A 121,896-nucleotide genomic window follows, 5' to 3' on the forward strand; every position below is an offset into this window, starting at 1 on the left:
GTCTCTAGGGACTGGGTTCCAGGCACATGAGCTTTTTTTTTTTTTTTTTTTTTTAAGCTCCCAAGGTGGTTCTCGTGTGAAAGCAGAGTTGATAACCACTGGCTTCGATCTACCAGGATTTCCCCCTTCAGATTGAGGATAAAGCCCCTTCTGAGTCTGGTCGGGGAGTACTGCTTCCCAAACAAAGTAGAGGAAAAGAAGGGGAAATGATCCTGGGTGGGCAACCAGAGAGGCTAAAGGCCCAGGCATCTTCCTTGCTCCCTCCCAACCCACGCAGACCCTGCCTCTTTAGATAAGGCTATGCCATGGGCAAGATGTCAAGTCCATGGGCACATTCCCGGCCTCTCTGCTCCTGGGCCCTTTCCCTGCTGAGCTGGTACTCATCGGGATGCAGGAAGGGCCTGCCTTTGAGAAAGAGGACAGCAGTGCTCAGCATTCTGGAGCCAGTATTCTCTCTGCCCCCACTTTCAGGGCCAAGGGATGGACTTCTGGCTCTGAGTAGGCCTTAGATGCTCAGAAATGACCTTACAGTCTCAGGGCTCCGACACAGAATTTAAACCAGTCTTCATCACTGGTTTTTGAATAATTCATTTCACACTCAGCAATCATAATAAGAACAAGGCTCGAGGGCTTTGGAGGTTTCTGATCAGGCAATAAAGAGACCATGTATGACAGTCTTCTCAGCAGACTGGACTTGGCTCAATTTTTATATTAAGTCCACCCACATCCACACACCCACCTCCTACCCCGTATTAGACACAATAGAATCCGTGTGAAAATACTATGGAGTCTATTTTTTAAAAGACGACAACTATGTGTTTAAAAGGTAAAAGTCCTCCTCAGGACTATTTATCTTATTTGTCTTATTTGTCTGTTATTTGTCTTAACAAAATGGCCAAGAGACAAAATTAAACCAACCCAAGAGGCTCCAGGTGAGTACCACATATTAAATCCAAAGCAATTCTCAGTGCCCTAAATGATCAAGGCTGGATGGTGTCCTACGAGGTCAGGGGCAGATTCGGGGAAAATGGATTCACCATCTTGAATCAAGACACGGTTTCTTGTGAATGTCAGTCTAAGGCCCTACGAGTTCAGCAGAGGGGTCATCGCCAGACGTCATCATCAGCGTGCATGTAAAGCCCTTATTCAGAGCATCTGGCACGTAGTAGGGGTTTTGCGAGCATTCCTTCATTTAGCCCTCTCAATCGGGTTCGTGAAAGGACACTGACATTTAAAGAGGGTTGGGGGCTTGCTCATAACCACACAGGTGATATTTTTGCGGTGCTCTGAAAGCCCTGTTTTAATTGGTTGCTACCTGCAGTTCTAAATGCCCCACACGGCCAAAGCGTCCACTTCCATAATCAGAGAACTAGTCCAGGCTCCCGTTCAAAGATTGATGGGGAAGAAAAGGTCTCAATAAGTGGGAAAGAGTGGTGAGGTGCCATTCTCCTGAAAGCTCTCCACTTACTACTGTCATCTCTGCTGGAAAAACTCACTGCTTCGTCCTTCACACTCACACACAGCACTTACGACACCAGATGCGTGTCGGTTTCCCCTCACCAAGCTGGGTGTCCCACAATTCAATTCCACGCTGACATTAACCAGAGTTGGCGCACACCCAACAGGTTAAGAGGGTTCGGTCCTGTGAGACTGTCCCCCACCTCTGATGCCAACTACAAGAAGGTCTCCAGGTTACGCCCAACTTCTGTCCAACTTGGCTACAAATCAGGGGTTCTTATGACTTCACTCCTTGGATCCAGTTGCTAGAACTTGCTAGAGCAGTTCACAGAACTCAGGGAAACACTTACACTTCCCACTTTATTAGATGATAAAGGTTATGATAAGGATGCAGATGAGCAGGTGGATGAAGGGATACACAGGGCGGGCGAGGTCTGGAAGAGTCCTGAACACAGGAGCTTGTAGCCCTGTGGAGTTGTAGTGTGACACCCTCTGGGCACATGAGTGTGGTCACCAACCCAGATGCTCTCCAAATTTCCTCCTTCGGGATTCTTACGGAGTCTTCATCATGTAGGCCTGGTCAATCGTTAGCCCAATTTCCAGCCCCTCTTCCCTGCTTGCAGGATGGGGGGGTAGGGCTGAAAATTCCAGGCTTCTAATCATGCCTTGGTCTCTCTGGTGACTAGCCCCCATCTTGAAGCTATCCAGGAGCCCACCCAGGGTTGCCTCATCAGAACAAAAGACTCTCCCATCACCCAGGAAATTCCAAGGGATTTAGGACCTCTGTGCCAGGAACCAGAGAAGAGACCACCATGTGTATTTTCTACTATTTCACACAACCAATGTTGGAAATGGATGTACAGCTCCACGTTCTCCTGCATGCTGGCCCCTCACTGCACTCTCCTCTTTTTTTTTTTTTTTTAAATTTAATTATTTTTTAATGTTTATTTTTGAGAGAGAGACAGAGACAGAGCGCGAGCAGGGGAGGGGCAGAAAGAGAGGGAGGCACAGAATCCGAAGCAGGCTCCAGGCTCTGAACTGTCAGCACAGAGCCCCACGCGGGGCTTGAACCCACGAACCATGAGATCATGACCTGAGCTGAAGTCAGACACTTAACTGACTGAGCCACCCAGGCGCCCCTGCCCTCTCTCCTCTTGACAGCTCCTGGAGGAAGGCTCACAGCCCATGTTTGGCCTGACTGGTGAGAGTGTGACTGGCGTCATCCGGCTTGCCCAATGACCTGATCCTCATAGTGCTGGGGAGTCAGCCTCAGATGCTGGCCATGAGCACTCAGTGGACTCTGGCCTCCAGGCCCCATTTTCCAGGCTGAATCCCTGGACACTGTGAAGCAAATAGCCGGTACAAGCACACGGAAAGGGAGGCCTTGACAGTCTGAAGCCCACCAGCTGGAGAGGAGGAGGGAATATTTCCGTTTGCTCAACAGAACGTTTCCTGAAACACCATATGTGTGAGCTCCCATGCTGCTGGCTGCGTGAAGTGCAAAGAAAAAAGTGTAGCACAAATGAATTTTACTCCAACACTACTTAAGTGTGACAAATGTCACCTTGTTTTTCTAAATCAAATTAAGTCTGACCTTGAGCCCCACCCCCCCTCAACTGGGTGGCGGGAAGTTCAGTGTCTCCAAGCGTTGCCCAAAATCCCAATGGGGAGGGCATGACAGAGGCCATCGGACAGCTGGAAATCCACAGCCCAGCCCAGGGTAGGTGCTAGGGTCCCTGCAGAGGCAAGGACATCCATGCCTTGTGTCCAATGGCCTCAGAAACACCTGCCTTGGGCCTGTGAGGGACTCTAGTCTCAACCACTCTAGGATCCCACCTATTACACTCTCTGGTTCATTTCCTTCCCAGGATGGGGACTGTCTCCAGAGTTGGCTGTTCTCCCTGACCTCTTCCAAGGATTTCCTTCCAGCCTGTCCCCTTGGAAAGATACTCTGTATTCTCCCTCAGTGGGTCCGTAGAAACAATGGTGGATTCTCTTTTCGGGATCGGGGGGGGGGGGGGGGGGGAAGAAAGAGATGAGAAAATGATCAAAGCATTCGTAATAATTTACCCTGTTAGACTATTAATAATAATTAAATTAGTACTAACGCATTATTTTAGCTATTGTTACCATTTATTTAGTAAATACTATTATGTCAGCATCTATGCAAGCAGTTTATCCTACATCATTTCATTTTATTTATCGATTCCAAACCCTAGAGCAGAGTTGAGTTAATTACACTCTCTGGGGGCGCCTGGGTTGCTCAGTTGGTTGAGTGTCTGACTCTTGATTTAGGCTCAGGTCATGATCTCATAGTTTGTAAGATCCTGGGGCTCTGTGCTGAGAGTGCAGAGCCTGCTTGGGATTCTCTCTCTCCCTCTCTCTCTGCCCCTCCCCTGCTCACACCCACACGCCCCCCCCCCCTCAAAAGTAAATAAATATTTTTTAAAAATTACACTCTCTAGTTCATGGTACGTGAACTGGTCTGTCACTGGTCCACAAAGGCTTGGCTCTTGGTTTTTTATTTATGCATGTGTTTTTCCTTTCTTCTCCTACCCCATGAGTAACCACTCAAATGTATTTCATAAGGTAACTTTTTGTTTATCTGTTGCTCCTTAAATGTGTGTTGTTGACTTTTTTTGCATGCAATGTGAATTCGAATAAATGGTTTCACATTATGTCTGTCATTCCCTTTCTTGCTTTTTCATTAACACTGCTGTCGTGATGCTTCTGTTTTTCTCCATGAACTTGTAGTCCATTTCCTCTAATCACCACCTTTTGCCTAAATCCCAGTGAAAATCCCACTGACAGACACCACAAAAATGGGGTTAAGAGGCCAGAGTCAAGAGCTCATCGCCCAGACCTTACAGACCTTGTGGCCATTGCCTTGGGATACCAAAGAGTGGAATGCACCATGGGATATGTGTGCACTTAATTTGACCAAACGCTGCCTAGTTGCTTTTCAGAATGGAGGCCACAGTTTCCATTCCCACAGGCAAAGCATGAATGCTTCTATATTCCACTCCCTGCCCCCCCTACCCCGACTAAAACAGTCCAGCATTCCTCAATGGCAGCCTCGTTGACATTTTGGCTCAGATGATATTTGTTGTGGGGGCCGTTCTGTGCATTGCAGGATATTTAGCACGTTCTTGGCCTCTACCCCGTTGATACCAGTGGCACCTCATCCTCCATCGTGGCGACCAACAATGTCTCCAGATGCTGTTCTCTGCAGGGGGTAGGCAGGGTGTCCCTAGTTAAGAACCACATAGGCTTATCTAGCTTTCTCTTGTTTGTCGTCTAGTAGGTTTCACCGACTATTCCACGAGGGGAGCATTATAATACCTTCTTCCAGCAGAGGAAACTCAGAGAAGGTAAGTGATTTACCTGCAGCTACATATCCGAGAAGAACACTCTCTGAGCCTTCCAAGAGCTCACAGTTTCGCATGGAAGACACATCATCCAATCAAAGATCTTCTGTGGATGAATGGACCAGCCTCATAATCTGGGAACATGAAAGAAGGAGGGTTAATTCTCCCAAGAGTAGCGGGGAGGGAAGGGAAGAGACAGCAGAAAATGGTGGTGTCCTTGAGCCGGTCTTCAGAGGATGGGAACTGGAGGCTAGATTGTCTGATGCCAAACCCGAGGTTCCTACCACTGTGCTATGAGGTCGCCTTCTGCAGGTGAGAGTATACGTTCATCTTCAAGAGCTTGGGAAATACAGACAAATGAGAGCAGGGAAAGAAACCACGCATAGCCTCACTACCCAAACAAATCTACTATTTTAAAAACACTGCTGAGTTTTTAAAAATGTCAGCCAGGGGTGCCTGGTGGCTTAGTTGGTTAAATGTCCAACTCAGGTCATGATCTCATGGTATATCGGTTCGAGCCCTGCGTAGGGCTCCGTGCTGACAGCACGGAGCCTGCTTGCTTGGGATTCGCTCTCCCTCTCTCTCTGCCCCACTCCCCTGCATTCTTTCTCAAAATAAATAAATGAACTTAAAAAACTAACAATTTTTTAAAAATTAAAAAATGTCAACCTTATTCAAAAGTAGACAACATAGTACAGTGAGCTCTCCTGCACCCATCACCCGGTTTCAACCAGGATGAACACATGTCCAACCCCTGATTGTTTAGAAGCAAACCCCAAACATCACATCATTTCCTCTAAAAGCATTTCACAGTTACCTATATACGCTCAGATTCTTTTAAAATCACAATACCGAGAGGCACCTGTGTGGCTCAGTTGGTTGGGCGTCCAACTTCAGCTCAGGTCATGATCTCACCATTCATGAGTTCGAGCCCCGCGTTGGGTTCTGTGCTGACAGCTCAGAGCCTGGAGCCTGCTTCGGATTCTGTGTCTCCCGCGCTCTCTGCCCCTCCCTTACTCACACTCTATCTCTGTCTCTCAAAAATGAATAAGTGTTAAAAAAAATTTTTTTTAAATCACAAAGCCAATAATAACACACTTCAAGAATACCTTAAGTTTGACATCTGAAATTGGGAGACGTGAAGTTAGTAACCCTTGACAGTCATGGTCCGGATCCATTATTTCATTGGCGGTTGCAAAATGTGAGTGTTCTAATACTATTCTTTCTTCATTGACGAGCTGGAACACAGTTCCAGAGAAACGTCCCCTCATCTGCTTTCTGCTTTCTGTACCTTGATTGTCACTCTGTTCTGTAGCTGCATGTGCCCTGTCGTATGGATGTGCCCAATCTCCAACCGATGGACATTTGGGTTGATTCAGCCAAAACATCCACTAAGGGGTACCATTTTGCCAGCCCTCACTCAGAAACCATTCTTTGACGTTATCTCTATTTTCAACACAAATCTCCAAGTTGTAAATTTTAGTGCGATGATTCTCTCTGGCCCCTGTGCTTTCCTCTGTTCCAAGGCCATTAGCCACCATGAGTTCTCCTCTAAGTCCACCCTGGTTAAACGGCTCAAGAATGGCCACTTCTCTGCCAGCCCAGGGCAAGGCTGGAAGGCCATTCCCTGGAAGGCTGGGTGAGTTTCAGGTTCTCCCGTCACAGGGTGACATTGTCAGGAGCTCCCGCCCCCCACGTGGAGAGGGGACTTTCCTGGAGGCCCCTCCAGCTGTGACTCACCAGCTCCTGAGCCCAAACCCACCAGGGGAACTACAAATGGATTCTGGAGAACAGGGAGTGAAAGCCACCTCTGTGTGGGAGAGGATATTATAATATCAGCCTGTCGCCAAATTAACGTTATTAAACAAATGCATAAAAATAGCAGCCATAATTATTCCTATACAGTAGCTCAATCTGGAACTTTCCGTGCGTTTCTGTGCCCCCTAAACATGGGGCTGTCGCTATGCCTGCTCCTTTGGTTCTTCCTCCTTTCCTCTCTCTAAGATGTTGCAGAGGAAAGAGCCCCACCTCCACCCCGCAAGCTCCCGGAAGCGCTTTGTTGCCTTGGGAAAGAAGAACAGGATGAAGACTAAGGTTTCTTCAGTACCTGCTCTGTGCCAGGCCCTTTACATATGAAATTCCACTTAATCCTCGGAACAATCTAATGAAGGAAGTACTGTTATTCCCATCAGACAGATTAGCAAACTGAGTCCTAAAGAGGTCATGTTAATTTAATGGCCACTGGCTTGTAGATATGAAAGCCCAGGTTTGACCAACTCCAGAACCTTTGCTCTTTGCCATTCTGCTCCACTGCTCCTCTGACGGGTATCTCCCCAACCTCCTCCTCCACCTCTCTACGGACGCCTCCCATCCAGGCACCTGCCCACAGCACCACGGCTTTTCGAGCCGGCTCTGTCCCAAGTGAGTCCCGTGTGTCCCTGCTCGTGGCCTGGCCACTGCCCCAGGTCAGCCCCAAGGCCAGGCTTGGGCCAGAGCCCCTTATAGGGGAGCAGTGCAGGAGGGAAGGGGCCCACGCAGAGGCCGCCACGCTGGTGCGAGGACACCAGGTCACGGCGGAAAGGCCAGAGCCTCAGAAAGTGGGGCCCAAGCCCACCTCTGGTCACCAGGCCAGCTTGTCCGGCGAGGGTGGCCTCATCATCGAGGGAGCAGGTGCACTGCATCACACAGGGCCGGTCCTCAAGGCAGCAGCCTGATCCTCGGTCAGACAGGTTGCCTCCCCTCTCAGAGCCCTGGGAGCACTAACACCTGCCTCTACGTCACATGTTAGAAACGTAACAGAGGATTATAGAGAAGGTGGGCACATAGCCATTGAGGGCCTTCCCGAGAGCCATGCTCCGGGATGAGGACACCAGTGGTCAAACCCAGATCCTGTCCCTTTGGGCTCAAGAAGCTCACAGGTGAGCAGAGCAGAGGATGACGACGGCGAGGATGATGATGACAACTATTATTACCAAGTGGTGGACACCGTGAGCACCACCCGGCCCCGCCCTCCGTGAAGGACTTGTCATCCCCGCAGCCATCAGTCCCTTTCTTTGACCTGCAATGACTGCCCCAGCTGGGAACCGCTCCCCCAGGCCAGCTCAGCTGCTCTGTGTGCAGCGCCCCCTCGGGGTCGAGGCTGGGCTGCTCCTCTGCCCGATACCGCGCCAGGTGGACAATTGCCATCGCACCAGCTCTTTCTCTCGGTCGGCTTCCAGAGGAACGCGCAGCAGGATGTCACTGTAATTATATAAGCGCTGAGCAAATCAGGATCCCCGGGGCTGCCTGCAGGTGAGCTGAGCTGGCGGGATGCACAGGCAGCGGCAGGAACTTGCCACGGAGGACATCTTGTGTATTCCTCTGCCCGGCGGACCCGCTCCCCTTCTGGCCAAGGAGTGGCCGAGGAGCCCGAGCTGGGCCAGTGGTGGGCCTTCACACCGGATAAGCTAAGGTGGGGAGCTCCCCTGCCCGCCCCCCACTCCAATGAAGGCAGCTCACTTCTGCACTGATTTCACACCCCAGACAGGTGCCTCCCTGTCCAGGCATCTCAGACAGCCTGCTCGTGATGTCCCCGGTGTCACTTGACTTTCCCCCTCAGAGCTGGCCGTGGAGCTGGACAACTCAGGTAGCCTATGCTCTTTCCTGCCTCAAGCCACTGTGATCTCCGGGTTTCTCGCTGACCTAAGTAGCCACACCAAATAAACCGTGCTTTGCAGCTTCATAGCTGGGAATAGTTCTCGGTCCCTACTGATTGGTCACCTCTTCCGTCCACGTTCCTTTCCCAATCTGTAAGTGCTATGCTATGTATGATTCTGGAACATTCTGCCATCCCTCTGTAGCCCCTCTAAACTGCAATGTCTCTCTTTTTTTAATGTTTGTTTGTTTGTTTGTTTTGAGAGAGAGAGAGAGAGCTTATGCGATGAGCAGGGGAGGGGCAAAGAGTAAAGGAGAGAGAATCCCAAGCAGGCTCTGAGCTGTCAATGCGGGGCTCGATCCCATGAGCCATGAGATCATGACTTGAGTGGAAACCAAGAGTCAGACGCTCAACCGACTGAGCTACCCAAGTGCCCCGCAATGTCTCTTTTAAATGTGACTTCCAGAATTGATTCAAAACTCCAGCACCAAATGCTGGACTGCACCCCTTTCTTGATGTGGGCGTCGTGCATTTGTCTGTCAAGAAAATGGCATAAACCTGTCACCTAAGGTGCTTTTCAGGCCAGCAGTCCTTAAGCCAGTCTTTATCTGGAAAATTGGTTTTGGGAGTCCAATGTCAATATTTTACATTATCAAATTCTGCACTTGTTCATTCAATATAGAATTTGCACATGCAAAGAAACACTTTTTTCCCCTCAAATTTCTAATGCTTCCCCAGCTCTAGAAGAAAAAAAAAAAAGAAAGCTAACAACTCTGCCCTCTTCTGGCCAATTTATTATTTTCCTCTTTAATACATGTCCTTGGAATAGACCGGAACAAGCCGAGTGCCTTCATGGTTTTGACACGGCCTCACATGCATTTTCTTCTGAATAATGCACATCTGCGTGCAGAAATGTAGAAGGACGTGTCACAATGTGGCTTGTGACTGCAGTTTCGGAGGCTTGCCACCCGCCTCTGTTCCACAGTCCTGGTTTCATGCAGTTTCTGTTAAAGCCTGGCAGTGTGTTGCTGCCTTAGGAGGCAGGGGAGACTTCTGTCCACAAAATAAGCCTCCATAAGGACCATGAGTCAACCTCGGTGCTTCCTATTTTATTTTGAAACAATGTGAAATTTACAGAAGGTTGCAAAGCCAGAACAAAGTGTTTTTTTTGTTTTTTTTTCCCTGAACTGGAGGTTCCCAAACTTGCGTGGCAAGTGGCACCCTCGGGGTCCCAGTCATGATTTCTGGGGCTCCTAGGTCAAAGGAAATAGCTAACAGTTCCCATTATTAGGTGGGGCTCCTGTGACTTCAATCATCACAGAGCCACATATGGCCTGCTGCAAGGATGTGCCCATCTCCAACAGATAGACATTTGGGTTGATTAACAGTTGCTGTGTTAATAGAGGCTTCATAATGTTTCCGTGTTTCCCTCAAAAAATGTAAGATGTCCTGTGGCACCTCTAAGGGTCCACTACAGTGTTCTGGGACGCCTTGGTACAGGGTTTGGGGACCACAGCCCAAGGCCAGTAAGTTGTTGACTTGATGCCCTTCCACCTGGAATTCTTAGTGTTATTTCCTACAAAGGTGGACATTGCCCTACACCACCCAATGCAATCCTCGCCATTAGGAACTAACCCTGACACATCACTACCACCCACGTGAGACCGTGGAGGTCCGAATAAGAGGCCACAATGAACTAAAGGAGGGAGTGACCAGGAGGGCTAATGGGGCTCTTTGTAAAGGTGAAGGGTGAAGGGGAGCCCCCCAGGTCGAAGAGGGGCATTCTATGTCGCTGCACAGGTGTGGGGGAGCTTGGTGTATTTGCAGACGGTGAGTTCGTGGAGGCTGGAGCCCAGAGCTTGAGACTGGAGTCATAGGTGGGGGTCAGAGACTTAGCACCCTGAGTTCCAGACTAAAGACTTCGGACATCATTTTGGAGGCCCTGGGGTAAGCCAAGCCAGGCTGATTTTGACAAGGGTCTCCCAGGCCACAGCACAGGGGGTGAAGAGGAGAAAGAGGGAGGCTGTCCACTGGTCCAGGTGTAGCCCACTGGGTGGGCCTGGCAGGGACGGAGGGGTGACTCCCTGAAGAGCTGAGTCCCGCTGACTTCCCCTTCCCACCCTAGACTATGACGATGAAGTCCCCTGCTTTATCCGACCGATCGCAACGGAAGACACTCTCCACATGTTCACTCAATGATCTCAAAGCAGACCCATCCAAATGCAAGTGTGAGAACCTGATGGAGGGGACATCGAGGAGGTCAGCGCTCAGGGCATGGCATGTCTCAGTTAGTTCTGGAAGCTCTGACGTCAGATGGCTCGCGTTGGTTTCCAGACTCCAACCACACTCTCCCTTCCTCACAGAACAAAAAGATATTAAGAATCACTCCATGGGTTGTCATGGGGATTAATGAAGACACCTGTGTGAGGTTCTTAGCCAGGATCTGGCACAGAGTAAGGGCAAAATCAACGTTAGTTATTGTCATCACACTTCTTGAAAGATCTGTATCTAACACAGGAGTCACTTTCAACATAGACCAATCCAGGGACCAACAACTTGCTTAATCAGTAGATTTTGAACAAATGGGGTGTTGATGTAGGTGAGGGCTTGGCTCTAGGAATTCAGGATGGAGATCGGAAGGGGCAAGGTGGGCTCTCAGGCTGCTGAATGGGGAGCTAAGGGGGAGGAAGCCTCCAGAAAGGCGGTTGGTGTCCAGAACCCAGCAGAGTGGTCAACAGGTGCTTTGACCCAAGGGGCTGGGCCGAGAGGCAGAGACTAAGAAGAAGCTGTGGGTGGACCAGGGGGCCCCAGACAGGTGGATTCAGAGAGGTTGGTGGATGCGTTATGGAAGGAGAAGGGAACAGCATCTAGCAAAGTCACATGTCTCCATTCACTCCGAGCCCCGAAGACTTCTCCCGTGGATTCCTGGTGACCTCAAAGGGGCAGAGAGAGGCCTGGGGCTCAGGCTCAGGAGGTATAGCACTGGGGAGCCTGTGTCTGTCCTTCTCTACCAGGTATTCTAAATTAATTCTCTTTTTTTTTTTTAAGTAGGCTCCATGCCCAAGGTGGGCTTGAACTCACGACCCTGAGAGAGTCGTATGCTCTACTGAGTCAGCCAGGCACCATCAATTATGTATTTCTGGTAGCGTGACTTTTGTGTTTACTCTGAATCATTCCCCAGAAGAGGCTGGGAAACCACTCAGCATTTGTCAGGTTCCGACAAACGCGCCAGGTGCTGGATCCGACACCTGATGTAAATGATCTCCCACCTAGTTTTCAGAATGAGCCGATGAACGTGACCCGTTCTCCCTCCTGCATACACGGGAAGGTGCAGTCTTGGAGAATCCAAACTACTTGTCCCAAGCCACCTGCCAGCACGTAAGGAGGCTGATATTTGAGATCAAGTTCACCTATCACCTTCTTAACGCCTGTCACCTTCATGGTCGCCTGCCCACCTTCACCCAAGTTCCACGGAAGGGTCACTCACTCATTGAGCCAATATATGAGCGCCTATCGAATGCCAGAGGCTGTGCTGGCCTGAGCCCTTGCCCTCGAGGAGTCTACCTTCCAGTGGACCGGGCTGGGGATAGAACAGAGCAAAAGCACCTCAGCACATACCTAACTTAGGTTCAAGCTCAATGTCAGTGATAACACAGGCTTGGGTGGAAGGAAACAGGGAGCGGTCTCTAAGGAGCTGACATTTGGCTGGAGGCTTGAGTGGTAAGGAACGTTGTGGAATCTATTAATCATAAAGGGTTGGATTAAGTTCAGAGAACGGTAGCCTCTCAGAGTGAGAAACCATGGGTTGTCCGGACCCAGAGGGAGAAAGCCCCATCTAGTGGCCAGATCCAGCAACTGAATGGATTGAGCCGGCCGGATCCCCAAAACTCAGTGACTTCAACCTTCACAGGTACAGTAGACACAATCCTTTTAAAACTCCCTTGCAAGTCAGAGACAGTGCAGTGGCTATTCGTAACCCCTAGATAAGTAAACAAATAAATAAATAACAACCCCCTAAATAAGGAAATAAAAATCTCCGAACCTCACGTGTATCTGTGTTTGTGTGCACAAGACCCCCGCCTTTTTTTTTTTTGGCCACATCTGGATACCACCTGTCACATTAATATTATTAACATTTTTCTCCTATAAACCAAATCACTTGTTCGCTTAAATACATGTCATTTAAAACAAGTCTCTGCCGGGGCGCCTGGGTGGCGCAGTCGGTTAAGCGTCCGACTTCAGCCAGGTCACGATCTCGCGGTCCGTGGGTTCGAGCCCCGCGTCAGGCTCTGGGCTGATGGCTCGGAGCCTGGAGCCTGTTTCCGATTCTGTGTCTCCCTCTCTCTCTGCCCCTCCCCCGTTCATGCTCTGTCTCTCTCTGTCCCAAAAATAAATAAAAAATGTAAAAAAATAAATAAATAAATAAATAAATAAATAAATAAAACAAGTCTCTGCCAACCTCATAGAGTAAGTGGAAATCCAATATCAGGCACCAAAGAAGTAGAAAATTATCGTCAAGGGGCGTCCGGGTGGCTCAGTTGGTTAAGCACCTGACTCTTGATCTCGGCTGGGGTCACGATCTCACCAGCTCGTGAGTTCAAGCTTCACACTGGGCTCTGCACGGACAGTTCGGATCCAGCTTGGGATTCTCTTTTTCCCTCTCTCTCTCTGCCTCTCTCTCTCATTCTCTCTCTCTCTCTCTCTCTCTCTCAAAATAAATAAATAAACTTAAAAAACTAAAAGGAAAAGAAAATTACCATCAAGACAAACCCGTGGAACATCAAATCGCGTTGTTGACCTCTGGCTAGGTACTGCTGCTTTTTGATAGTTCTGGACACAGGAGAAGAACTCTCTTACTGGGAGATCAGATGTTACTTAAAGCCATGCCCTTGCTGCACCTAAAGTTCTGGGGTGCGTTGCCAAGGGACTCCAGAAACCCGTGGCTGTGTGTATTTGCTTGTCCAAGAATAGAATCTTCGTAACAAACAATGGAAATGTCCCCGGTGACCATAAACCCACCTCCCACCCCTGTCCAGGCTCTGAGAAGTTAATTGACCTGAGCAAGACCACACCAGGTGTGACGGGCCTGAACCAGAATCGAGGTCTCCTGGATGGCCTTCTGGGGTGTTGTCCCTGCCCCCCAGGGGGGCAGGTGTCATCCATGAGGTACAACAAAGTCCTCCATTCATACAACGGTTTCATTCATTGAAAGCTGCTCTAAGACAAATTTGAATAATGCGTATGATTCTCTCAGTACTTTCTACTACATTTGTGCGTTATCATTTAGCTAGCAGGCAAGGGGGAAATAAAGGAGAGATTATTCTCTCATGCCGTCTTCTTGCATTTTTAAAATTTCCATTTTTTAATTAGTAGGCTTTACTTGCAGAGCCATTTTAGGTTTCGACATGAATATAAATTTCAAAGTGAACTTTGCAGACATATTGTCTGTTGCAATTGTTCCTCAAAATTCACTTCACAACCTGCAGAAATAGGTATTTTTCTGCTTCCACGTGGGGACTTGGGCAGGACCGCTGAGCCCGGCTGTCCAGACAGCAGCCTGCATTTCCTGAAGCAAAAGATCTGCTTCTAGAAGTCTGGCTGGGAGTAAGAACAGGAAGGGCAGACCCAGCCTATGAGGTTCGAAAGCCGAGGCTGAGATTCCAAAGGCCGAAAGATTCCAAAGGCTGAAAGATTCTGAAGTCCACCATGGGGTTGCTTTTCTGAGTACGGGGACACCGTAAGACCATGGGGACACTGTAAGACCAAGAATGACTCCTTCCCATCTTCCCTGGGTCCTCTCTGTGGAAGACAGCGGAACTCAGCGTTTGGGCAACCTGGATAACAAGATTTCCACATCTCTCCAACTCCATCTGCTGTCCTGTCCAACAAACGCCGTCCTGAAAACTCAGAATGCAAAAGGACACAGCTCTGGGGCACCTGGGCGGCTCAGTCTGTTGAGCGTCCGACTTCGGCCCAGGTCATGATCTCGCGGTTCGTGGGTTCAAGCCCCGCGTCGGGCTCTGTGCTGACAGCTCGGAGCCTGGAACCTGCTTCGGATTCTGTGTCTCCCTGTCTCTCTGCCCCTGTCCTGCTCGCTATCTCTCTCTCTCTGTCTCTCAAAATAAATAAATAGTTAAAAACATAGAAATAAAATAAAATAGTAAAAGGACAATGGCTTTGACTTTTTGATGGGGGAGCAGAGCAGAGGAAGCCTGGGGAAAACTCACTGTTCTGCAGCTTTGGGGCCAGGGCGTCCTAGATTTGGAAGGGGCTGGCCGTGCTTGCCCAGGGCGGTTGCACGGTTAGTATGTGGTGACTGAGAGTTACAAAAGCCACGGAAGCTGCTATGAATTCCCTGGTGCTCCGGGATAAATCTGTAGTTGACTCGTCCCCAACAGCATCGATACGATTTCAAAAACCAGCAATCTGTGTACTCCCGGGACACCGCATTTACTCTGTGGGGAGAGCTGCTTTTCCACCAGGACTTTGAGACCCTGACTGACACTCTCTGTCCTGGGGCCGGGGGGGGGGGGGGGGGGGGGGGGGGGTCTGTGGTCAGGCAGTCGGGAGTCCCTGGTCTACACGACTTTGAACCAGCGCTGGAGGGCGCCTGGGAGCAGGGACTCTGCTCCCCGTTTTCAGCACTTGTTAATATTTTAGTTCGACAGAGAGTCTCTTTTCCAAACTCAGGGTTTGCGGCTCCAGAATTCCAGAATGAAGCAATTGCTTTGGATTCGTGGGAACCCAGAGAGCTTCCGTCCAGCGACCTGGGACCCAGTGTCCGTCTCCCCACCCCCACCTCTGCCCCAACGGAGCCAATCATTGAGGTGAGGGGGTCCTGCTCCCTGCTGCTAGGGAGGGGTACGGACCTCCAGCCGAAAGGTGACCCAAGGCCGGGGACAGAGGAATGTTGACTTTGCCAGGACAGGTGAGAACTTTGCCTTGTAAATACTTAAGTATTTAGTATTAAGTATTTAGACGAATTCTGACTTTTTGCCCTTTTATCTTACCAAAAATACCGTAACTGCTATTTTGCATAAAAACATGTCATTGTGTGCAACACGTTACCAAATATGCCACCTGTGCACGTCAAGGCTGAGGTTTACGTAAGCAAAACTGGAATTTTACGCTTGTTAGGCACGTCCAATCATTTTCAAGGGTAATTTTTTATTAAATGGTATTTTCTCCTTAGATGGTAACTTTGAGACCCGACCCGGAAGAAAGGATGACTCTGCAGAACGAGGGAGAAAAGGGAAAGCTATCTCTCATAGCACTAGGGGGTGACAGCAATGAATGATGCCGCAATTGTGAGGGCTTTCAGTGACGCCGTGAGACGCAGCTAGATGGCACTGGGGAGTACCTCGTAAATATTGCTCACTCACACAGTGGGACTTAGACAAATTCCTTTTTTTTAATTTTTTTTAACGTTTATTTTTGAGAGAGAGAGAGACAGAGACAGAGAGTGAGCAGGGGAGGGGCAGAGGGAGAGGGAGACACAGAATCCAAAGCAGGCTCCAGGCTCCGAGCCGTCAGCACAGAGCCCGACGCGGGGCTCGAACCCAGAAACCACAAGATCACGACCCGAGCCGAAGTCGGACGCTTCACCGACGGAGCCACCCAGGCGCCCCTAGACAAATTCTTAATTCCTTGTGGTAGGGATTCCACTTAAACCTTCACATTCAGAATTGCTACAGACACAACAGGTTGAAGATCACCAGTAAACTAAAAACTTGAAGGGCGGAAATGAGTGCGTTTGTTATTCATTCAACAAACACCAATTTACATCAGTGCGCGGCCACCGTGTGTCGGGCTCCCTGTTGGAGATGGGACAGCCCGCGGCACCCCTTCACCAATGCCGAGGCTCCAGAATTCAAGATGCTCGCGCCGGGCCTGGCACAATCCAGAGGGCACAGGAGAGACCCCAGCTGTCGTGTGACTTTCATGCCTCTCCCTGGACACCGTGCGCGTTGGATGGGAACTTCTGTGCCAAGCCACAGGGCGGCAGCCTTGCCTGGTTCCCCGCAAACTCCGGTCTGGGAGCTGGAAGCCTGGTTTCTCGTCTCGGCTCTGCCCCCACCACGCCCAGCCATCCCCGCCTGCTCTGTGCCCGGACCCCCTCCCTGGGGCCGCACGCTGCTTCCCTGTCACCCCTCCCTTCCCGGCTCACCTGGCCGAACTGCAGCCCTGGGGAACGGACACACTTCGCACTCGTAACCAGGAACCTCCGTGGGGGCCTTGGGGCCACCTCTGCCGGATGAGGCCCCGAGGCTGCTGTCTGCACCCACCTGGGTGACTACTCCGGGCTTTTCTCTTCTGGCCCGAGTGCCAGCCCGCCCCCACCCTCACCCTCAGGGTGGAGCTGCGTGCTGTCCCTTCCCGCCTCTCTGTCACACCTGCACCCTCCCGCACTGCCACCCCTTGTGTCACCGCGGGTGGCCGGTCCGTGCGCCTCCTCCTGGCCCCGGATCCCAGGCCCCACTCACGGCCACGGCTCCAGCCACTCTCCCTCTCTCTCTCCGGCTCTCCCTCCACGGATATGTCTCCCGGCTTCAAAACACAACGAAACAAGATACAAAGCTTCCTCGGCGCCCTGGGGCCCTCTCCAGCCACCGCCCAGCCGCGTACTCGCTGTCTCCCCATCCTTCCCTTGGGTTCCCTGTGTGCCCCACCCTGTCACACTTGCACCCAGACCGCTGCCCTGATGCGGCCCTTACTGAGTCACCGAAGGGGTCCACGTTTCTAGCTCCAATGCGCAACCTCCAGGACGGCATTTGGAGCCCATGTGTGTCACACGAGCGCATTAAGTCTTTCTCCTCGAGACGCATCACCGCTTGGCCTCCAGGACACCACCGTTTCCCAAGCCACTCAGTCTCCAGCTCCTTTGCTGATTCCCCCTCATCTCCAGAGCCCCAAACACCAAAGGGTCCCAGGGCTCAGTTCTGGGATCTTTCCTCTTTGTCCTTGCTCCTTCGGAGCCCTCCCAGTCTCCTGGATTGTAGGTCACATCCAGAGACATACCAGCACCTCAGAACAGGTGTCTGCCCCCAGGGCCTCCCTCCTGAGTCCCAGGCCCCAACTGGCCGGGGACATATCCCCCCCAGGGGAGCTGGAGGACAGAAGTCATTGAACCTTCCCTAACTGAACTTCCCCTCCCCTTCCCTCCTCCCCAAGCTACTTCCCTCCTGTCTTCCCCATCTTGGTCATGTCAAGGCCATCCTTCCATCGCTCAGACCGAACCTTGGGAGTCGTCATCAGCTCCTTCTCCTCACCCTCTCCCAATCCAATCCGCTGGCTCTAGCTTCAAAATACGTCAGACTCTACGTCCACCGATAGAATGGGTGAACAAGATGTGGCCCAACCGGGCAATGGAATATCGGTCCGCCTTGAAAAGGAAGGAAATCCGACTCCTTCCTCTGCGTGGACGGACCTTGGGGACATTATGCTAAGTTGGCTCTGCTTATTTTCGCAGAGACAGAAAGTAGAGGGGTGGTTGCCAGGTTGGGGTGGGGACTCAGTAGCTAATCAACAGAGTTTCAACTTTGCAAGACAAAAAGACTTCTGTGACATCAGGGCTCCGTTCCTAGGTGGCCCCTAGGCACACAAGCCCAGCATCTGAGGGTGAAGGGGGTGGGGGTACACAGAGGCAAAGGGAAGGTAGGAGCCAATCCTAAGTCTGCACCTGCACCTCTATGACCTCCTTCCTGTTATGCCTCCCAGTCAGGCTAGCTCTCAACATTCCTGCCCCAGGGCCTTTGCTCCAACTGCTTCCTTCCCCTGAAACTCTCTTTCCACCAACACCTGCCTGGCGCGCTCCCTCCTCTCACTTCCTCGAGTCTTTCCCTTACTGGCCCACTGAAGATTGCAGCCCCAGCCTGGACACTTGGTATCTCCTCTCTCCGGTCTAATTTCCTCCATCTTTGCACACATTCTGCACTTTGCTTTCTAAGCTTCTGAATTTTGAGCTATATCCAGTATAAGCTCACAGGATGGGGGTTTGTCTAATGACGGAGCCCCAGTGCCCAGCAGGCATTAGGCACTCCATATAATCTTCAGTGAATGAATGAATGATCGAAATCATGGGCAACTTACCTCATGCCACGGTGCTTCTGTCAGGCAACCTAGAGCGCTGCTCTGCAAGCCTTAGCCTGCTTTAGAATCACCCAGAAAGCTGATTGCACGGACTGCGGGAGCCTCGCTGCCACCAGAAGTTCTGATTCAGGAGGGCTGGGGCGGAGGTGAGATTCTGGAATTTCTAAGAAGCTGGCAGGTGTCGCTGATTACTGGTGCAGCATTTCACCACCTCTCCCGGCTGGCTGGGGTGAAGGGGGAGGGGGCAAAGGGCAGCCTGACAGGGGAGCCCTTTGGAAGAGCAATCCTGCAAGGCACTGTGGCCACCTCAGGCTCCGCTGGGCACACGCATCCCGGGCTGGAGGAGGCCCGGGGACAGGGAGAGGGAGGCAGCAGCAGGGGCCGGGACAGGGCTGGGGTGAGAGCCCCCTGCCCCCAGCACCCCTGCCGCTGTGTCCGCTCCCACTGGCCGGATGGATGGCCCACGAGAGGGAGCCTGCGCCCTGCTGAATGCCTCTGGCTGCGCACCGGAAGCAGGAGGGGATCAACGTCCCTCCTGCTGCTGTCCCCGCAGGGGGTTGGAGGGCGGTTGGGCAGGAGGCAGCAGGGAACGTGCCCTCCGGGCACAGGCTGACATCAGGAGCCCCCCTCCTCTGGAGCGAGCAGCCCATCCTCTACCAGAGCATCACCCCCCAAACCCCAACGGTTTTCACTTTAAGAAAAGTCCTGGGGCGTCTGGGTGGCTCAGACGGTGAAGCATCTATCCGACTCCTGCTCAGGTCATGATCTTGAGGTTCATGAGTTGGAGACGCACTCTGACAGCTCAGAGCCTGGAGCCTGCTTCGGGTTCTGTGTCTCCTTCGCTCTCTGCCCCTCCCCCACTCATGTTCTGTCTCTCTCTTTCTCAAAAATAAAGAAACATTAAAAAAAATTTTAATGAAAAAGAATAAAAAAGAATTTAGAAAAGGAAAGGAAAGGAAAGGAAAGGAAAGGAAAGGAGAAAAGAAAAGAGCGAGAAAAAAGTCCCACGTTTATCTACAGACCCCCAGACCCTGAATCTCACGTGTGTTCTCTCTCCTCCTGCTCCTCCCGTGCTGCACACACACACTCACACACACACTGATCCCCCAAACCCCTCCCAGGTGCACACACGAAGGGCACACACACCTCGTCCCTCACGAATCCTGGCCTCTCACACACCTGACCCCTCCCCAGCAGCACACACGCACAGCTCAGTCTCTCATCCCCTCACCCACAAGACCCCTCAGACCTGCCCCCCTCCAGAAAGACACACACACACGCACACATACGACCCTCAAACCCCCACCAAGTCTGCTCCTAAATTGCTCTGATGTTTTCAAGACACGCCGTATGGGGACGACTTCCTTACGCCCAGAAACCCAGCATGCTACCCACCCCTCTCCAAAGGCCTGGCTTGAGCCTTGCTTTGCCCAGCTGGGGTAGCGTCACCCCCCAACCCTCAGGCCCAACACTGGGGCCGAAGACGTATTTCAGGAGCATCCTGCTGGCGAGCAAAAGCACCCACCAGGTGCCAGGCGCTGTCCTGGACCCGGGCAACCAGAACTAAGGGGGTCCAGGCCCTGCCCTCAGTGAGCTCACGTCCAATGAGGGGGTGCAGCTCTGGGTGTTGGTGCTGTTGTCGGGCGCCACGGGGACGCAGAAGGGGGTCGTCAGAGCCACGTGGGTGGGTCACCGAGGAAGAGATGCCTAGGCTGGGCTTTAGAGAATGAGCAGGTATTTGGCCAGGCGGGCAAGGAGGCTAAGACATCCACGCAGCAGAGAAAGGGCAGAGAGGGGTTCTCCAGCCCTCCAGAAAATTTCCTGTGTTTGTAGTATTTTCCCAACAGGTTTCCTTCAATGGTATTTGCCAGAGTAATTTTTATTGCTCTGGTCTCACCTCAAAGTACCTTCCTCTTAACTTTGCTATGAAATAAAACGGCCCTCAAAAGATGGAGTCCTGGGACCCCTGGGTGGCTCGGTCGTGTAAGTGTTCAGCTTCGGCACAGGTCGTGATCTCTTGGTTCCTCAGATTGAGCCCCACATCGGGCTCTCTGCTGACAGTGTGGAGCCTGCTTGGGATTTTCTCTCTCTCTCTCTCTCTCTCTCTCTCTCCCTCTTCACCCTTCCTGCCCCTCCCCCACTCGTGCTTTCTCTCTCAAATAAATAAACTTAAAAATTTTTTTTTAAATTATCTTTAAAAATGGAGTCTTTAGGGGCACCTGGGTGGCTCAGTCAGTTAAGCATTCGACTTCGGCTCAGGTCATGATCTCACCGTTTGTGAGTTCGAGTCCCACGTCGGGCTCTGTGCTGACAGCTCGGAGCCTGGAGCCTGCTTTAGATTCTGTGTGTCCCTCGCTCTCTGCTCCCCCACCCCCCACTTGCACTCCGTCTCTCTCCCTCTCTTGCTCTCTCAAAATAAATAAACATTAAAATAAATTTTTTTTAATGGAGTCCTTAGAAACAAAACAAAACATCTCTTGAGTACTGACTCTCTGCCAATAAGGAGGGCATATGGAGCAAAGATAAACCCTCCAGTGCCTCACGGCTCTCTTGCGTCCCCGGTAGTGCCCAGCACGCGATGGGAGAATTGAGCTGGATTCTACAGACTGATATGTGTGCGGAGAGAAGGCCATCTAAGGGAGAAAGGGAAGCGTGTTCCTGTGGCTGCCTTTGGCCAAGGTAACAGAGCGCAGAAAAGCCACTCCCAACTGAAGCCAGACCTACTCTTCTCCCCCGTCTTCCACAATCGCAGAACCCTTGGTGTTCGGCCAGACACATGACTGTCTTTCCTAGCATCTCTGTGCAGCAAGGTGAAACCCACGTGACTTTGGTTCCACCCAAAAGGATGTAAGCAGGGGTGATAATGTGCAACTTTCAGGAATTGTCCTTAAAAGGAGAACATGTATTTTCCTTTTCTCCTCTCCTCCTTCCTCCTAACTGGAATGTGGCTGTGATGCCTGGAACTCCAGCAGCCATCTTGGACCACTATGGGAGGGGAAGCCACTTATGAAGGAACAACAGGATAGAAGGAGCCTGGGTCCCTGATGCCATGAGAGCTACAAAAGCCATCCAAGCTACTCCAGGCTGCTTGACTATGACAGAGAAATAGTCTATTTTGTTAAACTACTATTATTTTGGCTTTTTTTGTTGTTGTTGTTTTTGCAGCCAAATCTAATCCTATGATCTATCCATGGGCCTTTCTGTCTCTAATGATATTCCCATCCAGACCCTCCTTTCTGTTCCCACCAGTGTGATCCCCTTGCAGCACAGATCTAATTCCTTCCAATGGCTTTCCATCCCCCGTAGGATAATGGTTGTCTACTCATGGCCTTGGTTTAGAGAAAACCAGTTTAATTCTTCCTCCCTTCCTGAGGTCCTGCTATGACATAAGAGATATTGGTGAAAATGGCAGGCCTGGGCACAGAGGCTGGGGTGAGGGCCCCTAGCTGTTCAGAAGAGAGTGGAGACGTAATACAAGTCCCAGTGTGGTCAGGGAGAGAGGGGAGCCATGTGGGTGACCCAGGCAGCCTTGAGCCTAACAGGTAATACTGTGCGAGAGAGAGAGCCCAGCCAATCATTGGGGAACTGGCTGAGGCCTGCATACTTGGGTTTCAAGAAATAATGATTCCTTGATTGGGATGAAACTAATAGCTTCTCAGCTTACTAAGGAAGGAAATCGCATGACTCATTCGGTCCCCATCCCCTTTACGGTGGCATCTTAATGGGGTATTTGTGTGTCTGGAATGAATACTTGGAAAATTGCAGCCACAACCCCACGGGAATGAATTTTCTGTTCTAACCCCTCATTCAGGCTACGGGCTCTTGGCTTGCCTAATGAAAGGGGCACCGTGGACCATTGGTTGTCCTTTGGTTTCTTCGTGGTTGCTGGCATAGAAAATGAACTGTGTTTCCAAGGGGCGCTTGACCAATCAGTGGAGGGCAGAGACCCAATTTTATCCGCCGTCCCAGAAGCCAGGGTAGAACCCATACATGTCTGATTACTACGTACAAGCAAAGATGATATTGTAGAGGGAGAATAAACCTTTGTCACCAGCTTGTATCAGAGCTGCTCCTCAGGAAGGAGGAACTACCTTCGATTGGGAAAACCCTGGGATCAACCACTTTGGGATGGAAAAGGGGAGCCGCAGGGGGTGGATGGGTGGAGAGAAAGACTAAAGACAAGCAGAAGTCTGGTGGTGGGTGTGCCTGGAGGAGAGAAGGTGGAAAATCAGGTACATGAAGGTGGCAGGATGACAAAGCCCAAGTTCATGGCCATGGCCAAGGGACTGTCTAAAATAGTAAAGTCAACTTCAAACCTCTTCTTGCCATACCCTCAATACACAGTAAATGTCTAGGTCGTAGGGTGGCCCCTGTGATTGGTTGTTTGTTAAGGATTCCAGGCAAAAGGGCAGTACTCCATCCTGGGGTCAAGTCCAGGGTGGGACTACAGGAAACCCAGTGGAGTCCAGGAGCCAGAAGAAATTTGCAAGTGCCCTGGGGAGATGGGATGGAGATTCAAGCAGATCTCATACTGATTTTAAGAGTCAGGATGAGCCCAGTTGGTATCTGTGGTCAGCGGGACTTGGTAGCTCCTGGGAGAGGAGGTGCTCACAATATTTCTGTGGGAGTAGGGCGAGGGGAACAGGCTGGCATGGAACAAGATGCATACGCGTGGGATGAGCTAAGCTACCGAGACTCATCCACCTGGGCCTCTTTGGGACCTGATATCCAAGTTTGGAAAGATGCTGGAAGAGAGGCCTGGATTAGAGGTGCTTCCTATGGCTTTGGGGAAGAGGGAAGTGAACTAGGCCAGTCAAGCACTGAACTCATGACAGCAACCTGAAATCTGGGCCTAACTCTATATAAGACAGCTCCTGCCATCCAACAGACTGTGACCCAAGACAGGTGCAGAGCTTAGAAAACGTTTTCCAGCGGAAATAGCCCTCTACACGATTCTCAGGCTCCCTGTTCAGCCCACAACCTGGGGTTAGCATTCAGGGTGTCTGGGGCTAATAGGACTGGAGATCCTAACCACGAGGTTAAATTTTCTTTTTCCATAAAGGAAAAGACAGTACTAGTTTTAATGTAAAACAAAGCAAACAAACAAACAAGGGCTATAGCTTCTCCAAGGCCCTCATGAATGTGACGTCTCCAGGCCCTCATTGGTGGCTCACAGGGGAGGAACAGGTGTGGGGGTCTCCCGCAGAGGAGAAATTTTGTGAGGACTCAGACGCGGAGGGGGGAGCGGCAAATTAAATACGCGAACCTTTATGAGGATATTTACCTAAACACTGAACACTACTTACCTGGTTATGGATCCAGAGAACCGAAAAGCTGAAAAGGTGGCATCTGTCCATCCACCATTTTGAATCCCCCGTACGTATCCTTGCCAACTGCTCACTCAACCTCTGCTTGAATATCCTCAGGGACAGGACACTCACTACCGCCCCCGGGAGGTACTTCCTACTCTAGAGAGTTCTGCGTTGCTAAAAGGTAAGGTACATGTACCACCTTTCCCAATTTCATTCTGCCCTTGGAGTTGGAACTCTCCAGCTCCTGGAGATGAGACGTGGGCGGGGAGTATGCATGTCTAGGGTAGAGAACCCAAAGCTTAGGAGATTCTCAGAGACCTGAATGTCGAGGTCCTAACACGTGCCAATGTCTGATGCCCCTACGGCCACTCGCCTCAGTTCGGGTTACCGTGATATGAGTATCACAGACTGGGTGGCTTAAACAATAAATACTTATTTCTTACAATTCTGGAGGCTGGGAAGTCTGAGATCAGGATGCCAACAAGGTCAGGTCCTGGTGAGAGTTCTCTTCTTGGCTTCCTCATACAGTAGAGGGAGAGAGAGAGAGAGAGAGAGACCTCATTTCTCTTCATCCCCTTGTAAGAGCCCCAATCACATCGTGCGGGCCCCACCCCATGACTTCATCCAAATCAAATCGCTTCTCAAAGCCCCCACTTCCAAATACCATCACATAGGGGATTAAGGCTTCAATACATGAATGGGGTGTACAGGGGGGATGCAAATGTGCAGTTCATAACATTGCTGTTTAGTGAGCAATTACTGTATGCCAGACAGTTTAGCCTATAATAATTGAGCAATTATTACATGCCAGACAATTATTACACACTAAACAGACACAGTAATTACCCCCATTTTTCAGATGAGAAAATTGAGGCTGGCAAGGTCTAGCAATATGCCCACAGTTTGTCCAGTTAGTAAGTGGTGGGACTGTCAGGGTCCCAAGTCCGTGCTGATGAACCACTGCACACAGTCGTCCTAGAGTAATTGATCAGTCTGCATCCCTGTGTTTCTTCTTTGCCTCACAAGAAACCCAATGTGTTCTGCCTTCATTGGCCACAAGAGAAGCAGCCCGGAACAGGGGCCTCCCTGGGCATTTCTCTTTATAGTCTAAGGGTTACTGCGAGCCGTTCTCCCTGCGAGGGAGAGTCTGGGTTCGAGGCAGAGTCTGGCTTCTGGATGGCGCAGATTGTGGCCACGCTTTTGTGGTCCTGCCTCCACGAGTGGCTGCCTCAGAAGGCACAGGGCAGGGAGGTAGACGCAGGGAGCAGACTCAGAAGCCGCTGCTCCAAGCACCTTCTCCCGGGAGGAGAAGCCATCGATTTCTTTTTTTAATAAATAAAAAAACCCAAAGTAAACCAACATCTTCAGAGGCATTTTTGTGTTCTATTCTCAGAGATGTGAAGCTCTCCACCTCCCTCTCTCTCTCCTTCTTCTTCTCTCCCTTCCTCTGTGTGTGTGTGTGTATGTGTGTGTCTTTGCTGTGCATCTCTCTCCCTCTCTCTCTCTCTCACACACACACACCTTCCTTCCCCTCCTCCCCTCCCGGCCTCCCCCTTCCTCTGAAGCTTGTTTGTGAAGCTTAGCCTAGCAAGCCTGTCTTCTGGAATGCCTGGACTCAGTGGCAACATCAAAGAAATGTATTCTTTTCATATGCGTGTCTGCTTGTGTCTAAACCAAAAATAATGATTTTTCTCCTAAATGAATAGATCTTTGCTTTTTCCCTCCCCTCCCCTATAAAGGGGTGCCGCCAGTCGTTTGCTTGTACTGGATCAGGCTGCACCCCATGACAACTCAGCATAGGGTTTATGTGCCCCGAACAAACCCTGATCTGCTTTCGTGTGGATCTGCGTCTGAATGATTTGCTTGTGCCTTGTGGCATATCACGCCAGGGGGAATATGAGAGAGGCTGATTATGGGGTCAGAGAGGAGGGGCTGAGGCTGGGGGAGTCCCATCCCTCCTCCCACAAGTATTCCCTAAACATCTGCTGCGTGTGTGGCCCTCTGAGTGGGTGCAGCTGTAATCAGGTGACATGCGTGTGTCCCCCCCTGAGGTCAGACAGGGTACCCAGCACAGTGCATGCCACAGAGGAAATACTCGTCAAATAAACAGGTCTCCAGGGTTACTCTGGGGTAGATTGCACAAAGCATTGTAATACCCTGCAGCTCCACTCATCAGAAACCGAAGCTGTCGATTTTCCCCACCCCCTGGATCGTGTTCTACCTTGACCAGTGGGATACCCTGAAAGTGACATGTGGTTTCCAAGCTTCCACTTAAAGAGGCCTGGTGCCCTCCGCTCCTCCCACTTTGCTGCTCTTGGAACCCCGAGCCACCATATGAAGGAGTCCGGACTAGTCTGCAAGGTGCTGAGCAACGTGCGTCACCTGTGTCACCTCAGCCAATAGCCAGCTGGCTCCCAGAGGCAGCGGCATCCAGCAGCTGAGCGCCTGGCCAGCATCTGACCCAGACGCAGCCAAGATGGGCTGAGTCTGACCCAGCTTACCCAAGAATTGCTTAGACAAGCCTGGTCTAAACGGCCAGCTCCCAAAATTGGGGCCTGAAGAAATCATTACTGTTGTGGTTTGGTTTTTTTTTTTTTTTTTTCATCTTTAATGTTTTTTCCCCCAGCTTTTTAGTTAAGGAAGCAACACATGTTTTTATAGAATACTTTGAAAATACATAGTATTACTGTTCACATTCTATATCCCTTGTTTCATGCACGTGTGGATACGCTACTTTTTAAAGTGCATCCTGGGGCGCCTGGTGGCTCAGTCAGTTAAGTGTCCAACTTCAGCTCAGGTCATGATCTCACAGGTGGTGAGTTCGAGCCCCACATGGGGCTCTGTGCTGACAGCTGGGAGCCTGGAGCCTGCTTCGGATTCTGTGTCTCCCTCTCTCTCTGCTCCTCCCCTTCTCATGCTCTCTCTCTCTCTCAAAAATAAATAAACATTAAAAACATTTTTAAAAAGTAATAAAGTGCATTCTATTTTTTTTAATGAATGAATGGTGAACATTTTTTGTTCCAATAAACACTATTTTGTAATATTATTTTTTGTTAGCTCTATACCCTGCATTATTACATTGTTGCAATTTACTGAAACAATTCCCTATGGATGGACAGTTGCATTGTTTTTCACATTTTGCTGTCTTAAATAATATTGCGACGAACTTACAGAAATATCTTGAGATATATCTCTGATTATTTCCTCAGGACAAATTACTTTAAAATGGAAATGCTGGATTAAAAAAGAGCTCCATTTTCAAAGCCTTGGATCATATTGTCACATTGCTTTACAAAAACATTTCTCGGGGCGTCCGGGTGGCTCAGTCGGTTGAACGTCCATCTCTTGATTTCGGCTCGGGTCATGATCTCATAGTTCGGGTGATCGAGCTCCATGTTGGGCTCTGGGCTGACAGTGCAGACCCTGCTTGGGATTTCTTCTCTCTCTCCCTCTCTCTCTCTCTGCCCCTCCCTGCTCTCTTTCTCAAATAAACGTTATTTTAAAAATTATTTTAAAATAAAGCATTTCTCAAACTTTCTGGTGTCGAGGTCCATACTTTTAAAAATTAAGGATCCCAAGAGCTTTTGTTAATGTGGATTGCTTTGATCAATACTACCCATTTTAGAAATTAAAACATAGAGATTCTTAAGATAGCAGTTCATTTAAAATAACAGTATACGTATTAAATGTTAACATAAATAATATACTTAATGGAAAATAACTATTTTACAAAACAAAAAATGTCTAGCGAGAACAGTGGCATGGTCTTACATTTTTGAAAATCTCATTAACATCTGACTTAATAATAGATGATAGATTCTCATACTTGCTTCTGCATCAGTGCATTGCCATATCACAGGTCATGGGGCCTCCAGAAAAGTCAATGGTACATCAGTGGGAAAATGAGCATGAAAAAGGAGGATAAATCTAGTATTATTTTGAAAATAATAATCCAGTTTTGATCTCCTGGACGTCCTGGAAGGGCCTCAGGAAGCTCCAGAGATCCATGAAACATCACCTTTAAAGAAAGGGAAAAAAATCTTTGCTGATATGTTAAGCAAAAAGCAGGATCTCTTTGTTGCTTGAAAAAACCAATACTTTTGTTGAGATATAAATTGCATACTATAAAGCTTACCCATTTGAAGTGTATAAATCGTTATTGTTTTAAACCACTAAGTTTTAGGGTTGTTTGTTACACAGCCAAAACTGACTGATATAAATTATATATTAATATTGACAGTGAAAGAGAAACATTGCGTAAAAGATGAAATAAACAGCTGCTGCACGGTCAAGAGAACTAAATCAATAAGGGACATTATTATTGTTATTGTTACTATTTGTAACAGTCAAATCTTTATCGAGTCCCTATCAGCATTCATATTCTCTATCTCATTCAGCTTGCTCAATAACCAACGTGTGGTTTTATTAGCTCTGTTTCTGTCCCCACAGATTTTAAGAAATTATTGTCCACCACAGTGGTGCTGGGAAGGACCCAAAAGAATTAGAAGGTACCATCTCTGCCCACAAAGAGTTGGCAAGAGGTACAAAGGTGAAACATCACCATTCATCCTTTCTTTCGTTGATTTATTTCGTAAGCATTTGTTGACCGAGACAGAGAGTAGGCACGGATTCTCCCATCCCCAGCCCATCTGCTCCTACCTTAACGGGTCTGTCTGGTGGATTCACATAAATGCTGAATCTCACAACACAGAGGGAGTCCAAGAAAATAAAGAAATGCAAGGTGGGGGGCGACCGTAGGCTATTTCACATGGGAGGTAGGAGTGTTGCAGTCGGGTTCCGAAAGGAGAAGTGGTATTTTGGAGGGAGGGGGGCACAGAGAAGCAAAGGTGAGGAGCATGGGTGCTGGAGAGGAGACTGAGGGTTAATGTTACGGGAGAGAGAGGTCAGGCAGCCGGTAAGGTGGGGCTGATTGGATAATCCAGGATCTAAACATGTCAATAGAATAGAGCAGAGACAGCAAATAAGAGGAATACCGGCTGTCACTTCCTTGTTCTGAATGGCAGACATTATTAATCAACCACCTCTTGCCAAGAGCCACAACTAAGCAATCAGAGTTTGCATGCGTGATGAACCTTTTTGCCATTGCTAGAACAGTCATTCTCTCTCCCGAGGACAAAAGACAAAAATATTCAGCTGGCACAGGGTGAGGTGAATCATATAGTATAAAAGAGAACCAGCTACTGAGACCTCTTGGTGTTGCATCCTGGTTTCTTCACATACTAGCTGCGCAAGATATTTGCTCTCTCTGCTCCTCGGTTTTCATGTCCGTAAAACAGGATTCATAGGGCTGCTAAGAGGCTCGAATGACATGAGACAGTCAGAGCACTTAGATCAGTGCCCAACAAACACATCACTGTTTTGTTCCGATGCTCATACTCTGGATTTCTTAGTCTTTCTCCGTCGTAACACTCAGCCAACTTGCAAGCGGATCAAGATGAGAAAATAAACTTAGCAGAGGTGCGTTAAGCACGTGAATGTGACAAGCTCTGCACTGTAGAGAAGGACACACCCCATGACTCCAAGCAGCCTCTGGGAAGAAAAACCAGTACGAACCACGCCTACCCCTAGAAGAGCGTAAAAAGGACGCACCCAGCAAAGACGTTGGGCATCTCAGCTCTACATCGACAGGCCACACATCGATGTGTCCTTTCCTCTAGGATTTTCAGAAGTTCTCATTACTCAAGCCTACTATTTGATCTGCTTGGTTAATTTGATGTCCTACGTTGGAAGAAGAACAACACTGGCAATGAACCACAGAGGGGATAGAAAACCCCAGTCTTAAGGCCACAGATGCCATGATTCCAGACTTCATAATGGAAGTCGGAGAGGATCAAGAGGCAGGAGTGCAAGCTCCCATTGTAGGCAGAAGTCTTTCTCCTCCGTAAGAGAATAGCCTACAAGCCAGTAGAAAACTGGGCAAAGGTTTTGACCAGGAAGTTCGCTGGAGGAATACTAATATCTCTCCAGTAAATGAAACCATTCTCATAATAGGAGAAAAACTATCTTGAGGTATCTCATATTTTACCTAGGAGATGGGCAAAGAAAGAGAATGTCTCCAAGATATACTGATAAGGTTTTTTTTTTAATTTTTTTTCAACGTTTTTTTATTTATTTTTGGGACAGAGAGAGACAGAGCATGAATGGGGGAGGGGCAGAGAGAGAGGGAGACACAGAATCGGAAACAGGCTCCAGGCTCCGAGCCATCAGCCCAGAGCCCGACGCGGGGCTCGAACTCACAGACCGCGAGATCGTTACCTGGCTGAAGTCAGACGCTTAACGGACTGCGCCACACAGGCGCCCCGATAAGTTTTTTTTTTTTAAAGCAAGATATACAGGGGTGCCTGGGTGGCTCAGTTGGTTAAGTGTCCAACTCTTGACTTCGGCTCAGGTCATGATCTCACTGATCATGGGTTTGAGCCACGTGTTGGGCTCCACGCTGGCAGTGCAGAGCCTGCTTGGGATTCTCTCCCTTTCTCTCTGCCCCTCCCCCAGCTCATGCTCGCTCTCTCTCTCTCTCTCTCTCTCAAAATAAATAAACATTTAAAAATAAATAAATAAAGCAAGATACACCATATCACTTAGAGCATGATGTTATGTAAGTGACATGGCCAGGGTCACACAGCTTGTGTGTGGCCGAGCTGGGATTTGAACTCAGGGCTGTCAAGTTCCAAGGCCTCTGCTTTCAGCCACACTGCTCAGCACCATGGCTCTGAGGCCCGGCTGTGCAGAAGTGACGTTTCCAAGAGAGGGATGTGTGCTCCTCTCCGGTCCTGTGTGAAACCGAATGCATTCGGCAGAAAATTAAGTAACATTGGCTGTGGCCCTCAGTGAATTGTGAAGGTCAAAACCATGGCCTCGGACATTTTCTCCAAATTGCTGATTTGAAGCAGTGAGGGCTTTCAAAACATAGCTCCCCGAGCTTTTGAAAATGACCAGGAAGGATGTGCTAACGGGTAATGAGAGTTGGATAACAGGTCTGCAGACCAGCAACTGCAGAGTAGCTATTCCGTGCCTCTATTTTAAGACCTGGTCTTAGATGACCAGACCCTATTTGGGGATGAGGAATCTCTGAGTCAGACGATGCATCCATCACGGTTTTTAGGTGCAAACACCAGGATCCACTCCAGCTAGTTTCAGGGAAAGAGAAACGTATTAGGACTATCATGTACACATCAGGGAATCAGCCTTGGAAGAGGCAGCACGTTAGTGGCTCCCAGTAAAGATAATCCTGCCACCAACTTAGGCACCTCCGCACGGGCCAGAAATGTGCCCTGCAGCAGCATCACCGCCTCGACCTGTGCCACCGCTGTCCCTGAGACCTCCCCCCCCCCCCCCCCCACTGAATGATAAACTGCCAGCGGTGTCTCTCTGTCACCAGATACTGCTCTGCCAATGGATGACTTGAGCAGGTGGGTCTGCAGGAGTGCGGGTCACATGACACCCCCCGCAGCCACCAGGGAGGCTGGGAAAGTGAGTTCTGCTTTCTACCCGAGGGTGGGGAGAGGGGAACTCCTAACGTGGGCAGCTCTCCAAACCTAGAAAGGGCCATCTTCAACACAACGAACGGAAGGAATCCTCAAGGCCACACTTAACCTGATACTCTCAATCAACAGATGAGGAAACTGAGACCCAGAGAGAGGGAAGGGGACTGGCCCAGCCAATCACCCAGAGACTGACCACAAAGATCATCGACCTTCACCTTAGCTGACCTCTGGGCTCGTGTCTTCTGGTTATTCACAAAGTCTCGTTCATTCTTTGAGTATTTAGTGAATGCCGACGCCAGGGAGGTCGCTCAAAAGCACAGCTGCGCTAAAGCAAGACGGGGATGTAGTGTCTAATGTGACCTCAGTCCTGCCTTCGAGAAGCTTACTTATGGTAGCAGAGACCCTGGGAATGGGAGCCAGCCAGTGCCATGGGCTAAGCACCATCATCCCTGCCACCTGGCCATATCCTGTAATCGCTCAAAGTCCCCTCCTCTGGGACGCCATCCTGAACCACCTCGGCCCGCAGGCGTCACCCCGAGTGAGCAGTCCCAACGTCAACTAGCATTTACCGAATGCCAGCCATGAGCCGAGTCTGGAAACCACTGAGATGCTCAATGTATTTATAGCTGCCATGGGAGCCCAGAGAGGGACCAGAAAGGGATCCTGCCCCTCAGGTCTGAAACCTTTCCCCAGAGATGCTGCTTGAGTTGGCACTGGAGAGATGGAGAAGAATTTTCTAGGCAGCTGACCTGAGAAAGAGCTTTCCAAACAATGGGACCAGCACGGACAAGGTCACGGGCATGGGAACGGCCTTCAATCAACATCAGCCACATGACCCTGAGGCAGACACCGTCCTGGCCGCAGGCACGTCTTTCCAGACCCCTCTATGCATGTTCCAACCCGTCACTCTCCTGCACCTGGGCCTCCCGGGCCCCTGCTCATTAGCCACATGGGACACGATTTAAACCTCACAGTGCGTGGCATTTTCCTTCCCTTTCCTTTGCATGTAAAACATGTCACCACATTTCCGTAGCCCCAATTGCTCTCTGGTGAAAATAAATAGATAAATAAATAATTTTTCACAAAACTAATTGGCGGAGAGGAAGATGCTAATGTATTTTGCCAACTGTACGTCTCCCCTGCTCACTCCCAGCCGGCCTGTTTGGAGCCCGCACCGCCAGAGACGGCCGGTAGCTCCAAGCCCCGGGGGCACAGGGACTTCTCTCCACCTGCTGGCCAAGCCCTCTCTGCTTTCAGGATGAACGAGTCCTTGGGTTAGCGGAAAGGCCGGTGGTGGGGTGGACCCAGGTTCTGGAGCCAGACACACCTGGGCTGGATCTCTGCATCTGTTTACTAACCATAGGACTTTCTTAGCCTCAGTTTTCCCATCTGCAAAATGGGGTTGCTGAAGACGCCAGTCTCTCGGGGTTGCTGCCTCGAACTGATGGCCTGGAAAGCCCCAGGGGGCCGGGTAGTGTGATCTCCACAGCTAAGGACCCTGCAGCTCACAGGGGTGACGTGACTTGCCCGAGGTCACACCGTCGGTGAGCTGGAATACATCTCCATGTCTTCCCTGTCCTATCTCCGTGATCTCACACTGTGCCCATCCTCCTGCTTGGCAGAAACCAGAACGCCCTCTGAAACAGCTCTGGATCCAGGCCCTATGATAGCGAGCAGGAGAGAGAAAGCCAACCACCCCCCCCTCCCCTTCCAGGGCAGAGCGTCCTGCCCTGGGACAGCTTTGAATGCAGTAAACACACGTTCCAATCAACCCTGGGAAATGGGGCCCAGCTTCGCAATCAGGAGCTCCCAGCAACCCCTGGGCATGGGTGACACGGACGGAGGCACGTTGGAACCTGGTGAACAGCCAGCAGAGGGCTGCCTCCCTGCTCTCCCACTTGGGTGTTTCAGGATCCGGCTGCATGAGAGGGCGCCGGCATGGTGGCATGGGTAGAGATCTCCTTTGAAAACAGGCACATGCACATTTTTCAGGTCCGTAATGGCTGGAGGAAGCCTCCGACATCTGTTCACGCTGATAGCTGTAAAAGCACAGCAGCCCTGTGCTGAGTGTGGACACGCAACTCTAGGAGGCAGGTCCCCAGCAGTTCCCACATTCAGATCAGGAAACCGAGGTCCAGAGCCATGAAGCACCTTGCCCAGGGCCACGCAGTTCGTGACCAGCAGAATCACGTAAAGCCAGGGCGGTCCGGCTGCAAAGCTGACACTGCTTCCTCAGCCAATACTTCCCTCCCAAGTATTACCCCTTCCTTGATCCCGAGATAAGTAAGCAAAAGACCCAGCAGTGACACTTCTGGGAAGGCAAGAATGGCTTGTGGACAAGGTTACCCACCGCAGTGCTGCGTGGAACAGTGAAACAATGTAGGCATCCATCCAAAGGTCAGATCAGTCATGGCACCACACCCGTACCACGGAATTATAGGCACATTTATAAATAACTGGGAGGGGCGCCTGGGTGGCTCAGTCGGTTAAGCGGCCGACTTCGGCTCAGGTCATGATCTCCCAGTTCGTGAGTTCCAGCCCCGCGTCGGGCTCTGTGCTGACGGCTCGGAGCCTGGAGCCTGCTTCGGATCCTGTGTCTCCCTCTCTCTCTGCCCCTCCCCTGCTCATGCTCTGTCTCTCTCCCAAAAATAAAATATTTGAAAAATAAATAAAAATAAATAAAAATAACCGGAAAGCTATCTGTGTCGAAATGGAAGGATTTCTAGGATTTATTGTTCAATGAAAAAAAAAAAAAGCCAAGTGCAGAACAAGGGTGTTAATATGCTATTTTTGTTTCCAAATAGGAAAAAAAACGATCAGCTCTGTTTGCATTTGCTTGTACGCACCAAAACAAGTTCCAGAAGGGTGAGTGAGATGCTCCAGTGGTTTCCTGGGGTGGCCGTGGGACAGGACTGTCTGTAGGTAGGCTGGTAAGGCAGAGGGAAATTTTCCTTTTTCACCCTTCTGTAATTTCCCCCTTTTTCCTTGGATTTTTTTAAAAAAATTTTTAATGTTTACTATGAGAGAGAGAGTGTGTGTGTGAGCAGGGGAGGGGCAGACAGAGAGGGAGACCCAGAAGCAGGCTCCAGGCTCTGAGCTGTTAGCACAGAGCCTGACGTGGGGCTCGAACCCACGAACCGTGAGATCATGACCTGAGTCGAAATCAGACGCCCAACCGACTGAGCCACCCAGGTGCCCCCCTTTTTCCTTGGATTTTTAAAAACTGTTAATTTATTTATTTATTTATTTTGAGAGAGAGAGAGAGAGAGAGAGCAGGGAAGGGGTGGGGGGAACAGAGAGAGAGGGAGAGAGGGAATCCCAAGCAGACTCCGTGCTGTCAGCCGGGAACCTGAAGTGCGGCTCAAACCGTCAAACGGTGAGATCATGACCTGAGCTGAAACCAAGAGTCAGACACTTAACCAACTGAACCACCCCAGTGCCCCCCCCCTTCGATTTTTATTTTGAAATACTTACAGACTCACAAGAAATTGCAAAATTAGCACAGAGCCATCTCACATCCCCCGTATCCAGCTTTCCAAAATGATAGCATCTTACACACAGGCAGTGCATCATCAGGAGGAGGAGATCGCACTTTTTTTTTCCCCCTCTGATGATCTTTTTTTTTACACTTGATTTTTTACAATTGAGGTAAAATGCACATAACATGCAACTCACCATCTTCGCCATTGTTCAGAGTTGAGTTCAGCGGCCCTAAGCACATTCACATTGTTGTCCACTCCTCGTGACTGCTCGTCCCCAGAACTCTTTTCGTCTGTGTCCCCATTACACACGATAGCTCCCCAGTCCATTGCTGTTTGAAACCACTGTTCTATTTCTGTCTCCATGAATGTGACATATAAGGGGAACCATACACTTTGTGTTTTTGCGACTGCTTTATCTCACTTAGCATGTCCTGAAGTCTCATCTGTGTTGTAGTATGTAACAGAATGGCCTTCCTTTAAAAAAAGAAAAAGGTTTGTTTCTTTTCTTGTTGAGAGAGACAGAGACGGTGGGAGCAGGGGAGGGACAGAGAGAGAGAGAGAGAGGGAGAGAGAATCCCAAGCGGGCTCTGTACTGTCAGAACAGAGCCCAGCATGGGGCTCAAACTCATGAAACCGGGAGATCGTGACCCGAACTGAAACCAAGAGTCGGACACTTAGCCGACTGAGCCACCCAGGCGCTCCCATGAATGTCCTTCTTTTCTAAAACTGAGTCATATTCCTTTGTATGGATATGCTACCTTTCATGTATCCATCCGTCCACTGATAGACGCTTTGGTGGCGTCCACATTTCGGCGACTGTGACTGATGCTGCTATGAACGTGGGTGTACAAATGTTCTTTGAGTCCTTGCTTTCGATTCTTCTGGGCGTTATCTCCGGCTATGGGAATGGCTGGATCACACAGCGGTTCTACACTCCCGGTGCTGAGGAGCCGTCATACTGGTTCCACAACAGCTGCCCCATTTTCCATTCCCACTCGCAGTCCACAAGGGTCCCAATTCCTCCACAGCCTCGCCATCGCTTGCAGGTTTTTTTTTTGGGGGGGGGGGGAGGGGAGATTTTGATAGTAGACGACTTAGTGGTGGGAGGGGGTATCTCACTGTGACCTCCACCGTCTTGCACAGACAAGCCATTCCTGGCACATTGTTGAGCTGACCCAGGGAAAGCACAGAACCAAGGATGTCCCACAGAGGCTGGGCCACCGAGATCCCTGGGAGGCTCAACCGCAGGGCTGATGGGAGAGCTCCGCTGAGGGCGACACGTCAATCCGCAGGGACAGAGGAAGACTCTGTGGGGGGCGAGGAAGAGGGGGAGGGGGTTTATGTTCTTAAGGTCAGGAGGCACCACGTCTCCTGGACCCTGTGAACGAGTGGGGGAGGAGGGCTGCCGCTCCTCTGGCTGCTGATCCCCAGCCACTACTCAGTCACTACTGCCCTTCATTAGGAAGGGACACTCATAGGGGCGCCTGGGTGGCTCAGTAGGTTCAGCATCTGATTCTTGATTTCAGCTCAGGTCCTGATCTCACGGTTCGCAAGTGGGGGGGGGGAGGGGGGACACTCGTTACTGCCTCCTTGATAGTCAGGGGAAACCAAGGATGGGCCAAGCAGGAGGCAATTTTTTACTAACTGTTCTCCCCCTCCCCTCTCCCCTCCTCATTCTACTTCCTAAATAGCCCGGGAATCCACCCATTCTTCTCCATTTTCTTGCCACCACCTTAGCCCAAGCCACCTGTGGTTATGACAACAACCTCCTGATAGGGCCTCTCTGCCTCCAGCCTCACCCCTGCCGATCCCAACTCCACGCATTACCCAGTACGGACCTGGTACTCATTTGCTTAAAATACATGGCTCTCGTTGCTGTCAGCCTAAAACTCAAATCCCTCCCTCAGCCTGATTCACAAGTACCCCCACAATCTGGCCAGCCTTCCAGAACCTTCTCTCCCAGCACCTAGAACTCCTAGGTGTCCAATTAGATGTCCTCACCCCTCTTCCTCTTGAACTCGGGTTCTGGCTGTTCTGACCTTTGTTCCGTTCATCGGGACACCCACGCTCTGCCTCCGCTGTGCCCTCTCCACCTCGCCTAGATCGTCCTGCTAAACGACTTCCAGTCTCCCCGGACGGCAGCCTCAAGGTCCCCTCCCAAAGAGGCCACGAGGCCCGCCCGGCTGCCCGCTGCATTGCACCACGATGCTCAAGGCCCCTGCCTGTCACTGCGTGTTTACTGCCTGTCTGCCCTGTTCGGTGCCAGCAGAGGTGAGTCCTGCCTTGTGCGTCAGCACGCCTCCTGTCACCCCTCCCTGAGTATCTGTGGAGTGGGTGGTGGTGTGGGGAGATAATCCGAACGACCCCCATCCCCAGAGAAGAGAGCACGGCCCCCGGGGCTCTGCTCGCCAGTCTTGGGAAGCACCAGAGGAGCCACGGGCAGGGATGCCCTGACTTTTGGAAAACCATGCCATGTTCCCTGATGCAAAGTCCTGGGGTTCAGCCTACAGGAGGGGCACTACCAAGCCCTGCTAACAGAAGGATGTCCCCTCCCCCTGCGAGGCTGCCCCCAGAAAGAGGACAGCCGGCTGCTGAGGGGCTTGCTCCCTCCGTGGGTCGGTCGGGAAGGAGGCTGAGGTTCGACGCTCTCAGCTGGACCGGGAGCCCCTCCCCCCTCCTTCTGGGAGCGGCACACTGGGAGAAGAGGAGAGCCCCTCCGGCATTTGGGTGAGGCCTGCCCCGCTGGAGTTTGCAGGTAACGGAAAGGGAGCAAGGAGGGCAGGGTCCCCTTCCTTGGGGAGGCCGGGCTAAAGGCTTGGATATGGGGGCTCCCTGGGAAGAAAGGGCAGGGAGGACAAGAGGAAGCAGGAGCCTCGACAAGGCCTCCGTGGGGGGCAGAGGTGAGTCCCTTCTGTGATACAGTCCCTGAGGTCAGTAGGCCTTCGCTGCCAAGCCCTCCTCCAGGAAACTGCTCTGAGGGACCGAGCCCCGTGTGCGCCCTCTAGTCAGGCCTGATGCGGGACCCCCAGAGGGGAAGGTCAGGGCCGCTCCCGAGTCGTCTTGTGAGGGCTCCGAGAGCCGTGGCCCCGGGAACTCCCGGGCCTGGCCCCTGTCTCCCAACCATGGTGACAGAGGAGACCCACGTGGCTGGCAGTTGACATCTGAATTCCCGGTTGGCTCGATAGGCTTTCAAGGGACAGCCTTCAAAACAGAAAAGCGGGGACCCCACCAGACCCAGAAGAGCAGGGAAGGGAAGGAGGGTGGGAAGAAAGAACCAGCCGAGTCTGATATCAGCCTGCCGAGCACTGAGTCCACAGGTACCCGCAGTGGGACCCTGTGAAGCACCCAGGAGCCCTGGACAAGCCACAGGGGGAGGTGGAGCTCACGGGAAGCCAGCTCGGGCTCTGAAACCGACCTCGGGCCTCGGGACCGGCCCTGCCCTGGGGGAGCTGTGTGACTCGGGGCAAGTTGCTCGGCGCTCCTGTGCTTTGGCCTCCTGTCTCCAAAATGGGGGTGCCAGCCCTCACATAGACTTGAGACGTTGCCGAGGAGGCTCGGAAAAACGGCCGACTCACAGGAAGCTCTCGCCGGCGCCTGCCATTGTGTCCACGCTCCAGACGCCAAAGGACTCTTGGGCCTCAATTTGTTCAGCTCTAGGATCAGAGGGTTGGACCAAATGGCCTCGGAGTTGCCCTCCAGCTCTGGAACTAGTAGCCCCGCATGCATCAGTTGGGTATTTGGGTAGCAAGTGTGCGGCCTGACTCGCAACTCCGGCTGAGCTCTGCAGAAAGGGGTTATGGGATGGAGAGGGAGTGGGGTGCTCAGAGAACCGAGGACTGGAACCAGAGAGGGGTCCGAGAGCAGGGCAGCGGACGCCTCGGAAGGCCTTCTCCAGAGAACCAGCACCGGGAAGGGGTCAGGGGCTGGCACCAACCTCTGGAGCCCCCCACTCCTTGACCGGCGGAGGGCAGGGCCCCCGGATCGACGGGCCTGCCCAGGTGCCTCCAAGGGAGACCAGGTCCTCAAGGGGGAGACTGGGTGCTGCCTCCAGGAAGCAGAGCAAAGCCACAGGGATAAAACCAGCTGACATCCCCTGCCTGGGCGACGTGACGAAGGTCTAGAAGCACTGACTTCCGCCTCCGCTGAAGAAGGCGAACGCACCTAGAAAAACCAGGCGTGGTTGCTTTTTGAGAGCTTTTGAGGTGCTGCCTTTTCCAGCTGTCACGATCCCGGGGCGTGGGTTTTCCCTCATCTCCAGAAAGCCTGGCTTGGAGGATCGCGCTCGCCCGAGAGTTCCCCGAGGGCCGGGGCCAGCACTGACACAGTGTCCCGCACATAGCTGTCCTTTCAGAAGCCAACCGGCCAGGGATGGTCAAGTCACTCTGCCCACCACTCCCCCCCCCCCCCCCGGGCAGGTGAAATTTCCAGACTAGTAAAGGGAGGGGGCGGTCCGTGGCCACAGAGGAGAGACACACATGCAAGGGAGAGGTGACCACCTCTTCAGCCCTCCTCCCCCCCTCCGCCGGGGGCTCCAGGGCTCATCTCTGAGTCAAGGTGGTCAGCTCTGGTGATTTACTAACTTTTGTGACCCTTGGCTTCTTCACCTGTAAAATGGGGGTGATTGTAATACCAGCTTTATCAGGGCTGTCGTGAGGTTTCATGCGTTAGTAATTCATTCCACAAAAAAATACAAATAAATAAATAAATAATAAGGGGGGGGCGGCGGCGCCTGGGTGGCTCAGTTGGCTCAGGTCATGATCTCACAGTTCCCGAGTTCGAGCCCCACATCAGGCTCTGTGCTGACAGCCTGGAGCTTGCTTCGGATTCTGTGTCTCCCTCTCTCCCTGCCCCTCCCCTACTCACACTCTATCTCTGTCTCTTTCTCTCAAAAATAAATAAACATTAAAAATAATAATAATAATAATAATAATTCATTTCACAGATATTTGCTGAGCACCTAATATGTGTGGGTCACTATTCTGGATGCCTGAGATTCATCAGCGGTCCAAAGAGACACCTGCCTTCGTGGAGCTTCCATTCCAGCAAACTCATGCAGGACTCCTACCACAATGCAGGTGCTCTAAACATTACTAAAGTGTGAATGACTTTCCCCTCTTCGAGTAGCAGCTACAGCGGCAGCAGCGTGGCTGGCTGGCAGTTCCAGGCCACCTCTGTTGGGATGCGTTCATCAGGTCGGTTCACGAAGATTCCACTTGTCCTCTTTCTGGGCACATGTGATTTGCTTCGGCCAAGGCAACGTGAGCAGAAGCAGCAGGTGACCCGGGTGGAGGCGTTAAGACCCAGCGCATGGCTTTCCGTGTTTCCTCCCTGCAGCCATGGCACTCGTGGACGCACGTGAGCAGACAGGTGCCCGGAGGGGTAGAGGAGCAGAGCCCCCGCGTGGACTTCAAGTGCCCTCCGTGCGGGCATCTCAAGCGGGCATGTGGCATGAGTGAGAAGTGGGGTCTGTGGCCTTAACCCACTGAGCCTTGTCAGAGACACCCATCGGCTACTCTCTGTAGCTATGTCGCCGCAGATCCACAGGAAGCAAAAACGTAGGCCATCAAGCAGAGAACTCACGCGTGGACGCTCCGCCTCGTCCCCTCAGTCCGCCAGTCAGGGCCCACTGGACCATCGCCATCTCGAATTCACTCTGTGCATAAACGCGGGCTCGAGCTCCACCAGCACCGGCTCCGGGATATCAGGTGACCGCAGGCCCCAGCGATGCCTGGAGGCCTCCGCTATCCCCCCACCGCCCCCCGCCGGCCCGGCTCCAGCCGTGGATCCCCTCCACCCTCTCGTCCCTGAGCACCCCAGGACGCCTCCTCTCTCTCTCCCTTTCCTCTGACCCAGCGCCCGTCCCCTGCTCTCCCTCTCTACCTCCTTTATCAGGGCCTCTTGTGACCATTCCATCAGGAAACAAACTCCTCTACCCTCCACCCCCAGACTCTTCATAGGCAGGTGTCTCTGCAAGGGTCCAACCAGGAAAACGTAAGTCATTCTGAATATTTAACGCAGAGGTCATTTAATCCAGGAATTGGTTACCCAGGAGGTGGAATCGCTGAGAAGCCAAACCGTGATAGCGAGGGAGCCCAGAGACGGGCGACATCGGGGAGCCACTGTCACTGTAGGGCCGGAGGGACGGCGAGGAAGGCCTGGGGTCAGCCAGGGGAAACCGGGACGCCAGCAGGTGGGAGCCGGGCCTGGAAAGAGGAGCAGCCCCACCGCTGAGACAGAGCAGGAGGGGGGGTAGCACCCTGATTCCTCCCTCCTTCTGACCCCCTGATCTCCCCCAGTGCCTCTCCCTGGCAGAATGAGCCGGGAGCGGGGGGAACACAGACACACAGGGAGGGGGAAAGGCAAGGAGTGGGTGTAAGCAAACAGGGCACCAGGCTCCCTCCTTCCAGCACGCACTTCCTTATCAGTCTTTTGGCCAGAGGCTGCTTTACCCCCCCCCCCCCACAACATCTCATTCACCCCCGGGCAAGGAGGCTGTGCTTCCCCTTTCCCTTTCCCTTTTCCCTCTTGGTTGGCAACACTATTGACTCAATACCCAATCCCTTTCTTCCTTCCTTGCCTCCACTACTGGTGCTGGAAAGTTTAAAACTCACTTTCCCAGCCTCTTGGCAGCTATGGTTGGCCACTGACTTATAGAAAGGCTTTCTGTTTTCTTAATTAAAGAGTACAGACATGTTCGTGGCCACCTCTTTCCCCTGCTTCTTGCTTTGAATGTCTGGAGCTGCAGCAGCCATTTTGCAGTCATGAAGGGGAAGAGCCACTACATTAAGGATGAGGGAGCACAAGAAAGATCCTAGATCTTTAATGACACCATTGGGATGTTAAGCCAGGCTTGGATGGCACACCACCAGACTCCTCAGTAGGTGAGGTCATTAACGCCTTTATTGCTTAAGTCACCGTTAGGTTTCTTTCCCTCGTCTGAGGAAAGCATTCCTAAACAGAGAGGGGCAACGTCACCTATCCAGCCCTCCAAGCCTGGATCCCAGGAGCAAAACTCGCTGCCCCCTTCCTCCCCCTTCATGTCGCATAAGTCGCCAAGTCCCGGAGATCTTATCGCCTCGAGGTCGCCTCCTCGTCTCCTTGCCGCGTTCACCGCCCACGTCATAGGTCAGAGTCGCCTGCTCCCCCCACCTCCCTCTGCAAAACCTCACCTCACCGCAGCCAGAGGGATCTTTCTAAAATGCAGACGGTGCACATTGGGTGGTGTCCCTGTGTGCCTTAAAACCTTGCACCGCCTCCCCGCTGCCCGCAGAGTAAAGCCGGAACTGCTTAGCCAGGCAGGCACAGCCCTCGTGACTTGGCTCCCCAAGCCTCGGCCGTTCCCCTCCTTGAGTTTCTGCTGAGAGTCGCCTACCGTCACGTCCGGTGTCACACCGCGAGCCTTTGCGTCCTCCGTCCGTGTCCCCGCGCGGAGGCCGCCCGGACCCCGGGGTTCATCGCACCCTCCTCCGTTCCCGCTTCTTCCGTGTGCGCCCCCCGCGCCACTGCTCCCTGGCTGGCTTCTGGCTTGCTCTTCTCTTCCTCCCTGACCAGAAAGCCACTCCTTGACAACAGGGCCCCATGCCTTATTCATCTCCGTGTCCCCAGTGCCTGACACACCACAGGGACTTGATAAATGTGTGTGGAGCGAGAGGGGTGAATGAGTGAGTGAATGAATGAGGCCGTGCATTCAGGAACGCGTGAAGTCAGCTGTGGGGAAGATGTCAATGACATCTTAGGCAATGACCTAAGTCTTTGAAAACCCGCCTAATAACCTGGCTTCCTGGAACTTTGCCCGGCCGGCTCCAGGAGAAGGAGAACACCCTGCCCGTGTGTAGACAGAGCGGAGTCTTCTCTTCCCTCCGTGAATTTCGTCTCAAGCCACCTGCCGCCGGGGGACCATCTTGAAGCGTGACTTCCCCCCGGCGTGTTACCATTTGTCCGGGGAAGCCTCGGGAAGGGTCCCCTTCCTCCTTCCTGGAGGGGGAGACGGCTCATGTGGCTCTGGGAACTGCCACGGGCGGCCTCGGGTGGGAAAGGGAGAGAGCGACAGGGTAAGGGCCCCGGGCGGGTGTCCTTATCACGACACAGAGCGCCGTTTGTCCTGCTGGGGGATAAATGATCATCACGTGGATTACACAGGCCTCCTGTTACACAGCGACACAGTGCCAAGTCCCCCAAGGCGTAAAAGAAGGCATAATCAAGAATTATGGGACCCAGTAAGACGAATATTGGAATCAATCAGTCCCCTTCAGAGGGGAGCTGCTCATAGAACATTCATTATCTCAGCCCCGCTGCGTGGGGGCGGGGCGGGGGGTGTAGAGGGGAGACCTGCCTCCTTACAAGTGGCCATTGTCACCCTCTGACGCAGCCCACTGCTTTCTCCCACGGCCGTGCCCCCCTCTCCCCGGGGGAGGATACAGAAGACAACAGATCAAAGGCGCAGTTATTAACTCAGGCAACGGTCCCTGCCACCCCGGCCTCCTCCCAGCGTGCATTTGGACGGCCAGAGTAAGCGCCTCTCCGATGCAGCTGTGGCGTCAATGCAATTTTCGGTTCCATTCAGGAAACAGCAGTTCCTAGGCTGATGTATTAAATCAATTAGACTCCGGTGGCCTCAGAGGCCATGCCAGCTTCCCAAGAGCCGGTCGCCGGGGCCGTGAATCACACGGGTGTCAGGATGGCGTTGTTCAGTCAATTCTGAGTGACGCATCCTGAAAGCTCAAGACAGGGCCTGGAAGGAAAAAAGAAAAACAAACAAGCGAACGGCAGCTGGTGTCTCTTGGGGACCCGAGGGACGGGGGTCGAGGAAGGGTCTGGAGCATACGCGGTCACTTTCCTTCCTCCGTTTCCTTCTTAGTTTAGTTGGGTGGAGATCTCTGTCCGAGAAAAACTCCAGTCACAGCCTCTGAATAAGCCCAGACCTGTCCCCACCCCTCCACCCCCACTGCCCGGCCCGGCCCAGCGGGCATCTTCCCTCCCGACACCGCGGCCTGCCCGCTCGGGGCCTCCCTTCCCAGGGCCTCTGCTGTGGGCTCCACACTCACGACAGCATTCTCTCCCTGAAAGGGGGTTTGCCGTGTGGCTCAGTCCCCTGCCTTTAAATTCCTTCAGTGACGCCCCACAGCCCTCAAGAAAAGACACCAACCCAGCTCGGTTCATTCCGGCCTCAGCTCTCCCCTCCCGCCGCTCCCCCAGGGCCTGCCCTCCCTCCCCCAGCAGCAGACCTGTGCGCCTGGGCTGTGCTTCTCGCCCACAAGGCTCTTCTGTGTTGTTCCAGTCGTTTGGGGAGTTCGTGTACGTGCCCCCTCCTCCAGGAAGGGTCCCTTGCCTCCCCAACACCTCAGCCCCTGCCTTGCCTCCTCACGGCACTTGTCACGGAGAATTTGTCATCACCTGCTTGCTTTGTCTGTCCCCCCTGTTAGTCCGGGAGCTTCCCGAAGGCAGACGGGCCCTTGACCCTGTCTTTTAGCTCAGCGCCCAGTATGGCAAATGCTTTCCAGTGTGTGCGGGGCGGATGAGTGAAGGAACATGGGGCCCTGGTCTTCCGGACGCGGGTGCTGGAGGGTGCAGGGGAGACAGGTATGGGCCCAAGGGAGTTGGGAGAAAAAGACAGGGAAAGAGAGGGGCCCAGAGCCAGGACCAGGGCTCCTGCTTTCATCCACATGTTTTCCTCAGTTTGGCAACCGCGTGAGGATATAGGGAGCAGGTCAGGTCAGGAGACAAGCCAGCTCTGACATCAGATGGGAAACCCAGCTATGTCCCCTCTCAGATCCACTCAGGCTGGCCTAAGCAGATTGGGGCCGGCCGGCTAGAGGTGGGGACAGTGGCCAGCGGCACAGAGTGGGGAGATTGGCTTGGCAGACCAAAAAGCTGGGTGTGAATTGTGACCCTGCCACTAACTAGAGACACTGCTTAAGCCTTTGAGCCTCAAGCTTCTCCCATAGAATGGGAACAGCACTCACCACTGTGGGGTGGTTGGGCATGTAGACAGTACCTGGGGCCTTGGCGGGGAGCGGGGGGGCTGGGGGGTGCTTAAATCCAAAGGAATTGTCATCACGATGACCAGGAACCCAGATGACAAGACAGGATCCAGTTAGTAGAGCCGGAGAGGACAGTGGGGACTTGCTTATGACGACTGGAGCCGACGTAGGGGTCCCTGAGCTGGGTCACAGGAGGCATAAACTCAGGCTCCTCCCTCAAAGTCCACACGAAGATCCTGTGGCTTGGGCCGAGCACAGGAAGCTTCGCGGAGTGTCTGGGCTTGACCTCCACCTTCTAGAGCCCAGATTCTGGTCCTCCACTGACCTCCCACTTGCCCAACCAGCTGCCATGCAGGTGCAAACATGAAGCCAGAGTCATCCTCAGAGCCCAGACCGTGCCCCCAGGCAGGGCCAGGGCACCAGCTAGGCCTCGGCCGGCCAGGGAAGGGCTCCAGCGCAGACCCCGGGCTGGGGGCACCTGCCCGGCAGAGCCAGCTGCAGCCTGGCAGGGCCTGAGGCGCCCCCAACTCCACAGGGACAGCTTTTCAGCAGGCTCGGGAAATTAATTAAATGCCCCTTTCCATTCTGGCTGATAGCCCATCACAGTGCTCATCCCTGCTTTTTTATACTAGAAAATAATGGCAATTGGGCCTTAAATAATCAATTTTTACAGTTTACATTTAATTTATGAAGGGGTGGCAGGCGCGGGGCTCCGCCTGTGACCACGGCTTTGTTTTCCATTTGACTTTATTCCTCGTGCCTTTGCCGGCTGGGAAGAGGCAAGTGTTTGGAGGCTGCGGAGACAGGGCCAGTCTGCAGAATTCTGACCACTTCTTTGAAGCAGGTCAAGAAGTACCGAGGGATCCAGACTCAGCTGGGAGGGGGGGATTCAGAGGCTTGAATAGAGAAGGTAGAGCTCCATGAGAAAGGCCCCGCTGCCTTCCCAGGAGGGTGACCCTTCTCAGCACAGTGACCGGATAAGCTTTGATTTTGATCAACTTGGCTCTATTTTTGACATGCTCCGCTTCCAGCTGGTTTCTCTGGTCAAGTTGGTCAAAATATGTCAACCCCCCGTCACAACGCTTCAGAGGCTCCCCCACAGCTCTCCAGATAAAAGTTCAGCTGTTTACTTGGGCTGTACAGTGCTTAGCTAAGTTCGCAGTGCTTAGCTGAGTTCACAGTGCCTAACTCGATTCTACAGTACTGAGCTCATAGTGCCTAGCTTATCTCTACAGTTCTTAGCTTAGCTCACAGTGCTTAGTTCTACAGTACTGAGCTTAGTTCTACAGTACTGAGCTTAGTTCTATAGTACTTGACTTAGTTCTATAGTCAAGTACTATATAGTCAAGTACTATAGTACTTAGTTCTATAGTCAAGTATAGCTTAGTTCTATAGTACTTAGCTTAGTTCTACAGTACTGAGCTTTGTTCTATAGTACTGAGCTTAGTTCTATAGTACTTGACTTAGTTCTATAGTCAAGTACTATATAGTCAAGTACTATAGTACTTAGTTCTATAGTCAAGTATAGCTTAGTTCTGTAGTACTTAGCTTAGTTCTACAGTACTGAGCTTTGTTCTATAGTACTGAGCTTAGTTCTATAGTACTTGACTTAGTTCTATAGTCAAGTACTATATAGTCAAGTACTATAGTACTTAGTTCTATAGTCAAGTATAGCTTAGTTCTGTAGTACTTAGCTTAGTTCTACAGTACTGAGCTTTGTTCTATAGTACTGAGCTTAGTTCTATAGTACTTGACTTAGTTCTGTAGTACTTAGCTTAGTTTTATAGTACCGAGCTTAGTTCTATAGTACTGAGCTTAGTTCCATACTACTTAGCTTAGTTCTATACTACTTAGCTTAGTTTTATAGTACTGAACTTAGTTCTATAGTACTGAGCTTAGTTCTATACTACTTAGCTCAGTTTTATAGCACTTAGCTTAGTTTACACTGCCTAGCAGAACTCTGTGGTGCCTGGTTTAGTTAACAGTGCTGCTTCTCTCAGCAACGCATTCCAAGCCCCTCCACCCCTGTTGGTCATCTCCTCCCTCCATCCTGGACATCTTTACCCCAGCCTGTCTTTCACCAGGCAATCCTTCAAGTCCATTTTTCAGAAGTTATTTCTGGCACACCTTCCCTGAGGTCAGCCCTCTGTCATCTCCACAATACTCCACCACTTACATTCCTGGGCCTCCACTGTTGACTTGCCCGGCTGGCCCCTTCTCTGGACTAGAAACCTGGTGAGGGCAGTAGCCCTGCCTCAGTGGGGTTCCCGCCCCCCCCCCCCCACCAGAACCTGGTGCAGGGCCTGGCACTTGGAAGGCAGGCTGGGGCCCTATGGCTGCTATTACAAGTGACCCTTCCCAGGGGCCTAGAACCACATAAACCTCTTATCCTAGCTTTGTGTAATTCAAAAGTCCGAAACGGGTCTCCCAGGGTTAAGGTCAAGTGTCGGCAGGGTGGTGTTCCTTTCCGGAGGCTCTATGGGAAAATCCAACTCCTGGCCTTTCCAGCTTCCAGAAGCTGCATTCGGTGGCTCGTGTCCCTTCCTCTGTCTTCAAAACCAGCTGTGGTTCTCTCGTGCTGTATCACTCCGACCCCCTCTTGTGCCTTCCTCCTCCACTTGAAAGACCCTTGTGACCACCCAGATAACCCACGACAACCCCCCATCCTGAAGTCAACTGATTAGCAACCTAATTCCACTTTATAACATGACGTGATATATTATTCACAGGTTCCCAGGATCCGAACATGGGCTTCTTTGGGGAGCCATTATCCAGCCTCCCGAAGACAGGATTCGATAAATGCACGTTGGACGAGATGAATGAGTCAGATGCCCTACAAACTCCATGGACTGCCACCCTGCAACAGCCTTGGGCATGAATGTCCTTCGTGCCTTTTTGCTACTAGCAAACCCCTTAAAAGTACTTCTCTGGGGCACCTGGGAGGCTCAGTTAAGTGTCTGACTCTTGATATCAGGTCAGGTCATAATCTCACAGTCGTGAGATCAAGCCCCATGTTGGGCTCAGTGTGGAGCACAGAGCCTGCTTGGGATTCTCTCTCTCTCTCTCTCTCTGCCCCTCCCCCACTTGTGCATTTGTGTGAGCACTCTCTCTCTCTCAAAATAAATAAATAAATTAGTTAATTAATTAATTAATTACCTTAAAAAAAAAAAAGTGTTTCTCTAGACTCACGTGCTCAACGGATAATCCGCTCAGAGAAAACAGCCAAGGCTGGGCTGCTCGCTGACCAGGACCACCACATTTCATTTTTTTTTTTAACATTTATTTATTTTTGAGACAGAGAGAGACAGAGCATGAACAGGGGAGGGGCAGAGAGAGAGGGAGACACAGAATCTGAAACAGGCTCCAGGCTCTGAGCGGTCAGCACAGAGCCCGACGCGGGGCTTGAACTCACGGACTGTGAGATCATGACCTGAGCTGAAGTCGGACGCTGAACCTACCAAGCCACCCAGGCGCCCCGCCACATTTCATTTTAAGAGCCATGCCTGCACCCACCCTCCCTCGAGCCAGCATGGTGCCCTGCTGCTGCCCTTCTCCCCTGTAAGTGGGTTGCCATTCCCCATGAACCCCCAATGCACCATCGAGAATCACCTCTGAGCGTTCACTCCCTGCTCTGATACCTTTGGTGAACTCTCCTGGCACAGGTGGGTGGATTCCACTCTTGAAAACCGTATATAGATAAAAATCTGAATCTACAATGAGAATCTTTTGGAAGTTGATTACTCATTGCCGAAGGACCCAGAACAAGGTGTCTTTCAAGAGCAAGTATCCAGGGGCATTTAATACAGGGGTTGGTGTGCCGCGTTGAGAGGGGCAAGAGGCATTGTCTGGAGGGCATCGAACACTCTGCCGCCCGTGGGAGCCAGCCAGGAAGGCAATGGAGGTGGCGAATCAGGCTGGGGAAGGGACTCGGCCGCCCAAACCGAGGCAAGCGTGCAGACGTCCTTCTATACTGATAACATGAGACCTCTCCCAATATGGCCCAACAATTCCCATTTGGGCAGCTCCTTCTCCCAAGCTTAGACCAGAGTTAGCTGACTTCTTCCCACCCCTCTCTTCTCTTTCTATGTTTTTCTTCTGGGGGAGAACCAGGCCTGGTTGCTAGAGCAACCAATTATTTCTGCAAGAAAATTTAACTGTTGTTGAAATGTTCCGTTTGACAGGAAGTTTTCCTTTTGGGGGTCTTGACTTTCGCAAGCACGCTCTTTACTGGGCCCACCTTCTCCTTTCCGCCATCCTAGAGGTGAAGATGATATTTACCCCCTTAAAGCACACCAAACTTTAAAAACAAGGCTTTCGGAGGAGAGAGGAAAACAAAATAATTACATTTCCAAGCCTGCCATCAAGAGATCATAAACTCAGGGTCTCATGAGAAGTTTGCCACACAAATGTGGGTTCTTCCTTACTACTCCGCTCCCCCCTATGGCTCAGAGAAGCAAGCTATTCATTTATATTTGCGTTCAACAAATATTTATTGGGCATCTCTGCATGCCAGGCCCTACGTGAGGGGGCGGGGAGTCAGAATTGAATAAAACAGAAATGGCCACTGCCCTCTTGGCATTTGCCAAGCGTGGGAAAATCATACGTTAAACATATCAGCCCTCAACTCACTATGTGAAGCTAAGAAGAAAGGTACATAAGAAAGAAGGAAGAGGCACTCAACACAGACTGGGCGGTCTGGAAAAGCCTCTCTGAGCAGGTGACACTGAAGCTGAGACCCCTACTCTGGCTCTGCGTGGTGACTCCATTGTCTTGCACCTTGGAGCCTTCAAATGTCCATTGTATTAGTTTTCCACGGCCGCCATGAACAAACCACCACAAACCGGGGGGCTTAAAATAATGCATATTTATGTTTTCATATTCTAGAGAATAAAAGTCTGAAATCAAGGTGCTGACATGGTCTTTTCCTTCTGGAAGCTCTGAAGAAGACTCTATTCCATGCCTCTCCTTTAACTTCCGGTGGCTGCCAGAAATCTTTGACATTCCTTGACTTATGGTTGTGTCACTCCATTTTCTGCCTATGCCTTCCATGCCTGTGGGTCTTTGCCCATTCTCTTGTAAGGACACTTGTCATGGGGCTTAGGGTTTACTTTAATTCAGGATGATCTCATCTCAAGATCCCAAACTTGACCACATCTGCAAAGAGCCTTTTCCCAAATGAGATCACATTCAGAGGTTCCAGGTACAAGGACATGTACTTTGGGGAGCCACGGTTCCCCCCATTACATTTGCCAAATGAGTTAAATGAATGGGTGATCTCATTTACTCTCCTAATTACTCATCAAAGAGAACTCTAGCAACCCGAGGCCAGACACTAGCGAGAACCCCGTGAGTTCTGCTGGGTGGCCGAAGAACCATGTGTAATTCAGATGCTCTGCCAGAAGCCAACCGTCTGCTTTTCAGCCAGCCGACTTTTCAGGGTGTTTGTACTTACCATCCGTTTCTCTGAGGTTGGCTGGAACTGTGGCCTGAACACAGCATTTCAGGTAGAGCTGACTCATAGTCATTATACCAGAAGAGAATGTGAGTCATAGTTAAAGACAGACTTCACCTCCCAGGGGTAAACATGGATCCAGCCTCATGGTTGACACCACTCTTGGGCTTCTTCCTGCCGGGAAAGGGACAGAGAAGAGAGCGCTGTCTTGGGGCAGGGGTTGCATGGCCCAACCCCCGTGCTCTCCTGCTCTCCACCTCCTTCCAAAAGCAGTTACTATTCCAATCTAGGTGCTTGAAGAGGAGGCAGACAGTGATGGTTCATTCTGTGTGCTAATGCGATTGGGCTGAGGGATGCCCGGAGACTGGCACAAGATTATTTCTGGGGGGGGCACCTGGGTGGCTCAGTCAGTTAAGCGTCCAACTTCAGCTCAGGTCACGATCTCGCAGTGAGTTCGAGCCCCACGTCGGGCTCCGTGCTGACAGCTCAGAGCCTGGAGCCTGCTCCAGATTCTGTGTCTGTCTCTCTCTCTCTCTGCCTCTCCCCTGCTCGTGCTCTGTCTCTCTCTCCCTCTCTCAAAAGTAAATAAACATAAAAAAATTTTTAAAAAAGAGATCATCTCTGGGTGCATCTTGTGAGGGTGTTTCAAAGAGATTAGTATTTGCATCAGTAGATGGAGTAGAGATGGCCCTCTCCAGTGTAGGTGGGCATCACCCAATCCACTGAAGCCTTAACTACAAGAAAAAGTCAGAGGAAGGGAGAATTCCCTCTCTCTCCCTCTCTCCTGGAGCTGGGACATCCATCTTTTTCTGCCCTCGGACATCAGAGCTCCTGATCCTCCCACCTTTGGACTAAGACTGTGTTATACCCACGAGCTTCCCCGGTTCTGCGGTTTGCAGACAGAACATCGTGGGGCTTCTCGGCCTCCATAATTTTGTGAGCTGATTCCCATAATGTATCTCCTCTTATATATCTGTTTCTCTGGAAAATGCTAATACACAGGCCAAGAAGAAATGCTGCTCCAGGGGCACCTGGGTGGCTCAGTCGGTCAAGCGTCTGACTTCGGATCAGGTCATGATCTCATGGTTCATGCGTTCAAGCCCTGCATCGGGCTGTCTGCTGTCAGCACAGAGCCCACCTTGGATCCTCTGTCTCCCTCTCTCTCTCTGCCCCTCCCCCCCTCAAAATAAATAAACATTAAAAAAGAAAGAAAGAAGGAAAGAAAGAGAGAGAGAGAGAGAGAAAGAAAGAAAGAAAAGAGAAAGAAAGAAAGAAAGAAGAAAGAGAAAGAAAGAAAGAAAGAAAAGAAAGAAGAAAGAGAAAGAAAGAAAGAGAGAGAAAGAAAAGAAAGAAAGAAGAAAGAGAAAGAAAGAAGAGAAAGAAAGAAAGAAAGAAAGAAAGAAAGAAGAAAGAGAAAGAAAGAAAGAAAGAAAGAAAGAAAGAAAGAAAGAAAAAGAAGAAAGAGAAAGAAAGAAAGAAGAAAGAGAAAGAAAGAAAGAAGAAAGAGAAAGAAAGAAAGAAGAAAGAGAAAGAAAGAAAGAAGAGAAAGAAAGAAAGAAAGAAAGAAAGAAAGAAAGAAAGAAAGAAGAAAGAAAGAAAGAAGAAAGAAAGAAAGAAGAAAGAAAGAAAGAAAGAAAGAAAGAAAGAAAGAAAGAAAGAAAGAAAAAGAAAATGATGCTCCCAATGTCTTGATCAAGGTCTCTGTGACCTCCCATCCCATGCCAGGGGACAGACATCTCATCCCAGCCACCATACTTCACGGGCAGCCTCCTTCTCACACTCCAACCTGTGGGGAAGCCCCCCCCCCTTCTGTTGTGATGCCACCAGCTATGGAAACTGAAAGGTGTCAGCCACTAAAAAACGGGAGAGTGGTCCGTGTACCCACCTCTCAGGGCGGAGAGGCTCTAGAGTACAGGGGACCTTCTGCAAGGTATACGGGGACTTCAAGGGTCTCATGCACATCTGCCTAGTTAACCACAGGCGCCCACGCTTAGACGGTCCACCCCAGGGTTTTGTCTTCTAAAGACCCCACCCTGGCCCAGCTCCTGCTAACCATCCTCCCCCCACCCCCCCGGGACGCAGAGTCCATCTGCTGTGACCCAAGATGGGCGGGAACCAACTTTAGCCTGTGCTCTGTTCGTAATAAAGTCCCAAAGCAGTCGAGTTTAAAGACACAATTATGCATTATGGATAAAGGGCAGCTTGGCATCTGTGCGGGCCCTGTGGCTTCACTAAGCCAGCCGGACGACTCTGTCCTCTCCCCTGAGCCGCAGGGCAAGCCGAGGGGCCCCGCGGTGCCCGCAGCCCCTGCACCGAGCCCAGGGTTCCCGGCTGCGCTCCCGGGATTGTACCACAAGCCGATGAGTGTCAGCAACCTGCACCCCCGTCTGTTAGCAGTAGTCACTAAGATGCTCCCAAATGCTGGAATTCGGGGCTCTTTTTTTTTCTTTTCCTTTTTGCCTTGTTTCAAATATTTATGAAGAGATTTTCCATTTATCCTGACACATCTTCTCCACCGTGGGTGTCAGCTGGGAGGGCTCAGACAACAAACTCCAGAAGGTATTTTCCCTAAAGCAGCATCTGGCTCCATTGGCAAGTGCAGCGGGCGGCTTGCTGGGAATTGGCCGAGGCAGAGGGAGGAGGAGCGTGGGGCCGAGGCAGAGGGAGGAGTGGACGGGGCTGGGGCATCCTGAGAGACCCAAGTATGTCTGCCACTTGACGTCCCCCAGTCCCAACGCCCCTGTATGAGCCAGGCCCAGGACCCTCGTGAGCACCCCCTGTCCACGTGCCATCGTCATGCCCTCTAGTCTGATGCCAAAGCTCCCTGACTCTCCCAGCTAAACCACCTGGGGGGTGACCGGCCTCCCCACAGCACATTCCAGTTACCAGCGGGGGGTAAGGTGCCGGAGAAGAAGGTGCTGGTGTGGTCCCTGCATCGCCAGGCTCTCCTGTCCCAGGAGGCCTTCTGTAGGCAGAGTCAGAGCACCCAGCCCCCGCCCCCGCCTTGCTCTCCCTGCTGGGCATCTCCTGCCTGCTGGGTGGGAAAGCAGACAAATGGCAGGACAGCAAGCCCCACGCTGGGGACAGGGCAAGTCAGCTTGGTTGCAGGGCTAGAAGTGGCACCGAAAGCCTTGTAGAATCTCCCAGATCTTAACCAGCCTAACAGCTGCCTTCCCCACTCACCCTGGGCACAGCCAGCCAAGCTGATGCCAGGAGCCCCCAGCGCCCCCCCCCATTATTTAGTTAGTTACCACAGAGACTGAGCTGGGCTGTGTGTCAGGAGAACTTGGGTCCAAAGGTATCATGGCTTTGTGCCCTGATTCTTTCCCGGGCTGTACATGAGGAATCACTGGGGAGCTTTAAAAAATATTGATGTTCAAACCCCATTCCAGAGTGGTCAGAATCTCTGGGAGGGCGATACCTAGCCTTTTTTTTTTTTTTTTAATGTTTTATTTATTTTTGAGAGAGACAGCACGAGCAGGAAGGGGCAGAGAAAGGGGGGGCCAGAAGATATGAGGCAGGCTCTGCACTGACAGCAGGAAGCCTGAGGTGGGGCTCGAGCCCAGAAACTGTGAGATCACGACCTGAGCTGAAGTCGGACGCTCAGCCAACTGAGCCACCCAGGTGCCCCGTATATTCTGAAAGTCCCCCTAGGCCGTTGTCAAGGGGCCCGGGGTTGAGAACTATTGAGCTATGGGAAGAATGTGCTCCCTGGAGACAGCCAGTCCTAGACTGGAATCCTAGTTTTTGCTATTTACTAACCTTGACCTTGAATAATAAGTTACCTTCTTTAAAATATATATATATATATATATATATATTTATATTTATGTATTTATTTATTTTCAGGTGGGGGCAGGGAGAAGAGTAGAGAGAGCGGGGAGAGAGAGAATCCCAAGCAGGCTCCGTGCTACCGGTACAGAAGGTGGGGCTGGGGTTCAATCTCATGGACTGTGAGACCATGACCTGAGCCGAGATCAAGAGTCGGACGTTCAACCGACTGAGCTACCCAGGTGCCCCGAGGTACTTGCCTCTTAAAGTCTGTTTCGCCATCCGCAGAATGGGGGTAACAACACCTTTCTTGTTATAAAGCGCCCTGCCCCACGTAACATTTCAATAACTGAGCCCTGCTGCTAATCCCGTTGTATCACGAACCCATCATGTGGGACAAGAGACGGTCGGGATCCGGTGTGCAGAGGAGCCCAACGGGGCAGTGGGTCAGGGAGGCGAGCGAAGCGGTACCCGGTTCCAGGATGCTCAGAACCATTACCTGCGGAACTGCCTCAGGGTGTCCCCTCTGGGTGGGGGCTGCAGGAGGGGAGGTGGAGAGGAGGTGCCATAGCTTCCAGGTGACAACGCTCTCTGCAGACAGAGCACCAGAGAATATTTCTCCTTGGGTTTAGAAAGATCTAAAGCATTTAACTTATTTCCTCTAGGAAGTCAATTCATTTTGCCTCCCTGTTTATCTGGAAATGGTCTGTTATCAGATGCAGCCGAGTGTGGAGCCAGATGGGAGTGTCTGAGAATTCACTCTGCTCGGTGCTGCCTTGATCGAGGAGGGATGGACGAGGCCCAGAGGTGCGCAGAGGCCATGCCAGGGAGCAGGGTCTTCCGGGCGGACACATCAAAGACCCCAGAGATTCTACGGACCACCGGAAGAGGACCCCAAAGTCCTGGATGTATCGATCATTCCTATGATAAATATTATTTCTTATTTCCTATTATGTGCATCTACCAGTGACACCTGCTGATGTCAGACCACCTTGGCTGAGTCAGCTGGGGCCACACACCCCGCCCATCATCTTCCAACCTTGCGACGGCTCTCCCAGGGCGGGTACTACTGTGCCATGTGGTAGCTGGGCAGAACCGAGTTACCTGCCTCAGCTCTGAGTCCTACACACGGCTTGCCTCGGGCCCAGCTCTCCTCCGGCCACAAGACTTCAAAGAGAGTTCCGGCAACAGACGGCAATGATTTCAATAGTCTTTGTCGCCCAGAAGATCCACCTTCGTCGGTACCCAGAGGGCAAAACGGACCAACCGAGAGGGCCCCACTGAGCAAAATTCAGTGTCTCTGGACTGGAACAGATATAACAGGGACTGGCCCCTCTTGCGAAGGAGGCTCGAGTCTGCGAAGTCAGTGATGATTGGTAGATGTGGATACTGAGTCACTTAAACTTAACTGTTAGGGGGGCGCCTGGGTGGCTCAGTCGGTTGAACGTCCGACTTCAGCTCAGGTCACGATCTCACGGTCCGCGAGTTCAAGCCCTGCGTCGGGCTCTGGGCTGATGGCTCAGAGCCTGGATCCTGCTTCCGATTCTGTGTCTCCCTCTCTCTCTGCCCCTCCCCTGTTCGTGCTCTGTCTCTCTCTGTCTCAAAAATAAATAAACGTTAAAAAAAAAAATTAAAAAAAAAACTTAACTGTTAGGGAGATATTAATGAGCAAGATCATGAGAGCTACCATTTATTAAGTACATATCAAATCAAAATTGTAAGTGTGAATTCTGGAGCCTGAAAGCTGAGGTTCAAAATCGGGCCCCATACTGTACATCCCTTGGTGAGTGATTTACCTTCCCTGTGCCTTCCTTACCTCTTCGGCAGAATGAAATCAGTAATATGCTGAATCTCAAAGGGTTTGTGGGAAAACCAAATGAGTTATATATAATATGGTAAAGCATTGTACATCCCCGTGAGGCAGGTGTTTGGGTCCCCAGAAGTGCAGAAAGCCTCGGCCACCAGTCCAAGGCCACACAGCGGCACGACCGGAAACCTGGGTCACCCTGAAGCCAGTGACCTTCCCTTTCCTTGTTCATAAGGAAAAGCCCCGGAGAGAAAACCGGCCAAGACCCAGCAGCCCTTCAATAACAAAATGAGCGGGTAACAGCCAGCAGAGGAGACAGAGTGCAAACATTCCATTGATATCCATGATCCAGAAAGACATCTGCAGTATAAAGCAAGCCCTCCACTCAGTAGCAAGCACAGCTCCAAAGGGCCTAGAGTAGTCGGCCCCCCTCCCACAGCGGGCAGCTGAGAGAGCCGGGGAGGCAGGAGATGAAAAGCACAGCGCCCCTCAGAAGCAGAAAGTGGCCAGATCGACCCTGAACCAGACCTTGCATTCCGCACAAGGGCACTTAGCTGCAAAGTTCTGCATGAAATGCTGCCTGTTCTCCCAGCTCCGGCACAGGGCTGTTATATTTTAGGAATTAAAAGCTCCGCTTTGGCGAAAGCACAAATGATCCACGTTAGTTCCTGGATGCACAGCCGCTGACTGTCTTCCCCACCCCACCCCCCGTTTTCAAATGTTTCTGCCTCCTGTGCCACCGATTTCTTCCTTGGAGTGTTCTTCTCAATCCTTTGAGAGTCGGTTCAGTTTCAGAGGCTGGCTGTGGACAAAGGAACCTCTCGGCCTGTTTGTCCTGTCGAGTGTTTTGAAAAGAATGTTCTCAGAATAACCGGCTAACTATCAAGCGTGCTGCGCCGGAAGCTTTGGCCAAGTCAGGCCATTAATATCAATATGCTCATCAGCGGGGCTGGTTCTGGAACAAACTCGAGCAGGGGAGACGGCCCAGCCAGCAACCGAGCGCAGCTCCTGGTGGGATCCAGTTTGAAAACACACAGGTCTTGAATAAGCCCACACGGACTTCACTCACAGTTGGCTGCTTTGTTCCCTGTGTAACAGTGACAACAGGCCATTGCGTTTCCCTCCCCCGGACAGTAAACAGAAAACCCAGGACAGGGTGGAGCAGAGGGTCTAAGAGGAACCCAGAGCAGGGGCGGCCTTCTGCCCGCCACTCGGGCCAGCACCAGACAGGCACTGGGAGTAAGAGCCAAAAAGGAGGAGTGGGGGGTGGGGGGGAAGGGGGAGGGGAGGAGGAGGAGGAGGAAGAGGGTGGGCAACTAAGGCTGGCTTCCAGCCCCTGACATCACCCTACCCACCCAGGAAATGGGGACTGCACTCCATCCCACCTGGGTTGCAAGATTCAGCCTCTTTCTTAACCTCCCCACCCTCCCCCGACTTTGATAGTCATTTGAACCTGCTTTCCTCCGGATAAAAACACAAAAAAGGAGCTGGAGAGGAAGCAGATGTGGGCAGAGGGACTCTGAAGACCCTGAACCTCTGCACCGTCCGTCCGGGAGCCAGCAGACCCTGGCTGTGTTCAGGGTTCAAACCCCAGCTCAGGCGCCTACTCTGTTCAGCTGCAAGTTCACCTTCTACAAAGTGGGGGGGGCAAAGGCATCTACCTTGTGGAGTCGTTGCCGTGATGAAATGAAACGATGCACACACAGGGACTGGCGCACAGAGGGCACTCATTAAATGCTGCCTCCCTTCCCCTCTGCACTTCTAGGGGCTGGCCTGCTGTGGAGACAGTGAGCACACCACGGCTTTATGACCGCGGAGCTGAGAAAGAAGGCTGTGTATCCAGTGCCAACCACCTTGAATGGGATAGAAGTGATAAGCAAATGAAATGGAATAAACTTGAAGACACAAAGCCAAGAAGCATTTTCTGATCCGCGCTCTTCCCCAAAGGAGCCTGCTGAAATTGGAAGAAAAAGAAAAAAGTCGTTCCGGCGGCGTGCGTAATCTGATGGAGGGGAGGTTGTCCGTACCAGGATCTGGAGGCATTCTTCTTGGATTCTGAGCAGCTTGGATGGGCCGCAGATAAGCCTCCACACTGAGCCAAGCCCCGGAACCTTCTAAGACTCATCCCCAACCTCTGGCTATAGAAACTCAAAATCACTCTTTATGTCTATTCACCGGAAATATCTCCCTGGCTCTCCAAATACCCCCCTCCCCCATTAAGTCTTCTGAAATCAGCAGAACCATCTGCTTTGGGCACGGAAATGAGATATTACAAAAAGTGATACACAAAGGTCATTATTTCAGGAGGACAAAGGGGGAAAGCGAAGCTTTTAATAAAGGCTTTTGGAACCACGTCCCCCCTCCCACCCCGTCCTCGCTGGTGGAGGGCCTCTCCCTTCCTCCTTGCCCTGACTGCAAATGCAGCTTCCTCAGTGGCTTTGACATGCACGTTACGCAGCGAGAGTCGTCTAATACATATTCCTCTCCCGCAGCCACCGGCCAGCCGCCTCACCCTGGAGCTGGGATTGTCGGAGGGTTCTGAGCTCACTTTAAAGCTTTGTCTTCGCAGCCAAAGTAAAGTGAAAAATTGTAGTAATTGCCCACGTGATCCAGTGAGAGGGAAAGACAGAGGCTTGTGCTGAAAAAGATGGCTTTGAAGGACAGGTCTAAATATCTCCACCAGCTCAGCTGTCCAGAGAGGTGGGAATATGCGTGACGACTTGTCTCCTCCCCCGACAGTAGAATTCACACTGAGTGCCTCCCTGGAAAGGATGTCAAGTGTCCAGCCTCTCCAGGACAAGACCAACCCACAGCCTCCTCCTGAGCAAAAGACACATGCCTTCCTCAGACCTGGAAATGTCACACAGGAGAAACTCCAGGGACCTCAGGCCGCAGTTAAATACTGCCATTTAGAGTCCTCTAATCCGGCTGAGCAGAAATTTCCAGATTTAAATTGTGCTCACCCAGGCATGATGAACGGCCCCAGACAGTCTTGAGTTTGCTCCAGCTCCCTTCACTGGCGGTCAAGTCCTCATGTGACTCCACAGTCTACACCCTCACGATCTCAGGACTCAGCATGGTAGCCAGTTGGGTGTCCACGGATAGAAAGGTAAATCGCCAAGCCCCACTGGTATCCCCTTCCCCCAAATTAGCAGGTAATACATAACAACACCATCAAGCAGCACAAGACAAGGACAAAGAGGCTGGTGAGCGTCCTTGGAAAATTCTGGCCCGAAGTCAACAGGATCCGAGCTGAAGACTTTCCAGGTGTGAGAACTTCAGCAAGTGACTCAACTTCTCTGTGCCTCGGATTCCCCAGGTGTCGTAAGGCAGATAACAGTGAGAATAACAGATGACGTAATAATATATAACCGCTGGACAGTGTCTTGCTCCCCGTCTCCAAAAAAAAAAGTAGAAAGGGGAGCACTTACTACTGATTCCACAAATGGTCGCTAAGTGTATACGATGTGCAAGGCTACTTTTCTTGACCCTCAAAATCACTCTGAAAGCAGGGACTGGAGAGGCGTCTTTCTCCCAGGTGGTTCCGGCTTGTCCAAGATCACCTGCTAGGTAGCGGTGGGGCCAGCATGAAATGCTGACATCTTGGCCTCCTAGTCCAGTGCTGTCTCGTCTCTCCTCTCCTCTCCTCTCCTCTCCTCTCCTCTCCTCTCCTCTCCTCTCCTCTCCTCTCCTCTCTTCTCCTCTCCAGCTCCTCTGAGAGCTGGTGGGAGCCAGTCCAACTGGGCTCTGCTGAATAAAGATTTCTGTTGTTTCCATGGGGTTAGCGTGAGGTCAGGATCGCTTGCCCCACCACCCATGTGTCACCTCCCAGACCTAAGAAAAGATTGAGGGACACTCCTCACCCACTGCTTCACACTGCGGATAAATAAGATCCTTGTATCTTGGTTCCATCTGTTTCTCTCAAAGTCCCTGAGGAAGACTGCAAGCGGGACGGGCTACGAGGGATGTCCCTGAGGGGCCCAGAAGCTGGCCCAGGCTGTTGGTTTTCACACCATATTTCGTGGAACCCTAGGTCCACAGGGGTGCTTTGGGGGCTGTTGGGAGTGGTGCAAGTGGGTAAGTAAGGGTACTCTGGGTCCCCTATTTAAGCAGACCAAGCCATCTCCTACCTGGTGTGTACCTCCAGGCATAATCGGACACCTGCTGTGTGCAGAGCCCCAGATCAGGTGGCAGGTGAGTGCCAGGAAAATGGAGGTGACAGCTCTTGTCCCCTGAGACTTTGGAGAGGCATGGACAGACACCCCAAAGGCAGGAGAAGGGGTCACAAATATGAATCAATGCAGCCAGTCTGGTCCTTGGGCTACACTATCTTGGGTCATATTCATATGCTCGATTTCCCCCAATCAGACTATCATTTTCCAGGGGACAAGAAACACCTCTCACCCTGCAAACATTTCTTCAGCACTTACCATATATGTCAGACATGAGAAAGGCTTACAGTCTCACGGAAGAGAGACCAGCAATTCCAGGAAGAGGTCATTAATTTTCCTTGGGTAGTGGGGCCCAGGGAAGGTGTTAGTAAGGAGGTGAAATCTAAACTGCATCTTGCAAGAATAGCAACTTTGGGTATACCTCGTTGACTCTCCTGAGGGGTCCAGGACAGCCATCAAGGATGCCAACGACACGAACTTCGGGGAGGGATGAATAAAAGGCATGCGGGACATCCAGGTGCTGGTCTCTGAGGACCTCCTGGAGGGAAGAGTTTGGAACCGGGTTTTGAAGGAGAAAGAGCCTGGATTGGCTCCGAGGAGAAGGGAGTGTGTCCAGTTTGGGATCATGCCAGCAGCAAAGGCAATTAAGTGAAGCCAGCAGGGCTTGAGGCAGAAGCTGGCAATAAAGGGAGGTGAGGGAAAGCCAGTTAAGCTCGTGTACAGGGAAAGGCAAAAAGAAATAAAGGTATTCAAGGGGAAGCTAGAAGAAAGAGGGAAATGGCTGGGGGCTGGGGGTTTGAATCCGATCCAACTGGGGTGTTCCTGGACTCAAGGTAATAGACCATCAGAAATGTAATCATGGAGGGGATCCCTCTCTTCAATCACGACCTCATCACCCCTCTGCAAAACAGGGATCCTGCGTTCTTCCCAAATGACCTCTGGCTGACACCTCTCTTTCCCCTCAACCCCAAAGTCTGGGTCCCCTGGAGGAGCTGGTGGGGGTAGGAGACACCCGGGTGGGGAGGGAAGTGGCCGGAGGAGGCGGGGGGGGGGGGGGTGCTGGCTTGGCCTGCAGTGTCTGTCAGCTGTGACCCACATCTGGGGCTTCTGGACATCTGACTTGGACACTCCCACTGCCAAATTGCGCCTACACAATCCATCACCAGGTAAAGGCACAGATATGTACACCGGGGAAAGGGGGGCCATCACCCGCACACTCACACTCCACAAATGCAAGAGTCCCCAGGGCCATCTAAGGGGAAGGCTGGGTGTCCTGGGTTGAGTAAGCGAGGTGGCTGGCAACGCGGTTTCCCTTCCGTCCTCCCGGGGAACCCGTGCCTCGGCTTCCTTCGCTCTAATAATGTGAATGAACCCTGGGAGAGGAGGCGAGAGCGCGTGCGAGCGCGGAGAGGGGAGAGGAGTGGGGGAAGAGAAAATCCGGGCCTGGGGGGAGGGGGCGGAGGGGGCGGAGAGGGGCAGAGAGGGGAGGCAAACCCGGGCGGGGGGCCGAGGCGCGAGGGGCGGCGCCGAGAGGAGCGGGGCGCGGGCCCGGAGCGCGGCGGCGGCGGCGGGCGGCGGGCGGCGGGCGGAGGCGCGGAGGGCGCGGGGCGGAGGCGCGGGCCGAGCCGGGAGGGCGGGCCGAGAGGGAGGAGCCCCCGGCCTTCGCCGCCAGCCCGCCCGGCGGCCCGCGCAGCCCTCACTCGCCGCCGCGCCTCGGAGTTTGAGCCCCGGCGGGGGCCCGAGCGCAGGCACGCCCGGGGCGCGGGGTCGGAGCGCGCAGCGCGGCGCCGCCCCCCGGCCCTCGGCCCCCCCCACCCCAGCCCGGGCGCCCCCGGAGCGGCGCGCGGAGGGAGGAGGGCGGGCGGGCGCGGCGGGCCGGGCCGGCGGGCGGCGGACTATGAGGCGCCCACCATGGTGCGATGCGACCGCGGGCTGCAGATGCTGCTGACCACGGCCGGAGCCTTCGCCGCCTTCTCGCTCATGGCCATCGCCATCGGCACCGACTACTGGCTCTACTCCAGCGCGCACATCTGCAACGGCACCAACCTGACCATGGACGACGGGCCCGCGCCCCGCCGCGCCCGCGGCGACCTCACCCACTCGGGGCTGTGGCGGGTGTGCTGCATCGAAGGTACGTCCGGCCCGGGCACCCACCCACCCCCCAACACACAGACACACACGCACACACACACGCACGCACGCACACCCTGCCCGGGGTGCCGGCCGGGAAGGGGGTGGGCGCGGCACTGGCTCCGCGCGACACACAAAGGAGCCGGAGCGAACGGGCGGGTCCCCTCGCGGCCAGCTGTGCACCAGCTCGGGGTCCCTTCAACCGACCCCACAAACTCTCCACGCACACGCACACCCCCTCGCACGCAGGCACAATGAAACACGCCGAAACTCACACGCGCGCGCGTGCGGCCCGAGACCGGAGCGATCCCGAGGGGCCGCGCCGGAGCCCCCGGGGGAGGTGGAGGATGGCGTGGGGGCGGGAGGAGGCTGGGGTTGGGGGGAGCCGACCGGAGAGGAGGGGAGGAGGAGGGGGAGGGGTTGCTTGGCAACCGGTGTCTGTGCGATTGCTATGGGAACTGGCCATCCTGGGGCGGGGCCGGCCGGGGGCGGGGAGCGCCGGGGCCGCTCCACGCTAGCTCCAGGCCCGGGCCGAGAGGTAGGGGTGGAGGCTGGGCTCCGAGCGGCTCGGTGCGAACCGGGTCGCCGGATCTTGACGCCGCCGAGACCCTGCTCCTCCGCCTACTCTTCTACGGGGCCCCGACCCGCTCCTCCCTGCTCGGTGGGGAGGGGAGGGGTGCGTCACCGAGGCCCCCCGCCCCGCCCCCCGACTAGGGGAGCAAGCCCTCGGCCCTGGTCCCTCGGCAGGGAGGCTGCGGGAGACCTCGGCCGGACACTGGCGGGTGCAGGGGCTACCCGAGGACCGAGAACTGCCTGGGAGGGGCGTGGCCACCCCGTCGGGGCAAGAGGGGCGGGGCGCTGCGCCCCTAGATGCGCGAGGAGGCCGAGTAGAAGGTGTTCTAAGGTTGGAATGCCTCTGGGGGCCGGGATTGGATGTCCCGGGACTGTGGGGACCGCTCCCTCCGCGGGAGGGGGCCCGGACGCCTCCAATGGCGAAATGCGCCCGACTTCTGCGCCTCCCACCCGCCCCGCTGCGGGACTGGAACTAACAGGTGGCTGTGGAGGGGCGGTCTGGTCCCAGCCAGGTTGTGGACGGGTCTGCCGCTCGGGCTTGGCTTTCAGATCGGAGAAGGAGTGGGGGAAGTTGGCGGAGCGTTCCTTTCAGATATCCTTGGACAGAGTTTCCTCGTTCTTTCTCCGTAACCTTTTCCCGTGCGTTAACTCCGCCCCTCGGTTATTCGAGGAGTTCTCCCACACACCTAGGCTGCCTTACTGCAGCTACAGCCCCTGCGGATAGTTCAGCGGGGTTGGATCTTGGTGGAGGTTGGTAGGGGAGATGGCCCTTTTCCTGGCCGCGTTTGGAGTCGGCTAAAAAGAGGCTTTGTAAAGCCGGGTCGGCTCGGCGAGGTTGAACTTGCTCCCTTTCCTTCCCCCTAGGCTGCACGCACAGGAATCCTGCCCACCTCCGCCCCCCACATCCTCTCCCAAGCGAGGCTGCCTTGCCCTTTGCAATTGGAGTTTAATGCCAGGGCTAAGTGGTATCTTGGAGGAGCGGGCATGTGCAGTCAATAGTTTGCCAAACACAGGCACACAAAGGATCGGTGGGCCCACGATCACACCTTCCTCTTTTCTTTTGAAAAACATCATTTTGGGCGTGCAGTTGTTCAGATCACGAACACCTACTCTTCTCATCTGGAGAATGTACCCACGTCACTACCTGCCACGGCACCTGAATTAGACACAGAACAGGGGCTGCAGAGCCCCCACGTTCTACCCCACAGGCTCTGCGTGGCGCAGTGAGCCATGTCACTGTCACCACCCAGATGCGCACGTGGACCCCAGGCCTTCCAGTCTCCCGGCGGAGACTGGAACTAACTCACTCCTCCTCGGTGGCAAGCCCGGCCTCTGCAGAGTGGCTGGGATGCCTCCTTTATTAATTCCTCATCCTCATTAGGATTGATGCTTCACTTAGCATCTTGCCAGCTGCCTGGAGCGTTTGCACTCAGTGTTCATCAAGAGAGCCCCAAGCTGATCTGGACAGCTGGCTCCGCTGGCAGAGGGAGGGTGGGGAATTGCCATCTGGGGGACTTCACCGTAAGAACTGAGCTGCCTCTGTCCCCCCCCCTCCCCCAGCTCAGGGGTTCTGAGGGCCAAACCAGGCCACATCCAAAGGCTAGAACACCCTGGGACCAACCCAGGGCTAGGAGAGCAGGTTCAGGATTCCTTGTTGTGGCTGGCTTTACCGTGACAGTCCCTCGACCTGGGTGGAAGCTGCCAGCTTATCTCCTAAAAGCACAGTCACCTGACGTCTGCGAAGCCTCCACCTGCCAGCCGGCCGGGGTCCAGGCAGCCCAGTAAGCCCAAGCCACTCCCCGGGGGTCTGGTCACCCCAGTGTTGGCTTTGTGTGTCAAATGCATGATTTCCACCTGTTCTCTAGCAAAGTACCCCAAAGCTGTACGTGGGGAAAACAATGCAGAGATCAAACCTCTGAGCTAAAACTGGAAATGTTGCAGCAGGCAGCCAGCAAAGCCCTGGTTGTGACCGTGGGACTCCGAAGCTCTTGCTGGCAACTCACAAACAGCGGATTCAGTTTCCCGGTCGTTTCCCATAAATGATGTTGCTGGGCCAGGAGAGCCCAGGCCTCTGTGTGTTTAAGGCATCCGTGCAGTCTGACAGCCTCAGCAGGGCCGACCTTGCCCCAGCCTCTCTCTGCTCCCCCAGAGCCGGGTCTCACCCCTCCGCCCGTCTATCGGACAAGTCAAAATACTCGAGAGTGCCGAGCCTGTGCATGTTACCACATGGCACGTTCACAACAGCCCTGAGAGGGTGCTGTCTTCACCCCCATCTGCAGCCGAGGGTACAGAGGCTCAGAGAGGGCAAGGCACTTACCCAGAGGTACCCAGGTAGGAGGCTGCTGGGCTAGATTTGAGCCTTTGTCTCACAACAAAGCTCTTCCCACCATGTCATCCTGCCCTTTCCCAAACAGCTTCTGGGTTGCCATTAAAAATAGAACCAAGTACTTGACTACCCAGTGGAGCCTAGCTCTGAGGTTGGGCTGCCAGCAGCATGAAGGCATTCAGAAGAGAAAATGTACAAGTGATGCCCAAATTGTATAACATACTCTCCCTTCCCTTCCCTTCCCTTCCCTTCCTTTCCCTTCCCTCTTCTCCTCTCCCCTCCCCTCTCCTCTCCCCTTCCCTCCGTTTCTCTTCTCTTCTCTCTTGTCTATTTCTGTCTCTGTCTCTGTCTCTTTCTCTTCTTCCACCACATTCTGGACTAGCCCATCCTCGTCACAATCAGCCTCCTGCTCCTACCCTTCCCAAGACCCCACCTCATTCTTCCTCTGTGTCTTTGGCGACACTCAGCCCCAGGCTGGTGGACATAGGAAAGGAGTAATAAGTCTTTGCGGACTTTTCTGTCAAAAGTATCACCAAGCAGCATTTGTTCAAGCTCTAATGCGTGTTGCAATCAGGCAAGGTATAGAGTGGAAGCAAGAGTCATGGGGCATGTACTGTGTGCTGGGAACAAAAACCTCATGGAAACACGGGAGGGGAGGTGACTGGGCCCAGAGGGCAGCAGCGGATGTCAGCATGCCCAAGCCTCCGTGCCCCCTGTTAGCTCTGGGGTGTTCACTGGGGCCGCTGGAGGCGAGGGTCCATGAGGGACCCAGACACTGCACTGCCATCAGGAGGACTCTGGGCCCAGAATAACTGGTCCTGGCAAAATTCAGCCTCAGCCCCGCCCCTCCCCTCCCCTCCCAAGCTCCCCAGAGATGAAGCTGCCCCCCCACCCCAGACACGCACAGCTCTGTCAGAGCCTGAAGGTGGCAGCCTTGACACCAGGCTGACCCCCGTGCCTGCTTTGTGCCAGCTCTGTCCCGGGCACTGGCTGGGGAGAAGGTGCAGAGAGATTCTCGACCTTCTCCACCCTGAGGGCGAGAGTCCTATGTCCCGGTCATGTCCACCTCCCTCACCTGGGCAGCATCTCTCACACCAGTGTACCCAGACTGAATTCACAACAGGGCACACAGAGAAAAAGAAACCATGAGTACTGCGCCCTGGGGCCAGGGGAGAGATGGGACAGCCGGTAGGGGACTACCGGGGGCTCCTTCCTGCCGAGGCCCCGCCCAGTCCCCCGCCCACTTGCCCAGCGACCTGGGGGCGGGGCTTCCTCCTCCAGGGCCCTTGGAACCCTTTCAAGGCAGGTGCTGGCCTTAAACTCCCAACATAGGACCCTTCAGAGAGCTTTTGATTCAAATAACACCCTTTCCACACCCACTGCGCTCCAGGCCCCAGCCTGGGAACTTTTCCTGTGTTTGCTTTCATTTTCTCTTGCGATAACTCACAGGCAGCCTGTCCAGTGAGGCCCAGGCAAGTGAGAGCAGCCAGAACAGGCCTTCCCCAGCTAGTCCCCTCTCCCCAGGGCTCCCCTTTGCCCTCCGGTGTTGATAATAACAGCCATCCCTTAGGGCTGACCTTTGGGCAGGACTGCATTAGTTCCTGTAATGGTCAACGCTTCGAGGTGAATATTATCTGTCTTTCATAGATGGAGGTTATGAGGCTTAAGATGGTCACAGCTCTTGAGGATCACAGAATGTCTTCTGTCTGGATCACCGTGGAGGCCGGACTGATGAGCCTGGCTTTCCACCAACCAGAGGATGTCCTTTGTTTGAACCACACAGATTTGGGAAGGGGCAAGTAAGGGGCTGTCTTAGCTCAGGCTGCCAGAGCAAAATGCGATGAACCCAGTGACTTGAGCAACATTTATTTCTTACAGTTCTGGAGGCTAGACGCCCAAGATCAAGGTGCCAGCCGGTTTGGTCCCCGGTGAGCGCCGGCTTCCAGGATTGCAGGTGGTCCCCTAGTTTACTCTGCCCTCCGGTCAGAGTGCTAGCTCTTGGGTCTCTCCTAATAAGGGTGCTAAATCCCATCATGAGGATCCCACCCTCAAGACCTCGGCTAAACCTAGTCACTCACCGCCAAAGCCCCACCTCCAAATCCCACAGGGGCAGGGGGCGGGGGTGGGGGGGTGGGGGGTTAGAGCCTCAACATATGAATGTGGAGGGGAACATCAGCATTCGTGTCCCTGCTCCCTAACAGGTGCTCACTCTCTAGTCATACAGGCAGGAGTCCTGGCAGTCCTTCTCTTGTCTACCTTCCCTTAATGCTCTGCTTTGTTCTTTCACTGCTTTCTCTCTTCTTGTAAGAGAAAACCATATCCTTTTAACTAGATCCAGCTGACCTAGCGAGACGACTTTGGGGATCTTGGTGGTCTGATTCAATGGCCTCACCACAGAGCCAGCTTCGGAGAACCCCCGTGTGAGGGGCTTCAGCAAGGCTCAGTAGGAAACCAGCAACGCTTTAAAATAAGTCTCCTGGGGCGCCTGGGTGGCTCCATTCATTGATGCATTCATTCATTCATCCATTCACTTATTCCTTTGTTCCACACGTGCTCACTGAACACCCGCTCCGTGTCAGATGTGTGAGGCTCTTGGTCACAGCCGCAGAGGGGATAGACTCAGTCTCTGCTCTCCTGGAGCCAGGATTCCCATGAAGCTGACACTTTCGGGTACTAGTGAGGGTTAGGACGGAAACAGAGTGAGGGTGTGCTGGGAGAGGCTGGGGAGGGCTGCGGTCAGTCAAGGGGACAGGAAAGAGCTGTTGGAGGACTGCAGGAAGACCTTCCACGGAGAGGAAAAGGCAAGCTGAGGCCCTGAGGCAGGAGACGCTGGGCAAGGCTCCATCACCGTGTGAGGGTATGGGGGTGTGGGGGCTCAGGAGAGGCTTCGAGATCAGGACTAGGATCAGTGCTCTGGGGAGTTTTGGGGAGGACAGTAAAGTGATCTGATTTATGATTTTAGAAGATCCTCCGGCTGCACGTGGAAAGTGGAGATTCTGGAAGGCAGGGGAGGCCACCAGGAGACTGGTCTGGTCATGGTTGCGGAGAACCAGACTGGCGGCCTGGGGGCAAGTGGCGGAGGCAGAGGTGGGGACAAGTGGAGAGAATGATGGGGAGGAGGAGGTGAGGAATCCAGGATGCCGCCTGGATCTGGGGCCACGGCAGCTGTGGGACAGTGGTGCTGTGTCCGGAGGAAAGAGCAGGGTCGAGAAGGGAAACCGAGCATGTACCCCTAGGGGTTCCACATCTGGCACTGGCCAGCAGCATGCCCACCTCCAAAAGGCATGCTGGAAAGTACCGAGGAGAGTAACTCAGGAGGACCACCATGAGTCATCACAGCCCCGAGGGTTCGGGCTCGGGTTCATCATCAGCTACCCCTCACCACGGGGGCATTGTTTCTCAACCTCAGTACCCCGACATTTTGGGCTGGATTGTTCTCTGTTGTGGGGGCCGTCCTGCGTGGTGCGGGATGTTTAACAACCTCTCTGGCTTCTGCCTACTAGAAGCACCCCCACCCCCTCCGCTTGCCACCAAGCTGTGACAACCACAAATACTTCCAGACACTGCCGGATGTCCCCTGGGCATGTGTGGGGAGGGGGTGGGGAGGGGGAAGCAAAATCAACCCCCTGCAGAGAACCACTGCTCTAAGGGAAGCGTCATTTCGGAGGGGGGAAGGGAGAGACCCAGTTCCTGGCAGCCGGTAGGAGTTCCACCTGTTTCTCTTTTCTTCGAGGAAACAAATGTGGAGGGAGCCTAACCCTCCTGGTAGGGGGAGCTGGCCTCTGCCTACGTGATGCCCACTTCCCTTCTCTTCCTAAGATAAGTAGCTGCAGGTGACCCACCTTACCTTGCCTGTGACACCCCAGCATGTGTCCACACTGGGGATGGGAACTGCTCAGGTGCCCTGATCCTCGCACGCTGGAAGCAAAGACGCAAAGGAAACTCGAGGCGGGAGAGGCAAAGTGACTCACCCAAGGTCACACGGCTGGCTCGTTCGTTCGTAACAGCCCCCGGAGCAGGAGAGGGTGTGGGGGCGGCCTGGTTAGGGCTTCGTTGGCACAGCTCACCGGCTCCCTCACAGTTAACCCACAAACACACACTCCAATAAGGACGCCTGTGCACGGGCCAGATCCCCGGGAACAGCTTCACCAAGAGAACAGAGTGGCCCTAACCCCAGGGCCAGGCCCAGGCCCCCCGCAATTCTTGTGTTTCACCCCCGTGGCGCTCCGGGAGGCGCTGCGAGAGAACATCTCTCCTGAGCTGCAAGTCAGGACAGGATGCCAGATGAGAGACGTTCTTTTCCTCACGCATCAATTTCTCCGTATGAAAAACTTTTCAAAGCTGTGAAAATGACATCACGTGATTCTCCCCTGGTTAGTTCTTCTTCCTCCAACCAAAAAAACAGAGCAAGGAAGAAAGGGACAAGATTAAAAAAAAAAAAAGAAAAGAAAAGAAAAGAAAAAGCAAAGTAGGTGAGGCACTAGGACGGAAGTAGAAACAAGAGCAGGAAAATAAGGTGATGGTTAAGTCCGATTGAGCACACAAAGTGCCTGCTGCAAAGGCCGGCCGTGTTGCTGGACATGGGCCACATGCTTGTCTCTGAACTTCCTGGGGCCGGGACAGAGAGGAGAGCGTGACCAACTGTAAGGTGCCAGTGTGCACATAATAGAGGAAATCACTGCTGAAGGGAAGCCAGATCGTCTCTGTTACAGAGGCCTGGGAGAAATGTATTCCATGTGTCCTTCCTTCTATTGCGTCCTAACAGACTCTGTTGAAAAGGCAGCGTGGGGTGGGTAGAGGCAGGAGGCCAGGTTTTGGGGAGAGAAGACTTGAGTTCAAATCCCAGATTTCCCAGGTAGCTGTGCAGCTTTGGGCAGGTTACTTAACCTCTCTGAGTCGTTCATGTGTCTGGAAAATAAGATAATGAGACAGCAGATGTGAAAGTAGCCAGTGAACACGTATGGAGTAGGCGCTCCCCAAACACGATGCTCGTCAGGACAGCCCTGGGGAGACTCGGGGCCTGCCCCTGGCCTCTGTATTCCACCAGGTTCCCGAGTGTAGGCCAGGAGCCAGATGAATGTAGCTGCCAACCTCCAGTAGGGGGCTGTGAGGAGGCCTGAAGGTCATCCTTCACCTGGCAGCTATATCTCTCACTGGATGCTAGCCATCCCTGCCCCTTTGCATTTCGAGGGCACTCCACAGTGTCAGGACAGGGCTGGGGTCCAGACGACCCTCTGAGGGAAGCTCCAGGGTTTCTGCAAAGTAGACAGCACCTCCCCTGCATGACCCCGACTGAAAGACGGCAGACTGTGACTCCACACTTGGCCTCAAGTGGCCTTGGCATCAGGCCTCCTCCTGCCCTCCTGCTTCCCTGGGGCCGGGATGGGGCCTGGGAGCCGCCCTGCTGGGGTCCTGGGTCAAAAGAATCCTCTGATAGCTTCTGCTACCCTAAACATCAGGATCTCTCTGTCACCCCACTACTCTCCCCCACCCCTGACTTCTGTCCATCCTTCAAGCCAGCCTCCCCCAAGAAGCAAGCCCCAGCTCCCTCCTTGGGCTCTTTGAGCACGTATGCCCCCAGCCGCAGAGTTTGTGCACCGGCTCGTAAAGCTTCGGATTTTATAACTTGTTTTTCAATGTTTGTTTATTTCTGAGAGAGAGAGGGTGCAAGCTGGGGAGGAGCAGAGAGAGAGGGCGAGAGAGAGAGAGAGAGAGAGAGAGAGAGAGAGGCAGAGGATCCTAAGCAGTCTCTGCACAGTCAGCACAGAGCCTGATGCAGGGCTCGAACCCACGAACCGTGAGATCATGACCTGAGCCGAAGTCAAACGCCCACCAACTGAGCCACCCAGGCGCCCCAGGCTTTGGATTTTAACTGAAGCCGCCCTCCCCCCTCCCCCACCTCGAAGGATTGCCGACCTGAAGCGAGGCCTGTCACACAACATCCACCCTCCTGTGCCTCTCACCACGCAGAGCCTACAGACGTAGAGGTACTCCAGAGTGCTCTCCAGGTGTCCCTCCTCCTCCCAGGCCACTGTCCCGTCTCTGAGAGTGTGGAGTGGGCGTGGGGCATCTCTTGACTCAAGCCCAGCTCAGAGCCTGGGAGAAAACCGATTAACTACAGCTGCTCGGCCTCCCTGGCTCACCTGCCATCGTTCTTGCTCTCTGTCACCTCCTCGCCCCCCGGGGAGAGACGCAGGGCTGGACGCCCATCCCAGCTCACCCTTCGTGCCCCCATTAGGCCACACGGAAGTGGCAGCTTCGGACGGCCAGCCCGAAGTCGCACGGACCCGGGTTTGAGCCCAGCCTCTGCCACTTGTCAGACAACCTCTAAACTAGAGTTCCTTCATGGTAAGACAGGGGCGTGGGCATATTAGCCCCTGGGATCATTGCAAAGATCGCATGGGAAATCTTTCCAAGGGTTATGTGCAGAATTACCTTCAAGGTGCCTGGCATCTTGTAGATATTCAAGGCGGGATGGCCTTCTCCCTATCCCCATGCGTCCCGGACTTTGGAGATGTTCCCAGAAGAAAAAAGTTTGCAGCCGATTTGAGCGAGGCCCCGGGTCCGCTCAGCGGCCCCCAGGGTCTGGGAGTAGGAGACGCTGGGCCTCCCCGGGGTTGTTCGGGCCAGTGGAGAGCACGGCGTGGTGCCATCATCTCGCAGAGGCAGAACCGCTCCGAGGGGCTGCTGTGAACCATGAAATCGGAACTGGGGGGATCTCAATTAGGAGTCGACATAGGGTCTGCCGTCAAGGTGGTGCCCGTGGCGAGGATAGCAGCCTCCCAGGCCGAGCGTCCCCCCTTCCCACCTCCTGGCAGGCAATGGGGCCACGGCCGTGAACTCCAGGGTGGCGGGATCCGGGCTGTGATGCAGGAGGACAGGCTGCTGGGCTGTGGGAACACTGGAATGAGAGTCAGGAGACCCGTGGCCTGATCCCAGCTCTGTCACTGATCATCTGAGCCGTCTTCTGCTTGTCCCTTAACCTCCTAGAGCCTCACATCTGCTTGTCTGGCAAATGGGCAAACGATACCTATCCTTCCCTCCATCTTTTCTGCCTCCCCTTCCCTCCCTTCTTTCTCCTCCTTCCCTCTTGCCTGCCTCATCCCTCTGTCTGTTCCCCTCCCTCCCAGGGTCATGTGAAGAAGAGACTTGGGAAGGTGCTGTTAAGACACAGTGGCGGTTCCCACAGAGGCACTGCAGAGGGGACAGGACTTCAGGCAGCCTTTCGTGGAAACATTATTGGCTTGGCCTCTTTTCACCCTGACAACCTTGGCCAGGAGCCACATGCAGGTGGCTGCTCACATGTCAGATGTGCTCCTGGTGGCCAGTGCGGTCTCTCCACGACTCCTCTCCCACCCTCTCGGTGCTTAGCCTGCTTTGGATTCTGGGTCTCCCTCTCTCTCTCTGCCCCGCCCCCGCTCATGTTCTGTCTCTGTCTCAAAAATAAAATAAACATTAAAAAAATTAAAATCTGGGGCGCCTGGGTGGCGCAGTCGGTTAAGCGTCCGACTTCAGCCAGGTCACGATCTCGCGGTCCGTGAGTTCGAGCCCCGCGTCAGGCTCTGGGCTGATGGCTCGGAGCCTGGAGCCTGTTTCCGATTCTGTGTCTCCCTCTCTCTCTGCCCCTCCCCCGTTCATGCTCTGTCTCTCTCTGTCCCAAAAATAAATAAAAAACGTTGAAAAAAAAATTAAAAAAAAAAATAATAAAATAATAAAAAAATAAAAAAATTAAAATCTGTAATCAGAGGACATCCTTCCCCAGCTTGCCACCTTTCAACAGGCCCGCAACCCACTTGTGGTCGAGTCATGCTTATTCCCTGATGTCCGAACCCTGCAGATACGGCCCCACTGGCCTCTCTGACAGCCCCCATCGGGAGCCTCACTGTCCAGAAGAAAAGAGTGATGGAAGGTGATATCTGGACCAAGTCCACGTGATGGTTAATAGGACGGGGGCCGGCGAAGGTGGTCAAAGAGACGTGCATCCGAATCCTGCTCTACCCTGCATTCCCTGCGGCCTTGGGCAAATTCCCTAGCTTCTCGGAGCCTCAGTTTCCTCATCTGTAAAATGGGATACAATGATAGACACCCGCCCCAGGCAGTGGAGCCATTCCCCGAGACACAGAACCGAAGTGGAGGAGCCTAGGGGGACTGGAGACAGGAGAGCTGGACACGGAAGGACTGAGTGCACAGGGTGGGGGACCACCCCACTCTGCAGGGATGAGGCGGGGTGGGCCCAGAGACACAGATGTGGAAATCATCTGCTGGGTGGATGAAAACAGTTCCCCCTTGTGATGAGATGTCAGGCTGTCAGTGTTGAACCTCGGTGCCTTCGGTTCCCCCACGGGACCCATGGCACTGCGACATTTGTATTTTCTGAACCCAAACTCGATAAAAAGCAGGCAACAGGTTTTCTGTTGTTGTCGAGGCTGTAAGAGGTAACACAGGAGGTGTTACGGAGGTCCTGAAATTTCAGCACTCCTTGCTTGTTTGAGGAGTTGGTGGGGCAGGGGGGAGATCCAGACCGTTTAAAATCAAGACTGTCCTAGAAAAATCCAGACCCCAGTAACAGGTCATGTGCAAAGGATGTAAAATGACTGTTGTCACCAGGGTTGTATTCGAGGGCTGGGGACTTGGGGACTCGGAGCTCGTCTGTGTGTATAGAGCTCTGCTGACACCCTCCTTGAATTCTTGATCACTCTTGAACAAGAGGGTCTGCATTTTTCGTTTTGCACCGGACCCCATACATGACACAGCCTCTCCTGAGTGTCCTTCTGCCCTGAGAAGAGGCTTTGATGAGAAAAACAGGACAGGGAAGCTGGTGCTGGAGGGTCCTGGGGTTGCACTGAAATTGGCGGCTGGGGTGTGGAGCGGAGGTGGGTGCTGGAACCAGACCTCACCTGTTTCTTGTCTTTTTTTCTTCCAAGGGCCACCCCCAATGCTACTCAAAGCCAGGGGCTGCCTTAGAGGGCAGTATTCCTTAAAACTCTGTCACTGTTAAGCATTTATGGGGCATATGCTGAGTGCCTGGCTTCGTGCTCGCACTGTGGGTACAGAAAGCCCTTGGGGAATTTACCCTCTGGTTCCGGGGAACCCCACAGGAGGCAAGAGGGCAGCATCATACAGGGCAGGGTGTGGGGAGCATCAGACCACACCTGGCTGTGGGGTCCTCCTCCTGGGGACTCTAACCAGACCTGTCTCATGGGGTCATCAGGAGGATCCAGAGAGGAAAATACACGCGGGGTTCCACACACATCTGCTTCACAATGGACTTGAAATACCCAGCAGCTGTTATAAGCGGCCTCTTGGAGAGGAAGGAGGGCATGGGGGCGGGGCAGAGGGTTCAAATCCCGGGGTGAGTGGGGTTTGAAGCCAGGCTCCGCCTCCTGCTAACTGTGGGGCCACCAGCCGGTCATTTCACAGTGTCTGTGAGCCTCAGTTGCTTTCTCTGCAAAATGGGGTGTTAGCAACACCTTCCGTGCAGATTTGCACACAGGAGCCGGGATGAGCCAGGAATAAAGTGTGCAATGCCTAGTAGTGATTGGCGTTTACTAACCCAGAGAATGCCCTGCACGTGGAGGCAACGGGAAGGGGTCCCCCACCCCCACCAGCACCCGTGAGGATGGGTCTCAGAGGAAGAGAGTCTTTGCCGAGCCCCCACCCCAAAGCACAAGCAGGGAGAAGAACACGGATCCCTGAAGATTCCTCGGGGACATCTCAGGACACCCAGGCTCCCTTCCAGGGGCCAGACAGTCCGGCCAAGGCCGTGTCACCAGCTCATCTTTGCCACGCGATGGGGGGAGGCCGCCCCGCGCTCGCTTCCGGCCCTCACTCTGAAAAGCCCCGATAACAAGCGCACATTGACGGCCGGGTTCCCCTGGGCGAGCGTGCTGTTCCCGGCTCGCATCTGAGCCCTCGCCCGAGACATTTTCTCGCTTCAGCAATTTGGCATGTCATACAAAGGGGCTCTGATTTTTCCTGATGTCCAACTCCTCTTGCATGAAAAATAGCTTTTGTTGTCTTTCTGCCCACGGATTCCTGCGTGTGAGGCAAGGCCAGATGCCTGGTGGGCGAAGAGTCCCGTTTGCTTAACCGCGTGCAGGGTCTCTGTCCTTCCACCTTGGCGGCCCCTTGTGGCCCCTGGCCCTGAGGTTCGGTCCCTCCGGGAGGTGTGCGCCCTGGCCCCTGGCCTGTCCTCCGCCTTCACATGGATCAGTTCCTCTTCCTACTTGGTGGCTGTGTCCCGAGGGTCCCTCTTTGGGTTGCAGCCACTCCCACTGTCCCCATAATCACCACACCCACCCGGCCAACCTGTGGGTCCCCTTCTCTGAGCATCCCACCAATCCCAAGCTTTTTGTTCTTCCTAGCCCCCAACCTTTCCTCCCTCCTCCCTCCTCCCACCTCTCTCCCTCCCTCCCTCCCTTGCTTTCTGCCTTGTATTTCTATTTCTTCCCCTTTCCCTTTGCAGGGTGCCATTTTTTCCCCCACATTTATTTATTTTTGAGAGAGAGAAAGAGCATGAGTGGGGCAGGGGCAAAGAGAGAGGGAGACACAGAATCCGAAGCAAGCTCCAGGCTCTGAGCTGTCAGCACAGAGCTCTATGCGGGGCTCCAACCCACAACCCACAAACTCATGACCTGAGCTGAAGTCAGAGGCTTAACGGACTGAGCCACCCAGGTGCCCCAAGAGTGTGCCATATTTAAAGCACACGAACTCTCTCCTACTTTCTGTTCAAGGCAGGCTTTTGAAAGTTCTTGAGGCATTTAGTAGATAAAAATGTATTATCTCAAGTCTGTGATTTTGGGGAGGTTTATTAAACATGGGGAGAATTCTATTAAGTAGCAAATTGAGTGAGTCAAAAACCCATAGATGTGGAACCTGGAAAGGTCATCTGGTACAATAGATGTGAGTAGGGCTCGGTTTATTCTAGGAGGCCAGAAAAAAGATATTGGAAGGAAATTCACCAGTATGTTAAAGTAGTGGTCGTGGGAACTAAGCATGATTTCTTCTGCCTCCTTCTATCTTTTTCAGATTTTCTGTTATGTTGCAGGGGGTGGAGGGGAACATAGAAACCTGATATTTAAATTTAAAAAGCACCGGGTCCAGTCTCCAGCCCTCAGACAGATGAATGGGTACGTGGGTTCATTCAGCATTGATGGTATTTGTTCTCTTTATTCTTCAACTCATCCAGACACACACTCCCCGGCATCATGCCCAGTCACCTTTTGTCAGTGTTTTATTACAGGCCACCCCTGACTACTAACCAAATTGATTCCTGGACGAAAGCCTCTGTGAGCTGTCCATAGTTGAGATTTTGTTTCCCACAAGCACAATTTACGCACTCGCTTTCCATCCCTAGAAATCCATCTCATACCATAAAAGTACCCGAACTGACCCCAAAAGTGAGCGAAAAGAAAATAAAACCCAGATATATGCTTTGACAAACTTTTATCACATATGTAAAACTAAATACTTCATATAAAAAGCTGTGTCATGCAATGTTCCTTTGGGAGAAGTTTTCTGCCTGAGTCAGGCTGGCTAAGGTTTTAAAAATCTGAATCCAGTGACATTTGAACAGAATTTTCTTTCTTTTCTTTTCTTTTCTTTTCTTTTCTTTTCTTTTCTTTTCTTTTCTTCTCTTCTCTTCTCTTCTCTTTTCTTCTCCTTTCCTTTCCTTTCCTTTCCTTTCCTTTCCTTTCTTTTCTTTTCTCCCCTCCCCTCCCCTCTCCTCCCTTCCCTCCTCTCCCCTTCTCTTCCCTTTTCCGAAAAATCCCCCTATGGCAAGTTTAGACATGCTTCATTGCACCAAGAAGTCCTCAAAATGCTTTAAAATAAAGGGTTCTTCTGTCTCAAATATTTTCCACTGCCAATTCCGTTCGTGTAAATTCTTTAGAAAAAGTCTTTGCACGGCAAATACTGCAAGAAAGGCGATTCCCACTGTGACCTGTACACTACCACCTTGCTCTTTGGGGCAGTGAGTCAGTTGGCCCTTCAAATGCCAGGCGATGCCTGTCAGTGCCCAGGGGTCCCTGCGGCCAGATGCTCATCAGTGCTGTCTTTAGCCGTTGGCAGCGGCTTAGCTAAGATCGCGGTGCAAGATGATGCCCAGAGGCAAACATGAGGTCCCAAGCCCAGCGGCCCAAGGCTGAGATGCCCAGTCTTAGACGGAACGATTATTCCTTGATCCTCATCAAAATCGCTGCGCCTCTGATAGTGATGTTTGTTCCTTCTCGCGCAGGCTTTCCTGGAGCTGAAAACAAAGCCCTCGTCTTCCGCCCTTAAAAGTCCTTTATGCTCTTGGAAGTGGTGTTTATGTCCACCCTCAATCCTCCCATCTCTGAAGGATCGGGAAGGAAATTCACCTGGTTCTGTTTGTTTGTTTGTTTTCTTTGTGGTTAAACCTGGTTGTTTTCTCTAGACCGTTTCTGGCTTTCAGTCAACAAGCCTTCATGGCATGGCTCCTGGTACAGAGCGCTCTGGGAGGGGCTGGGGTCCAGAGACCCTCGGGAGACCCTCCCCACTTATCACAGGTTGCTGTGCTGCCCATGAAGTGTCAGACCAGCATTTCCCTGCCCTGGGTGCCCTTGGGGCCCTCTCCTCTCACCTGCTTACCCACCCCACACTCTCCCTCCTACTTCTCTGCGTAGGATCCAAATTACGATTTTTTTTTTTTAAATAAGAGTGAACGTCTAGTGAACACTTACTGTGTACCAGGCACTAAATGTATCCTTTTCAGAACTTTCCATATGTTATCTCATCTCATCATCATAACAGCTATGGTTTAATACTATTTACGTAGTTATTTAATGAGCCATTGGTTATCAGGTATATTAAAGAGAAAAAGAGAGAGCACGTGTACACAAACACTCACTTGGTGCTTACTATGTGCCAGGAACTGTCCCAAGCTCTTTAGAAATTAAAAAAAAAATTTTTTTTAAGTTTATTTATTTTAGAGAGAGAGAGAGGGAGAGGGTGGGGGTGGGGGAGGGGCAGAGATCGAGAGACACAGAATTTGAAGCAGGCTCCAGGCTCTGAGCTGTCAGCCCAGAGCTTGGCGTAGGATTCAGACTCACAAACCATGAGATCATGACCTGAGCTGAAGTCGGACGCCTAACCGACTGAGTCACCCAGGCGCCCCTAGAAATTTTTTTTAAGTTTACTTATTTATTTTGAATGAGAGAGAAAGAGAAAGAGAGAGAATGAGTGGGGGAGGGGGGAGAGAGAGACAGCGAATCCCAAGCACAATCCCAATCTGGGCAGTGTCAGCACAGAGCCCGACATGGAGCTCAGCCCCACGAACCACGGGGCTTGATCATGACCTGTGCCAAGATCAAGAGTCAGAGGCTTAACCGACCGAGCCACCCAGGCGCCTCCAAGGCACTTTCTATACACTGACTTAGTTACTCCTCACTGTGATGTAGGTACCGTCACTGCTTCTGCTGTAGTGATGGGGAAACTGAGGTGTGGAGAAATTGAGTAAGCTCCCGTAGGCCCCAGAGCCAACAGGTGGTGAAAACAGAATTCGAAGTCGGGAGGTCTAGCTTCGCATCCCATCCCCTTCATCGCGGAGCTGTGACAGCAGTAGCTGCGACTTCTGAGAACCTGTAATGTGTGGGCACTTGGTGGAGTCCGTCTCCTTACAGCACGCGCGCGTGTAACACTTCCCTTGCGGGGGTGGAGAGACTAAGGCAGGCCTGGACGCAGGCCAACATGTGCGCCCAGCTCTCTGCCTCCCCAGACTTGCTTCCAGCTCCTTCCACGGCCCCGTGTGAAAAACTGTCCCATGCCTGCCACATGTCGAGGCAGAGAGCAGCCTCCGTCTTCCTGAGAGGAGGCGTCGCGTGGGTCCGTGTCCTGTAAATATCCCAAACTGTCCATAAGGAGCCTGGGGGCCTAGGGGCCAAAACCCAGGCTGCTGTGCCGCTGGTGGGGAGGAGGGCTGGATGTCGAGAGAGAGCAGGACCTGGCCCCCAGCTGCAGCTCGGTGGTTCCCAGATGCTGGCTGTGAGCCGGGCTGGCACGGCAGGCTTCTCGGAAGAGGTGGGCACAGCATCGTGACCAGAACGGTGCACGATGCCGGGCTCTGAGTCTGACTCATGCAGCCTGGAGAGGAAAGATTCTGCTGTCAGACCGAAGGCGGCTCTCAAGATCGGGTGCTCTCAGCAGAGAAGCTGAAAATCATTCTGCTCAAGACAGCTCCTCTAAGGAGACATTAACCATGTGCTTCAAACCCCCACAGCCCGCGTTTCACAGGGGATAGCACCTGCCAGCAGACGTTCACACCCAGATTCCGATTGTTGGCATTCACATGGCAACTGCTGGCTCACAAAAAGCGGAGAGAAAAACAGTGTTGATCAGACCGGAGGCTTCCATTCATATCAAGTTCAGATGCAGGCGAAACTAATCCAGGGCAATGGAAGTCAGCGACGTGCCTCCTCATGGTGGAGAATTGACTGGGGCAAGAGGGAGCAAGAGGGAGCCCCAGGCATGTGTGTGACCACGTTCTGTATCTTGATCTGGATGGAAGTTACATGAATGTAGACACAAGTTCATCGAGCTGCGCTCAGGATCGGTCTCTGTGTATTATCCTCAATTAAAAAAACAGGGGCGCCTGGGTGGCTCCGTTGGTTAAGCAACCGACTTTGGCTCAGGCCATGATCTCATGGTTCATGAGTTCGAGCCCCACATTGGGCTCTGTGCTGTCAGCACTAAGCCTGCTTCAGATCTTCTGTCCCCCCATCTCTCTGCCCCTCCCCCCCTTATAAGTAAATAAATAAATAAATAAATAAGCTTTAAAAAAAAAACAAATACAGGGGTGACAAAGATCCCTCGGGTGGCCTGTCACCAGCCCTTACCTGCCACCATTGATCCCCACCTGCTGACCTGTGTTTTCTTCAGGTCTAGTCAATCCAACAGACAAATACTCACTGAGAATCTGTGCACCTAGCCCCTGCTACGTTCTGGAGACTCAGTGATTCATTCATTTGTTCTTTCATTCAGCAATTATGTTTGCACCCAGCCTTTTGGGAACACTGCTTGGGCCCGCTAGACGAAAAAGATGTTCCCCTATCAGGGGCTTGCGTGATTCGGAGGTGACGAGGCCTCCCACTGGTGCATGCCTCCTGATCTAGAGTCTCTCATGGAACTCTCTCAACCCTGCAGAGACATGGGCTCTGTCAGCCTCAGAAGGCAGAGCAGGGGAGGCAGAGTTTGACTTGAACTTGCATTGTGCACCATTCGGTACACGGTGCTGTGCCCACCTCCTCTGAGAAGAGTCTGTGCCCACCCCAGGGTGCCCGACTCACCCCACACAGGCCTCATCTTTACAGAGATGTTTCCCTGAGCCCAGCACACCTGCTGAGCAAGGGCTGGTCCTAAGGGTGGCAGAAGCTTAATATGTTTTGGGTGAGGAGGGTCTGGCCCAGGGGCCAAGAGTGACTTTGCTTCTCTGAAACCGTTCTCTCTCTCAGCCAGGCAACTGGGATTCTGAGAGATCACTTCTTGCCCTGCCTGGAGGACCAGTGCTTCCGGCCGTCATCCTGCCCCATGTGCCCCCAGTGCTTCACCAGTAGTATTTCCGAGTCTCTATTCAAACCCATCAACTACTTTACTGACAATTTATTTTTTTTCCTCGCCGCCCCCCAATACTTACTGACAATTTATTTATTTTTTTTTTTAAACGTTTTTTATTTATTTTTGGGACAGAGAGAGACAGAGCATGAACGGGGGAGGGGCAGAGAGAGAGGGAGACACAGGATCGGAAACAGGCTCCAGGCTCCGAGCCATCGGCCCAGAGCCCGACACGGGGCTCGAACTCACGGACCGCGAGATCGTGACCTGGCTGAAGTCGGACGCTTAACCGACGGCGCCACCCAGGCGCCCCAAATCCCTCCTTTTTGATTAGAGGAAAACATTAAAAAAATTATGGCTTCTGATGCCCTTTCAAAATGTGAGTCCTAGGCCAACGTCTTCTCTTCCAGTACAGAAAAGTATCTATGTTCCCACCACCAGAGATAGTCACTTAGACGAACATTTTGCTGTATGTGCCTTTACACACATATGTGCATTCACAAACACATTTATATTGCTATAGATGCAAGTGTGGGTAAGTGTACAGACATTTTAAAAACCGGAATCTTACTTTGAATACTGTTTTACCTCCTGCTTCTTCTACTTACGAGCAAATTAATTCTTTTAATACGACACAGCTAATTAGAAATCTTTGGTGTTTTGTTTCCAGGCTTTTTAAAAGTTACCATTTTTCTTAAACTAGAAACAAAGATTCTAAGGTACAGGAGAGGACACAGTGAAAGGTTAAGTCTTCCTCCAACCCTTTGGACAACCGTACCTGGTCGTGCTGGTATTAACTCTGGGGCTTCTGACCCACCCCCAGGAAATACTATCCTCCTTCCTCACTTACCGAGCGACAGTCACTTCCCAGCTAGACTTTGTCTCTCACCATTTCATGAGACCTGCCATTCACCCCAACTCTAAACACTGCCTAAGTGATTATACATCCCCCCTGTTTTCTCAGCTCTCCGAAACCTTGGATTAAGTGCATAGAGTAAAACACGAGCCTTTTAATTATCTTGGTTACTATAAATCGCAGAATCAAGCTTTTTAAATTTTTTTTTTTCAACGTTTTTTATTTATTTATTTTTTTGGGACAGAGAGAGACAGAGCATGAACGGGGGAGGGGCAGAGAGAGAGGGAGACACAGAATCGGAAACAGGCTCCAGGCTCCGAGCCATCAGCCCAGAGCCCGACGCGGGGCTCGAACTCACGGACCGCGAGATCGTGACCTGGCTGAAGTCGGACGCTTAACCGACTGCGCCACCCAGGCGCCCCACTTACTGACAATTTAAAAACCAGACCCCAGACTGAGTGCTGGGCACTCAAAGATTATTCATTCATTCAGCAACGTTGACTGAGTGCCTAGTACTCACCAAGCAGTGTTCTAGATGGTGGGCAAAGTTTCCTTCACAGCAGTGAGCAAAACAGCAATTCGCATAATGATTATATTGTCTCGGGGGACAATAAGCAAGAAAACTCAGGAGAGTGGCGGGGAGGGCCCCACTGGGAGGAGGAAGTTGAGTAGGCTTGCAAGAGGTGAGGAGGTGAGCTCTACAGAGGTCTCCGGGACAGTCGTTTAGGGCAGAGGGGGCAGCAAGCATCACAGCCCTGTTCAAGCCTCTCTGAGGCCTGAGTGGCTAGAACAGGGAGCAGGCGATGTTGGTCAGAGAAGGGCCTGTGGCCACCAGTAAAGATTTGACCTTTTACCCAAGCACCGGAGAGCTTGGGGCAGCGGCTTTCACCTGGGTTCCAAGAGGATACTTCTGGCCACCACGAGGACTGTGCTTGGGTTGCTCCCAAAGTGGATAGGGCTCTGCTGGGATCCCTGGCGTGGTCTATCAATCCCAGAGGGGCCTGACCCCCATCAGTCTGAGGAAGTCAGGGAAGGCTTCCCAGAGGTGGTGCCATTGGCTGTGTGTTGCAGATCATGTAGGAGTCTGCAGTCGGGGGGACCTGACCATACAGAGGCACATTCACACATTCATTTACTCCTCTGTTCATCCTTCAGCAGACAGTTTATTGAGCACCTGAGTGAAAAAGAGAGTCCTGCCTGTTCCTAGGGGAAATTAGTGCCCAACAGGGAGGGGAGAGACAGAGAGGCAGCCAAATGCATTAGAATTCCTTGTGGAAGTGTGATAATCAATGCATATTCAGGGAGCTGTCACCACTCAGGATGGGGAGAGGAAGGCCCTCAGACACCTTGGGTGTGGTCATAGGAGTCTTTCTAGACGATAGGTCATCTGAGCCCGTTTTGAAAGATGGACGTGAGTTCCTTAAGAACGTGAGAGGAAGAGGGTTCTAGACAGAGTACCAGCACAGGCACACAGGCATTCCCTAGTCACTGAGTGCCTACCGTGTCCCCAGTCCTGAGCTAGCCACGGGGGGTGCACAGAACACGGGGTGTTTTCTAGAATGCTGAGGAAATTTGGGACCACTGAAACAAAAGGCCCAATATGAGAGGAAACCCAGGAGCTGGGATCAGGGTGGGGGGTGGGGTGGAGAAAGGGCCAGAAGCTAGAGTCCCGCACACCATGTTCAGGACCCGGCATTTGGCCCTCCTGGCAAGAGTTGCCCATTAAGGCTTCCACTGGGGGTGGCATCTAGATTCTGACTTGTGTTTTGAGAGCTCACGGTGGCTCTGCCACAGAGGATGGAGTGGACGGGGTATGGCTGGACGCAGGGAGACCTGATAGGAAAAGACTGGAAAAGTCCAGACCAGGGTGATGGTCCCTGACTTAGGATGATGGGATGGAGCAGAGATCTCGCAGATGAGATCCCACCCATCTCGGAGACAGACTGGATGTGGGGATGCAGAGGGGAACCCATCACGGCAGGGGGTGGGGTGCTGGGCGAACGATGTGTCACCAAGGAGGACAGCACCCCTGGGAGGAATAGCAGACTTTGTGAGTGGGGCCTCCGAAGACAGTTCCAGGCCAGGGCACGGGGACACGCGGGGAATAGCGAGGCCATTACAGGTTGGACGAGACCCTACCAAGGCTCTGGTGCCTTCGCTAATTTTTTCACCACTTGATGATCCCCGTTTTGCAGATGGGGAAACCAAGGCACAGCGAGTTGAAGTAACTGTCATAAGTGGCAGGGCCTGTAAGTGACAGGGCTGGCATTGGGATTTGCACATAGGCAGTCGGGCTCTGGATGCCACACTCCTGCCCTCCACACTGGCAACCCCCAGCCCCTGGATGCAGGTGAGAGCCGGGAACATCTCTGGGGGGGGGGGGGGGGGGTGAGAGGAGCCACACGGGCCGATACCTTTCCTCAGCGAGACGTGGGTAGCTCTGCACCCCAAGATCCCGTAGGTGTGGCCTCAGCTATGTTCCCTGGTGAATTCGCACATGGCAGCTGGGCGCCCCCACCCTAGTCACGTCTCCGTCCTGAGCAGAGAGGACGTCGCTGCCCACTTACTGTCTAGAGACCCCTCGCTATCAACACTCTCGAGCTAAGCCCGGAACACAGAGACCAGCCACGCTACAATATGGGTGAGCCCTGAAAACATTATGTGAGGTCAAAGAAGCCAGCCACAAAAGCCACAGCCCCGTACCCAAGTCCCACACACTGGGAGGCTTGAACACCAGAAATTCATCGCCTCGCAGTTCAGGGGGCTGGAGTCCAAGATCAAGGTGTCGGCCAGATTGGTTTGCCCCGACCACGTGAGGGAGAATCTGTTCCGTGGTCCGCCCCCCCCCCACCCCACTTCTGCTGGCAATCTGTGGTGTTCCTTGGCTTGTAGATCTCGGTCTTTATCTCCCTCGTGGCCTGCTCCCTATGTGTACGTGCCTGTGTCGAAATTTCCCCTTCTTATAAAGACATGAGTCATATCAAATTGGGACCCACCCTAATGGTCTTCTTAACTAGATCTGCAACAGCTCTTTCCAAACAAGGTCACATTCTGAGGTTCTGGGGCGTTAGAACTTCAACATATGAATTTGGGGAAAGGGGGGGGACACAATTCAACTCTTAACGGGTTCATATTGTATCCTTCCATTTATACAAAATGTCTAACATATTCACGGACACAGGAAGCAGATTAATGGTTTCCAGGGACTCAGAGGAGAGGCGGATGGACGTGACTGCTTAGTGGGTACGGAGTGAAGTTCTTCACTTGGGGTGATGACAATGTTCCAGAACTAGGAAGCAGGCTTAGAGAGACGAGCTAACTTGCCTGAGCTCAGAGAGCTACCAAGGGGGTAAAATGAGATTTGCCCCAAAGCTTGTGTTCTTTCCCTTACAGCTGAGCCCAAATGGAGGATTCTCCTTGGGCAAGTTAACTAACTTCTCTGAGCCTCATTTTCTTTGTCTGCAACATGGAAGCAATAGATCATCCTTATCCTCTACCCCTGTGAGAATTCAAGGAGATAATGCACGGAAGAGTTGCTGGCACATTCTAAGTGTCTAATAAATGGTCGTTGTTGTTACTCTACCAGTCAGGGTCCATCCAGGAGAAACCAAAACAACTCTGTGTCTTTCAGACGGAGGAAATTTAATAAAGCGAGTCGATTTCCCAGGTGATCAAAGAGCTGAGAAGCCAAGCGGGGGAATCAGGAGGCATCCAGATGTGAGCAACAAGGGGAAACCCCTTCCACCCCTGCATGAAATGAAAACACACAGAGGTGGTTTTACCAGAGGCCAGCCCGTCCAGCAAGTGCTTGGCTCCTGGGGGAAACTGGGATCACAAAGGGAAGGACTTTCCAGAAGGAACCGGACCCCCAGAGGAGATCCAGTAGCCGCCACCAACACTGTCCAAAGAAGAGAGAAAGAAATATCCTGACTTCTTTCCTTGGACAGTCTCATGTTCCATCAGAGCCTCCTATTGGCCAAAACGACCCAGAAAACCATGGGCAAAGGAGCCTGGGAAGTGTAGTTCCCTGGGATGCAGCGGTCCTCTCAGCTGCCGGTGTAGGTGGTGAGCAGTGTTTACCGTTGGTCCACGTATGGCACCTGCCTGCTGCGTGGACGCGCCCCGGGTCTGTGCATGCCACAAGTCTGCACCGAGGGAGAGAGCAACGTTGCAGCCCATGATGCATGCAGCCCAGCCCCTCCCGTTGTCGTGGTGGAAGAACCACGTTGTAGCACAAGCATCAGGGCTCAGGGTGACTCGGTCGGTCTGCTCATCGGAGCCGTTGGACAGATGCACCTTCCTCCTCCACTGCCCTCAGCGCGACAGAGGGTAGAGGAGCTGGGAAGAGAGAAAGCCCCGGAATCTGCAGCGCCCGTTTTTCTTTGAAGTGAGGAAGCAGCTTTTACTGTCTTCCTTAGAAATCCATGTCCGTCGTTAGGGACTTTGTGGCATCTGCCCCTCGAGCTCGCACGTAGCCTGGCCTCCTGCCACCTCCGTCACTCGTTTGGCTCTTGAATCTTGCCACTCCGACAGCAGGAGAACTGCGCATGGTCCCTGCCGCTCTCCCGACAGTCCCGAGACATACAGGACATCACTGTGGGGAGCGCCTCCCTCAGGCCAGAAGGTTGCAGAAATTCGTTGGCAGAGGCTTCCCGTTTCTGGTTCCATCATATGCAAGGCATCGAAGAGGCTGGAGAGTTGGATAAGAAGAGAGGGGGTCAAGGGCCTTTTACTCCCAGGGTCTTTAGCATTGGGGTGTGATGTGAGTCACATCGCTGGGTCCTTGGAAGAAGATGAGGCACGCAGGGAGAAGGTCCTGTGAAGCTGGAGGGAGAGACTGGGATGACACAGCTACAAGTCAAGGTGCACGGAGGATTGCAGGCAAATCTCCGAAAGCGAAGAGAAGGGCACGGAGCAGATTCTTCCCTTGCTCTTTCCAAGAAAGCAGAGCTCTATTGATACTTTGATTTTGGACCTCTGGCCTCCAGAACTATGAGAGAGTCAATCCCTTTGGTTTTAAATCATCCTGTTTGTTGTGCTCTGTTACAGAGGGCCTCGGAAATGAAACCGGAAAACCCATTCAGCCTTGCCACTAACCACCGAGTCAGCCAGCCTCCCGAAATGTTTCTCGAGTCACGCTCCAAGAGTGGGTAACCTGAAGTAAAAGAAATGTGACTTTGTTAGCACCTGTGTGTCGAGAGCTCACTCTGTAGGCTAAGCATGAATACGCATCATCTCATTGAACCCTCCCACCCCACCAACCCTATGACGTCGGCACCGCTAACTGTCCTCGTTTACAACTGGGGAAACTGACTCTCAGAGAGCTGAAATAATTTTCCAAGGCAACATGAATATTTTTATTTCTTTCTGGGTCAATGGCTATTTTCAAGACCAGACGGAGCTGCTGAAAGCTACATGGACCTGTTTAGACGAGAAATGTATTAGCTTTCTAGGCTTTTCTTAACAAATCACCTACAAGCTTAGGGGCTTAGAACAACACAGATTTATGATCTCACGGTTTCCGTGGATCGGGAGTGCAGGCCAGCTGGGCTTTCTGGAACTTGGGGTTCTCTTCCAAGCTGACCGGTTGTTGGCAGAATTGGTTTCCACGTACAACGAAGCCCTGGTCTCTTGCTAGCCACCCGCCAGGGGCCTCTCGGCCCACAGTTACTTGCCACATGGCCCCCCTGGTGGTTCACAACATGGCACCGTGCTTTCTTCCCCACCAGCAGGAACATCTCTCTGACTTCTCCCCCTCCAGCCTGCCAGAGTGGGGTCTTATATAATGTGAGCTCATCATCGAATTCACAGGTTCCTCCCACACTCGAGGGGAGCACACCGCGGGGGGGTGGTGGTTGGGGATTTCAGGAACCATGTTAGGATTCTGCCCACCGAGTTCCCCTGAACTTGACTTGGGAGTCCCGGCTGTGTCTCTGACTTGGGGTGTGAGCTTGGAGAGTTTCCTTCCACACCCTTTGATTCTGAGTCTCCTCATTTATCAAGGACGGACAATAATACCAGACTCGGATGGGCTGCCCGGAGGATTAGATCAGTTAAACCGTCAGGCATGGCAGTTGCTAGGAGCCCAGTAAGTGCAGCTCCCCCCTTTCCCTTTGCAAAGCGTGGTTCAGTCACAGTGGACAACACGGCACAGGCAGTATGCCTGGAGGCACCTGGTCCCGGAACCAGAAAGCGTAGCTGAGCTCCAGCCTCGTGTCCGGCCCCACCGTTTCCGCTGCCCACCTCGCCTTCTCCTGAATGGTAAGAGTCCCTGCAGCTTTGGAGGTGAAGATCCCCAAACCAAAAAAACGAAAAATGCTTCGGAAAGATCTTCCTCGGCATACGGCGGGAGGGACGGTTCCCTCTGCCCAGAGGCCAGATCCCATAGCAAGGGTGCCCTCCTCTCCTGGTGCTGAGCTAAGCAGCAGGGGCTGTGCAGGTTGGGGGCAGATGTCGTTCGCCTCGTGGGGTCGCTTGTTGGTCCATCTGGCACTTTCAGCATGTTCCGTCAGGACCCTCACAAGAATCTCGTACCGGCCAGGGTGTTCTCACTTAGACAGGGAATGCGCCTCCTTCCGCAGCCCCCAAGTGTTAGCCCTGGCTATGACCCGTCGGCTCGAAGCACATGCTGGTGATTCTTGTGTTGGTGAACAATCAGGAAACTGAGGACCAGGACTGGCCCTGACGTCGAAGCGTACGGAAATCAGAGGTATGGAGGCACAGATCTGCAGACTGAGCTTTCTTTGCCCCTTCAAAGGAGAATTCCGGGTTGAAATTCCACTGTCTGCTCAACATGTCCAGCCTCACCTCCCGCCACGCCGGCTGGGATGCCAAGGGACCCTCCCCAGAGGGAGCCACTGCCCACCCAACTCCATCCATCCTTCAAGAGTTACCTTGGAGGTAGTCTTCCACATGAAACCTTAACCCCATCCATCCATTCATCCATCCACTCGTTTGTTCATTCATTCATGCAACCTAGCACCGGATCTCCCAGGCACAGGGGATTATGTCAAATGAGAAAGTCCCCCCAACTACACAAAAGGGACCCGGCCCTGCCCACCACCATGCCCACCATTCTCAGAGAACACAGCTTGAAGCAGCCTGCCTTCCACAGGTGGAGGGGGAGGGGTCAGATAGGAACCACCCATGTGAGCCGCTCTGAGGCATCCCAAGGCTCCCGGAGATGTAAAGGCCATCGGTCTGGCAGGAGGCTTCTTGAAAAGGTAACAAAGTGGGAGGGGGCCTACGGAGTTCCCATTTCTTTCTCTGAACAAGATCAACCCCGGGGCCTGGGACCCCTGGCCTGAGTGCGCCCCAAGGCAGACTCATCGTGATGCTTAAGAAGCTTCAGTCCCTCCCTTGCACGGCTGCTTCCTTTGCCTCATTTTGGGTGTCCTTTTTCTTTAGGGGGGCCTGTCTCATTGCACAAACTTCAGGGCCCAAAAAAAGCTGCGTCTGTTCCTGATAGGACTGTAGACGTAAACATCACCCAAGCAGGACTTCTCAGGTAGAAGGGGTCCCTGTCTGGGGGGCACTGAGAGGCCCTTTATGAAAGAAAGTACAGGGGCCCGGAATGTAACGCAGACCTCTGTGGGTAGCCCGCTTCCTCCAGCCGGTCTCCCTGAATCAAGCTGTATGGGGACAGAGACAGAGAGCTTCTGGCATTGAAACAGAGCTGGTGTCTAAGGGCAGAACGGGGGATCCAGGCTAACACCCGTCTGCTGATCCTGTAACCTCGCTCTCCCCAGGCCAGGGAGGGTGTCCCCCAGTAAGGACTGTGAGAACGTTTCCTTTCCTTACTTTATTCTCTGGCCCCCCAGACAGCTGGAAACGCACTACTCAGGCTGACCTTTCAGCCTCCAGCCAGTCATCCTGATCCGTGCCAAGCAAACACAGGCCCCCCCACAAAACCTGGCTGCCTCTGGGCTCCCCTGGAAGGAAATCCCAGAGGGAACGCCCCCCTCCACCTCCAGCATGCCCACCTGGGCTTGATTGGCTGTCGGGGAGCCCGTGCCCGCCCACGAGGGGCCCTGCAGGCCACCTGCCTGGCCTCGCTGACCCGGAGGAGGCCGGCTGGCTCCGGGTTGTGTGGACCCGAGGCCCGAGGCGGGGGTGGTCCAGCACCGCACCAGGGCTCGACATTTGCAGAGAGGTTCGCTCTCATTTATTAATGAGCCTTGGCAGTGGCCCTGTGAATTAGGGCTCAGTTGGAGATGTGGGCTCTGAGAGGCTGGCACAAAGGCAGCTGGAAGTAAAGCCTATGCATGTGGGGGCAGAAGGCAGCTTCTCACCCCTGCTGGGGCTGCTCCGGGCCCCTGTGACAGGTGCACACCTGTCCCTCCACCTTCTCCCCGTCGCCGTCCCACCCACATGCCTGTCCACACACGCACAGGCTGACACATCCGGTCATTCAGGGACATTGGTGTCTTGAGTCGGGGGCTGAAGTTGGTACAGTGCTTCTCCACGGAGGGCAGACACGGAGAGAAGGCCCGCCAGGCACCGTGCCGAGGGCTCGTGCTTCACCTAATCCTCACCTCGGAGGCAGGTCCTGCGGTTATCCTGGCGGTTTGAAGCAGGGAAACGAGGCACAGAGGGGTTGAGCGGTTCACCAGATCTGAACAACCCATAACGGACTCAGCTGACTGCTAAATTGCCCCCCAAGTGGCCCAGTCCTGCTGACCGCTAAGCGGGGTGTCGTATAAGTAAAAAGCTTGCCCTTTGGAACCAGATAAGTGAGTTCAAATCCTGGTCCTCTCCCCGGCTTCTTGGAGACTCAGTCTCCTCCTCTGTAAAATGGGCACAAGCAATAAATATAAGGGCAACATGGCATGGTACCCGCACAAAGTCACTCTCAGCTGCCCCTTCCCTTCTTCTTGGAGGGTGACTGGTGGGCAGGTCACCAGTGAAAGAGTGAAACGTCCAGGGTGGGGATGGGGGTAAGGAATGGGGGGCCATGGCATTGACGTGAGGAGGGCTGGAACAATTGGCCGCCTGGATTACCCACAAATCCGTGGCCTCGTGAACGAAGATGGAGAGAGCCACCTTGCACAGTGCGATAGACTCCGTGCGACATTCTTTACTTCTCTTTAACAAATTTCCCCTGGGCCAACTTCAGTTCAGGTTTGTTCCGGTATCTAAAGGTATAAAGCCTATAACTCAGAGCCATTAGAGGTAAAATATTCAGGCCTCCACGGACACGGTGCTGGCTCCCGGCCACGGCTTGCGCCGCTGACCCAGGTCCCGGCGCCTCGACAAGCCTCCTTTTCCAGCTGTGGTTTGAAGCCCCGGAAATGCGGTCCTGAGCTGCTGTCCGCAGACAGGGAGAGGTTCTGCCGGGGAACTGGATCTCAACAGGGAGGAAAAATGGCTTACTGAATAATGAAAGCTTTGCCATCACATGGCAGTGGCTTCCCAGGGTGCCCGAGGAAGCGCAGACTTTTTAGCTCTGGCTAAGAAAGGGGGAGGGGCGGGGGGGGGGGGGGGACAAGCGTCGGAAGGGGCGGACGACAGGCTCAGACTCGTGCAGGCGTCGACCCTGCGAGGGCTCGTGAGCCCACACCTCCGCTTGCCGGCATCTTCTCTGGGATGGGCCGCACTTCTTCTGAAACGTCACGACCGGGAAGTTATGGCCGTGTGTGTGGCGTTGCAAAGGGGGTCCAGGCGGGCCTCTGGGTTTCTCCTTTCGTTGCTGTCACTTCAGCCTGTTTCATGAGGCAGCAATCTTTACTTGGGTTATAAGAGTTGGGTAAAATGGAACTTGTCTGACAGCCGGTCACGCTGGGTCCCCAGCTGTGGTTCCCAGACCGTCGCCCAAGGATTCGCCTCTAGATGGGTTGTATCTGTCATATTACAATCGGCTCGTGCTTCCAAGATTTGTTGACTTGGGAGAGTTGATGAGAAGGAGCAACCGTTGCTAGACCTGTCGGTGCCTTGCAGCTTCGTCATTGGGCCCTCTGTGCCTTTTCTGGGAATTTTCACCTGCTGGTGGGGCAAGACAGATGGGAGGGTGAAGCAGGTGTTCTCTTCACCTTTCCTGCGTGGGCATGGAACCAGCGGGCCAGGAGAGAGCAGTGACTCCTCCTGCCCTGTCCCCAGTCCCACAGAAACCCCCTTTGGAAGAGGAAGTTCAGTGCCACTCAGCCACCATGGATCAAGCAGACTTGAGCTTGAGATTCTCAGTCCCTTGTCACCAGGTCACCCTGGCAGGTGACTTTGAGGGAGGCAGCGACAAGGATACCAGTTAAGAGAAAGGACACGCAAACCCGAACCAGGGCGGGTCATGTGGATGGAGGCGAGGGATGGGTCTGAAGCATCGCGAGGCAGCCAAGTGGCGAGACTGGCTGCTGGCTGAAATGCAGGCAGGGGAAGAAGAGGGAGGAGCCCAGGCGCCCTCCAGCGAGGACCCCCCCCCCCCAGAGGGCAGGGACAACAAGACAAGGGGAGGAGGCAGAGGGCTACCAAGGGCGGGATGAGAGTTGAAGTGTGAGCCATGCCATCCGGGTGGGGGTGTCCACTGGGCGGTTGGCCGCCAAGTCTGGAATAGGGGAAGGTGTGGCCTGGGGAGTCACAGTCTACAGAGAGTGGGACGTCACCGGGGGTGTAGGACAGACAGGACATGGGGGCAGACAGAAGGTGGGCACCCCGTGCGGGGGGGGGAGCAGGAGGAGCCCATGGAAGAGAGCGAGAAGGACAGTCAGAGGAAAGTTGGGAGGGAGCGTGGAGTGCCCCCCCAGTCCCGCTGCTTGCCTCGAGCTCCGTTTCCAAGTCCATCGCTTCCGCGGGCAGTCCACACATCCTTCTCCGCCCAGGCTCTGCCTTCCCTCCCGGCCGAGCTCTTCGGCACACATTCCCAAGGAGACACAGCCATCGTGTTGGTCGGTCCCTCTGGGTGCCCCGCGTGCTACATACAGAAGGTGGTGAGAAGGAGGTGCTCCCGAGATGGCCCAGGTAGCTCATGGAACATTCCATCAGATGGAGTAGGACTCCCTCCGCCCCTGCGTTGCCATTGCCAGCAAGTGCCGGAACGTACTTATGGTCTGTAATGGTGGTACAGCCGGGCATGGAGGCACGCGGGCTCCGAAGGATGATTGCCTGGGTTCTAATCCCAGCTCTGCTGTTACGATTCGGGCAGGCCCCAGGCAAGTCCCTTAACCTCTCAGGGCCTCGGTTCGTTTCATCTGGAAAATGGAGCGGATGAGAATAGCAGCACCCACGCGAGAGGATGACAGGAGGACTAAACGAGTTAAATCATAAAGCGCTTGGGCCAGTGAGATCCTCCATAAGCACTGGCTGCTCGTGGTGAGTGGTCACTATTGTAGCGATGGCAGTAGTTAGCATGGGAGCAGCTGCTCACCCCAGAGGGGCTCCCCTCTGCAGACTTTGGTCCTGTGTCCCTCGCCCATCTCCGCAGACTGGCAAGAAACCAGGGCACCTGCGCACCATTAGGATAGAGGGCCCTCCAAGTTCAGGCTGGCAGGCGGGGCGGCCTCCGCAGAGACGGCTTTGTTCAGAGGAATTAGGGAGAGGGCCGGCCCCTCCGCCCCAACTGACTTTCGGTGGACCTGGGAAGGGATGGTGGGCGATAGATTTAGAAGCCCCTGTAGGTGGCATGGAATTGGTGATGTGCAAACACACTGAGTGTCTTCCCATTCAGGTGACAAATGTGGTTCCTCGACACCTGCCTCCACCCGGCCTCGCCCTGGGCTCCAGGCGAGCAGAATCCTGTTGTGAGCTGGGGCCTCTTCTCTCTCTTTGTGTCTTTTCCCAGCATTTCTCTTGCTTAATGGTGAGAAGCTGGGGTATGGCTTCCCATTGACTTTGATCCTCCCCATAAACGGTCTGCTTGACTCACGATGACGGTTGTTCTGTTCTCTTCCTCGAGGTGGGGTATGGGGGGGGGGGGTGGTTCCTCCAACCTAGTGAGCGACTAGCTCACAGCAGCCCCGTCCCAGCCCACCAACACCCCCCTCGTGGGTCCTGCTGTGCCTCGGAGGGAGGGAAGCTAACTTTTATATTGTATTATATGCTTTTTTTCTTTTCCATGCAAACGAAAGCCCCAGGCCTTAGCTTCCGACCTCCTGGAGGAAGCTGAGGCTGACTGGGCTGTGCCTGGGAATGAAAGGGCCCCTGCTCTGGATGGGTGTGGGCGTGGCCTCTGGGACTGACCGGGGAGGACCAGTGAAGGCTGGGGGCCAAGTCTCCCAAGCCAGGGCTGTTTTCCAGAGGGGATCACTGGTTAGTCTGAAGACGGGTAAGAATAGGGGCCCAGATTAGCCTTGGGGAATCCTTCTTCTCTGCCCCAAGTCAGCGGGTGACCTCGAGTGAGGCTCCTGTCCCAGAGCCTGGATTCCAGCTGGCCTCCCTGCCTCCACTCTGCCCTCCGATCCTGGAGAGAGGCAGACCTCCCTCTAAAGCTACCTTATTACGTCCGATAACTGGTTGTACACTTTTCAACTGTCCCCTGCGGCCCCCAGGCCCAACCACCTGCCATCTCCTCCCCGTCACCTCCACCTCCAGCCACATACGTAAGCCTCCGTGTATCTCCCCAGACATGCCCTGACCTCCCCATGGGCCTCGGCCGTGCAGGCCCCTCTGTCTGCAGTGTCTGCCCTGCCTTTCTTCTTGCTGAATCCTCCTTCAGGGCTCAGCTGCAGGGTCAGTGCCATGGGCAGCTTCCCTGACTCTGCTTCCCTGATTCTGGCTCATTCCCCGCCGTAGTCCGGCGCCCAGCCTGGCATAGGGCGGGCTCTCGGAACGTGGGTATAGACCCGAACTGAGGAGAACTGGATGGCCGTGAATACTCAGCTTCTCTTCCGGGACCTGAGGGGCCCGCACAGGGGGGATGGAATTGACATGCTCTCTCTGGCTCCAAAGAGAATGGAAGGGACGGGGTCCAAAATTAGAGAAGCCCTTCCTGGAAAGCTGCCAGGCAGGACATCCAGCTCTGGGGGTTGGGGACAAAGGGACAGGCCACCAGCTATGCCTGATTAGCCCAGGCACTCTGAGGCCTGTCTAAGCCCACGACTTGGTGCATCCTCACCAAGTAACCTGGAAGCACCAGGGTTCCAGCAAGTGAGGGAGAATTTCAACCTGATGCCCTGGGCCACAGGCGCCGGAGGCAGTGAGACAGGTCTTAAAAACTGGGTTTCAATCTGGCTTCTGGCTGCCCAGGATGAGCTGTTCCCCCAGCACCCAGGATACTCTGTGTGCTCCTGGGAGCCTGCCCCACAAACCTGCTCACTTGCACCATCAGAAAATGCTGGTGAGGGGCGCCTGGGTGGCTCAGTTAGGCATCCGACTTTGGCTCAGGTCATTGTCTCATGATTCGTGAGTTTGAGCCCCACGTCAGCCTCTGTGCTGACAGCTCAGAGCCTGGAGCCTGCTTTGGATTCTGTGTCTCCCTCTTTCTCTGCCCCCCTCCCCTGCCCCGCTCTTGCTCTCTCTCTTTCAAAAATAAATAAACATTTTGGGGCGCCTGGGTGGCTTGGTCGGTTGAGTGTCTGACTTCAGCTCAGGTCACGATCTCACAGTCCGTGAGTTCAAGCCCCACGTCAGGCTCTGTGCTGACAGCTCAGAGCCTGGAGCCTGCTTCCGATTCTGTGTCTCCCTCTCTCTCTGCCCCTCCCCCGTTCATGCTCTGTCTCTCTCTGTCTCCAAAATAAATAAAAACGTTTAATTAAAAAAAAAAAATTTAAAAAAAAAAAATAAATAAACATTTTAAAAAAGAAAAGAAAATTCTTGTGGCCTGGCAGCTGTGTGCCCTCCAGGACGCCGGCTCTCTCTGCCTCCCATCTTTCCTCTGTCCCTTGTCCTGTTCTCAAGCAGGAGAGGGAAGCAGGGTGGCACAGTGATGGGAACTCTGGTGCCAGGGTCAGATAGGAACAGAGCCCTGGCTTGGCTGCTTAGGGCTCTGTTACCTCTGGTAGTTACTTGCCCTCTCAGAGCCTTGGCTTCCTCATCTGTTAAATGGGTTCACAGGAGCTCCTACTCCATAGGTTATTTCAAGGCTTTAATGAGAAAAAATGGGAAACCCTTAGCACAGGGTTTTGCAGGGGGGGGGTGGGTGCTCAACTGAGGCCAGCCCTTTTCAGTCTGGAGACAACTTTGTTGTAATTTGGTAACGGGGCTAGGAGAAAACAGAGTCACCGAGTCAGGAAGGTTTTGTTCATTTTGAAAACTGCAATAGCATACATATACGCAGACAAGGGAGAATCCACGTGAGTCCTGATAGGAGATAAACCTGGCCCGATCCCTTCTAGTAGGGCCAGCTGTCTCTTTACCACTAGAGCAGAGCTGAGTATAATAACAGCTCACATGTTTTAAGCACTTACAGTGTTCCTGGCACAGTTTGAAGACTGCATTAACTTGTTTACTCCCCCCCGACAGCTCTCTGAAGATTTCCCCATTGATGATCCCATTTCACAGATGGTAACAATGAGGCACAGGAAAGTGAATTTGCACCCAGAATCACGCAGCTGTGTGATAGAGCCAGGACTAAACCCCCCAGCCGAAGGATTTCATAACCTACTGTCTCTGTGGTATCTGGTCACGAGATGATCAACAGTAGGGCATGGAAGGGGCGCCTGGGTGGCTCGGTCCGTTAAGCGTCCGACTTCAGCTCAGGTCCTGATCTCACGCTCCGTGGGTTCAAGCCCTGCGTCGGGCTCCATGCTGACAGTACTGAGCCTGGAGCCTGCTTGGGATTCTGTGTCTCCCTCTCTCTCTGCCCCTCTCCCATTCGTGCTCTGTCTCTGCTTCTAAAAAAGAAAGAAATGCTAAAAATTTTTAGAAAATATTAGCAGCGCATGGGGCACTACGTTGAGAAGAATGTAGACTGTGGTCAGGGGAGAAAAGTACTGTGATTGATTAGCAATGCCTGCGATGGACTTGAGAAGGGAGGACCCAGCTCTGTGCGGGCCACCTCCTCATCACGAGCCCTGGCATCATTGACTGGGAATGATCATTCTGTGATGCAGGGGCTGCCTTGCACATCATAACATGCCTAGTCGCCTCCCTGGCCCCCTGGAAACTACCCGCCAGTTTCCAGTGGCACTGAGCTCCCCCAAATTACAACAATCAAAGCTGTCTCCAGACATGGTCCCCTGGGGGGCAGAATCGCTCCCGGTTGAGAACCTTTGCATTACACCAGGCAGCGGGGGATGGGCAAAAGAGCACCGAACTCAGAGTCAAGAGAGCAGAGTTCTAGGCTTGCCCGTCACCAACCAGCCCATCACCATAGCAACAGCCCTTTGCCTCCTCAGGTTTCAGGTTCTTAATGTGTCCAGTGTATGGGATGAAGTAGATGGTCCGAACGATCCCTTCTAGAAGTTTATGATTCCCCACTCTGATTCTCCTTCCCTCTCCCAGGCCCTTCAATTAAAACCCTCAGGTTATTGGAGCATAACTTTCCAGAAATCTGCAGAGGCAAACCAACGGAAAGGCCTGGAATCTGCAGAGAGCTGTTTCGCCCCCCTTGGAGCTCCGTATTTGCTCCTCATTAAAAGAAAGAAAGAAAGAAAAAAATAAACAAACACTGAACCTCGGTACTGAGATTTCATCCAGGCAGCAGTTACGAAGCAGATACCAGTAGAAAAATCACAGAGACAATAACTGAACCCCTACTTCCCTGTGTTAGGAGAGAAAACGAGCTATTGGTTGGGGAAATCTCCCTGCCCTGTTCAATTATGAATCTCGGCAGGAAGCCTGGAAAATCCCGGCCCGCCCTGGAGCGAAGGGTTGGAGGAGGCGTGAGGCTGGCACTTGGGTTCTTGAAGAACTCACCAAGTGACAGGAGAGATTTGGGATGGTGCGTGAGGGAGGCCAGGCTCCCATTTCCTGCCAGAGGGCCAGGGTGCCGGGGCAGGTGGAGCCTGGGGGCCCAAGAGCCATCTCTGGGGTCCTCAAAAAAGGCTCATGGGGGAGGAGACTTTGCTCAAGGGCTTGGTTTATTGGCCACCAGTAGGTGGGAGGAGACACCACCATTTATGGGGAACCTTCTGCATGGTGGCCTCACGCGGTCTCCTTTCCTTATTCCTCATGGCAACTGTGTGAGGTCCATTATCCCTGCTTTATAGATGAGGAAACAGGGATGCTGTCTAATTAACTGGGCCGATGAGGGTTCTCCCAGGGGACTGAGGAGACAGTCCTCAGGAGACTGAGTTCACAGGACACACGACTTCCACCTGGCAGCACGGGGCCCGGCCTTCGGCATTCCTGTCTGCCGACGCAGTGTCCCTCCTGTCCCCTGGGCTCTCTGGTCTCCCAGGAGCCTGGGCTCCTTTTCGTGTCTTGCCAAAGCATTGCACGCTTACCCAGAAGAATGAAGAACGACCGGCCCCCGGAGCCCACAAAAACTGGGTTGGAATCTCTTTCCCCCGATGAAGGCGCAGTTGGCTGGGGGTTGGGATTCTCTTGGTTGCAGCCACAGAAACCAACTTCTTCCGGCTGCCTCCCCAAAGAGGACTTTATTGGATGTAGAGGGTCCAAGGGATTGAGGCGGTTTAACGGCAGGCCACTGAGGACACCCTGTTCGTGAGCTCCCCAAGGTCCCTTGGCCCCTGGGTCTCCTCTGCTTTTGATCCCAAATCCAGGCTCTCAAAAGAGCTTCTCACTGGCCCGGCTCTTGGGCCAACTGTGTGCCCAGGATTTCCAGCCGGGGACAGAGCCATCCAGCGTGGCCACCGGGGAGAACTCTGTGTGAGGGACCCATCCCAGAGAAAGACACCCTCCACAGGTACTCCCCGGAGGTACATCACAGCCTCGGGATGGGCTCAGCGCCAGGCACGTGGCCCGCCCTTCCTGTCCCCATCCTCCCCCACCCCGAGTCACTGCCCAGCTGTGCAAGCCCAAGATCCTTAGAATCCAGGTCTAAAGAGCTGCCTCGGTTTACCAGAGTAACTTTGCTCTCCAGGTCCCTGGTTTACAGAGACAGGGTGTGAGGACACAGGTAGAGCTCTCTGTGGGAACCCCACTGCCTGGGGGAAGGAGCGTGAAGCGGAGCCCAGCAGGCACCGAACGGGAGTCTCGCCCCGTCGAAACAGGTGCCGTCTTCCTTCCGTTGCCAACGACCAGAGGGACTTCTGTCACAAATGCACCGCCGGCCCCGCTTCCACACCCTGCTACTCCAGGGAGACACCCTTTTGGACCTCGCAGCTCACCTCGCCTGTGAGATGGAGGAGGAAGAAGCGTCTTGGAGACAGAGCCCCACGCCCCCGCCCCTGCCCCCGCCATCTGGTTATGCAGATGAGAGCCGAGGGAGGAGGCCCGTCCGGGTCCAAGTTGCTGTGCAAGGCGTTCTTCTCGGTCGGAACCCGTCACCCCTCGACGTGGCTCTCTCCTTGTGGCCCACGGTGGGCGAGGGGCGAGGCAGGCGGAGGGCCGGGTCCCCCAACGGCCTCCCCGCCTCACGCTCCTGGCAGCTGCAGGAAGCTGCGAGTTGAGGCCAGAGTTTAAATGCGTCCCTCCTCACAAGGCGTCAATGTGAGGGGAGCATGAAGGGGAGCCTGTTAACCCCGGGGGAGCGGAGCCTGCACTCCCCCAGCAGCTGGGCCCCTCTGGGAGGCACAGGAGACCCCCCCCCAAGGGGCCCCTGGGCCGGGGCGCAAGCCTAACAGGTCACCGTCCAGCCAGCCAGGCGGGAAATAAGATCACAGACACGCAGAGCCCCCGGGGACCCGGGCTCCCTGAATTAGTCAGGAGGAGGCCTCCTCCAGCTGCAGGAAAGCTCCCAGGGCCGCCCCGGCGCCCACGGCGTGAGACCCAGTCCCCTCACGGGGTGATGCAGACACCTCCATGACTGGAGCCCCGCCTACCCTTTTCAGCCTCAGTTTCCCCTCACCATGTGCGCTTTCTTCCAGAAGCTCACTCCCCGGAGCTGTCCCAGACACCCCATCCAGCACGTCTCTTTAATCCTTTGAAACTCCATGAACTGCCCACCCCCCCCCCCCAACTTCCCTCATAGCACATGTCACCGGCTCGCTTGCTTTCAGGTGATGTATACACTCACCTCCCCGACTGGGCTGTAAGTTTCTTGCCAGCAGGAGCCACATCTTTGGGCTCCCACGGGGCCTGGCCTCAATCCACGAATACTGAGTTAAAAGAAAGGATGGGCAAAGGGTCGAATGGACGGACCAGGTCTCCGTCAAAGGAAAGATCCCGAACGGATCCTGTAGGCGCAAGGAGGCACCCGCGATGACTCTGAGCTAAGGCTGTGGAAAGAAGGAAGAACATGTGTGAAATGTGCCCCAGGCACTGGTGGCAGGTGTCATGATGCCCAAAGAGACTGCCCAGGCTCTGCATCCCAAGCACTTGGCCGTGGAGAGGACACGGAAGGCTCGGGTCCGGTCTGAAGACAACCCCGAGAAACTATATATTTGCCCTCAACATCACCAGGATGTATCCTTCTCAAAGTGCTTTGGCCCACATGGGTCTCATCGGGCCTCACTCTGGCTCTGAAAGATCATAAAAGTATTTCTCCAGTTTCCGGATCAGGAAAAGCTTTCCCGACATCCACTCGGCAGCCCAGGTCAGGTCCTCGATGAAGCGCTCTCTGGACTCCTCGTTCAGACCTCTCCCCTCAGTCGTAACTGCCGACGTAACTGGAAAGCTCCGGGATGGCAGAGGTCACATCCGCCTTGTTCTCTTCTTGTACTGCTGTTGCAGCGACCGAAACCCACCCGAACGGGTAGTGCCTTCAACATGATTGAGGTGTATTTGTCGCTCATGTCACAGTTCAAAGTGGACAGTCCTCTTAGCTTTCCTCCACAATCGGGTTCGGGGACTCGAGCCCTTTCCGACGCGTGGAGCCACGCGTGACTGCTGGGGGAGGGGGTATGGAGATGGAGGGCTGCACCCACTTCTCCAGAGATTTGTCCAGAAAGGGCACACGCATCACCTCCGCTCACACTCCATTCACCGGCTCGGTCACGCGGCCGCATCTGACTGCAAAGGACGTCGAGGAAGACGGGGCGGCCCTGCATCCACTAAAAAGAGGACGTGAGTTTTTTGGTGAGCAGGCACTCCTGCTTCCGAGGGTCCAGCGTCCAGCACGTAGCAGGTGCTCACTAAACACAAGCTGGATGAAGAAACGGAAGGTCATGGTGGCTTAAGGGGGTCTCACAGAGAGCCACTCACAAGCTGGGGGGCGGGGGCACCCCCAGGAAAGTCCAGTCCAGCCCACGCTGCCTCTTCAAGCCTGCAGTTGTTCTCCGGGAGCCCATAAAGTGGTTTCCCAACAGCCCGCCTCGCTGCAGCTGGAGAGAGGCCAGCGCGTGGGAGGACACCAGAGCGTGCCAAGTGGGAAATCACAGCCATCGGGAGGGTTCTCTGGAGACGCAGTCGTGGAGGTGGAAGAAATCAGGAGAGAAGTCTGGGGGGGGGGGGTGGGGAACGGATCAAGGGAGCCGGAGGTGGGGAAAGTGAGGAGCTTGCGGGGGAGAATTCAGATTCCGATGTGGAAGTCCTACCCCCAGTACGTCAGACCTTATTTGGAGGTAGGGTCTTTACAGAGATAATCAAGTTATAATGGGGTCATGAGCATAGGCCCTAAACCGTATGGCTGCCATCTTTATGAAATTTGGGGCGCCTGGGCGGTTCTGTCGGTGAAGCGTCCAACTTCAGCTCAGATCACGATCTCATGAATCGTGGGTTCAAGCCCCGCGTCAGGCTCCGCGCTGACAGCTCAGAGCCTGGAGCCTGCTTCGGATTCCGTGTCTCCCTCTCTCTCTGTGCCCCTCCCCCCCACCTCAAAATTAAACAAACATTAAAAACCTTTTTTTTTTTTTTTAAGAAAAGGGTAAATTTGGAGACAGACTTGCACACGGAAAAGACTGTGTGAAGCTGAAGGCAGAAATCAAGGTGATGCCTCTACAGGCTGATAACTGCCAAGATGGCTGCCAACCGCTGACGCTAGGGGGGGACCCAGAATGGATTTCCCTCAGAGCCCTCTCCTACCTTGGCCTTCTGGCTTCCAGCACTGAGAGACGGTGAATTTCTGTTGGTCGGGCCCCCCAGCTTGAGGTACTTTGTTACAGCAGCCCCGGGAATGGGAACACACTGCCCTTCCAAGCTGGCATGATGGTGCCCAAGTCACTTCCGGCCGGACCTCTGGTCCCTCCCTCATCTGCACACACATCAAAGGACGGGAAACAGGGCCTCCCCAAATGAAGTGCACTGCTTGCATTGCCCTATGCAGCCTCCTTTCTCCACCCCTCGCCACCCTCACCCCATGCGCCTCCCTTCCAGAGTGGCTGTTGCCCACCAGGGGTCACCCCCTTGGGGACCGTGCAGTAAAGCCCCATCTCCTCAGTTTTTCCAGTGGGACCCCCACACCCAGTTCCGGCCTCTTCTGCCTCCGCCTCCCCCACTGCTGCTTTCCACCCAGACCACACCGTCCGAGGTTCCAGAACCTAAGGCTGGCCTCCCTGCACACCTTTGCCCCTCTCTGTGCCTTTGGCTTGTGCTGTTCACCAAAGCGTCTCCCGTGTACATATCAGCGCACCTCAAAAATCCTAGCCTTGGGGCGTCTGGGTGGCTCAGTCGGTTGAGCGACCGACTCTGGATTTTGGCTCAGGTCATGATCCCGGGGTTGTGGGATCGACGAGCCCCAAGTGAGGCTCAGTGCTGAGCGTGGAGCCTGCTTAAGGCTCTTTCTCTCTCCCTCTCTCTCTCAAATAAAAAAAAAAAAACCCCAAAATCCCAGCCTTAGCCAAGCTCTGCCCCCCGCTACCACCGTCCTGACCGGTCTAGGGCCCTGGGTTACCCTGCCTCCAGCCCGAGCACCCCACCCTCCGGCCTCAAGTATCAGCCGGTGCCTTTCGCCCCAAAGTCTAGGAAAACAAGCTGTCTCGCCACCAGAGGGGGATGGGGACCCAACCGACTGGAACTAGTTGTAGCTCTGAGGACATACCGCTTCCTGCCTCCAGAGTGAGGGAGGCAAGGACATGGACCCTGACGCCGGGCGGCCCTGGTTCGAATCCCAGCTAGGACACTTAGTAGCAAATGGTCTTATCCTCTCTACCTCGCGGGGTCACTCTGACGATGGACTGAGTTAATAAACGACAGGTACTTGAGTTAGTGCCTGGCACCTGATCGGCGCTAAGTAAATCCTTGCTGCTATTCTTAAAAAAAAAGGATAATACTGCTTTTTTATCCGTGAGGATAATACTCTTCCCCACCTCCCCGCCCATCAGCCTGGCCAAAGCCTTGCCTCCCCTCCGCTCTCCACTCCCTTCCCGAGGTCCTGGGTCCTTTCCGGAATGGCCTGTATCCTCCTGGAAACATACAGCGTTTCCGTCCTACAAGCTGCTCCCGCCCCTTCCCACGGGAATTGGGGTCCGGGCTGGGGGCAGCTTGACCCAGGAAGGCGGGGGCGGCGGGGATGAGGGTGCCGTGCCATCCTGTGTCTGAACAGCCCTGCAGGGACATCTAGGACCCCGCACTCGACCCCCCGACCCCAGCTTTGAGCCCAGCCATAACTTCAGGACAGAAGCCTACAATCCAAGCGCCTCTGATGCCCTCCCCTGCCTTCCAGCCCATTGCCACCGCCCAAAACGATACTAGTGGTCATTTCTCTTATCTTCTTGTGTCGTCGGTGCCCCGGGACCTTGCTCCGTGAGGGCGAGGACGTTGCCTCAGTGAACACGTCCGGCACAACAGCGTCCTCGGTGAAAATACCGTTGGGGGACGAGTGGTGCAGAAAAAGCCCCACTCGGCACCCCCACCCGCGTGCCCCTTGTGCTGGATGTTCACAGCCCTCCTGTCTTTGGGCCCAAAGGGGCCTGGCCGTGTCAGGCCGCCTTCCCACCTCCCCGCCGTCCCGGCCGAGCCAGAGCGGCCGTTTCCACGGCCTGGAGATCCCATCGCCTGTGGCTTGGGCGTCAGGAGACCGCTTCCCTGAAGCCCACCCCGCCTTCTTGGTTGCCGTGTGGCTGCCCGTCCTCATCTGTCCCGGGGCGGCAGACCAGCGGCCCACACTGCATCAGAAGCGCCTCCCGCGCTTGCTGAGGGGTCTTGGAAAGGGAGCGGCAGGGACGCAACGCCAAGGAGGTGGATTCCAGGGGCCGCCGCTCTGCGCACACCAGGCCTCGTCTCCAAAAGGGAGCAAAGAAGACTCACCAGCTGAGGCCGAATGCTTGGTGGCTCGGAACTGGGCATCCGCAGTGAGGCTGGCCTTCCAACATCGCTCAGCCTCTTCCTCCCGTCTTCAAAGCAGCGACGTGGCAAAGACGAAATGGGCTGATGCACAGAACGCGCTCAGCACTGGAGCGTCTTCCTCCTTGCCTGAGCCCAGGGCTTGCGTGCTGGCGGTGCGCCTTGGGCGACGGTCCTAGGGAGAGGGCACGGGGGACGGCTGGGGAGGGCGGGACGGACACAGAGGGAAAGCCGGTGCCCGGGGCGTCCCTGAGCTGACCGTCACTCGGCCGGGTCCTGCGGGGAGCCGCCCCAGAAAGCAGGTGGGACGGACCCCAAGGTCGGGAGACGGGCACATCCGTCCGCCAGCTCCCAGGTTACCCTGGGCGGGGGGCTCACCCCTCGATCTTCCAGCTCTCCGTGGGGGCGTGCAGGGCAGCTCCCCCCACAGGCAGCCGACCCAGGGCCCAGGGCGAAAAGCAAGGAATAACCGGTGCGGCTGAATCAAGGTGCCAGCAGGAGACGCCTGCCCAGAGCTGGTCCCTGCCTCCATGAGTGGCCGGAGTCAGAGACGGGCGGACAAGTGGGAGGTGGGGCAAAGGGTGTCTGTGCTCTCAACAGGTGTCCGTGGCTGCTTCGAGCGTTGGCGACGATCGGATGAAGTCAGACTTCTGGAAAGTGCTTTGCAAGCGATCAAGGAGCACGCGAATGATCACCGTTATCAGTGGCGCCCTCTACCATTCTTTTGTCCGGGATTCCCCTAATTACAAGAGGCCTCTGGAGTGGCCCGAGACGGAGGCTTATGTCAGATGCTAGCATTCCTGAAATGACTCATGTGGTGACCTACTCCTCCTGCGTTGCCTGGGACTTTCTGCAGTTTCAGCGCTGAGAGTCCCCAAGTCATGGGGGCCGGTCACCCTCGCTGCAGAGGGGGGCACGCCCTGGAAGGAGGGCAGTGGGGATACTCACCGATGAGAGGCGACAATGCCTCTCGCGCCGTGCCCGCCCCCACGGCTCCCACCCCGCTCAACCCGCTGCCACGTCTGAGCGGATCTGTGGCCAGTTCAGGAGGGCTGTTACATTTTTGCTAAGAATCAAAGGTTCCCTTTCTTTTTCCTCCCTTCAGTAAGCCCTGATGGTTCGTCCTCAGACATCGTAGGAAACTCGGGGGGGCAGCGGGGGTGGGGGGGACGTAAAGAAGCTAGCTTTAATTCACACATAACCCTATTACCCAGAAACAAAACCCTGGACGTTTTAAGCATATTTCTTTCCAGATGTTTCCTATGCCTTTAGAAATACCTCTCACAAAAGTGGTTTATGATGCCCGTAGACAAAGGGCTGTGTTAACATATGCACACACCCCCATATCTTTTCTACACAAAGGAGTCCTAGGATCTCAGAGCAGGAGAGCCTCCCTCCAGCCCAATTCCTGAGTGTTACAGATGAAGAAATAACTGGGGCCACGTGACTAACAAAGCCTCTTCACCCCAGTGGTTTTCCTGACCCTCAGGAGGGAGAGGGCCACCGTGTCTCTGGGAGAACAGGCCGGCGACCCCAGGAGTGGCTCGGGATTCCTGCGATGTGGCCCATTCAGGACGTCATAATTAACCACCGTAAATATCACTTAATAGCTAACATGGCAAACAGCCTGCTCACAGGGAGAGAACGCACGTGAAGTGGACTGGAAATGACTTTCTCTCTTCCCTCTCACATCAGCCATTAATTTTCTTCCTATCAGATGCCTTGGGCCAACACAAACAAAATTAAACTTGACAGGGATAAATGTGAAGTCCTTAGGAATAGACACTCCACTCAAGAAAAAACAGGTTGGGGGAACGTGAGTCAGTTCTTGAGGAAAAACTCCTGGGAGCCTGAGTCGACACCAGGTCCCATCAACAGAAGCATAGAGTCCAGAAGAGAGGAGGGGACGGCTCCACTGTGCTCTGAAACATTGGGCTTGGTGATGGGAGCTGTGCTTCTGGGCACCCAGAGTTGGAAGCTGACCCAGAGCAGAGCAGGGGGCCAGGCTGGAGAAGCCTCCTGGAGACATCAGTGAAGACACGATTGAAGGAACTGAAGATGTTGGATGTGGAGAAGACGTTCATTCAGGGAAAATAACCCAAATTCTTGACTCTGGGGAAAGGAGCAATCTCTTTCACTGTCCGCGTACCAAAGACAGGCGGTGCCTTCTTCTCCACAGCCCCCCTTCTTTAGACCGGGGGTGGGGTCAAGCTTCCTGCCTGTTAATAAGGTGTGGCTGGAGAAGCATCTAGTGCCAGCTGTTGGCAGCTGGTAAGGCATCCCTTGTCCTCAGCTTTGGGCCTCACCTGCGCATCCCGGGCAGCTGGCAAGTAGTTTCGCTTCCATCCGGTAGGACACAATTCTTCCCTTCAGTGATTTGAGGGGCCCACCCGTGATAGAGGGATGGTCTTATTCCCAGGGATTATAGACCGTGCCACTGGATGGAGTTTTATGGAGGCAGGTGATCTTTCAGGAACTTCAACACTAAAGCCGTTGAAAAATGGAATGCCCTGGCGGGGGGCCTGGGTGGCTCAGTCGGTTAAGCATCCTACTTCGGCTCAGGTCATGATCTCGCGGTCCGTGAGTTCGAGCCCCACGTCGGGTTCTGTGCTGACAGCTCGGAGCCTGGAGCCTGCCTCGGATTCTGTGTCTCCCTCTCTCTCTGCCCCTCCCCCCCTCGAATAAATAAACATTACAAATTTTTTTTTTTAAATAAGGTCGACAGTCGCTGGGTTCAGGGCCCCCCTCCCCCCGGATTCATCTTAACTTGATTACATCTTCAAGACCCTGTTTCTAACGAAAGGCACATTCACAGGTACCAATGATTAGTATTTCGACACGTCCTTCGGGGTGGGGTGGGATATAATTCAACCACAGTGATGCCCATTCCTTCAGCGTGTGCATAAGAGCTGGGTGTGGAAGGAAGGGAAGAAAGAAGAAAGGAAGGGGAAGGAGTTTATTAGTGGAAGAGTGAGACTTGCATGCAGGTATTCAATGATCTCCGAGCACAGTTGTATGTACGTGTGATCGACAGCGTGTGCACACGGCCCCGAGAAAGGGATTGCACGGTATAGCTGAACTGATACTCCGTAACTATGGATGGCTATGCAGCCACTAAAAAGAATATGTCTTAAATAACAGGCAATATGTTGGACTACGGCTTACAATTTCTATCCAATGCAAAATAGCCCTCCTAAATGTAGAGTTTGATTTCAGCAAAATTGAAGGGACATTTGGAGCCAGGGCATCTGTATGCAAGCTAACAGTTCAAAACCTGAGTTTTGCTTTCCGATGGAATATATAAATATATTTCTTGCCTCATTTCTGCCAAAGCATATTTCTCTTCCACATTAGCAGTGTTGGAGCAAGCTTTATTTCCCTAGGCTCTTTAGTATTTCTCTCTAGGGTTTTCAGCAACTGTTGGATGAGTATCAATTTATTTCTTTTATGAAAAATAGAAGTTCAGGCACCTGGGCAGCTCAGCCTAGCATCCAACTTCAGCTCAGGTTATGATCTTGTGGTTGGTGGGTTCGAGCCCCGCATCGGGCTCTGTGCTGACAGCTCGGAGCCCGGAACCTGCTTCAGATTCTGGGTGTCCCTCTCTATCTCTGTCTCTCCCCCACTTGTGCTCTGTTTCTCATAAATAAACATTAAAAAAAATTTTAATACACAAAAGTTGGTTTTCTCTAAGTCAAATCTATAGGCTCTGACCTGGAAAGATTTTTGTATGTGTTGTTAAATGAAAAAAGCAGGTTATGGAGTGAAGGGTGGTGAATAATTCTGTTCAAAAAATAGGGATAGAGCCATCCTTAAAATCCATTTATCAGTCCCTTATAAAACTAACCTCAGCAATTGTACCCCTGGGCATTTACCCCAGAGAAATGAAAATGTTAGGTTCACCCCAAAACGTGTACGTGAATGTTCATAGCAACATTATTAGAAATAGCTGAACATCATAGGTATAATCACTAGTAACAATCAGATGTCACAAACTGTGGTACATCCATGCTGTGCAATATTGCTGTTCAATAAAAAGAAACAAACCGTGGGGCACCTGGTAGCTCAGTCGGTTAAGCATCTGACTCTTGATTTCGGCTCAGGTCATGATCTCACGGTTCGTGAGTTCGATCCCCACATCGGGCTCTGTGCTGGCAGCTCAGAGCCTGGAGCCTGCTTTGGATTCTGTGTCTCCCTCTTTCTCTGTGTCTCCCCCCCCCCCCCCCGCCCATTCATGCTCTGTCTCTCTCTCCCTCAAAAATAAATAAACATTGAAAAAAAATTTTTTTAATAAAAAAATGGGGGAGACCCCTGGGTGGCTCACCCAGTTAAGCATCTGACTCTTGGTTTCGGCTCAGGTCGTGATTTCACAGTTGGTGAGTAGGAGGCCCCCGGCTCTGTGCTGAGAGGGAGAAGCCTGCTTGAGATTCTCCCTCTCTCTCTGCCCCTCCCCCTCTCACTTGCACACTCACAAGCTCGCTCTCTCTCTCTCTCAAAATAAAAAAATAAACTTAGAAAAGCGGGGAGAGCCTCACATACATGTACGCGAGTAGGTGTGAGCACAGGAAGGTGTGGGAAGATACACAGCAGACTGGTTGGCCTCTGGAAAACGAGTCTGGAAAGAGATGATTTGATTAACCTTTTCGCGTCAGCCTCTCAAGTATTTGACTTGTTCCAACAGGCGTGTGTGTGACTTGGTAAATTTGTTCAGACCCACAAGGTAGCCCCCAAACAGTGTGTGGGGAGAGGGAGAAGGCGTCAAGAGCTCCGCCTGGCCCACAGCCATGCCTGGAAAACCCTTGCTCTGTATTTCCACGAACGTCTTGAATCTGGGGTGCGGGAGCCGGGATCGAGGGGAGAGCGTGACTGGCCCACTCTGGCCTCCGTGTGTCCCGCTTCCCGGCCACCCTGACACCACCAGCCTACCGTCATGCTTTTTCCTGCCCCTCACAGCCTCTCGTGGCTCTCCACCAACCCCAGGCACTCAGGGAAGAGAGCAGGGGCGGGGGGTGACTTCTGGGTCCAGCACTGGCGAACCTTCCCTGAGCCGTCACCAGGGGCCAAGAATCATCTGAGTGCCTTTCAAGCATTGCCTCTTGCGATTCTCCCAAGAGCCCCAGGAGAGGAAGCCTGTGGTTGTATCCATTCTACAGATGAGGAGATGAGGTCGTTCTTGCTTGGCCTGGCACGGAGAACACCGTCGAAGCGTATCCCACTGGGGGCATCACCGTCCCCTGACCAAACCCGGCCCTCCCACCGATGGCCCTCGAGGCCCGCGGGCCTTTAGGAGGCAGGGGTGTTCACCCGGCACCCCCGCCCCCTGGAGGCAGCAGCTACGGAAATCGACAGAGGGGAACGTCTGGCCCGTTAACCGGCCAACGGGTGGGAGGGCCGTGTCCCCTGAGCCCTCTCAATGGGAAGTATGGAGAGATGGATGCCAGTCGGGCGCAGGCCCTGCTTCTGACATGGTGCTTCCAACCAGGAGGTCAGGCTGGGCTGCGGGAGGCCAGCAGGACGCTTGGCAACAGCTGCAGAGCAAGAATTGGCCCCAGTTGGAAACAGCCCCAACCCCAGCCACACAGTGTCGTCAAGAGGAGCTCCTTGCCGAAGCGGAGAGGCTGAACCGGGCACGAGGGGGTTGGCCTGCGGGGCGGGGCCTGGAGCTCTGTGTGCCCCGCTCTCCGTCCGTGTCCGCTTCTGTCTTGGGCGCCCCCAGACTGCAGGGGAGCAGCTGCTAGGAGAGCTGGATGATAGCTTCTGGAAGGGACGACCGGCTTCTCCTCCTGCAGTTACGAAAGTACCCAGGACGTCCTGCCTCCCTCTCTGCGGAGGCTACTTCTCAGAGTAGGGAAGGGAAACCAGGCAGGGGGGTGGTCCTGGCCTTTCTGGAAGTTTCTCTGGCTGCAGGTTCTCTTCCCTCCATCACCTTGAGTGAGTCAGCTCGGGTCATGATCTCGCGGTTTGTGGGTTCGAGCCCCGCATCGGGCTCTCTGTGCGGACAGCTTCGGATTCTGTGTCTCCCTCTCTCTCTGCCCCTCCCCAGCTCGTGCTCTGTCTGTCTGTCTGTCTCTCTCTCAAAAATAAATAAACATTAAAAAAAATTAAAAAGAGAGAGAAAGGGGAAGGACACAGACACCATGGTGGCAGATTTCATCCCAGCTCCCCTGACCCAGACCCATACCTACCGCCACACGGCCCCCAGCCCCGCCCCCTCTACGGGGCCTTCTGAGTCCAGCCACCAAACTTCCCGCCGCTCCCCAGGCTCTGACCCCAGCCCTGCCTTTTCTCGGCTTCCTCCTCTCCCTGGAAGTCCCCTCCACCTGTTCCCAGGGGCAAATTCTTTGTCATCTCTCAAGATAGCTCTGCAGTCGCCTTGGACAGGGGATGGCATGTCCTGCTTGATGCCCCTTGTCCCTGCTTGGTGACTGATGGTGTGCCTATCACTCTTACACACGTTCACAGACCACGGTCACCTTTGGGGCACGCCGCCCTCCATCTGGTGCTTCTCTGTGTGCCCATCCCCGCGCCAGACCAGGGATGCCAGAGCGGGGATTTCTCCCCTCTCCGTGCCCAGGGCCCGCACAGAGCCTGGCGCACATGCAGCACGTGAGGCTGGAGTCCATGGATACGTGAGCGCACGGAACACTTAGAATGTTCTTTTCCTCTCGTTGTCTCCAGGGATCTATAAAGGCCACTGCTTCCGGATCAATCACTTCCCAGAGGACAATGATTACGACCACGACAGCTCGGAGTATCTCCTCCGTAAGTGCCAAGCATCTTTCGCTTTCCTTGTATGTGTGGGAAGCAGGGGGGCAGCTGCAGGAAAGACGGGCCCCGTGAGGGTGAAGGGGTGCTGTTCTCTGGATGCTCTTTCTCTCCCTTTCTGATTCCGAATTGTTAGTTTGGAGGATGGCCTTATGTCCAACGCTGCCATGGCATGCTGGGTATCCCAGTGGGGTTACTTGGCGCCCAGGCCCATGCCTGGGGAGACTGAGGCCCAGCCAGAGCAGGTGACGGTGTGGGCGCTCTGCTCGCCAGGACTGCTGGTCACGGCGAGCTGCAGAGTCGCTGATTGCTGCCATGGGGCCTGGCGCAAGGAGGTTAAAGACACAGGCCTGCCCAGGCCAAGCGTCCCTAGGGGGCTGTGATACCCCAAGTACATTGCCCTCCCGGCCCTGGACCCGCCCACCCCACCCCCCACGTACCCAGCATTCTGTTCTTGAAAAATCAGACGGTCCGGTGGGGAGCCACCGCCTCTGCCCCTGCCTGTCCTGTGGTTGGGTTGACCCCCAGACTGGAAGTCACAGCATATACTGGACAAGTACAAACCCGTCCCACACGGGAAATCCAGATCTCATCCCTGGGCCTGTGAATACCACCCTGGGAGAAAGGAGGGGGCCACAGCCACAGAAGGTGCCTGGAAATGAAAGGACAGCACCCCTTGAAGCCGCTTCCCCCTTTCCCATGAGTCAGAACACGCCCACAGCTGCTCCCGGCGTCGCCCTCGGGGGCCGGGGCCCGGGGCCCGGGGCCCGGCTTCGTTGATGGAGAATCGACAGCAGCGTCCTCAGAGGGAGCGCAATTCACTCTGCACCTGCTTGTGGATCGTTTTCTTCTAAGAGAAAGGATTTGGGTTGTGAGTCGTCTGGTCAAACAGTACAGCGTGTGGTTCCCGTGGAGCCTGGGGAAGTGTCAGGAGGCTCTGGCCAGACCCAGAACCGGAACAAATTTGGCCAGCTCTGCCCCCCTCACCTTCTCTTCTTCCTCCTGCCTCTCCTTCCTTTCTGCTTTCTGGGGCCAACGCTGAAGCAAGCAAGTGACATTCCATAGGGCCACCGCACATGGCCGTGCGGCTTACGCACACACTCACCTACACTGTGGTATAAACGACACCCCTCGAGTTGTACAGTGCGCGGCCTGCACAGCCATCTGGGGCGACCCCTGGTGCTCAGCCCAGCTGGGATGGCTCATGAGCGTCGGCCCAGAGGTCAGATGATGTAGCTTTCTGGGGTTCCAGCAAGAAGCAGACGGCATGCTCAGATGCGGTGAACGAAGGGTGTCTAGTGAAGGACTATTTACAAAGTGAGGTCAGGGTTAAGGAAAGCTTGCAGGGGGTGGGGAGAGCAGCAGGGCTAGTGGCCACAGGAGCCCTTGCACTCCGGGGCCTGAGCAGGTGAGGAAAGCAGGCATGGGAGCCTAGAGAAGGGAAGCCGGGAGGACAGGGCTGCCCGGCAGGCGCTGGGGCTTTTAGGAGGGAAGGCAGTCACCTCGCCTCACCGGAGCCTTCAGGAAGGAGGCTCGGGGAATACTGTTTCCCTGCACGCTCCTCCCAAAGCCAGAGGCAACGGAGCCCGAGTATCCTTTGCGTGGTGCATGGTGCGGCCTCCCGGGGCCCAGGGCAGGACGCAGAAAGTTGGAAGGAGGACCGGGAGGGGCAAGTCGGGGATGTGCAGCACACTCTGCCCTCCAGCTTCAGGCTCCCACTGTGCCCAGATTCCACCTGCGGTGCCCGAGGTGGGGGGGTGGGGCGTGAGGGCTAGGAGGGGCCCCGCAGCGATTTTCCCAAATCGATGGGGACAGCACAGACGAAAGATCATTTGGGAAGGAAACGCCCTCCTCAAGTGTGCTCTGTGGGGGCCCGGCGGGTTCATTCACAAGCTGCTGATGGAATTGGGGCAGAGGGCAGAGCTAACCCTCCAACAAGGGGGTGTTTTTCCACTCGGGGGCTGGCGGAAAAAGGAGCTGGCCCCGAAACGAGATTCGGAGTACAGGTACCTGTGAGCTTCAGCCAGAGGGAGCAGGCAACGTCCTCGAACTGGGGGGGGGCCAAGGTCACGGTCACCACAGCCGTCCCCCACAATTCCCAGTATTTGGCCCTCTGGGCCCCAGAGTACTGTGACCCCCAAACTATGCAGAAGCACAGGAGACAGAGAGGAGGGGTCATGAGAGTTCATTTATTCACCCATTTAACACAAAGTTATTCTTGGGCCTATTACATGCCAGATACTGTGTTAGCCACACATGTCACTGCAGTGGCAGAGCGGATGCACCAGTGGGTCAGAGAAGGTTGTGGAAGGTTCCATGGTGCTTGCCTGTGGGAGTGGCAGCTTAACCATCCGGGCGAGGGGTATCGACCCTGACAGGTCCAAGGCCACAAGGTCTCACACACCCTGCCTTCCACAATTCGAGAACAAAGTCAACCTTCCCACCATGCATTCTGAAGTCTTCCTGAGAAACCAGGCTTGTGCACTGAGTTCCATCGCTGTCAGAGGGGCTCCCCCCCCAACCCGGGGGCTCTGGCAGTGCCCCCACTGGTTTGTACATCCACAGGCAGGTGTGGGGTCTGAGCGGTCACCCCACACACAAACACACAGCCTGCTGTGTCTTTTCCACCGGCCCCTCTGGCCCGGGGGGTTCCCATCCATCCCACCCTGGTCCTGGGGTCCCTTTTCTGGGTGCCACATTTCCCATCACGGAGCCGATTTGGGTGCTAAGGCTCGCAGTATTGATGTCAGGGCTGCTGGGAGGCCCCTGTGCCTGAGGGTGAGTGAGAAGGAGATACCCGTGCTCCAGACAAGACACGGACTCTCTCCAGGGCTTGATTTGGCCTTGAGGCATGGCCCCGACCTCAGCCTTGCTCGTCCCTCAGCTCTGTGCAGAACCCACGCTGCACCATTGTCTACGGCAACCCCAGCTGGCTTCTGCACATCCAGAGCCCTGGGATGAGCCTGTGTGGCAAGGGACAGGCACGCACATGACTGACGTAGGCAGGATGGATGGCTCTGAGCCAGGTCTGGCCTCAGAGACCTTAGAGGCACTGGGCTCCCTTCTCCCCGGCCCCTCTGACCCGTCTGCAGAACGGGGGCTTCCAGGGGGAGCTGACCCCAGATTTTCTGGCCAGCATGGCTTTGAGGCATGTTTCCAAAGCCCACGGGAAACCTCCTCCCAGAGCCTGCGGCTGCAAGAAGGCAGAGGAAGGAGGAGGAGGTGCTGGAGAGAAGAGCTTTATTTAATGCCCCCAACAAAGCCCCCTCTGTGAAGCAGGGCACACACTGGTGGGCTTACAGGAAAGGAGACAAATAGTGCCTTCAGAGGCTGCAAGGCCACAAACGGGCTCAGCTGGCTCAGGAGTCGGCGCCTGCCAGGGCTCCCCGACTCGCTATCCCCCGCCGGGGCCACCAAGGGTCCATGTCGCCAGGATTTCTACTGGGCTGGGAGACCTGTAGGCCCATCAGGAAGGCTGAGCTCAGGGCTCCTCCTGAAGCCCCATTTCCCTTCCTCCTGGCCCTTCCAGCCAGATGCTAAGGGGGACCCATATCCCCTAAGCCCCTACCAAGTGCAGAAAGTGTATTCTTTTCCTAGGGCCGCACGCTGGGTGGCTTAAAACAACAGGAATTTACTGTGAATTTACTCTCTCTCGGTGTGGAGGCTAGAGTCTTCAATGGGATGTTGGCAGGGCTGGGCTCCCTCCACGGCGCCCAGGGGTCTCCTGCGACGCCTGTCGGCTCCCCACCCTCCTTGACGTGGGGCCCCCTCACTCTTATCTCTGCCTCTGCCTTCACACGGCTTCTTCCCTGCCTGTGTCTCTTCCTCTGCTCACAAGAGCACTTGTCATTGGATTTAGGACCCACTCTAATGCAGGATGGTGTCCTCTTGAGATCCTTAATTTAATCACACCTGCAAAAAAACCCTCTTCTAAATAAGGTCTCATTCATAGATACCTGTGATTAGGACTTGGTCATATCTACTGGGGGGAGGGGTGTAATTCAACCCCTACAGGTAGGTATTTAATACTACCCTCCCCAGGTTACGAAACAGGAGACTTGGGACGCCTGGGTGGCTCAGTCAGTTAAGCGGCCGACTCTTGTGTTCAGCTCAGAGCGTGATCTCACAGGTTGTGAGTTCGAGCCCCACGTCGAGCTCTGTGCTGATAGCGTGGAGCCTGTTCGGAATTCTCTGTCTCTGCCCCTCCCCAGCTCATGCTCTCGCATTATCTCTCTCTCTCTCTCTCTCTCTCTCAAAATAAATAAGCAAACTAAAAAAAAAAAGAGAGGAGACTAACGTTGGCAGAAGTTAGCCACCCTGGTCAGTGGCAGAGCAAGTGTGCAAGTCCAGCTTGGCTGGACAGCGAGGTCCACGCACGTCCCACTGTGTTTAGCCACCACACCCCGCCCTGTGACCTCAGGAGGCCCTGGTCTGTCCCCAGGGGGGTGGGGAGGGGGACGATGACAGCAATGATGGCAGTGGAGATAAAGGCTGTCACTCAGAAGTGTGTGCAATGGCCAGGCCCTGTGCTAAGCCTCTTAATACACACAAAACCCACCAGAGGAGGTGGGTCCCTGCTCCCAGCTGCTTTCCGCAAACGGGGAAGCTCAGTGTTAAGTGAAGCGGCCTGACAAAATAGCCAGCATGTCCCAGAGCAGACCCAGCCCCACCTGATGCCAAAGGCTGCGTCCTCAGCCACCCATCACCACTTCCCAGCCTTCCAGAGGCTCCTTAGAGACCACGTCCGTGAAAGGCTCAGCGTAGCGGTGCGGGTGCGGCGTCTGAATGGAAGGCAGACCGGCGTTTTCATGGCTGTTACTGGGGCTCCCAGATACCATTGAGGGGCCCTCCTGCCTTCGGGCTGGCAGGGGGAGCCTGCTGCGGGCAGACGTGACTCCGGGCCTGAGCCATGGCTTGAGTGGGGTCAGGCTGCCCCCGCCTGGCCAGCTCCCAACCCGCTGAGGTCTGCAGAGCCTGATGGGAGGGAACCTTCAAAGTCAGGAGAAGGGCCTCGAGCGTCGGGGCTCCCGGCCGACGCCCGAGGCCGAGGCCGTGCCCAGAACGGCGGCCGCCCTCACCGCCCTCTGCTCTGTCTCCCGCCCCGGCCCAGGCATCGTGCGCGCCTCCAGCGTCTTCCCCATCCTCAGCACCATCCTGCTGCTGCTTGGCGGGCTCTGCATCGGCGCCGGGAGGTTCTACAGCCGCAAGAACAACATCGTCCTCAGCGCGGGCATCCTCTTCGTGGCCGCAGGTGAGCCGTTCCGCCGGCACAGGGCGCGCGCCCGGGGCGTGCGCGGGGCTGGGGGCGCCGACGCGAGGTCGTTGCTCGTAATTGACTTCAAAGGTCCGGGTGCGAGGGGGCTGGCGCGGGGCGTGGGGAGCGGCTGCTCAACGGGCACGGAGTCTCCTTTTGGGGGCGGCGAACACGTTCTGGAACTAGAGGCGTGGGGTGCACAACACTGTAAATGTACTAAATGCCGCTGAAGTGGGCACTTGAAGGGGCTCATTTGTGCCATGTGGATTTCACATCAATCACAAAAATAAGTAAGTCTAAGTGTGCAAAGTGCCACAAAGGGGCAGTGCCGGCGCCCTATGAGCCTGGCTGCCTCGGGGGGCCAGGAGGGTACCCCGAGGGACTCACGGAAGCCAAGACCTGAAGGAGCGGAGGAGGACAGGGTGAAAGGGGGCAGAACGGGCAAGGGTGCACATCAGAGTCACCCTCTGCGACCCAGTGAAGACCCACGGAGCTGCGGGTGACAGTAACACACGCCCTAACTGGCGTGACACTGGCACTCCTCCGGGCCTCGATGGAGAGACTTCAGCGCATGCCTCGCCACTGCAGACGTGGAGGCAGTCAGGCCGGAAGTGGGCTCACAGCTGGCTAGCGGCCGGCAGGTGCACATACATGGAGCAGTGGAGAACTCGGGTTTTCCGGCCTGGGTCTCCGGGGGAGTCTTGACGGGGCAGAACTTGGCCGGTGGCATCCTGGAATCTCCAGGCAGCACCTGCAGAGGTCAGATAAACTTGCAACAAGGGACCCTGTCAGGAGAAACAGGACGTGCCTGACGTCCTAGGCCTTCTAGTAAGTAAATTCGAGAGAGGTTACAAAGTTCAGTAATTCTTTCCTAATTTGTTAACAGAGCTCCTTGCACCGCCTTATCAGTGTTTTTGCTTTCAAAGCATCCTTTGTCTTACTCCAGTCTGGTGAGGCGACCCTAGATGGGCCTGGTCTCTGCATCCTAAAACGGTCCAGTAGTCCCATGAGGGTGATAATGAGAATCCCAGTAAAGGTGGTGGTTGGTGGTCGAGCTTCCTTTTTGAGGATGGGGAGGGGCCTCACAGGGCCCCACCGCGTCTTGTCCTCTCCTACCGTCTCTCGGAGAGAGGGAAGGCGACTTCCCAAAGCAGTTAAGGGACTGGTTCAAAATCTTTCAGCCAGATTCTTATGGTCCTTCCTCTACATTACTTCCACTTTTGCGTCCTTCCGGGGCAACAGATAATGTGTGAGTGTGTGTGTGTCGGGGGGGGGGGGTTTTATGTGTGTCAGGGGTGTGTGGTGTGCGTGTGTTAGCAAGAAGTACCCGAGTGTCAGGTCTCCTTCTTGGCCACGTCCCCATCCCTTTGCTTCTTGTCCCCTCCAGAGGCAGAGGTGGGAGGAAAGGGCCACACCCCATTCTCTCTCCTCCTTCGAGCCCCCAGATTTCTGAAGGTGGGGACCACTAAAGAAGTCCCTGCTGTGAGGTTTGAATCCCGTACCCCTTCCTTTCCTGAGGAAGGGAAAGATTTGCATAACACCAGCTACCACATACTACAGCCGTGGCCCCAGGGCTCGGTGAGCACAACCACATCATCCCAGATTCTGAGGGGGTAGTCAGGTGGCCCAGGTGGCTTCCCTGAAGTCACGTGGTGGCAAAGACACAGGCTGTGCCCATGGCCGTCGGCCTCCAAAGGTGCCCTCCGCAGCTGCCCATTTCCCCAGGGGGAGCCATACAAAGCCATATCCAGATGTCCCAGGTCACTGGAGAAGCTGTGGATTCCAGGGCCCTGGCAGAAGCAGGATTCAAGTGCAGGCAGCTTGGCTCTACTCAAACTCACTTATAATGAGATGAAATTAAATAAAGACCACAACAGGTGACTACATCCCACCTCTCAGGCTAGCAAAGGTCCAGCACGTTGATACAATAAATTATAGGCTGTTGACACCCACAGTCGTACTCCTGCGCGTGAGGAGCGGTGTGGACGCAAGGATGTCCGTGGCAACTTTGTCCTGGCGGAGGGCCGGAAGCCACCTGACTGACGCCCATAGCAGAGGCCTGGTTAGATATCCATGCAGTGGGTGCTACATGCACTTAGACAGACAGCTCTCCGTGGCCTGACGTGGAACCGTCTGCCAGGTGGACTGTTGAGTGACAAGGCAAGAGGACAAAGAGTATTGTGCAAGGAAAGAAAGAGATGTGTGTGTGAGAGAGAGAGAGAGAGCAACAGAGAGGGCGGGAGGGAGGGAGACTAGATACAACGATAATATAAGAAAGAAGATAACCGGGGCGCCTGGGTGGCTCAGTCGGTTAAGCCTCCAACTTCGGCTCAGGTCACGATCTCACAGTTTGTGAGTTCAAGCCCCTGTTGTCGGTGCAGAGCCCCCTCCGGATCCTTTGCCCCCCCCCCCAATCTCTCTCTGCCCCTCCCCCACTTGCATATTCTCTCTCTCTCTCTCTCTCTCAAAAATAAATAAGACTTTTTTTTAAAAAAAAGAAAGAAGATAACAGTAATAGCCTTCAGGAGGGGAACTAGGTAGCCAAGTGCCTGTGTTTTACATCTCATCGGAACTTTTGCTTTATTACCTCAAAACCAATTCCTTAAAAGAAAAGTCGGCAACCGGAATAAAGCAATACCTATCCAAGCGGGGGTGGCCACCAGCCCCTCCTCCGCCCTCCTGTCCCTCGACCAGCTCTGGGTCTAACATCTGCCTCCCTCCCTCCCACCCCTCTCCTGCTTCTCTTTCAGGCCTCAGTAACATCATAGGCATCATCGTCTACATTTCCAGCAACGCAGGTGACCCAAGCGACAAACGTGATGAAGACAAAAAAAACCATTACAACTACGGTTGGTCTTTTTACTTTGGAGCCCTGTCCTTCATCGTGGCCGAGACCGTGGGTGTCCTGGCCGTAAACATTTACATTGAGAAAAATAAAGAGTTGAGATTTAAGACCAAACGGGAGTTCCTCAAGGCCCCCTCCTCGTCTCCCTACGCCAGGATGCCGAGCTATAGGTACCGGCGACGACGCTCACGGTCCAGCTCGAGGTCCACCGAGGCCTCTCCGTCCAGGGCGGCGTCTCCGGTGGGCCTGAAGATCACTGGGGCCATCCCCATGGGCGAGCTGTCCATGTACACGCTGTCCAGGGAGCCCCTCAAGGTGACCACCGCCGCCAGCTACGGCCCCGACCAGGAGCCCGGCTTCCTGCAGCTGCACGACCTGTTCCAGCAGGACCTACAGGAAGGCTTGCGCGTCAGCGTGCTGAACCGGCGGACGACCCCCGTGTGAGCCACCCCCCTCTCTGCACCGGCCTCTCCCCAGAACAGCTGTTTGGATCCCACAGGAGGGCATCTGACCCTTAAGGCTGGACCGACCATGGACTGAAGCCAAAACCCAACCCTCCCTCGTCTCCAGAAAGTGTCACGGGCTGGCTGGGAGCGAAGCGCTGGGAGACGGGAGTTGGAAGCCGAAGGCCGACTTTGTCCCCCAGAGGGGCGTTTGACGGCCCAGGATTCCGAGATCTCCTGAGGCTGCAAGGCCTTGACCAACCTGGGAAAACAAAATCGAGCCATTGTCTCCTCTTGGAAACAATTCTTGCCAGAAGAACGGGCTTTCAGAGCCCTCCCTCTCTGCCTGGGTGAGGGGCCACTGGGAGGGATTCACCGGGTACACGGGGACCTTTGGACACTGGTCAGGTGCCGTTTGACCTGAGGTTCTGGGTCTGTGAGCGGGAAACAAGGAAGCCGAAACTTGCCCCTTTCCTGTCTGTTTCTTGCTCTCTCTCTCTTTCTCTCTGGCAGTGGCCGGTTGTTGAAATAACAGTGATCCTGAGGAGAAAGCCCCTGTAGCCAACTGGTGCTTTGGCCTTTGTGCTATCCTGGGGCCGGCTTCCCTCGACCTGAGGAGACCAAGGCCCGTGGAAGAATCCGCAGTGGAGGAGGCCATTCGCTGGCCTGGGTGTGAGGTAAACCCAGAGTCTGTGGCTTGGCATTCTGGTCTGCTTCTAGAAGTTTCTGCCGTACACAGAAAGGGCAGGGCGCTCTGACTGTACTTGAGAGTCTGGAAGATTCCACGGGTCTGAAGGAAGGTGCCCATATGGCCTCTTGCCGTGCCCCTCCCCACGGACCCTCCTCAGAGCAGCTCTGTCCCTTCTTGGGGAGCGGAAGGGGCAGACCCCCACCACCACCGGCGTTTGGCAACAGGAGCCTGAACTTCTGTTCGAGAAAGGGAGACCCGAGGGTGAACAGCGGCCAACACATCAGAACAAACATCCGTTTCCTAAGTGGTTATTGATCGTGACTGGTTGCAAATGAAGGCCAGGGGAGCAAGTGACACTCGGTTCTTCGTCCAGACAACGGCAGCAGCAGCCCCTCCCCCACACCCACTCTTGTCATTTGTTCTGCCACCACCCGAAGGGCTCAGCCGAGGGAGTTCGGGCAGTTTGGACGAAAAGGCCGCGCTGTGTTTGCCTTCCTCCTCGCGGGAGGGACATCTCGGCGCTCTGGAACCGAGGCGGCGGTTCTGCGTTGGACGTTTTCTTCCAACCACAACCATCTCTTCCCATCCCGAGGCAAGCGGAGAACGCGGACGCGAGTGTGGGTTCAGAAGACAAACTTTCTGGAACAGGGAGCTCACCCTCTTTTATATAAAACACGCGCTTTCTAAAGACAAATCCTTTCTTACTTTTTGAGACTTGGTCGTCTGATCTCGAGCGGTCGCCTGTGGTCCCGGTAGCTGTCATCCTGAGAAGTGACCAGCGAATTCTTACCTCAGCCACCTGCTCGCCGACCCCCTGGGTGGACTCAGCCCCCAGGAGTTGAGATCTGGGTCACGGTCATCGCCATCCTCCTTCACCCCCGGAGAGGAAATCTCCCCGGGGACCCCTCGCCTGACTGCCCCGGGGCGCTGGCCAGCCGAGGCGCGGTGTGCTGGGGATCCTCCGCGCTTGCCCGAAACCCCTTCCTCCCGTTGAGGTTGGCTTTGTGTGGTGGTTTGTCCAAGCATGTGCAGCCGTGAATGCTGGAGTGTCAGGGCTATTGGCCTGCCCTGCTGGGGGCCAACCCCGTCCCGTCCTGCCCCCAACCCGACCGCCCTTGGTGCCCCACCCCCCCATCTGTGACCCCATCTTCCCGGGCTCGAAGGAAAGGGGGCAACATCTGGGAACCCATCACCCCGCCAGGTCCCCAGACTCTTCTGTCACTTCCCAAAGCAAGGCAGCCGTGCTGTTTCTTCCACATAAGTCACCTCCTCCCTTGCTGCCCCGGAAGTTTCTGTCATTTCATGCAGAAAGCTGTGTTCCCATGAATCCTACCTCTCGCCCAGTCCCAGGCAGAGAATGTGGGGCCCACTCTAGGGACCAAGAAAGAGTAGAAAGAACCAACAGAGAAGGACAGAAGAGCAGGGAGCAGAACCACCTCAGAGCCCCTGGTCTTCACAGCCTTTCTCCCCACCATGCCCGGGCTCCCGGACCCTCTGCCCGGGGCCACCCTTCTGCGCACCGCCCCTCAGCCAGGGGCGCCTGGGGAAGTGGGCGGAGCTGGCTCCCTGCCACCTGTCAGGCTGAGACCTTGCGTCCCCAGAGGGGGACGCAGGGGCCTGTGCCCACCTCCTCCCATCCCACCACCCTCTCCAACCAGCCCCTGTGTGTTTCGCCCCTTAAGCACCTGTGAATCCTGTTACCTACTACTGGTTTTGGGTTGTTAGTTCTGTCTTTTTTTTAATTAAATAAAAACCTTTTTGAAATGTTCTCTTCTTGATGTGGGGGGAAGGGGTCGAGCTCCCTTTGAGTCTTTGTGGGCACTTAGGGCAAACCGTGTCCCTCCCGGGGGACACTGTGGACCCTCCAGGAGAAGAAGGAGGGCGGCTGGGCCCTGTGCCGGCCAAGGTGGGTTTCTCCGGCTTTCATCTAGGTCACCAGCCACCTCCCTGGCAACACCAGCTGGTTTCAGACTGCTGAGTGGTATCATCAAGGTGCCTTTTAACAGATGGGCTGGGAGACGGACGGGCCACCCCTGCATGTGGTGTGGGCATCTGGGCAGCTGAGCAAGCCAGACCCATCTTCAGAACCTGCCGGGCGGGGGCCGGCCAGCCAGAACCACAGCCTCGGAGGCCCTAAGTTGCCTGCCAGGGTTTCTAAGGAGTCCAGCCTCCTTTCCCCCTCCAACTTCGGAAATGATTAAAAAACAAAGGAGGCCACGTAACAAAATGGTAAAGCTGGCTCCAACCAGAGGCCAAATGGGACCAAGCCA

The 121,896-nt window shown here is 53.9% G+C and overlaps 1 protein-coding gene across 2 annotated transcripts; it reads left to right on the plus strand.

The window, feature by feature from the left end:
- The first annotated feature begins 61,650 nt into the window (after positions 1 to 61,650).
- Positions 61,651 to 121,394, plus strand: CACNG4 (calcium voltage-gated channel auxiliary subunit gamma 4). Of its 2 annotated transcripts, none has more exons than XM_058702572.1 (4): positions 61,651 to 62,161; positions 110,307 to 110,390; positions 115,504 to 115,644; positions 118,398 to 121,394. In XM_058702572.1, the coding sequence occupies exons 1-4, from the start codon at positions 61,942 to 61,944 to the stop codon at positions 118,934 to 118,936; spliced, it is 984 nt and encodes a 327-aa protein (XP_058558555.1). In that variant the 5' UTR covers positions 61,651 to 61,941; the 3' UTR covers positions 118,937 to 121,394. The 2 variants fall into 2 exon arrangements, with proteins under 2 accessions (XP_058558555.1, XP_058558556.1); XM_058702573.1 differs by lacking the exon at positions 61,651 to 62,161 and adding an exon at positions 98,781 to 100,475.
- Positions 121,395 to 121,896: the final 502 nt, after the last annotated feature.

Source organism: Neofelis nebulosa, chromosome 16 (genome assembly GCF_028018385.1).
Source record: "Neofelis nebulosa isolate mNeoNeb1 chromosome 16, mNeoNeb1.pri, whole genome shotgun sequence".
Classification (NCBI taxonomy): domain Eukaryota; kingdom Metazoa; phylum Chordata; class Mammalia; order Carnivora; family Felidae; genus Neofelis; species Neofelis nebulosa.

Bases quoted from the DNA above. Each gene is read 5' to 3' on its own strand.
- CACNG4 (XM_058702572.1), top strand. From the start codon at position 61,942: ATGGTGCGATGCGACCGCGGGCTGCAGATGCTGCTGACCACGGCCGGA. The intron at 62,162-110,306 runs GTACGTCCGGCC...CGTTGTCTCCAG, and splicing joins GCGGGTGTGCTGCATCGAAG to GGATCTATAAAGGCCACTGC. The intron at 110,391-115,503 runs GTAAGTGCCAAG...GCCCCGGCCCAG, and splicing joins CAGCTCGGAGTATCTCCTCC to GCATCGTGCGCGCCTCCAGC.